General features: G+C 45.3%; 1 protein-coding gene across 2 annotated transcripts; it reads right to left on the bottom strand.

The window, feature by feature from the left end:
- Window positions 1-74,877: 74,877 nt before the first annotated feature.
- Window positions 74,878-138,455, bottom strand: FOXO4 (forkhead box O4). 2 transcript variants are annotated; one of them, XM_075324013.1, is made up of 3 exons: window positions 137,704-138,455; window positions 82,482-83,546; window positions 74,878-75,417 (listed from the first exon to the last, which is right to left on the bottom strand). In XM_075324013.1, exons 1-2 carry the CDS (start codon window positions 138,154-138,156, stop codon window positions 82,488-82,490), a joined length of 1,512 nt encoding a protein of 503 aa, XP_075180128.1. In that variant the 5' UTR covers window positions 138,157-138,455; the 3' UTR covers window positions 74,878-75,417; window positions 82,482-82,487. The 2 variants fall into 2 exon arrangements, with proteins under 2 accessions (XP_075180128.1, XP_075180129.1); XM_075324014.1 differs by having other exon boundaries at window positions 137,758-138,455.
- Window positions 138,456-144,179: the final 5,724 nt, after the last annotated feature.

The following is a 144,179-nucleotide window of genomic DNA, read 5'->3' as shown; positions in this document are numbered from 1 at the left end:
CACTCAGTGTACCTAGTGGCATCCTATACGTGGCTATTGGACTTTGCTATAGTCCCACTAGTGCAAAGACATTTGCAGAGCACGTCTGCCTGCATTGCACACTCCAACTTTTTTAAACTAAGCCATTATACTAGCAAACACTCAGTGTACCTAGTGGCATCCTAAACGTGGCTATTGGACTTTGCTATAGTCCCACTAGTGCAAAGACATTTGCAGAGCACGTCTGCCTGCATTGCACACTCCAACTTTTTTAAACTAAGCCATTATACTAGCAAACAGTCAGTGTACCTAGTGGCATCCTAAACGTGGCTATTGGACTTTTGTCTATTCACACTATTGGAACGATATTTGCAGCACGTCTGCCTGCATTGCACACTCAAACTTTTTTAAATTCAGCCATTATACTAGCAAACACTCAGTGTACCTAGTGGCATCCTAAACGTGGCTATTGGACTTTTGTCTATTCACACTACTGCAAATCTATGTGCAGCACCTCTGCATGACAACCTCCTGCTCTGTTTTTAATAAGCTATAATGATAGCACAAAATACTGCCATTTAGTGGCATCATAGAACTGGCTGTTGTATTCCATTAGTGCCCCACTGGTGACAAGCTATTTCTAGCACCTCTACATCACACCCTCATGCACATTTTGCTACGCTAATGTTATAGCAAACTCATGGAATTCATTGCTGCATTTCATAATTCGGAGGGATAGAAAGTCAGGCTTCCTTTAGCTTTTCCTTCTGTTCATAGACAGCATCTCCAAGAGCAATTTCCCCTCCACGTCTAAGTGTGGAGAGGCAGCTAGTGCGCATGCGTGTGCCGATGTACCCCAGCTGCAGCATAATTACAGTGTTTCGCGTAGTGAGTATGCTCAGCCTGACTGTGTTATTCCTGACGCTAAGTCTTCTTTTCGGGATACAGCGCATGCTCCCACACTAAGTGTGAAAAGCCTCTTTGCACAGGTGCTTGCATTCCGTGCCGGGTCTAAGTCCTGTTTTGTGCCTAGACACCATGCTAAAGCTGATAGTCTTTTTTCAGAGACTGTATTTCATGCTACTGAGCATGCTCAGGCACTTCCTGCATCAGAGACTAGGTCCGGTAATGAACTCTTTGGCCCTGGCCCTGATGTGGGGGTCCCATATAGACCACAGGGCATCAGGTGTCCTCCCAAATGGCTTGCAGAGGCCCACACCTATGACTTGTCACCGCATTATTGATGGTCAGACGATGACTGGTGAGGTGTTTGGGTCATGGCAGCCATGAGGTCATCATTGAAGTTGCGTTTCCAAATAGGACGCTAGTTATGCCACTCATGACGTGTCACTCTACTTTTGTCTCCAGGAGGTGCATTGTGGTTCACCCTGGTTTGGGGCGGACCCAGGTTATAAAAGGGGCTGGAGCCAACAAGGAGGTGCGCAGTCTTCTATTATGCTCCGAAAGAGCACACCTCCATGTGTTGAACCCATTGCGGCTTTAGGCCAGAGGTAGGCAGGGATAGGGTGGTGGATGCAGGCCACCACCACAGTTGGTAACGCAGAACGGTTAAGACCAGCTCCTGTCCTACCAGTCCTGCTTGTGCAGCCCAGTGGCATTAACAGGCCTGCTGCTGCTGATGCGCCTGCTGTCCACAGGTGTGGCCCCTACGCACACGGTCAGCGTACTCAATGGCCCCTGTGTTGTTAACAGGGAGTTCCTGGGCTGGGTGGGCATGTGGACCCTGTGACGCTAACAGGGCTCACAGTCTCCAGATCCGAATGGCGTCTAACTCGGTTCAGGCTACTATTAGTTTCATAGCCACACAGCTCTGTATCCTCCACCAAACCTTCCAGTTGCCAACCTCTCCTTTTCCAACTGGGAGCACGGTGGACACTGACTGCTGATGGGGATATATACCTTTCTCTTTCTTTTCTTATTAATTTTCGTTATATAGCGGTCACAGATTATATACCACTTTATCAAAATCTGCCAGTCCCACTGTAACAGATGGTGTTTCTTCAGCAAATGTTACAGTTGCTTAACCACCAAATCCACGGACCAAAACTTTTTTCCCCTTTCCAACTCACCTGTTCCCCTTTCCAACAGCATCTGTCCTTTTTAAACTCATTTTGGGATATGACCAAAAGTGCAACTGTGCAGGGACACCGTACTCAACGCCATCTCAGCACAGCAGCCATCCCTCGGTCCCTCCGATGTGGACAAGTAAAAGACCATTTCCTCCTATCCATGACAAAGCGTTGAGATTCACTCTGTGCAGCACTGGTGTTTAGTGGAAAAGTAGATCTAAGATTGCGTACCACATTCTGCAGATACTCCTGTATACGTGCGTCCATTTCTATGGCAGGAATTAGTTCGCCAAATTTTGTCTTGTACCGGGGATCTAACAGTGTGGCAACCCAGTATTCAGGATTACTTCAAATTCATACAATCCGAGGGTCATGTAGGTAGTGCAGCAAGAAGGCGCTCATGTGTCTTGTGCATCCAGGAGGACCAAGTCCTTGGTGTGTTGGTGGCAGAGAGGTGAGAATCGTGCATCCTTCCTCTGCCCTCTCCCCACAACCTCGCACAACCGAAATGTGAGCAAGCTCTCACTCATCTGCTGAGTCTTCCATGCCCATCGCCAGTTCGTCCTCCATTTCTTCATGGGCTCCTGCACTTTCATCAACACTTTTTGCTGATACTATGCGCCCTTGTTAATCCCTCTCCCTCACCATGACTGCCGCATAGGTGCCGCTGACCATCTGGACCTCGTAGATCTTGTTATCCCTTCCGCATATGACTCCTCCTGTACTTCCTCCCCTTCCTCTTGTCCCAACACCTGACTCCGAATAATAATTACAGTGTGCTCCATCATCATGTAGATGACCAGAATTGTCACGCTGAGAATGACATTGCCAGTGCAAAACATCTTCGTCGACATTTGTGAACTGTGTAGCAGGGTGCATAGGTCCTTGATCTGACACCACTCCAGCAGCGTGATCTGCACCACCTCTTGATCAAGTTATCCCAGGATATATGTCATACCGTATTTCAGCAGGGCTCTGCGGTGCTGCCACACACGCTGCAACATGTGCAGATTCCAATTCCTGCATGTCGGAACATCGCATTTCCGGCGTTTAACTGCCAGACCCTAAGACTTCCGGAGTGATGAAAGTTGTTGAGCTGCTGTGTGCGCAAGATGGAAGTGAGCACATAGCGAGCGTGCCCGCTGCACAAGGCCATGTAGGCCGTTATGGTGTTTTAAAAATTGCTGGAGAATTCGGTTCAACACGTGAGCCATACAAGGCACGTGTGTCACATTGCCCTGAGGATGGCCCGCAGCCAGGTTTGCATCATTGCCGCACACGGCTGTTAAGTCACCAACGGAGTCCGCTCCGTCAATTTGTACTCCGGTCGCCAGGTGACAACGTGTTCCTTTCATGAATAGTGCTGATGATGGGAGAGTAGTCGATGCCAGCGGCGCAGGTGGACGCAGGTTATGCTCACCCACTGGGCTGCATTACCTTGACAGATGCAGAATCTCTGGCTGAATGTAGCTGGTGGGTATCTCACAGATGAAATACCATCATTCAGCTACAACCAATGGGAAGACACCACACCCTTTTTTATGCCCATCCTGTCTGCAGACCACTGCCAGACATAGCTATGAACCTCTGGTTAATTTTACCCCCAGTTCAGTTTTAGGATTTTGTGTGCTTGTTACCTGACTACTTTTCCTGCTTGCTGTTTATGTACCTTGTTGGCCGATCCGCATTTCACCTCTGCTTGTTTTCTGATTAAGTCCTGGCCGTCCCATTGTGTTCCTGTTCCTCAATTAATGTTTTGACCCTGCCTGACTACTATTCTCTGGAATAGCGGTGTGACTCACATTTCCCATACATTTCAAAGTAAAACTTTGACCGCCTGATGGCATTGAGCTCTGCTGCCAGCATAGTAAGGAGGTGTGTGGTAGTCCTTGTGCGCAGTTGCAAGGAAGGGTGGCCTTACCACACAGGGTTTGCGCCAAGGTGGAGGACCCACACGAGGTTGAAGAGGCAGAAGCAGTGTATTAACTTCTACATACAGAAGAAGGATTGAAACAACTCGTGGGGACGGCAAGACTTGTACAGCAGACCCTTCTCCATCTCTCACCATAGTTTGCCAGTGCCCAGTCAGTGACATATAATGACCCTGTCTATGCTTACTGGTCCAAGTATCTGTGTTGAAATGCACCCTGTCGCACACAGATTTTCTCAAGGAAGTGGTGATGTTGTGTGCGACATGCTGGTGTAGCGCGGGCATGCTTTTCTTGGAGAAGCAGTGGTGATTGGGCATCTGGTACTGGGGCACAGCGACAGACATAAGGTCTGTAAAATCCTGTGTGTCCACTAGGCGTAAAGGCAGCATTTCGGTAGCCAACAGCTTACAGAGGGATAGAGTCAACCACTTAGCTTTGTCATGGGTCGCAGTAAGTGGCCTTTTATTTGACCACATCTGAGGGACAGAGATCTGGCTGCTGTCTGTAGACGGTGTTGAGTAGGGTGTCCCTGGAAAAATGCAGGTTTGTGAGGAAAGTGCAGGCGGAGACATGATGTTGCCTTCATCTTGCCTTCAGATCTGTTCATCTTGTATCATTTTTAAAAAACACAGCAAGCAAGGGTTACTCCAAGCGGAGTCTACCTTTTTTCCAAAAATTGGGCACACAGACACCCCATCAGTGGCAGCACTTGTGCCCTAGTTGCAAACAGGATGTTTTGATTTGCATCAAGCACATTCAAAAATACGCCATAATTAACCGTCCCCAGCATGACACCGGGGTAGGTAGATAAAGTCTTTGCTGAACCATGACTTGGTCATCTTGGCTCCTTTTAAAAACAATGTAAGCAAGGGTTACTCAAAGCGGAGCCTCCCTTTTTTCCAAAAATTGGGCCCCACACACACCCACCCATTCAGTGGCAGCAGTTGTGCCATAGTTGTACACTTCACAGCTAGATTTGCATCAAGCACATTCCAAATCCACAAGCATTTACTCTCCCCAGGATGACACAGGGGTTGTAAATTCCTTCTGGATCCATGACTTGTTAATTTGGATGAACGTCAGTCTGTCCACATTGTCACTGGACAGACGCGTGCGCTTATCTGTCAGCACACACCCAGCAGCACTGAAGACACGTTCAGAGACAACGCTGGCAGCTGGACACGACAAAATCTCCAAGGCGTAACTGGATAGCTCTGGCCATTTTTCTAGATTTGAAGCCCAAAATGAGCAAGGCTCTATTTGCAAAGTCATGGCATCGATGTTCATTTGTAGATACTCCTGTATCATCCTCTCCAGCCGTTGACTATGTGTCAGACTTGTTGTCTCTGGTGGCCTTGCAAAGGAGGGTCTAAAAAAATTATGAAAAGATTCCATTACATTGCTGTTACCAGCACCAGATACGGTCCTACTGGTACGTGTAGACTGTTGAAGATGACGAGACCGTCCCATGTTTGTCAAGTTACAACTGGGAGATTCCCTCCCTGCACCTGCACGGTTGTTTGGTGGAAAAGCCGATCTAAGATCGAGTAACAGCTTCTGCTGATACTCCTGCATAAGTGCGTACCTTTCTATGGCTGTAATTATGTCACAAAATTTGGACTTGTACCGGGGATCTAATAGTGTGGCAAGCCAGTAGTCATCATCACTTCTAATTTTGACAATACGAGGGTCATGTTGGAGGTAGTGCAACAAGAAGGCACTCATGTGTCTTGCGCAGCCATGCGGACCAAGTCCACGCTGTTTGTGGCATAGAGGTGCTAACCGTTCTTTCTTCCTCTGACATCTCCCCCCAACCTCTTTCAACTGAAATTTGACCAAGGTCCCCCTCATCTGCTGAGTCTTCCATGTCCATGGACAGTTCGTCCTCCATATCTTCATGTCCTCCTGCACCTTCCTCAACATCTCGCCTGCTACCATGCGCCCTTGTTGATCCCTGTCCCCCATGGTCCCATGCCTGCCGCGTTGGTGATGATGAACGTCTGGACCTTGGTGATGTTGTTGTGTCTTGCGCATATGAATCCTCCTGTAGTTCCTCCCCTTCCTGTTGTCCCACTCCCTGACTCCGAATAGTGTTTAGCGTGTGCTCCAGCATGTAAATGACTGGAATCGTCAGGCTGATAATGGCATTGTCAGCGCTAAACATATTCGTCGCCATGTCGAAACTGTGCAGAAGGGTGCATAGGTCCTTGATCTGAGACCACTCCATCAGGGTGATCTGCCCCACCCTGCATCTCGTTGGCCCAGGCTATACGTCATGACGTATTGCACCAGGGCTCTGCGGTGCTGCCACAGTCGCTGTAACATGTGGAGAGTTGAATTCCAGCGTGTCGCCACATCGCATTTCAGGCGATGAACCGGCAGGCCGAAAGACTTCTGGAGCGATGCAAGTCGCTCAGCTGCGGCGCTTGAACGGCGGAAGTGAGCAGACAGTTTTCGTGCCCTGTTCAGAAGGCCATCTAGGCCGGGATAGTGTGTTAAAAATTGATGGACGACAAGGTTCAACACGTGAGCCATACAAGGTACGTGTGTCACCTTGCCCAGGCGAAGGGCCACACCCAGGTTTGCAGCATTGTCGCACACGGCCTTACCAGGTTGCAGGTTGAGTGGAGACAACCATTTATTAAACTCGGACCGCAGAGCTGACCACAACTCCTCAGCTGTGTGACTCTTATTCCCAAGACATGTCAAGCTAAAAACCGCCTGATGCCGTTGCGCTCTGCTGCCAGCATAGTAATGAGGGGTGCGTGATTCCTTCTGCACAGTGAGAACGCTGGTGGCCTGACCAGGCAGGCTTGGGGCGGAGGTGGAGGACCCAGATGAGGTGGAGGATGCAGAAGCAGTGGCGGAACTTGGACAGACAGAGGATTGACACACAAGTCGTGGGGACGGCAAGACTTGTGCAGCAGACCCTTCACCATCAATCACCATAGTTACCCAGTGGCCAGTTAGCGACATGTAACGTCCCTGTCCATGCTTACTGGTCCAAGTATCGGTGGTGAAATGCACCCGTTCACACACAGAGTTTCTCAAGGAAGCGGTGATGTTGTGTGTGACATGCTGGTGTAGCGCGGGCACACCTTTCTTAGAGAAGTAGTGGCGACTAGGCATCTGGTACTGGGGCACAGCGACAGACATAAGGTCTCTAAAATCCTGTGTGTCCACTAGGCGGAAAGGCAGCATTTCGGTAGCCAACAGCTTACAGAGGGATAGAGTCAACCTCTTAGCTTTGTCATGGGTCGCAGGAAGTGGCCTTTTATTTGACCACATCTGAGGGACAGAGATCTGGCTGCTGTGTGTAGACGGTGTTGAGTAGGGTGTCCCTTGAAAAATGCAGGTTTGTGAGGAAAGTGCAGGCGGAGACATGATGTTGCCTTCATCCAACGTTGGTGCTATCGATGTTTGAGAGAGCTGTACACAATCACTTGTTTCCCCTTCCAAACCAACTGACGACCTACCAAGCAAACTGCCTGTTGCGGTTACAGTGGTGGAAGTTGTGGGTGGAAAAACAGGTGTGACAGCTGTCCCCACAGTCCTAGAAGATGACGAGCGCGCGGATGCACTGGAAGGGGCAGGCGGTGGATGGTTGGCTCCGCTAGGCCGCATTGCAGCACGGTGAGCTTCCCACCAGGCCATATGATATTTATTCATGTGACGATTCATGGAAGAAGTTGTCAAACTGCTGAGGTTTTGACCTCCAGTAAGATAACCATGCCAAATATTACAGATCACATAATTTGGGCGATCTTTTGCTATGTCAAAAAAGGACCAGGCTAGGCAAGGCTTAGAGGCCATGCGACCTGTTGATCCACCCCGAATAATGCTCAGAGGCAGAGTGGTGGCTGAGGATGCAGTTGTAGACGTGCTACCAGTGCTCCGACTGTGTCCAGGAAGGCGCAAGGTTACTTCGACGTCGGTTGCATCCTCCTCCACCGCCTCTGTTGACCTCCTCGAGTGTCTGACTGTGGGTTGACAGTAGGTGGGATCTAGAACTTCATCATCAATTGTTGTGTTTGCACTCCCCTCCCCCTCAGACCGAGCCTCTTCTTGCCCTGACCGAATATTTAAGTTGTCATCCCAATCGGGTATCTGCGTCTCATCTTCATCAGTATGTTCCTCATTGTCTATAACCACAGTTGTTGGAAAGGCAGCATTTTGGTAGCCAACAGTTTGCAGATGATGAAAGTCAACCTCCAAGCCATGTCATGACCTTCTAAAAGCATGTAAAACACAGCGAGGGGACTCCAACCACAGTCTCCCTCGTTTCCACTAACTGGGCCACACACACCCCACTTGACTGGCATCGGTTGAGCCCCCTTTTGAAAAAGAAAAAGATGCTTGGCATGAAGCACTCTCAAAAATACGCGTGCCTTTCCCGTCCCCTGGCTGACCCAGGGGAAGAAAATTCCTCTGAGAGCCATGACTTGTTCATCTTGGTTCTTTTAGAGACACAGCGAGGGGACTCCAACCACAGTCTCCCTCGTTTCCACTAACTGGGCCACACACACCCCACTTGACTGGCATCGGTTGAGCCCCCTTTTGAAAAAGAAAAAGATGCTTTGCATGAAGCACTCTCAAAAATATGCGTGCCTTTCCCGTCCCCTGGCTGACCCAGGGGAAGAAAAGTCCTCTGAAAGCCATGACTTGTTCATCTTGGTTCTTTTAGAGACACAGCGAGGGGACTCCAACCACAGTCTCCCTCGTTTCCACTAACTGGGCCACACACACCCCACTTGACTGGCATCGGTTGAGCCCCCTTTTGAAAAAGAAAAAGATGCTTTGCATGAAGCACGCTCAAAAATACGCGTGCCTTTCCCGTCCCCTGGCTGACCCAGGGGAAGAAAAGTCCTCTGAAAGCCATGACTTGTTCATCTTGGTTCTTTTAGAGACACAGCGAGGGGACTCCAACCACAGTCTCCCTCGTTTCCACTAACTGGGCCACACACACCCCACTTGACTGGCATCGGTTGAGCCCCCTTTTGAAAAAGAAAAAGATGCTTTGCATGAAGCACGCTCAAAAATACGCGTGCCTTTCCCGTCCCCTGGCTGACCCAGGGGAAGAAAAGTCCTCTGAGAGCCATGACTTGTTCATCTTGGTTCTTTTAGAGACACAGCGAGGGGACTCCAAACACAGTCTCCCTCGTTTCCACTAACTGGGCCACACACACCCCACTTGACTGGCATCGGTTGAGCCCCCTTTTGAAAAAGAAAAAGATGCTTTGCATGAAGCACGCTCAAAAATACGCGTGCCTTTCCCGTCCCCTGGCTGACCCAGGGGAAGAAAAGTCCTCTGAGAGCCATGACTTGTTCATCTTGGTTCTTTTAGAGACACAGCGAGGGGACTCCAACCACAGTCTCCCTCATTTCCACTAACTGGGCCACACACACCCCACTTGACTGGCATCGGTTGAGCCCCCTTTTGAAAAAGAAAAAGATGCTTTGCATGAAGCACGCTCAAAAATAAGCGTGCCTTTCCCGTCCCCTGGCTGACCCAGGGGAAGAAAAGTCCTCTGAGAGCCATGACTTGTTCATCTTGGTTCTTTTAGAGACACAGCGAGGGGACTCCAACCACAGTCTCCCTCATTTCCACTAACTGGGCCACACACACCCCACTTGACTGGCATCGGTTGAGCCCCCTTTTGAAAAAGAAAAAGATGCTTTGCATGAAGCACGCTCAAAAATAAGCGTGCCTTTCCCGTCCCCTGGCTGACCCAGGGGAAGAAAAGTCCTCTGAGAGCCATGACTTGTTCATCTTGGTTCTTTTAGAGACACAGCGAGGGGACTCCAACCACAGTCTCCCTCGTTTCCACTAACTGGGCCACACACACCCCACTTGACTGGCATCGGTTGAGCCCCCTTTTGAAAAAGAAAAAGATGCTTTGCATGAAGCACTCTCAAAAATACGCGTGCCTTTCCCGTCCCCTGGCCGACCCAGGGGAAGAAAAGTCCTCTGAGAGCCATGACTTGTTCATCTTGGTTCTTTTAGAGACACAGCGAGGGGACTCCAACCACAGTCTCCCTCGTTTCCACTAACTGGGCCACACACACCCCACTTGACTGGCATCGGTTGAGCCCCCTTTTGAAAAAGAAAAAGATGCTTTGCATGAAGCACTCTCAAAAATACGCGTGCCTTTCCCGTCCCCTGGCTGACCCAGGGGAAGAAAAGTCCTCTGGGAGCCATGTCCACATTGTCAGTGGACAGACATGTGTGCTTATCTGCCAGCAGACCCCCAGCAGCACTGAAGACAGGTTCCGAGAGAACGCTGGCTGCAGGACACGACAAGATCCCCAAGGCGTACGTGGCGAGCTCAGGCAATTTATCAAGATTGGAAGCCTAAAATGAGCAGGGCTCAAGTTGCACAATAATGGAATCGATGTTTCCTTGCATATACTCATATATCTGTGTGTCCTCCTCTTTTTCCTTGTCCAGCTCTTTTGTTTTCACATGAGTATATGTCCTTGTCACTTTCCCATGTGTTGTGAGTTGTTTGTCACCTTTTGGACACCTTTGAGGGTGTTTTCTAGGTGTTTTTCTGTGTTTGTGATTGCCTGCCATTGTTTCCTATGCAGTTCGAGTTCGGTTCGTCGAACGTTCGACGAGCCGAACTCGAACGGGACCTCCGTTCGGCGAACCGACCTCGAGCCGAACCGGGACCGGTTCGCTCATCTCTACCAACCATATGGACCAAAATGGGCTAAACAGACACGTAGGCCCAAATACGGACTGCCTCAGTTGGTGTAAAGCAAGGTGGATTGAATCACACAGTACATATATAATGGTAACTCCGACTGTGGTAGAATCATAAGCACACAGTATAATATATTAATTTCACAACCCCATTCAGGGGAGAATATAAACGTGTGTGTCAAGGCAGATACTCCGGTAACCATGGAAACCATGAGAAATAATGAATCCCACATTAAATGGGAACGGTCTTACCAGGTCCAGACATCATACACGGGCATTGGTGCAGGTTATCGGCTCGTACAGGGGGCTGTCAATCAGCACATCAAAATCCCATAGAGACCTAAACCAGTATCAGGCATATAATTGAAAATACCCACTCCCAACGTTTCAAATGTGGATCATCAGGGGAGTCCAAGTGGGATATAGAGGAGGGCTGTCACTAGGTATCTCCACAGTATGACAGTCCGCAGATGCCCAGGTCACTAGAAATAAGCAAACACAGGGGGTAAGCCCAGAAGCTGCCTACCAGGCCGTATTTATAATGCCCCGTGGTTAGAAACACTCACCGCACAATGGCGCACATCCAGCCCGGCGGGATTCTGGGAGTGAGCGTCATCATTATCAGACCCTTCTGCGCATGCGCCGGGTTATATATGGAGCGCCCTCCCGGACGCTGAGGGCGGCAATCTTTGAATCGGGTCTGGATGTGCGCCATTGTGCGGTGAGTGTTTCTAACCACGGGGCATTAATACGGCCTGGTAGGCAGCTTCTGGGCTTACCCCCTGTGTTTGCTTATTTCTAGTGACCTGGGCATCTGCGGACTGTCATACTATGGAGATACCTAGTGACAGCCCTCCTCTATATCCCACTTGGACTTCCCTGATGATCCACATTTGAAACGTTGGGAGTGGGTATTTTCAATTATTTGCCTGATACGGGTTTAGGTCTCTATGGGATTTTGATGTGCTGATTGACAGCCCCCTGTACGTGCCGATAACCTGCACCAATGCCCGCGTATGATCTCTGGACCTGGTAAGACCGTTCCCATTTAATGTGGGATTCATTATTTCTCACGGTTTCCATCGTTACCGGAGTATCTGCCTTGACACACACGTTTATATTCTCCACTGAATGGGGTTGTGAAATTAATATATTATACTGTGTGCTTATGATTCTACCTCAGTCGGAGTTACCATTATATATGTACTGTGTGATTCAATCCACCTTGCTTTACACCAACTGAGGCAGTCCGTATTTGGGCCTACGTGTCTGTTTAGCCCATTTTGGTCCATATGGTTGGATCTTTGCTACCTTGGTTTTAATCTTGTGAGCTTCTGTTCACTTTTTATCTGCACATAAAGTAAAAGTTATGTTTTAAGTTTGTCTTTCATTCCAATTTTCTATCCGGTCCAGCTAATTTGTTGATATTACTGTGGATCAATTATGGGTATACTGCTATCTTCTCCTGAAATACAGTTGTCTATGGCAGGCTTTTTATCATCGGATATTGATACAAGGCAATGGGCCTCTGAGGCCAAGGATGTTTTTTCCGAAAAAAATCTTGTACTTAAGAGGTATACACCAACCTTAAGAGAGGCTTTCAAGGACCTCACCAGGATATATAAAGAGCGCATAGTATCCTGGTGGGAAGTCCAATCATTAGAAAGCTACCTCAAGGATAAAATCGTTCCCAGACATTTAAGGATAACATTACAGCCGGGATATCGCCGTAAAAATACTGACTATACAGCTAAATGGGAAAAGGAGGCCACTGAAAGCTCCCTTAGGCTTATGAAATTACTATAAGAGGAAGAGAGCACAAATCTGTCTACTTTAGAAGACTCCCTGAAAGAGCACATTGATATAACACGCAAATTTTCTAGTGAAGGAGAATTTGCAAATAAAGAACTAGTATTACAAGGTGTTATCGAAAAATTCCAATATAAATTGAAAGAAAGGAAGCATATATTTTATATCAGGGATCTTCAGGATTTCAAGGACAACAGGGTTTATTTCCCATCTGGCAATCATACGGCCAGACAAAGTGAGACAGATGTTTCCTCTACAGACGCTGAACTTCTGACACAGACACGAGAATTAACCCGTTCAGACCTCAACAATACAAGAAACAGAGAGGGAGAGGTCGATCCAATTATAGGGGAGCCACTCACAATTTTGGCCGGGGGGGGGGTTTTGGACATCCAATATCACCTGAGGAGCAAAGGCTAACTAAATCCCCAGTAATGTGTGGAGCACCTCAGGTGATAAACTTGTCCTCTAGACCCCTGAAAGATACTGAGCAACAGGTTTTAGACAAAGGTTTGTCCTTTGTCCCCACCACTGACTTTGACGAGTTTACAGCAATTAAGGACTTGAATTTATTCGCTAGATGTCTTAAATGGAAAAAGTTTTTTGGTAGACAAAATGAGAAAACTTCAGTAGAATTGGGAATCCCGGAAGACCTTGTACAGGACGTCAGGCTACTTTTTCACTTAAGTGACATGAATCCCAATGACTTAGGCGAAGGGCCGTTCACAAATCTCAAAAACAAAAGTATGAAAATGCCTCCAACATTGGCAGAAATTGATGCCATAGATATATTTGTGAACTTGGTTACTGAGGATATAAAAAACAGTGTAGGAACACGCAGGGGTCAGTTCAACCTGTCAAGGACCGAAATGCTCAGTTTACACAGTCTGGAAAGGGACTCCAGTATCACCATAAAGCCCTCTGACAAAGGGGGCAACGTGGTGACACTGGACTCCAAGGATTATAAGAACATCTGTCTTAATATCCTCAATGATGAGGCATGCTATGCCAAACTCGATTCAAGTCCAATCCCAGGCTTTAAAAATGAATTAAAAAGCATGTTGAGTGAAGCCCTAGACATGAACTTTATAGACAAAAACGAGTTTGAATATCTGCTACCTTCCTTTCCGGTTATGGCGACATTTTATATTTTACCAAAAATACACAAAGGCTATAACCCCTTGAAAGGTTGCCCAATCGTGTCAGGTATAGGTAGCTTAACAGAAAAACTGAGCATTTATGTAGACAGGATCCTGAGACCATTTGTGCTCTCCCTCAATTCCTATTTAAGGGATACCACTGACTTCCTACTTAGAATTGATGACATCTTCCTCGAGGAAGGTATGCTGCTATGCAGTATTGATGTGGAGGCACTGTACTCCTCCATTCCTCATACAGCTGGGGTGGAGGCGGTGAAATTTTTCCTTAGTACCAGAGGGAGCCAGTTCGCCCAGCATAACAAATTTGTCATTGAGGCTCTCACCTTTTGTTTAACCAAGAATGTATTCACCTTTGGTGGGAGGTTCTTCCATCAGCTCAGGGGGACTGCGATGGGGACGTGCTGTGACCCATCATATGCTAATCTCCTCCTGGGCTGGTGGGAGGAGAAGGTGGTCTTTGGTGGCCTGATTGATACCGAGGACGTCGTCCTGTGTGTAAGGTACATAGACGACATCTTCGTTATCTGGAAGGGATCTGAGGTGGACTTCCATTCGTTTATGACCAGATTAAATAATAACAACATCGGCCTGCATTTCACCAGTGAAGTAGGTGGGGACAGCCTGGCATTCCTTGACGTTTTAGTTGAAAAGGGACCGGAGGGCCGTCTAAAAACAACAACCTATAGAAAGGCTACCTCCTCGAACTCCCTTTTGAAATGGGAAAGTGCTCATCCCGGCCCCCTCAAAAGGGGGATTCCCAAGTGACAGTTTGTGAGGATGCGGAGAAACTGTTCCGAGGAGGCTTCTTTCCGATTACAATCAGCTGACCTGATGGGGCGTCTGAGATATAGGAGCTATCCTGAGGGGGTGATCACGAGGGCATACAAGTCTACATGTAATCTGGACCATGGTAGCCTATTAAATCCCAACCACAACAATGCCGCTACCCCTGACATTCTAAGATTCATTACAACATTTAACAATGGTGCAACTGACTTGAGGCGAATACTGTGCAAACATTGGCCCATACTACACATGGATCCTACCATTGATAAACACCTTTTTAGTCACCCATCGATTACCTTTAGAAAGGCAAAATCTTTGGGTGACAGACTAGTGCACAGTCACTTCCAGGAAAATAGATCAGCCATGACGGTGAATGGAGCCAAAGGCTGCTTCAAGTGTCATGATTGCATCAATTGTAGATTTGTGGAGAAAGGGAAAGATTTTAAGAACTCCAAGGGTAGCAAAACATACTCCCTGAGGTCACTAATAACCTGCAAATCGAAAGGGGTAGTGTACAGGGTAAGTTGTGGCTGTGGTAAATTTTATGTGGGCAAGACCATTAGAGAGTTGAGATGCAGAGTAGGGGAACACAAGGGTGACATCCTCAAAAAAAAAAACGATACACCAGTGGCGAGACACTTTAATGCTTTTCATAATGGTGATCTGGGAAGCTTTAAGGTAATGGGCATTGATTTGATTCCTCCCCCCCTGCGTGGTGGGAATTGGGATAAGATCATCCTCCAGAAGGAGTGCTTCTGGATATACAGTCTGGACACGATGGTGCCGACGGGATTGAACGAATCCCTTTCCTTTACCCCCTTCCTAGGAGCTCCTTAGAACTAGGGTACTCGGTAAGAGGGATAGCCAACGCCCGAGTGGGGGCACCACAGGCGTAGGACTATTAGGGTGCCGACCCCCACATGCTACGTAGGGTCATCTTTGTGGTAGGGTCAGTGGATAGTATGCACTCTAGATATATCCTCCCCCTCCTGACCGTGACTGTTTTCTCATAGTGTAGCCTTATCTCAATCCCACTGATACCCCCTTTGTGCGCCTCCTCTGGTTGCCTCCTCGGTTTGACCCCGCTCTCAGGTAACCCTGGGGTTTTATGGGGTGGGTCCTTCTACCCCTTGGTACATGGGTCGCCCCACAGGTTTAGCAACTTTTTGGCCCCCCCGTTGTTGATAGTCTCTTTGACTTGCCTTTAATGAACTTTGATATTAACCCTCCTTCCCTGTGTATTATCGGTCTCTCACTCCTGTGGCCTATACACGTCCAGGCCTCGCTTTTTCTATTATCCGCATTATTAGCCTGACCAGAGACACTGCTAATCTATACCGGCATGTTTATGGGCTTGTACCTCCGTGCTTGACATTATATTTACTCTCGCGGCTATTACACATGGCGTCCACATTGCTATGGTTACGCCATGTGTTGTTCCATGTAATGGATTAGCTTGCGTTTCACTTACCCGGATGTGATCACATCGGGTAATGGCTGTGACGCTTCCTTAGCGACGCGGCAATTGATGACGCGTCACTTCCGGCCCGGCGGGATTCTGGGAGTGAGTGTCATCATTTTCGGACCCTTCTGCGCATGCGCCGGGTTATATATGGAGCGCCCTCCCGGACGCTGAGCGCGGCAATCTTTGAATCGGGTCTGGATGTGCGCCATTGTGCGGTGAGTGTTTCTAACCATGGGGCATTATAAATACGGCCTGGTAGGCAGCTTCTGGGCTTACCCCCTGTGTTTGCTTATTTCTAGTGACCTGGGCATCTGCGGACTGTCATACTGTGGAGATACCCAGTGACAGCCCTCCTCTATATCCCACTTGGACTCCCCTGATGATCCACATTTGAAACGTTGGGAGTGGGTATTTTCAATTATATGCCTGATACTGGTTTAGGTCTCTATGGGATTTTGATGTGCTGATTGACAGCCCCCTGTACGAGCCGATAACCTGCACCAATGCCCGCGTATGATCTCTGGACCTGGTAAGACCGTTCCCATTTAATGTGGGATTCATTATTTCTCACGGTTTCCATGGTTACCGGAGTATCTGCCTTGACACACACGTTTATATTCTCCACTGAATGGGGTTGTGAAATTAATATATTATACTGTGTGCTTATGATTTTACCTCAGTCGAAGTTACCATTATAAATGTACTGTGTGATTCAATCCACCTTGCTTTACACCAACTGAGGCAGTCCGTATTTGGGCCTACGTGTCTGTTTAGCCCATTTTGGTCCATATGGTTGGATCTTTGCTACCTTGGTTTTAATCTTGTGATCTTCTGTTCACTTTTTATCCGCACATAAAGTAAAAGTCATGTTTTAAGTTTGTCTTTTATTCCAATTTCCTATCCGGTCCAGCTAATTTGTTGCAGCCGGAATGTACCTGCAGAGAGGCGGAGCAGGCCACCGATTGATGGGGCCCACGGCAATGTGAGAGGCCGGACGTCACCGGCGCTGAGGGCATCCGAGTGGGCCTGGCTCCCGAACAGGAGGTGGAGCACGGAACCCGTGCCCCGTACTGGGAGCGTCAGCAACAGCAGCTGCGCAGGGAGATCGCTGCCAGGGAAAAGCGTAAAGCGGATGTGCTTGCCTGCACTTATAAGGAAAAGAACCACCTGCGGAAGGCCACCTTCCGGATCCGGGGCCCGACACATAGAGGACAGGTCCGATATTTTGATCCCCAGAAAGGATGGGGTTTTATTTACGAGCCGGGATTGGAGTCCGAAATTTTTGTATCCCGGAGGGATGTAGCCCCTCACCTGCCAACCGGCCATCCAGACCATAATCTGGAACCCGGGGATATGGTGAGCTACACCCGGCATTGTGGAGAGCGAGGGTGGTTTGCCCTGGACATCAAAAACTGGGTCGTGGTTGATGAAAAGCCATGCCTCGCCTCCCACCGTCACTTATATGAAAAAGATAAGGAGTAGGTAGCGGATTCCGGCTACCCTTCTTCAGTTTGCTGATGTTTTCCCCCGTTTAAGGTTAACCATGGACCATGGCTTCAAGACTGGCGAAGCCACCCAAAAACTTTCTTGGGCCTTGTAAATAGCCCCCATCTACCTTCTTGTTGCCCCACCACCAGGACTGTAACGCCTCTGGAGAGGTTGGTTGGAGGAAGGGCCTGCGGTAGAGTCGGCTGAGGCCCAGTCACCAGCAAAACCGGTGGCTAACCTCCAGGCCAAGGGTTCCGGACCGTGGAACTCTTAAGGTGGACTGGCGGGAAAGGGACTTTTACCCAGATATTCTGGACACCCACAGGAACTCGGGATGGTGTGACACCTGTAACTAGCGGTGGCACCGAGGATGGGTTCAGGTGTTTTGGGTGGCGGGTAGGTGTTTTGGGTGGCGGGTGAAAGGGAAGAAGGTGATTATGTTTGTTTGTTCATTGCAACGTTTAAGTGATGTGCCTCCCATAAGGGATGAAAGGTTTTAAAATGTTTTTCAATGTCTATGTTTTGTTACCTTTTTCTGATTTCAGAAGCTGAAAAATAAACGTCAGTGGCCGGACAGCCTGAGGACGGGCTGTATTCAACCAAGGGGGAGTGTGACGCCCTGGCAAAACCAGGTAGTCACAAAAGTGTCCACCTTCCTTGTTACCACCAAAAACCCACACCCAGGTACAACACACAGCCATTAAAGCCTAGCCACCCCTTCATCATAATAGGGACACATCAGTGGGCGGGATCAGGCAGATGAGAACGCCCACCTAGGGGTCCTGAGGTGTCAGCAGTTTAAGCTGACAGTGGAGTTAAGTGGAGGAGTTGAGAGAGAACAGTGCTAACAGTTCAAGTGTAGTCAGGGGTAGGGGCTCTTGGACTACCTGGCTAGGTGGCAGATAGTAAACAGGGTCAGAGGAGACGGAGATCTGGTCACGGGAGACCTTAAATGGACCAGGGCAGGGTTGTAGCCCGCCGGCGCCGACAGCAGGAATCCGGTCTGGAGGCCATGCACAGACGGGGTGCCTGGACCCTAGGATGAGGAAGGTTGCAAGCCCCTTGTTAATCAACCAGCAGAGGACGAGGTTTCAGGCCTTGTTCTCCAAAAGCTCAGAAAGCGAAACGGAAGCCCAACGCAGGGGATAGGGTGTCCGTCAGAACCCACAGAATTCCCAAGGGTCAGATTTCGCGGGCCACAGCTCCCAACATACAAAGTACTGGGAGTGGACTTCCCCGTTCCATGCGGAGTCATCCCACAGAAGAGACAAACACAGAGTGCAGGAGGAAGGGACACCTGTTTACTACACCCGGGTGGTGGACCCGAATACACCCCCCAACGGCAACCAGTCACTGGCAACTTGGTTTACCACTGGACTTGTGTGAGATTACTGAACTGTGAGTACACCATTGATACCTGGTCCAACCCGGAACGCCACCTCCAGCAGCCATTACTCCCGCGTACCGGCAACGGGCACCGGGACTACACCTCCCCTACCCGTGGAGGGGATCCCATCTTGCTGCCCCCGCTCCATCTGCCCCAGGCGCCCCATCACCAGGCAGCGGGGGTGTCACCATCCCTCACCGCAACCCATGGGTGGCGTCACCGACACAACAAATCCCCTTTAAATATCCCCTCTTAAGATGGTTGTGAGGACGGATGGCCGTGCGAGCCCGGGTCCGGTCACCACTCTAGCCGCAGCAGCAAACCCGGATCCGAGCGACCCCAGAAGCGGCAGCGGACCCCGCCCGCAAAATATTCACTTTATATAATATTTAGTTTTTGGGATGGTATATAAAGTGAATACAAATGTAAAAAATAGATGTATATAGACCAAAGTAACTAGTGCTTGTGCAAAAAATACCCAATGAAATAAATGATACCAATACTGACTGTAATAAGAATTATTTCAACCTGTATTCTATATTATGTGCACAAGATGACAGCAAAGTATAACAAATCTAAAATCGATACCAGGATTCGTTTTATACTTTGCTGCCATATTGTGGACATTATATAGAATACAATAGAATACAGGTGGAAGTTATTATTATTGCAGTCAATTTTGGTATTATTTATTGCATTGGGTATTTTTTGCACAAGCACTAGTCACTTTGGTCTATATACATCTTTTTTACATTTGTATTCACTTTATATACCATCCAAAACAAAATATTATATTAAGTGAAAACAAATGTAAAAAAGATGGATATAGACCAAAGTGACTAGTGCTTGTGCAAAAAATATGCAATATAATAAATAATACCAATACTGTCTGCAATTATAATTATTTCGCCTGTATTCTATATTATGTCCACAGGATGGCAGTAAAATATAACAAGTAATCTTGGTATTGATATTTGGTTTGTTATACTTTGCTGCCATCTTGTGGACATAATATAGAATACAGGTTGAAATAATTATTATTGCAGTCAGTATTGGTATTATTTATTACATTGGGTATTTTTTGCACAAGCACTCATTACTTTTTTCTATAAACATCTTTATTATATTTATATTCACTTTCTGTACCATTTCAAAAAATAAATCTTATATTAAGTGAATATAAATGTAAAAAAAGATGTGTATAGACCAAAGTAACTAGTGCTTGGGCAAAAAATACCCAATATAATAAATAATACCAATACTGACTGCAATAATAATTACTTCATCCTGTATTCTATACTAGCTGTAGTACTCAGGCGTTGCGCGGGATAGTAACTGTCTCTCTGTCTGTCTCCCAGTCTCCATCTGTCTGTGTCTGTCTGTCCATGTTAATCTGTCTCTGTATGTCTGTCTCTGTCTTTCTCTGTCTGTCTGTCTCTGTGTGTTTGTCTTTGTCTGTCTCTGTGTGTCTGTCTTTGTCTGTCTCTGTGTGTCTGTCTTTGTCTCTGTGTGTCTGTCTCTGTCTGTCTCTTTCTGTCTGTGTGTCTGTCTCTGTGTGTCTGTGTCTGTCTATCTCTCTGTCTGTCTCTTTCCCTGTCTGTCTCTGTGTGTCTGTCTCTATCCATGTGGGTCTCTCTCTATCCATGTCTGTCCATCTGTCTGTGTCTGTCTGTCCATGTTAATCTGTCTCTGTATGTCTGTCTCTGTCTTTCTCTGTCTGTCTGTCTCTGTGTGTTTGTCTTTGTCTGTCTCTGTGTGTCTGTCTTTGTCTGTCTCTGTGTGTCTGTCTTTGTCTCTGTGTGTCTGTCTCTGTCTGTCTCTTTCTGTCTGTGTGTCTGTCTCTGTGTGTCTGTGTCTGTCTATCTCTCTGTCTGTCTCTTTCCCTGTCTGTCTCTGTGTGTCTGTCTCTATCCATGTGGGTCTCTCTCTATCCATGTCTGTCCATCTGTCTGTGTCTATCTCTTTGTCAGTCTGTCTCTATCTATCTCTGTGTCTGTCTGTGTCTGTCTGTCTCTCTCTCTGTGTCTGTCTGTCAGTCTCGTTCCCATCTGTCTCATTCCCCGTCTGTCTTTTTCCCCCTTTGTCTCGTTTCCCGTCAGTATCTTTCACTTTCCAAATCTGTCTCTGTCTCTTTCCCTGTCTCTTTCTCTGTCTCTTTCCTTGTCTCTTTCCTTGTCTGTCTCTTTCCCTGTCTTTTTCCCTGTCTCTTTCCCTGTATTTCCATTTCTTTCCCAGTCTGTCTCTGTCTCTCTGTTTGTCTCTTTTCCTGTCTGCTTGTCTCTTTCCATGTCTGTCTGTGACTGTCTGTCTGTGTCTGTCTGCCTCTGTCTGTTTGACTGTCTGTCTCTCTCTGACTCTTTCCCTGTCTGTCTCTCTTTCTCTTTCCCTGCCTCCCTCTCTCTGTCTGTTTCTGTCTCTTTCTGTCTTTCTCTATCTGTTTCCCTACCGAAATCTTATTACCCCCCACATAATCTTCTTATACTAGCAATTTATTTTGTTCCTATAGCAACCACTCACAGCTAACCTGTAGCTACCACCTCCATTCACTTTAATGGAGGCAGGTTTTTTGGAAAGTAACTGTAAAGTGTGGGGTTAAATTTTCTGGTCAAAACTTAGTCTATGACGTTCCCTGAGTCACATGGCGTGTCTCTGCAAAATTTGTGATTGTAGATGCAACGGTGCGGATTCCTTTAGCGGACATACACACATACACACATACATATATACATACAATCAGCTTTATACATTAGATTATGTCCACAAGATGGCAGCAAAGTATAACAAGAAAATATTGGTATTGATATTTGATTTGTTCTACTTTGCTGCCATCCTGTGGACATAATATAGAATACAGGTTGAAAAATTTAGTATTGCAGTCAGTATTGCTATTATTTATTACATTGGGTATTTTTTTGCACAAGCACTAGTCACTGTGGTCTATAATCATCTTTTTTAAATTTGTATTCACTTAATATAATATTTATTTTTTTGGCATGGCATATAAAGTGAATACAAATGTATAAAATATGTATATAGACCAAAGTGACTAGTGCTTATCCAAAAAATATCCAATACTAAAAACAATACTAATTACTTCAACCTGTATTCTATATTATGTCCACAGGATGGCAGCAAAGTATAACAAGGAATCTTTGTATTGAAATTTGATTTGTTATACTTCGCTGCCATCTTCTGGACATAATATAGAATACAGGTTGAAATTATTGCTATTATTATTATTGCAGTCAGTATTGGTATTATTTATTACATTGGGTATTTTTTGTCACTTTGGTCTTTTTTACATTTCTATTCACTTAATATTTTTTTTGCGGTGGTATATAAAGTGAATATAAATGTAAAAAAGAGGCATGTAGACGAAAGTGACTAGTGCTTGTGCAAAACATACCCAGTGTAATAAATAATACCAATATTGACTGCAATACTAGCTTTTTCAACCTGTATTCTATGTTATCTCCACAAGATGGCAGCAAAGTATAACAAGGAATCATGGCATTGGCATTTGATTTGTTATACTTTGCTGCCATCTTGTGGACATAATATTGAATACAGGTTGAAATAATTATTATTGACGTCTGTATTGGTATTATTTATTACATTGGGTATTTTTTCCAGAAGCACTAGTCACTTTGGTGTATAACCATCTTTTTTACAATTGAATTTGCTTTATATAACATCTCAAAAAATAAATATTATATTAAGAAAATACAAATGTAATAAAGATGTATACAGACCAAAGTGACTAGTGCTTGTGCTAAAAATACCCAATGTAATAAATAATAGCAATACTGACTGCAACAATAATTATTTCAGCCTGTATTCTATGTTATGTCCACAAGATGGCAGCAAAGTATAACACATCAAATGTCAATACCATGATTCCTTGTTATACTTTGCTGCCATCTTGGGACATAATATAGAATACAGGTTTAAATAATTAGTATTGCAGACAGTATTAGTGCTATTTATTACATTGGGTATTTTTTGCAAAAGCACTAGTCACTTTGGTCTATATACATCTTTTTTAACATTTTTAGTCACTTTATATACCTTCCAAAATAATATATTATATTAAGTATATACAAATGTAAGAAGATGATAATAGACCAAAGTGACTAGTACTTGTGCAAAAAATACCCAATGTAATAAATAATTCCAATACAAACTGCAATAATAATTATTTCAACCTGTGTTCTATATTATGTCCAGAAGATGGCAGCAAAGTATAACAAATCAAAAATCGATACCATGATTCCTTGTTATACTTTGCTGCCATCCTGTGGACATAATATAAAATACAGGTTTAAATTATTATTATTGTATTGGTATTATTTATTACATTGGGTATTTTTTGCACAAGCACTAGAAACTTTGTCTATATATATCTTTTTTACATTGGTATTCACTTTATATACCATCCGAAAAAAAATATATTAAGTGAATACAAATGTAAAAACATGATTATAGACCAAAGTGATTAGAGCTCGTGCAAAAAATAGCCAATGTAATAAATAATACCAATACTGACTGAAATACTAAATGTTTCAACCTGTATTCTATATTATGTCTACAAGATGGCAGCAAAGTATAACAAATCAAATATCAATACCATGATTCCACGATATATTTTGCTGCCATCTTGTGGACATAATATAGAATACAGTTTTAAAAAACTAGTATTGCAGTCAGTATTGGTATTATTTATTACACTGGGTATGTTTTGCACAAGCAATAGTCACTTTGGTCTATATGCCTCTTATTTACATTTCTATTCACTTTATATACCATCGCAAAAAAAAATTATATTAAGTGAATACAAATGTAAAAAAGAAGTATATAGACCAAAGTGACTAGAGTTGGGCAAAAAATACCCAATGTAATAAATAATACCAATACTGACTGCAATAATAATTATTTCATCCTGTATTCTATACTACCTGCAGTACTCATGCGTTGCCCGGGATAGTAACTGTCTCTGTCTGTCTCCCAGTCTCCGTCTGTCTGTATCTGTCTGTCTCTGTCTGTCTGTCTCTGTCTGTCTGTTTCTGTCTGTCTGTCTCTGTCTGTTTCAGTCTGTCTGTCTGTCTCTGTCTTTGTCTTTGTCTGTTTCTATGTGTTTGTCTCTGTCTGTCTTTCTCTGTCTGTTTTAGTCTGTCTGTCTGTCTCTGTCTTTGTCTTTTTCTGTCTCTGTGTGTTTGTCTCTCTGTCTCTTTCTGTCTTTGTGTCTCTCTCTGTGTGTTGGTGTCTGTCTCTGTCTGTCTGTCTCTGTCTCTCTGTATGTCTGTATCTGTCTGTTTCAAACTGTCTGTGTCTGTCTCTGTGTGTCTGTGTCTGTCTGTCACTCTGTCTGTGTGTCTGTCTCTCTGTCTGTCTGTGTGTTTCTTTCCCTGTCGGTCTCTGTGTGTCTGTGTGTCTGTCTTTATCCATGTGTGTCTCTCTCTATCCATGTCTGTCTTTCTGTCTGTCTGTCTGCCTCTCTCTATTTCTTTGTCTGTCTGTGTCTGTCTGTCTCTCTCTCTGTGTCTGTCAGTCTCGTTCTCTGTCTGTCTCATTCCCCATCTGTCTCCTTACCCGTCTGTCTCGTTCCTCATCAGTCTCTGTCTCTTTCCTCATCTTTCTCTGTCTCTTTCACTGTCTCTTTCCCTGTCTCTTTCCTTGTCTGTCTTGTGCTGTTTCTATTTGTTTTAGTTAAAACTGTTATTTAATGTTTTTCATGCTTGTCTCTGCTGCCATCTACTGGTCAGACCTTTCAGCTCCTCTGTTTCTTTTGTCCAGCCCATGGGAGTGTCTGCTGATGCTCTTACCTCACTTCCTGGCATATTCAGTTCCAGCTAGAGTTTTGTGAGAATCACATCCCTTATTGGAGCTGCTAGAAGCAAAGTCTTCTGACCTCAGTGACTCCAGAAACAAGCATCACAAGAGAACCACAATGCCAGGTACTTGGACTACTGTACTCTGCATGTCCTAACCTTTGGAGAAAATAAACCACTATTGTTTCATCTCAGCATGTGCATGTTTAACTTTGGAGCGCTCTGGTCCTGTCTGCCTCACCTATAGGAAAAATGAAGGTAAGATTCTCACAACATCTCACAACTACGCGCCTTCAATCTCCTTTAAGTGGGGACAGAACAGTCAGAAGACGGCTTAACAGCCCAAAGTCAGAAACTTCCTTGAGAGCCCAAATCAGTCAGAAGACTGCTTAACAGCCCAAAGTCAAAACTTCCTTGAGAGCCCAATCAGTCAGAAGACTGCTTAACAGCCCAAAGTCAGAAACTTCATTGAGAGCCCAAATCAGTCAGAAGACTGCTTAACAGCCCAAAGTCAGAAACTTCCTTGAGAGCCCAAATCAGTCAGAAGACTGCTTAACCGCTCAATACCCCGGCTACAGTTCCCTAAGAGCCCTATAACTTCCCTTGTAATCTGCCTAGCAACAAGCCTTGTGCACTAGTCTGCCTGCAACAGTGCATGCCTGGACAAGCCTAAGGGAAGCTCTCCCATCTGCCACGTCCTGTATCACCTCTGCTTGCATTGTAAAGGGACAGTTTATGCACCTGCTGTTTCTCTCTTGGTATACCCCTTCTATAGACTTGCAGTACATTATATCTCATTACTGCACATTGCTGGACTGCGAACCCCAAGTTTTGCTAAAGACACCTTGGGAATTTCATCAGGGAGTCCTTGCAGAGCTGCACAACAATTTTCGGACCCGTATTCAAAAGTCAAGTTTCTTAAAGAGACAGTACACCTTAAATCAAAATGGCCGAAAAAGATCTCGGACAATTCCCCACTGCTGAAACAGAGCAAATACAATCTGATACTGTCCATTATGAAGCCCAGGAGGCAGATCCCGCGCTTTCAGCAGACCAAGCGCTCTTCCAAACCCACGATAAAGGCCACTGAAAACTATCACACTATGAAAGATGAGCTATGTGAACACCTGGAAAAACTGTGGGAACGAGTCACCTATTACATGTCAAGACTTGAATCCTCATCAGGTGATGCCGCATGCTTACAAGCTGCTCTGGAACGGCTGAACACAGCTCATGAAAGATACAAGAGACTGTCAACAAGGTACATTACCTTTCTAAAAGACTCTAAAATCGATGAAGCTCTTTCAGACCTGTGCAAGACAGAAGAGGTGGACAAGGAAAGAGATGCCAAGGTGCAAGATGCCATAGACAAGGCCGAACACCGTATCTCTCACCAGCAAGAAACCAGATCACACCGATCAACTTCATCTAGACGTTCCTCTCGGTCATCCGGGTCATCATCCTCAAGAAGCTCAGCCCTGAGCGACAGAATACTAGAGGCCCGCATAAGAGCAGAGAGGCCCGCATAAGAGCAGAGGAATCCAAGGTGAGACGTTCCTTCACCGAAAGAGAAGTAGAGGAAGAAGCCAAAAGGGCAGAAGCCCTCGCTAAAGCAGAAGCCAAAAGGGCAGAAGCAGAAGCCCTTGCAAGAGCAGAAGTCACTAAAGCAGAAGCCCTTGCAAAAGCAGAAGCCGCTAAAGCAGAAGCCCTTGCAAAAGCAGAAGCCCTTGCAAAAGCAGAAGCTGTTGCAAAAGCAGAAGCCGCTAAAGCAGAAGCCAAAAGGGCAGAAGCGGAGGCTTGGATAAAGATTCTTCAGTCACAGATGGAAGAGGAAGTTGAACTAGCTAAAGTGAGATTACTTGAGCAAGCATTGATCCAAGGTCCTGATCCAGCTCACTCGCCACCACTGGAAGCAGACAATCCAGTTGATCGCACAAGAGACTATGTACTGAATCAGTTACCTGTAGCAACCCCGGTTTGCAGTACCATCCAAGCTGACAACACCGAACCCTCCAACTTACCTCTACCAGTGCCAGTACCACCTAAAGCACCCGAGCAAATTAATAACAGTCACCAAGAGGTGCCCTCTCAAACACAGTCACCACGGCAAGATGGCAACCAAGTGTATCCTGACCCACTTCCACTGGTCAAGCAGCGGTCATAAGAATCTACAGAGGCTAAACCACAGCTCAACTCTGCAGCAACGTCATTCTACCCGGGAACATCTCATCCATTCACGCCAGGCAGCCCATATGCCCCAGGGGCATCACGAGTCGTCGTGGCAACAAGTGGTGAGAAATCAGATATGTCTGAGTTTGCCAGGTTCATGGTGAGCAGAGAGCTAATCAACACTAGTCTCACAAAATTTGATGATCGTTGAGAGAGCTACAGGGCCTGGAAAGCAACTTTCAAGGCAGCCATCGCCAATCTCAACTTAACTGCAGAACAGGAGCTCGACCTCCTGATCAAGTGGTTGGGCCCAGGCTCTACAAACTGTATCAAGAGCCTTAGAACCGTCTATGTGGGACAAGCAGAAGCAGGTCTCGCTGCTGCATGGCAAAGACTGGAACGCACCTTTGGCAGCGCAGAAGCAATAGAGAAAGCCCTATTCAAGAGACTGCAGGACATCCCAAAGATCAACCTTAAAGAAGTCCACAAGCTTCAAGACCTAAGTGATCTGCTCATGGAGCTGGAGCTCACCAAAAGAGATCCTCGTCTGTCTGGGCTGTGCTACCTGGATACAGCCCATGGAGTGAACCCAATCGTGGTGAAGCTGCCATACAGTCTGCAGGAGAAATGGGCAACATCAGTCTCAAGGTACAAAAGAGTGCATGACGTCACCTTTCCCCCATTTATTCACTTCTGCAAGTTCATCGACGAGCAGGCCCAGATGAGGAACGACCCCAGCCTCGACTTCCTAGAGTTCAACACTTCGGCAGCTGCAACAACATCATCATCAAGGTATGAAGGTGATTCAGGACATCAGACTCTCACCTACAGTGGAAAGCTTCAAGAGGAACCTCAAGACCCACCTCTTCCAACAAGCCTACAACCTACAATAGCCCTCAGTCCAGTAGACCACTGCGCAACCAGCTCTGTCCTGACCTATTGTACTATCACCCATTCCCTGTAGACTATGAGCCCTCGCGGGCAGGGTCCTCTCTCCTCCTATACCAGTCTGTTTTGTACTGTTAATGATTGTTGTACGTATACCCTCTTTCACTTGTAAAGCGCCATGGAATAAATGGTGCTATAATAATAAATAATAATAATAATAATAATACACAAACGCAGAGACATTAAGAACACTGTGAGTGTTAGGAAGACTGAGCTACCATCACCTGCAGCACCCACAGATAAACAGTACATCTCATCACGAGATAAGTCTTTCAATCAAGAATGTCCCATCCATAAAAAACTGCATTCACTGAACAAGTGCAGAGGGTTTAGATCCAAAACCCTACAGGAGCGCAAGAAAGTCCTCACAGAGCTTGGGATCTGTTTCAAATGCTGCGCATCACTTTAGCACATGTCCAAGGACTGTAAATTCATCGTCAAGTGTGAGGAGTGTCATAGTGAAAAACACGTTTCAGCCATGCACCCAACCCAGCTAGCTAGAGAGACACACCGGCTGCAGTCACCACCGCTCCCACTCCAAGTCATGGCGGGGAGTCCAAGAATCAGACTGACACCACCACAGCCGTCTCCTGCTCATGCTCAGAGGTATGTTGAGAGGGCCAAACACAGAAATGTTGTGCCCGAATATGCCTCATCAAGGTTTATCCTGAGGGACATCCAGAAAAGGCAATGAAGGTGTATGCCATCATAGACGACCAAAGCAACCGGTCCCTGGCAGGAACCAAATTCTTTGAAGCCTTCGGAATTAATGGACCATCAGAACCCTACACCTTGAACACCTGCTCGGGTCGCATAGAGACTAGCGGCAGAAGAGCCCAGGGGTTCATTGCTTCTCCTATCAATGGGAAGACTGAAATACCTCTACCAACGCTTGTTGAATGTGACCAAATACCCAGCCACAGGAATGAAATTCCTACCCCAGAAGCTGCATTTCATCAACCACACCTAAGACATCTCGCTAGTGTTATCCCACCTCTGGACAGTAACGCAGAGATTCTACTCCTGCTCGGCAGAGACAAGGGTACACAAGGTGCGACAGCAGTGTAATGGGCATGACTATGGACCATACGCCCAGAGACTGGACTTGGGATGGGTAGTCATAGGAAATGTGTGCGTTGATCGATCAGAACTTGATTCCTTCAAGACTTACGTGCATAGAGATGGGCGCACAACCTGCCTAAAGCCATGTCCTCATCACTATGGAGTGAAAGAGAAGTCTCCAGACACAGTACAGCTACCTGACATCGCTTCTTCTCTGCATATTGACAAAGTAGCCTTGTCAGTAGAGGACAGAGAATTCATCGGAATAATGGACTGTGAGTTTTCTAAAGACAAAACCAACCATTGGGTCTCTCCATTACCCTTCCGATCTACCAGCGTAAGACTCCAAAACAACCGAGCTCAAGCTCAGACCAGATTTAACTCTCTTCAGCGTTCTATGAACAGCAAACCTGAAATGAGAGAACATATTGTTGCCTTTATGGACAAAATATTCCGGAACAACCACGCAGAACCTGCTCCATTCTTAAACAAGAACGAAGAGTATTGGTATCTGCCTTCATTCGGTGTATACCACCCACAAAAACCGAACCAAATCAGGGTTATCTTCGACTCCAGCGCTAAACATGAAGGCTTATCCCTTAACGATGTTCTCCTCACAGGCCCTAACCTAACAAACAACTTGGTAGAAGTATTGCTGAGGTTCAGAAAAGAGCTAGTTGCCATCACTGCCGATATTGAACAGATGTTCCACTGTTTCCTAGTCAGAGAGGACCACCGGAACTTCCTCAGATTTCTGTGGTACAAGGACAATGACACCAATAAAGAGATGGTGGAATATCGTATGAGGGTCCACGTATTTGGAAACAGCCCTTCACCCGCAGTTGCAACATATGGCCTCCGGAGAACCGCATTAGAGGGAGAGTCTGAGTATGGAACAGACGCCAGAGACTTTGTTGAAAAAGACTTTTATGTAGATGATGGGCTCAAATCACTACCCACCGAGGAAGAAGCCATTGATTTGCTCAAAAGGACTTAAGGCATGCTGTCCCAGGCAAAACTCAGGTTACACAAAATTGCTTCAAATAGCCTGACCGTAATGAGAGCCTTTGAGTCGGGTGATCACGCCCCTGGGCTCAAGGACATTGACTTGGGGCTAGACAGTCCACCCGTGCAGAGGAGCCTGGGCATCAGATGGGATCTTGCAGCCGACTCCTTCGGATTTCAAGTAAGTTGCTCAGACAAGCCATTCACAAAACGTGTTGTCTTCTCTATAATGAACAGCTTATTCGACCCGCTGGGATTTGTGGCGCCTATCACTATACAAGGCAAATCCTTGCTGAGACAATTCTCTGAAACCGTCAAGGACTGGGATACCCCACTCCCTTCCGACAAACAGCAAAAATGGGAAGCTTGGAAACAGTCGTTGTGTGGGCTGAACAACATTCACATCCCAAGATGTTATATCAAAATCTCCCTCACCTCCAGCATGAAGAAGGAACTCCACATCTTCTCAGACGCCTCCACAGAAGCCATAGCAGCGGTTGCATAAATGAAAGACCAGACCACAGAAAGGAGTGACTGGCCTATGGGACTAATTACTAGGATACTGCCTAGCCAGGACGGCAATGTTCGGAAGGTGGAGCTAAAGGTCATCAGGAAAGGTGAGACGAAGACCTTTGCAAGGCCAATCCACAAACTTGTTCTTCTGTTGCCCATAGAGAGCGTCCCTACGGGATGAACGTTACCGGACCTGAACTTTGAGCCATCCTTCTTGTTTTGGACTCAATTGAGCTTGTTTTTGCATTTAACGTGTCTTTCCTTTCAGGTTGTATTATGGACTCAATAGTGAAATCCCCAAAGTGAATTTCAGACGGGGAGTGTGCTGTTTCTATTTGTTTTAGTTAAAACTGTTATTTAATGTTTTCATGCTTGTCTCTGCTGCCATCTACTGGTCAGACCTTTCGGCTCCTCTGTTTCTTTTGTCCAGCCCATGGGAGTGTCTGCTGATGCTCTTACCTCACTTCCTGGCATATTCAGTTCCAGCCAGAGTTTTGGGAGAATCACATCCCTTATTGGAGCTGCTAGAAGCAAAGTCTTCTGACCTTAGTGACTCCAGAAACAAGCATCACAAGAGAACCACAATGCCAGGTACTTGGACTACTGTACTCTGCATGTCCTAACCTTTGGAGAAAATAAACCATTATTGTTTCATCTCAGCATGTGCATGTTTAACTTTGGAGCGCTCTGGTCCTGTCTGCCTCAGCTATAGGAAAAACGAAGGTAAGATTCTCACAACATCACACAACTACGTGCCTTCAATCGCCTTTAAGTGGGGACAGAACATGTCTCTTTCCCTTTCTTTTTCCCTGTCTCTTTCCCTGTCTTTCTCTCTCTTTCTCTGTCTACGTCTCTCTGTCTCTTTCCCTGTCTGTCTGTGACTGTCTGTCTGTCTGTGTCTGTCTGCCTCTGTCTGTTTGACTGTCTGTCTCTCTGTCTCTTTCCCTGTCTCTCTCTGTCTCTGTCTGTCTCTGTCTCTTTCTGTCTCTCTCTATCTTATTACCTCACACATAAGCTTCTTATACTAGAATTTATTGTTCCTATAGCAACCACTCACAGCTAACCTGTAGCTACCACCTCCATTTACTTTAATGAAAGCAGTTTTTTTGGAGAGTAACTGTAAAGTGCGGGATTAAATTTTCCAGTCAAAACATAGTCTATGACGTTCCCTGAGTAACATGGGGTATCTCTGCAAAATTTTGTGATTGTATATGCGACGGTGCGGATTCCTTTAGTAGACATACACACATACATATATACACACACACACATAAATATATACATACACACACACACACACACACACACACACATACACACACAAACATACACTCAGCTTTATATATTAGATTATCTCCATAAGATAGCAGCAAAGTATAACAAGAAAATATTGGTATTGATATTTGATATGTTATACTTTGCTGCCATCTTGTGCACATAATATAGAATACAGGTTGAAACATTTAGTATTGCAGTCAGTATTGGTATTATTTATTACATTTGGTATTTTTTGAACAAGCACTAGTCATTTTGGTCTATATAAATATTTTTTACATTTGTGTTCGCTTTATATACCATCCCAAAAAAAAATATTATATTAACTGAATACAAATGTAAAAAAGATATATATAGACCAAAGTGACTAGTTCTTGTGCAAAAAATACCCAATCTAATAAATAATACCAATACTTACTGCAATACTAATTATTTCAACCTGTATTCTATATAATATGTCTACAAATGGCAGCAAAGTATAACAAGGAATCATGGTATTGACATTTCATTTGCTGTACTTTGCTTCCATCTTCTGGACATAAAATAAAATAGAATACAGGTTGAAATAATTATTTCATTCAATATGGGTAATATTTATTACATTGGTTATTTTTTGCACAAGCAGTAGACACTTTGGTCTATTTACATCTTTTTTACTTTTATATTCACTTAATATAACATTTATTATTGGGGATGTATATAAAGTAAATAGAAATGTAAAAAAGATGTATCTAGACCAAAGTGACTAGTGCTTGTGCAAAAAATAACCAGTGTAATAAATATTACCAATATTGACTGAAAAAATAATTATTTCAACCTGTATTCTATATTATGTCCACAAGATGGCAGCAAAGTATAGCAAATGAAATGTCAATACCGTGATTCCTTGTTATACTTTGCTGCCATTTGTGGACATATTATATAGAATACAGGTTGAAATAATTAGTATTGCAGTCTATATAGGTATCATTTATTACATTGGGTATTTTTTGCAAAAGCACTAGTCACTTTGGTCTATATACATCTTTTTTACATTTGTATTCACTTTATATACCATCCCAAATAATAAATATTATATTAAGTGAATACAAATGTAAAAAAGATGTATATAGGCCACAGTGACTAGTGCTTGTGCAAAAAATTCCCAGTGTAATAAATAATACCAATACCAATACTGACTGCAATACTATTTCAACCTGTGTTCTCTATTATGTCCACAGGATGGCAGCCAAGTAAAACAAGGAATCATGGCATTGACATTTGATTTGTTATACTTTGCTGTCATCTTGTGGACATAATCTAATATATAAAGCGGAATTTGTGTGTGTATGTGTATGTTTATGTCTGGGATTGGCATCTGCACCGTCGCAGCTACAGCCACAAAATTTTGCACACTCACACTTCTGGACCACGAGAGTGTCATAGGCTATGTTTCGAGGGGAAATTTTAACCCCGCGCTTTACAGTTATTCACCAAAAAACCTGCCTCCATTAAAGCGAATGGAGCTGGGAGCCACAGTGCAGCCAGAACTTCAGAAGAATGCACAGCCACGCCCTTAAATGGAATGTTGGCATGTCACAATGCAGCCAGGGAAAGAGACAGACACAGACAGGGAAAGAGGCAGACACAGACAAGGTAAGAAACAGACACAAAGAGACAGACAAAGAGACAGACTGACAGGGAAAGAGACAGACAGGGAAAGAGTGAGACAAAGAGACAGACACAGGGAAAGAGACAGAGGGAAAGAGACAGAGGGAAAGAGAGACAGGGAAAGAGAGGGAAATAGATAGACAGGGAAAGAGATTGAGACAGACAGAGAATGAGACAGAAACAGTCACAGACAGCCAGGGAAAGAGACAGACAGACAAAGAGATAGAGAGAGAGACAGAGAGATATATACAGAGGGGGAGACAGACAGAGAATGGGAGAAAAACAGAGAGACAGTTACTATCCCGGGCATTAATACATTCTATTTATACATTCTATCCCGGGAATGTTAATACATTCTATTTTGATAACAACAGTTATTAACCCGGGCCTGTGTATGTATGTATGTGTGTATGTCTGTCCGGGATTGGCATCTGCACCGTCGCAGCTACAGCTACAAACTTTTGCACACTCACACGTCTGGACCCCGAGAGCGTCATAGGCTATGTTGTGAGGCGAAATTTTAACCCCGCGCATTCCAATTTACTAATTTTGCCCCTATCTACATAAGGGGGAAAAAGTGAAACGAAAAGTGTATCTGCACCGTCGCATTTACAATCACGAAATTTTGCACAGACACCTCATGTGACCCAGGGAACGTCGAAGACTGTGTTTTGACTGGAAAATTTAACCCCGCGCTTTAAAGTTACTCTCCAAAAAACATGCCTCCATTAAAGTAAATAGTGTCTGGAACTACAGGTTATTAGTAGGACCTGTGAGTGGTTGCTATAGGAACAAAAGACATTCATAGTATAAAAAGCTTATATGTGAGGTAATAAGATGTCGGTGGGGAGACTGATAGAGAGAGACAGACAGGGAGAGAGACAGACAGAGACAGACAGGGAAAGAGACAGACAGAGACAAACGGTGAAAGAGACAGAGACAGACGGTGAAAAAGAGAGACAGACCTGGAAAGAGACAGAAAAAACAAAAAAGCTAGCACTAAATGTGCACTACAGCACTAAAAAATTCCAACTGTACTTATTATAAATATGAGATTTTTGGCAAAAAATTGCAATTTATTGAGCCACCCCGCCACTCCACGGCAATCTCTGTAGGGGCAGTCCTAACACTAAAATATTTTTATAAAATGTGCCAAACAGCCTCACATATGAAATAGCAGAACTGCTCTCAGCAGCACTCACCTGGTCTATTTCAATCCCGTACCCATGACTGAATCATGGCTGTCGGCAGGACAGGTCCAGGCAAATGCTGCATGAAGTAAATAGCCTGTGGACAGGGCCTGATGACTGAATGTGAACAGTCACCAATCACCAAAATCTAGACCGGTGGAATACATCCCAAATTGGGGTGCATAGCAAGGTGGGGGTCAGCCACTGACCAATTCAATGAAGAAAAAACAAAAAAGCTAGCACTAAATGTACACTACAGCACTAAAAAATTCCAACTGTACTTATTATAAATGAGATTTTTGGCAAAAAATTGCAATTTCTTGAGCCACCCCGCCACTCCACGGCAATCTCTGTAGGGGCAGTCCTAACACTAAAATATTTTTATAAAATGTGCCAAACGGCCTCACATATGAAATAGCAGAACTGCTCTCAGCAGCACTCACCTGGTCTATTTCAATCCCGTACCCATGACTGAATCATGGCTGTGGGCGGGACAGGTCCAGGCAAATGCTGCATGAAGTAAATAGCCTGTGGACAGGGCCTGATGACTGAATGTGAACAGTCACCAATCACCAAAATCTAGACAGGTGGAATACATCCCAAATTGGGGTGCATAGCAAGGTGGGGGTCAGCCACCGACCAATTCAATGAAGAAAAAACAAAAAAGCTAGCACTAAATGTGCACTACAGCACTAAAAAATTCCAACTGTACTTATTATAAATATGAGATTTTTGGCAAAAAATTGCAATTTCTTGAGCCACCCAGCCACTCTACGGCAATCTCTGTAGGGGCAGTCCTAACACTAAAATCTTTTTATAAAATGCGCCAAACGGCCTCACATATGAAATAGCAGAACTGCTCTCAGCAGCACTCACCTGGTCTATTTCAATCCCGTACCCATGACTGAATCATGGCTGTGGGCGGGACAGGGCCAGGCAAATGCTGCATGAAGTAAATAGCCTGTGGACAGGGCCTGATGACTGAATGTGAACAGTCACCAATCGCCAAAATCTAGACAGGTGGAATACATCCCAAATTGGGGTGCATAGCAAGGTGGGGGTCAGCCACCGACCAATTCAATGAAGAAAAATAAAAAAAAACTAGCACTAAATGTGCACTACAGCACTAAAAAATTCCAACTGTACTTATTATAAATATGAGATTTTTGGCAAAAAATTGCAATTTCTTGAGCCACCCCGCTACTCCACGGCAATTTCTGTAGGGGCAGTCCTAACACTAAAATATTTTTATAAAATGTGCCATACGGCCTCACATATGAAATAGCAGAACTGCTCTCAGCAGCACTTACCTGGTCTATTTCAATCCCGTACCCAGGACTGAATCATGGCTGTGGGCAGGACAGGGCCAGGCAAATGCTGAATGAAGTAAATAGCCTGTGGACAGGGCCTGATGACTGAATGTGAACAGTCACCAATCGCCAAGATCTAGACAGGTGGAATACATCCCAAATTGGGGTGCATAGCAAGGTGGGGGTCAGCCACCGACCAATTCAATGAAGAAAAAACAAAAAAGCTAGTGTGGCACCCCAGGGTTCAGTTGCCACAAATATACCTGTACCTGGGCAGGGAAGGATCTCCACATTAGGTAATCCCACATACAACATTTCCACTCCAAGCCTGGAGGGGGAGCTCTACAAGTCGAGTTCAGGTGAGGTCCCCTTTAAAGCCAGGTTTGGAGGCGGAGTCAGAGAGACAGTTGACAGTTGGAGAAAAGGAGACTGTGCGAGCAGAGAGTGAGGGAAGACATCAAAATGGAGAGGGCAGTGCTTAGCCCATATGAGTAACTGTTTGACCGACTGAGGGATCCAGAGTGAGGCAAAAGAGGAGAGACCGGGGAGGTGGAGCCTGACCGCTTCATCCCCAAGGAACAGCGCTGATTATCAGACACCGGCGTCTGAGATTGTGAGGGATCTAATCTGCCCAGCAATAAAGACCGGGGGCCAGGGAGACTGCAGATCTCCTGGCCGCAGCAGCACCTGAAGGCAAAGCCGCTACAAGGAGCTTAGGGACCACAGTGAGTACAGCAGTGCCCCTTAGAGAAGCTCCCGCCACCTGCCATACAGGTGAAGACAATGAGAGAGGGACAAGGTATAGCTACAGGCAGCCTAGTACCAAGGAGAAACAGTGCAGCAGGGAGGCCACACAACTGACCTGGTGCAGCGATCCTGAACTGTTCCCAGATTAACCAAAAACTGTATCATCAGAAACTGAACCCATTTTTAATAACACCTGCAAGTAAAATCTGGTCAGAGTTAATGAATTGGTGTGACGCACTTTATTTCTTTCATCTGAGGAGCCATAGGCTGCTGCACTAAAGTGACAGTTGAAAAGGCTGTGAAGAAAAACCGCCATATCTGTGTACTACTAAAACTGCCCTGGGGACCCCGCTTCACCTACAGGAAGCGTAAACAACTGGCTGCCTAACCATCACCCCAGAGGTCTGACCTGCAGCCCCAGTAACCATACTGGAACCGTAGGTGGCGTCACGAAATACTTTTATTTATTTATTTATTCTTTATTATTTTTTTTTTATTTTATTATTTATTGACTTTCAGCGACCACCAGGGCCACGGAACCGGGCACAGGCCCCCGTGACATAATCCCATTAACCAACACCCGGAACCGAGTACCCCACGGCCCTGGGGCGGGTCATCTTTTGGCGTCATGAACAGGATTTGGACAAGGCCCAGTAACCCTGGGTAACGTGTGCCTTGAAAACTGTTTAATAATAACTGAACTTTGCCGCCATTTTGAGCATTTGAAAAACTAACTGCGCCACAGTGAGGATGGAGATGCAAGGCGATGCTGATGCCGCTGGAGCAGCTGCAGCACCTGAAGCTGTAGCCCCAATCATGCCGCTTGCTCTGCCGTATGTCCCAGGGGCGGCATGGTTACCGCAATATGCTGGGGAACCCAATACCCTAGCTGAATTTAGGGAAAAGATGTGCAATTTCCTGGTTATATACTCTATCACTGACAAGCAAAAAGTGTCTGTTTTGCTGGGGCAACTGACGGGTGCAGCAGAGCGAGAGGTTAAATCCTGGCTGAATACAGATAAAAGGACAATAACCCAGATATTTGCTAATTTAAAAGCTGCTTTTGAAACTCGTACTGTAGCTGAGCTAAGAATGAGGTTTTACAACTGCAAACAAAGACCGCAGGATAGCATACGGGATTATGCATTGAACCTTCAGGAGGCGCTGCAGGCTGTAAAGCAGGTAGACCCTGAAAGTGCACGAGAGGAAGATAAAATGTTAATTGAACAATTTCTTGAGGCGCTACATTCACCAATTCATCAAACACAGCTGCGTCTATGGGTCATGGAGCATCCGAGTGTAGACTTTGTAACTCTAAAGAACCGGGCCATTAGAGCACTGCGAGTCCCTGTGACTACAGACCCCGCACCTCAACCGCGGAAAGCCATCACCTCTCCCTCAGAGTTGGCGTCCCTTTCCTTAACTCCAGCAGAAATCAATGGACAGGCTGTAATACCTGGTGCCTCTGATGACTTGCGTTCCCAGGTACAGCAGCTGACAAAAGATGTGGCCATGCTCCTAAAGGCCATGCACCTCCAGCAGAAACCACAGTCGTCGGAGAGGATCCAGTTGGCTGACAGCCCTGAGGACATCCCGTGGATGCGAGGAAGGAGGAACCCACCGCCCAGAGGAAGACCCAACGACCGCTACGACTCGTCAGGACAACCTATCTGCCGCCATTGTAACGAGGCGGGCCACTTTGCCAGGTCATGTCCCTTAATCCAGCGACTCCTGGGGCAGCGGGCCGGCCACCAGGAATAAAACAACCAGGCCCATCGAACTGGCGCGATAGATATGTGGGAGGACGACCATTCCTATCTATCGTGCTAGATGGCATTCCCATACTTGCTCTATTGGACACTGGCTCACAGGTGACGACGATCCCGCATATCCTTTACAAAAGATTTTGGGCCGATTCTGAGCTCACTCGCCCAGACCCAGACCTTACTATATATGCTGCTAATGGACAGCCGGTATCACAAGGAGGGTACAAGGAGGTGACGATAAAGGTGGGGAGGGAGGAGCTAAAGGGCCAAGGACTTATTGTGGTGGATACTGATTGTCGTGAAAGAAATCCAACAATGATATTAGGTACTAATGTTGTTGAAAATTGTCTAGGAGAAGTTCTTTTCTTGCTCCAGCAGGTTGCAGAAACTGCCAGCATCGGGCAGCAGAGGGTCCTACAGAAAGAAATCAAAGCCCTTCTGCAGAGACAACAGGTAGAGTTGTCTGGTGGAGAAATCGGCAGTGTACGGGTAAGCGACCCATTCCCCATTGTGTTACCCCCAAGAAGTGAAGTGATGATTTGGTGTCGGGCAGCTATAGGCCTCAGAGGGCGAGATTACCAGGCAATGGTAGAGCCCATGTACTCAGATAGTAGACCCACAGTCCTGACAGCCAGGGGGATAGTTGATGTACGCAAAGGGAGGGTACCTGTACGAGTTTTAAACTGTGGAGAGGAAGAGGTCAAGCTACCCAGATATGCTACTGTTGCCAAGTTGTTCACTGTCAACAACAACTCAATTCAGGCAGTGGAACCCTTGACCCTGTCCGACCAGGCGGAGGACAACAGCTCCAAGGGACAGCTGGAAGACTGGTGTCAGAAGCTGCATGTCGGCACTGATTCCACCCCTTCTTACCAAAGGCACGGAGTTTATCGGGTGGTGAAGGAATATGAACGGGTCTTTAGTAAGCATCCATTAGACTTTGGGCGGATAAAACGGGTACACCATCGCATACCCACGGGAGACCATCCAGCTATAAAAGAGAGATACAGGCCTATACCACCAGCTCACTATCAGTGTGCTAAGGATATGTTACGGGAAATGAAGGAAGCTGGGGTTGTTAGAGATAGTTGTAGCCCCTGGTCAGCCCCACTTGTCCTGGTAAGAAAGAAAGATGGCACAATGAGGATGTGCGTTGACTATAGGCAGATAAACCGCATAACACACAAGGATGCTTACCCGTTGCCCCGCATTGAGGAATCACTTGCTGCACTGAAAGCTGCTAATTTCTTTTCCACCTTAGATCTTACCAGTGGGTATTGGCAGGTTTCTATGGCAGAAGAAGATCGAGAGAAGACCGCATTCATGACACCGATGGGTCTGTGTGAGTTCAACAGCATGCCGTTTGGACTCTGCAATGCACCCGGCACGTTCCAAAGGCTGATGGAGTGTTGCCTGGGGCACCGAAACTTCGAGACTGTACTGATATATCTTGATGACGTCATCGTGTATTCCAAGACGTATGAGGAACATCTGGAGCACCTGGCCGAGGTGTTTGAAGCATTGTCAAAGTTTGGTATGAAACTAAAGCCTTCAAAATGCCATTTGCTGAAGCCAAAGGTTCAGTATCTTGGGCATGTGGTCAGTGCGGATGGTGTGGCACCAGACCCTGAAAAGGTCACTGCTATCAGAGACTGGCCAAAGCCAACAACAGTCAAAGAGGTGCGTCAGTTCTTGGGGCTGGTAGGATACTACAGGAGGTTCATAAAGGACTTCATGAAAATAGCGGCGCCTTTAAAAGATCTCCTGGTAGGCCAGACCAAAAAGGGCAAGACTTCCGGCCCTCCGTTTGAATGGGGTGAAAAAGAAGAAGACTCCTTCAAGCACATGAAGTGGGCCCTGACCGGTGAGGAAATCCTGGCCTACCCTGATTATAATCTTCCATTCGTGCTGTACACAGATGCCAGTAATGTGGGATTGGGAGCTGTGCTGTCGCAGGTGCAGAATGGCAAAGAACGTGTTATTGCCTTTGTAAGCAGGAAGCTCCGTCCTACTGAGAGAAACCCGGAAAACTATAGTTCGTTCAAGCTGGAATTCCTGGCCTTAGTCTGGGCCATCACTGAACGGTTCAAGCACTACCTGGCGGCTGCGAAGTTTACCATATTTACGGATAACAACCCGCTTACTCACTTGGACTCCGCAAAGCTAGGTGCACTAGAGCAGCGATGGATGGCCCGTTTGTCAAACTATGACTTCACCATCAAATATCGGGCAGGCCGCAAAAACGTCAACGCTGATGCATTGTCGAGAATGCCCCATTTACCAGATGCAGGAGAAGACTCGGATGAGCTAGAAGAGATAGAGCTGCCGGCTTTTCACCGCAACAGTGCATCCCAGTGTAACCAAGGTGTTAAAGGCAAACGCCAAGAGGCCACGCTGAACCCGTTACCTTACCACGGGTGGGAGGAAACGCAAGACAGCGATCCGGCTGTTCGCCTAGTTAAAGAGCTAATAATCCAACCAGACTCAAGTCTTTGCCCAGATGCCCCACCGAAAGCGCAGCACCTGTGGAAGGAAAAGAGCAGATTGTTCATCTACAGGGGTAGGCTATGCAGACATTACATCAACCCCCGAACCTATGAGAGGGTGTGGCAAATAGTGGTACCGAAGAGAGATGTTCAGATGGTCCTGGAGGCGTACCATGACGGAGCAGGACACTTCGGGTGGAAGAAGCTTGAGGTACTGTTACGCCACAGATTCTATTGGGTTGGCATGAGAACTACCATTGAGAACTGGTGCCAAAACTGTGGCCCATGCAACCTGAGAAGAAAGGATCGTGACAGTCAAAGAGCTCCACTACAACCAATTGTCACCAAGCAGCCGCTGGAAATTGTAGCCTTGGACCATGTGAAATTGACACCCAGTAGATCCGGTTATACGTATGCCCTCACTATGGTGGACCACTATTCCCGGTTTCTGGTGGTAGTACCTGTAAAGGACTTGACAGCAAGAACTGCAGCGAGAACCTTTCAAGCCTACTTCTGCAGACCACATGGCTACCCGGAACAGGTGTTGACGGATCAAGGTTCTGCGTTCGAAGCTGAAGTGTTCCAGGAGTTTTGCAACCTGTATGGATGTAAGAAAATCCGAACCACACCGAATCACCCACAGACAAACGGCATGTGTGAGAAAATGAACCAGGTGGTTATAGACCTGTTGAAAACCTTGCCCTTGGAAGAAAGAAGCATGTGGCCAGAGAAGTTGCCTGATTTAGTGGACATGTACAACAACATCCCTGTGAGTTCCACCAATTGCACGCCAGCATACTTGATGAGAGCAAGACCCGGGAAGTTACCAGTTGACTTAGAAATGGGAATTGTTGTTCCTGAAACCAGTTCACCTGAAGCTGATTGGGACACTAAGCGCCAAGAGCAGTACAAAAAGGTACAGGAGTGCGTAGAAAGAAGCCTAGACCAAATTAGAGAAAGGCAAGAGAAAGATTATAACAAGAATGCACCAGCTGCTCCTTTAATACCTGGAGAGATGGTTCTAAAAAGAAAAACAAAGACCCATAAGCTTGATGACCAGTGGGAAGCAGAACCATACATAGTATTGCCCTCTAAATTTGACAACAAGAAAATCTGCTTAATCAGCAAGGATAAGGGAAAAACGTCAGCGGCAGTTTCTAGAGACCACCTTAAAAAATGTCCTGAACAGTTGAAGCAAAAAGAAGTAATCCCGTGTATACCTAATACCTCAACCTAAAGAGGAAAAGAAAGAGAAGATGATAAGAACAGTCCTGAAAGTTGGCCTCAGTACAATGGAGCCATAATTATACCATTATTGACTGGTGCTCAACCAGTAGAAGTCCCAGAAAGACTGGAAGACCCACCCGGTCAACGTTTCAGAAGAACTACCTGTCGCAGTAGAACCAGAGAACCCTGCTATTGGGAATCCTGCCAGTCCTATGGTAAGACTAAGACAACATTCACGCATACCAATATTGCATACATCCTCATGCAGACTAGTAGATAGTGCACGCATAGCACCAGCACTAAGTACCAGTACACTGCACCGACCAGTTGTGACACAGGCATTACGTAGGTCTAGCCGTAGCAACTTTGGTCAGCCCCCATCCCGTTATATAAAAGAATATTAAATAGAAAGTGTAGTAGTTAGTAAAATGTAAAAATATTTTATTTATTTGTTTATTGCAACTAAGTAAATCCGTAACCGTCAAGCGTGTTTAGCCTGCAGGACTTTTTGCATGAACTTTTGCATCTTCTTGAACTTTTATGGAACAATGGACCACAGAACTGGTAGTGGTCAAAAACTTTCTTATATATACCATACTCACATTTTGCAGCGGAAGGACTGCATTTTTCTGTTTTATTGGTTTTTGTAATTTTTATTTTTTTAAGACTTTGTACTACTCTTTATTGTTGCTAATGTTTTATAAGTTTGTGTTTCCAGTCCAGGAGTACTGAATTTAACTAAGGGGGAATGTGGCACCCCAGGGTTCAGTTGCCACAAATATACCTGTACCTGGGCAGGGAAGGATCTCCACATTAGGTAATCCCACATACAACATTTCCACTCCAAGCCTGGAGGGGGAGCTCTACAAGTCGAGTTCAGGTGAGGTCCCCTTTAAAGCCAGGTTTGGAGGCGGAGTCAGAGAGACAGTTGACAGTTGGAGAAAAGGAGACTGTGTGAGCAGAGAGTGAGGGAAGACATCAAAATGGAGAGGGCAGTGCTTAGCCCGTATGAGTAACTGTTTGACCGACTGAGGGATCCAGAGTGAGGCAAAAGAGGAGAGACCGGGGAGGTGGAGCCTGACCGGTTCATCCCCAAGGAACAGCGCTGATTATCAGACACCGGCGTCTGAGATTGTGAGGGATCTAATCTGCCCAGCAATAAAGACCGGGGTCCAGGGAGACTGCAGATCTCCTGGCCGCAGCGGCACCTGAAGGCAAAGCTGCTACACAGAGCTTAGGGACCGCAGTGAGTACAGCAGTGCCCCTTAGAGAAGCTCCCGCCACCTGCCATACAGGTGAAGACAGTGAGAGAGGGACAAGGTATAGCTACAGGCAGCCTAGTACCAAGGAGAAACAGCGCAGCAGGGAGGCCACACAACTGACCTGGTGCAGCGATCCTGAACTGTTCCCAGATTAACCAAAAACTGTATCATCAGAAACTGAACCCATTTTTAATAACACCTGCAAGTAAAATCTGGTCAGAGTTAATGAATTGGTGTGACGCACTTTATTTCTTTCATCTGAGGAGCCATAGGCTGCTGCACTAAAGTGACAGTTGAAAAGGCTGTGAAGAAAAACCGCCATATCTGTGTACTACTAAAACTGCCCTGGGGACCCCGCTTCACCTACGGGAAGCATAAACAACTGGCTGCCTAAACATCACCCCAGAGGTCTGACCTGCAGCCCCAGTAACCATACTGGAACCGTAGGTGGCGTCATGAAATACTTTTATTTATTTATTTATTCTTTATTATTTTTTTTATTTTATTATTTATTGACTTTCAGCGACCACCAGGGCCACGGAACAGGGCACAGGCCCCCGTGACATAATCCCATTAACCAACACCCGGAACCGAGTACCCCACGGCCCTGGGGCGGGTCACTAGCACTAAATGTGCACTACAGCACTAAAAAATTCCAACTGTACTTATTATAAATATGAGATTTTTGGCAAAAAATTGCAATTTCTTGAGCCACCCCGCCACTCCACGGCAATCTCTGTAGGGGCAGTCCTAACACTAAAATATTTTGATAAAATGTGCCAAACGGCCTCACATATGAAATAGCAGAACTGCTCTCAGCAGCACTCACCTGGTCTATTTCAATCCCGTACCCATGACTGAATCATGGCTGTGGGCGGAACAGGTCCAGGCAAATGCTGCATGAAGTAAATAGCCTGTGGACAGGGCCTGATGACTGAATGTGAACAGTCACCAATCACCAAAATCTAGACAGGTGGAATACATCCCAAATTGGGGTGCATAGCAAGGTGGGGGTCAGCCACCGACCAATTCAATGAAGAAAAAACAAAAAAGCTAACACTAAATGTGCACTACAGCACTAAATAATTCCAACTGTACTTATTATAAATATGAGATTTTTGGCAAAAAATTGCAATTTCTTGAGCCACCCCGCCACTCTAATCTCTGTAGGGGCAGTCCTAACACTAAAATATTTTTATAAAATGTGCCAAACAGCCTCACATATGAAATAGCAGAACTGCTCTCAGCAGCACTCACCTTGTCTATTTCAATCCCGTACCCATGACAATCATGGCTGTGGGCGGGACAGGTCCAGGCAAATGCTGCATGAAGTAAATAGCCTGTGGACAGGACCTGATGACTGAATGTGAACAGTCACCAATCGCCAAAATCTAGACAGGTGGAATACATTCCAAATTGGGGTGCATACCAAGGTGGGGGTCAGCCACCGACCAATTTTGGCGGTTTCTGACTATTCACATTCAGTCATCAGGCCCTGTCCACAGGCTATTTACTTCATGCAGCATTTGCTTGGACCTGTCCCGCCCACAGCCATGATTCAGTCATGGGTACGGGATTGAAATAGACCAGGTGAGTGCTGCTGAGAGCAGTTCTACTATTCATATGTGAGGCCGTATGGCACATTTTATAAAAATATTTTAGTGTAGGACTGCCCCAAATGAGATTTGCCATGACGTAGCGGGGTAGCTCAAGAAATTGCAATTTTTTGCCAAAAATCTCAAAATTTTTATATTAAGTACAGTTTGGAATTTTTAGTGCTGAAGTGCACATTTAGTGCTTGCTTTTTGTTTTTTCTTCATTGAATTGGTCGGTGGCTGACCCCCACCTTGCTATGCACCCCAATTTGGCATGTATTCAACCTGTCTAGATTTTGGCGGTTTCTGACTGTTCACATTCAGTCATCAGGCCCTGTCCACAGGCTATTTACTTTATGCAGCATTTGCTTGGACCTGTCCCGCCCACAGCCAACCTTGATAGAGACAGACGGGGAAAGAGACAGAGAAAAAGAGACAAAAACAGGCAGACAGGAAAAGAGACAGACAGGAAAAGACAGACAAAGAGACGGGGAGACAGACGGGGAAAGAGACAGACCTGGGAAAGAGATAGACCTGGAAAGAGACAGACGGGGAAAGAAACAGATGGGGAAAGAGACAGACGGGGAAAAAGGCAGACCTGGAAAGAGGCAGACCTGGAAAGAGACAGACCTGGAAAGAGACAGACCTGGAAAGAGAAAGAGACAGACCTGGAAAGAGACAGATGGGGAAAGAGACAAACCTGGAAAGAGAAAGACAGAGCACATTACTTGGCCAATTTAGTTAAATCTGTGGGGAATATCTGTGGTGTTGAAATATATGTTATGAAATGCTTCTATTAGCTTAGTTTTTGCCTTTTAATAATTACATTTCTATTTATTTGTTTTGTGGTTTTTGTGTGCAGAATAAATTTTTGTTAATACATTCTATTTTGTTAACAGCAGTTGTTAACCCGGGCGAAGCCGGGTAGTACAGCTAGTATAGAATAAAGGTTTAAATAATTAATAATGCAGTCAGTATTAGTATTATTTATTATATTGGGTATTTTTCGCACAAGCACTAGTCACTTTGGTCTATATGCATCTATTTTTTACATTTGTATTCACTTAATATAATATTTAGTTTTTGGGATGGTATATAAAGTGAATACAAATGTAAAAAAGATGAATATAGACCAAAGTGACTATTGTTTGTGCAAAAAATAGCCAATGTAATAAAAATACCTATACTGACTGCAATACTAATTATTTCAACCTGTATTCTATTTTATGTTCACAAGATGGAAGCAAGTATTACAAGGAATCATGGTATTGACATTTCATTTGTTAGACTTTGCTGCCATCTTGTGGACATATTATAGAATACAGGTTGAAATAATTATTATTACAGTCAGTCATGGTTCAATTTATTTCATTGGGTATTTTTTGCACAAGCACTAGTCACTGTGGTCTATATACATCTTTTTTACAATTGTATTCACTTTATATAATTTTTTTTTTTTCGGATGGTATATAAAGGTAATACAAATGTAAAAAAAGATGTATATAGACGTATAGATGTATATAGATGTATATAGATGTGATTAGAGCTTGTGCAAAAAATACCCAATGTAATAAATAATACCGATACTGACTGCAATACTAATTGTTTCAACCTGTGTTCTATATTATGTCCACAAGATGGCAGCAAAGTATAACACATCAAATGTCAATATCATGATTCCTTGTTATACTTTGCTGCCATCTTGTGGACATAATATAGAACACAGGTTGAAACAATTAGTATTGCAGTCAGTATTGGTATTTATTACATTGGGTATTTTTTGAACAAACACTAGTCACTTTGGTCTATATACGGTACATCTTTTTTACATTTGTATTCAATTAATATATTTTTTTGTGATGTATGTAAAGTGAATACAAATATAAAAAAGAGGCATATAGACAAAAGTGACTAGTGCTTGTGCAAAACATACCCAATGTATTAAATAATACCAATACTGACTGCAATACTTGTTTTTTTCAACCTGTATTCTACACTAGCTGTAGTACCCAGGCAACGGGATAGTAACTGTCTCTCTTTCTCTTTCCCAGTCTCTGTCTTTGTGTCGCTGTGTGTGTCCTTCTTTGGCTGTCAGTGTCTGTCTCTGTCTGTCTGTTTCTATCTCTCGGTCTGTATTTGTATCAGTCTGTCTCCATCTCTGTGTCTGTCTGTCTCTCTCTTTCTCCGTCTGTCTCTTGCCCATCTGTGTCTTTCCAGAGCTGTCTCTTTCCAGGGATGTCTCTTTCCAGGGATGTCTTTTTCCAGGGATGTCTCTTTCCAAGGATGTCTCTTTCCAGGGATGTCTTTTTGCCCATCTGTCTCTCTGTCTTTCTCTATCTCTCTGTCCCTTTGCCTGTCTGTCTCTTTGTCCAGCTGTCTTTTTGCCCGGCTGTCTCTTTGTCCGGCTGTCTTTTTGCCCGGCTGCCTCCTTGCCAGGCTGTCTCTTTCCCGGGTTGTTTCTTTCCCGGGCTGTCTCTTTCCAGGTCTGTCTCTGTCTGTCTCTCTGTCTGTCTTTTTCTGTCTCCCTCTACCCGTCTCTTTCCCTGGCTGTCTCTTTCCCCGGCTGTCTCTTTGCCCGGCTGTCTCTTTGCCCGGCTGTCTCTTTGCCCGGCTGTCTCTTTCCCGGGCTGTCTCTTTGCCGGGCTGTCTCTTTGCCCGTCTGTCTCTGTCTGTCTCTTTGCCCGTCTGTCTCTTTGCCCGTCTGTTACATAGTTACATAGTTACTAAGGTTGAAAAAAGACCTAAGTCCATCTAGTTCAAGCTTCCTCTACCAGTTCTACATTTGGTCACAAAGTCATTTATAACCAACAATGTTGTGTGTACTGAGGAAATCATCCAGCCCTTTTTTGAAAGCTGTTATAGTATCTGCCATTACTACCTCTTGTGGTAGGGCATTCCACAGTCTGACTGCTCTAACTGTAAAGAACCCTTTCCTATTTAGCTGTCGGAATCGCTTTTCTTCCACTCGCAGTGAATGCCCCCTGGTCCTTAGTATTGTCTTCGGAAGAAATAAGTCATGTGCCAGTCCTTTATATTGACCACACATGTATTTATACATATAAATGAGATCTCCTCTGAGACGTCTTTTTTCTAAGCTAAACATATCTAACTTTTTCAACCTGTCATCATATGGGAGGCCTTCAATTCCTTGTAGTAGTCTAGTTGCCTGCCTTTGAACTGACTCTAACTTCTGAATGTCCTTTTTAAAATGTGGAGCCCAAAACTGAATCCCATATTCCAGATGTGGCCTTACATAGTTACATAGTTACATAGTTACTTAGGTTGAAAAAAGACCTAGGTCCATCTAGTTCAACCTTCCTCCACCAGTTCTACATTTAGTCACTAAGTCATTTATAACCAACAATGTTTTGTGTACTGAGTAAATCATCCAGCCCTTTTTTAAAAGCTGTTATAGTATCTGCCATTACTACCTCTTGTGGTAGTGTATTCCACAGTCTGACCGCTCTAACTGTAAAGAACCCTTTCCTATTTAGGTGTCGGAATCGCTTTTCTTCCACTCGCAGTGAGTGCCCCCTGGTCCTTAGTACTGTCTTTGGAAGAAATAAGTCATGTGCCAGTCCTTTATATTGACCACACATGTATTTTTACATATAAATGAGATCTCCTCTGAGACGTCTTTTTTCTAAGCTAAACATATCTAACTTTTTCAACCTGTCATCATATGGGAGGCCTTCCATTCCTTGTAATAGTCTAGTTGCCCGCCTTTGAACTGACTCTAACTTCTGAATGTCCTTTTTAAAATGTGGAGCCCAAAACTGGATCCCGTATTCCAGATGTGGCCTTACAAGTGATTTATAGAGGGGTAACAATACGTTGGGATCACGGGATCTAATCTCTCTTTTTATACACCCTAAAATCTTGTTTGCTTTAGCAGCTGCTGCTTGACATTGAGTGCTGCTGCTCAGCTTATTTGTAATGAGAATACCCAAGTCCTTCTCCTGTTCTGTAGTCCCGAGTTTACTTCCATTTAATGTATACGCAGCTATAGGATTACTCAATATTAAATCTCATTTGCCAAGTATCTGCCCATTCTGACATCTTATCCAGATCTTTTTGTAATATTGTACTATCCAGGTCAGTTTTTAATATCCTACATAGTTTGGTGTCATCAGCAAAGACTGACACTGTACTATCAATCCCATCCACAAGGTCATTAATAAAGAGAGTAAAAAGAATCGGTCCAAGCACAGATCCCTGCGGCACCCCACTGCTGACTATAGCCCATTTAGAGAATGTTCCATTTATGACTACTCTTTGTTTCCTATTTTTTAGCCAATTCCTTACCCAGTTGCATATAGTTTCCCCTAGTCCTTGCTTCTGGAGCTTTAGTATAAGGCTATTATGTGGTACAGTATCAAATGCCTTTGCAAAGTCCAAATAAATCACATCAGCTGCATTACCAATATCCAAGTTTGCACTTACCCCCTCATAGAACCCCAACAGGTTGGTTAGACACGATTTATCTTTCATGAATCCATGCTGTCTGTCAGTTATTATACTATTTTCTGCAACATATTTTTGCATGTCATCCCTTAAAATGCCCTCAAAAACTTTGCATACTACGGATGTCAGGCTTACTGGACGGTAGTTGCCTGGATCTACCCTCTTACCTTTCTTAAATATTGGTACCACATCAGCAATCCTCCAATCCTGAGGCACCAACCCTGTTACAAGCGAGTCTAAAAAGATGAGATACAGCGGTCTGTCAATTACGGAGCTCAATTCCCTCAATATTCGTGGATGAATGCCATCTAGCCCTGGGGATTTGTCAATGTTTAATTTACTCAGACGTAGGCGTACTTCTTGTGTTAAATTAATTATATCAGGTGGTGAACTTTGATTTTTCACTTGTTGAATGATGCCTGGTACAGTCAGTTCCTTGGTGAACACAGAAGAGAAATGCCTATTTAATATCTCAGTCTTTTGTTTGTCCTCTATAACTAACTTGTTATTATATTTTAAGGGGCCAATACTATCCTTTGTTTTCCTTTTGGCATTAATGTATTTACAGTTAGGTCCAGAAATATTTGGACAGTGATACAATTTTCGCGAGTTGGGCTCTACATGCCACCACATTGGATTTGAAATGAAACCTCTACAACAGAATTCAAGTGCAGATTGTAACGTTTAATTTGAAGGTTTGAACAAAAATATCTGATAGAAATTGTAGGAATTGTACACATTTCTTTACAAACACTCCACATTTTAGGACGTCAAAAGTAATTGGACAAATAAACCAAACCCAAACAAAATATTTTTATTTTCAATATTTTGTTGCGAATCCTTTGGAGGCAATCACTGCCTTAAGTCTGGAACCCATGGACATCACCAAACGCTGGGTTTCCTCCTTCTTAATGCTTTGCCAGGCCTTTACAGCCGCAGCCTTCAGGTCTCGCTTGTTTGTGGGTCTTTCCGTCTTAAGCCTGGATTTGAGCAAGTGAAATGCATGCTCAATTGGGTTAAGATCTGGTGATTGACTTGGCCATTGCAGAATGTTCCACTTTTTTGCACTCATGAACTCCTGGGTAGCTTTGGCTGTATGCTTGGGGTCATTGTCTATCTGTACTATGAAGCGCCGTCCGATCAACTTTGCGGCATTTGGCTGAATCTGGGCTGAAAGTATATCCCGGGACACTTCAGAATTCATCCGGCTACTCTTGTCTGCTGTTATGTCATCAATAAACACAAGTGACCCAGTGCCATTGAAAGCCATGCATGCCCATGCCATCACGTTGCCTCCACCATGTTTTACAGAGGATGTGGTGTGCCTTGGATCATGTGCCGTTCCCTTTCTTCTCCAAACTTTTTTCTTCCCATCATTCTGGTACAGGTTGATCTTTGTCTCATCTGTCCATAGAATACTTTTCCAGAACTGAGCTGGCTTCATGAGGTGTTTTTCAGAAAATTTAACTGTGGCCTGTCTATTTTTGGAATTGATGAATGGTTTGCATCTAGATGTGAACCCTTTGTATTTACTTTCATGGAGTCTTCTCTTTACTGTTGACTTAGAGACAGATACACCTACTTCACTGAGAGTGTTCTGGACTTCAGTTGATGTTGTGAATGGATTCTTCTTCACCAAAGAAAGTATGCGGCGATCATCCACCACTGTTGTCATCCGTGGATGCCCAGGCCTTTTTGAGTTCCCAAGCTCACCAGTCAATTCCTTTTTTCTCAGAATGTACCCGACTGTTGATTTTGCTACTCCAAGCATGTCTGCTATCTCTCTGATGGATTTTTTCTTTTTTTTCAGCCTCAGGATGTTGTGCTTCACCTCAATTGAGAGTTCCTTAGACCGCATGTTGTCTGGTCACAGCAACAGCTTCCAAATGCAAAACCACACACCTGTAATCAACCCCAGACCTTTTAACTACTTCATTGATTACAGGATAACGAGGGAGACGCCTTCAGAGTTAATTGCAGCCCTTAGAGTCCCTTGTCCAATTACTTTTGGTCCCTTGAAAAAGAGGAGGCTATGCATTACAGAGCTATGATTCCTAAACCCTTTCTCCGATTTGGATGTGAAAACTCTCATATTGCAGCTGGGAGTGTGCACTTTCAGCCCATATTATATATATAATTGTATTTCTGAACATGTTTTTGTAAACAGCTAAAATAACAAAACTTGTGTCACTGTCCAAATATTTCTGGCCCTGACTGTATAAAAGATTTTGGGATTTATTTTAATGTCATTGGCGATTTTTGTTTCAGTAGCTAGTTTTGCTTGTTTGATTTCTTTTTTGCATTCCCTATTGATATCTTTATACTCCTGAAATGCTATTTCTGTATTCTCAGCCTTCAAGATTTTAAACGCCCTTTGTTTTTGATTTATTATACTTTGTACAGTCTTATTTATCTATAGTGGTTTCTTTTTATTCCGGGACTTTTTATTACCAGAGGGTATACGTTTTTTACAGGACTCTAGTAGTATATCCTTAAACTTTCCCCATTTATGTTTAGTATTCCCAGTTACCATGACTTTGTCCCAATCTACACATTTAAGCTCTTCCCTTAATTTGTTGAAATCAGCTTTCCTAAAATTCCAGGTTTTAGCATTTCCCCTTTGAAATGTTTTATTGAATATTACGTTGAAGCTTACCATATTATGATCGCTGGTGACCAAGTGCTCCCGGACCTGTAGATCTGAAATTGTATCCGGTCTATTTGACAGGACCAAATCTAGCAAATTATCTCCCCTCGTCGGTTCATCTACCATCTGAGAGAGGTAATTGTCTTGAATGGTAGATAAGAATTTACAGCTTTTAGCACAACCAGAAGATTCTATGTCCCACTGTATGTCTGGATAGTTGAAATTTCCCATAATAAGAACCCAATTATTATTATTAGCTGCCTTTTCAATTTGTTCCAGCATTTCACCCTCTATTTGTTCAGGTATGTTAGGAGGCTTATATCAAACTCCAATTAGCATTTTTCCATTATTCCCCTCCCCATGTACATTTACCCCTACTGACTCTACATTGTTGCAGTTCCCCCCAATGTCATCATTCAACACAGGTTTTAGGTTAGATTTGATAAATATACACACCCCACCACCTTTTTTGTCTTTCCTGTCCCTCCTAAATGTACTATAACCCTGTATGTTTGTCACCCAGTCATGGCTTTCATCCAGCCAGGTTGCATGGTTGACATAAGAGTCTCCAATTCATTCATTTTGTTTGCAAGACTTCTTGCATTTGCCAGTAGACATTTAATCCAGTTATGTATATTAGATTTTATGACAGGGTATTGATCCAGGGAACTAGTCTGATTGCCGGATGTGGAGTCAGGAAGGAAATTTTTTCCCCATTGGAACTTGTTTGCCACATTGGTTTTTTTTTGCCTTCCTCTGGATCAACATGTTAGGCTACGGGTTGAACTAGATGGACTTAGAGTCTCCCTTCAACCTTAAAAACTATGATACTATGATACTATGAATCCTATTAACACCTTTATTACTCCTAGCCTCCCTACGTTTCTTGCATGTCCCATCCCCCCCTAATCCTTCATTGACCCCTACCATATCACTGTCTCTATCTGCTCTATCCCCTTTTTTGCTCCACTACCCTCCCTCCCCCCAGATCCTAGTTTAAAAGCTCCTCCATCCGTCTGACCATATTCTACCCCAGCACACCTGCACCTTCCCCATTGAGGTGCAGCCCGTCCCTACCGTAGAGCCTGTAGCCGACTGAGAAGTCAGAAAATGAAGGAAAGCGATCCAGCTGAGTGACCAGGTGATTTATTCAGTGCAGTACAGACATTGCTGCGGCCAGGGCAGGGCCGGATCTGTGTCTGAGGTGCGGTGAGGTCAGACGGGGGTGAGCTGGATTCCTTTACAAGACTGAGAAGTCAGCCCAGTTCTCCATGAACCCAAACCCTTCCTTCCTGCACCAATTTCTAAGCCACGTATTTATCTCCCTAAGCTCCCGCTGTCTTTCTAGTGACGCTCGTGGCACCGGTAGTATTTCTGAAAACACCACCTTGGAGGTCCTGGACTTCAGCTTCTCTCCTAGTTCCCTGTAATCATTTTTAAAGGACCTTCCACCTGCCTCTAACTTTGTCATTAGTACCAATGTGCACCATGACCGCTGGGTTTTCCCCAGCCCCACCCAGCAATATCTATCCGATCCGCAATATGCCGAACCCGAGCACCCAGCAGACAACACACTGTTCGGCATTCCCGGTCTCGGCGACAGATGACCTTGTCTGTCCGCCTAATTATAGAGTCCCCTACCACTAACATCTGTCTGGGCTTTGCTGCTCTCCTATTTCCCTCCTTCCTACAGCAGTTGTTTTCCTGTACACATCGCCCCCCGAGGAAGCAACGCAGCGAAACGCGTTGGGGCTTCTCCCACCCTGACTGGACTACTGCCCTGATCTTGACCTAGCACCTTGCACTTTATTATAATGGGTAAGCAGCTCTGTTGTAATTGTACATGCCCTATGAGGAAACGGTCCTCTTACATTTATGTTAGGGTGCTGCTTACCCATTCTATTTAATATTTGTCTGGGCAGTGTCTCTCCCTTTTGGGAATGTTTTTCTGGGATCATTTTTCCTACTTTCATGTCTTTTCTCCCTACATGTAATTTTACCAATTGTCTGAACTTATGTGTAATAAATATTTCACTTTGATATCATAAGGCATTGGTTTTGACATTTATTTACATTATGGTTGGCCATTTAATACTCCTTTTTCTCACTTTAAGCAGTTGTTTTCCTGGTTGCTAGGAGCAACGTCCTGCTGTAGTGACCCTAGTCCTGGCCCTTCATTCCTAATATCAGCCAAACAGGCATATTTACTAGGTTGTGCCAGGTCAGGACTAGGCTCCCTGACACTTTTCCCCCAACCTCTTCTTCTAACTGTTACCCAACTACCTACCTCTGGGTCCTGATCTTCTCCACCTCCACCCTCCTCCATATCACTGGCCCCAGCCAGAGAAAGCTCAGTGAGCTCTAAACTCCTCTCCAGGTTTGCAATGGCTTCCAAATACGCAACATGCTTGCATCGAGTGCAGACATATTCACCCTCGAACGGCTGCTCAAGGCATGCATACATCTGACAAGATACACACCTGGTAGCATTGTCCATGGAGCACCTATTAAATGGGAATAAACGTTAAAGTAGAAAAACAAGAAAAAGAAAAATGGGAAACATAAAGATAAATTCAAACTATGTTCTTGTGTCAAACTATGTAATTGTGTTGTAATGGTATATAAAGTGAATACAAATGTAAAAAAAGATCTATATAGACTAAAGTGATTAGAGCTTGTGCAAAAAATACCCAATGTAATAAATAATACCGATACTGACTGCAATACTAATTGTTTTAACCTGTGTTCTATATTATGTCCACAAGATGGCAGCAAAGTATAACACATCAAATGTCAATATCATGATTCCTTGTTATACTTTGCTGCCATCTTGTGGACATAATATAGAACACAGGTTGAAACAATTAGTATTGCAGTCAGTATTGGTATTTATTACATTGGGTATTTTTTGCACAAACACTAGTCACTTTGGTCTATATACATCTTTTTTACCTTTGTATTCAATTAATATATTTTTTTGTGATGTATGTAAAGTGAATACAAATATAAAAAAGAGGCATATAGACAAAAGTGACTAGTGCTTGTGCAAAACATACCCAATGTATTAAATAATACCAATACTGACTGCAATACTTGTTTTTTTCAACCTGTATTCTACACTAGCTGTAGTACCCAGGCAACGGGATAGTAACTGTCTCTCTTTCTCTTTCCCAGTCTCTGTCTTTGTGTCGCGGTCTGTCCGTCTGTGTCCTTCTTTGGCTGTCAGTGTCTGTCTCTGTCTGTCTGTTTCTATCTCTCGGTCTGTATTTGTATCAGTCTATCTGTCTCCATCTCTGTGTCTGTCTCTCTCTTTCTCCGTCTGTCTCTTGCCCATCTGTGTCTTTCCAGGGATGTCTTTTTCCAGGGATGTTTTTTTCCAGGGATGTCTCTTTCCAGGGATGTCTCTTTGCCCATCTGTCTCTTTGTCTGTCTCTATCTCTCTGTCCCTTTGCCTGTCTACCTCTTTGTCTGGCTGTCTTTTTGCCCGGCTGTCTCTTTGTCCGGCTGTCTTTTTGCCCGGCTGTCTCTTTGCCCGGCTGTCTCTTTGCCCGGCTGTCTCTTTGCCCGGCTGTCTCTTTGCCGGGTTGTTTCTTTCCCGGGCTGTCTCTTTCCAGGTCTGTCTCTGTCTGTCTCTGTCTTTTTCTGTCTCCCTCTACCCGTCTCTTTGCCCGTCTGTCTCTTTGCCCGTCTGTCTCTTTGCCCGTCTGTCTCTGTCTTTGTCTGTCTCTCTCTATCCGTATCCCCACCAACATCATATTACTTCACACATAAGCTTCTTATACTAACAGTGTATTTTGTTCCTATAGCAACCACTGACAGTTGCCATTAGTAGCCTGTAGCTCCCACCTCCATTCAATTTAATGGAGGCATGTGTTTTGGAGAGTAACTGTAAAGTGTAGGGTTACATTTTTCCGTCAAAACATAGTCTATGACTTTCCCTGAGTCACATGGGGCATCTCTGCATAATTTTGTGACTGTAAATGCGACGGTGCGGATTCCGTTAGTGGACATACACACACACTCACACACATACACTCAGCTTTATATATTCGATTATATCCACAAGATGGCAGAAAATTATATTGAGGAATCATTATATTGACATTTGATTTGTTATACTTTGCTGCCATCTTTTGGACATAATATAGAATAAAGGTTGAAAAACTTATTATTGCAGTCAGGATTCGTATTATTTATTACATTGGGTATGTTTTGCACAAGCACTAGTCACTTTGGTCTATATGCATCTATTTTATGTTTGAATTTGCTTTATATACCATCCCAAAAAATATATTAAGAAAAGACAAATGTAAAAAAGATATATACAGACCAAAGTGACTAGTGCTTGTGCAAAAAATACCCAATGTAATCAATAATAGCAATACTGACTGCAATAAGAATTATTTCAACCTGTATTCTATATTATGTCCACAAGATGGCAGCAAAGTATAACAAATCAACTGTCAATACCATGATTCCTTGTTATAATTTGCTGCTATCTGGTGGACATAATATAGAACACAGGTTGACATAATTAGTATTGCAGACAGTATTGGTGCTATTTATTACATTGGGTATTTTTTGCAAAAGCACTAGTCACTTTGGTCTATAGACATCTTTTTTACATTTTTATTCACTTTATATACCATCCCAAACAAAAATGTTATATTAAGTGAATACAAATGTAAAAAAAAATGTACATAAACCAAAGTGAATAGGGCCTTTGCAAAAAATACCCAATGTAATAAAAAATTACAATACTGACTTCAATACTTGTTATTTCAACCTGTATTCTATATTATGACCACAAGATGGCTGGCAGCAAAGTATAACAAGGAATCATGGTATTGACATTTGATTTATTATACTTTGCTGCCACCTTGTGGACATAATATAGACCACAGTTTGAAACAGTACTCCAGTCAGTATTGGTGTTATTATTTACATTGGGGTTTTTTTGCACAAACACTAGTCACTTTGGTCTATTCACATCTTTTTTTACATTTGTAGTCACTTTATATATCATCCCAAAAAATAAATACAAATGTAAAAAAGATGTTTATAGAAGTGACTAGTTCTTGTGCAAAAAATATCCAGTGCAATAAATACCAATACTGACTGTAAATAATTTTTCAACCTGTATTCTATATTATGTCCACAAGATGGCAGCAAAGTATAAAAATAAAATCAAATGTCAGTACCACGATTTCTTGTTATACTTTATAAGTTGCTGCCATATTGTGAACATAATATAGAATACAGGTTGAAATAGTTAGTATTACAGTCAGTATTGGTATTATTTATTATATTGGGGGGGGGGGGGTTGCAACAAGTCATGTTGGTCTATGTACATCTTCTTTACATTTGTATTCACTTAGTATAGAATTTATTTTTTTGGGATGGTATATAAAGTGACTACAAATGTAAAAAAGATGTATATATACTAAAGTGACTAGTGCTTCTGCACAAAAAATACCCAATGTAATAAATAATACCAATACTGATGACTGCAATACTAATTATTTCAACCTGTATTCTATATTATGTCCACAAGATGGCAGCAAAGTATAACAAATGAAATATCAATACCATGTTTCCTTGTTATACTTTGCTGCCACTTGTGGACAAATTATGTAGAATACAGGTTGAAATAATTAGTATTGCAGTCAATATAGTTTTTTTTATTACATGGAGTATTTTTTGCACAAGCACTAGTCACTTTGGTCTATATACATCTTATATACATCCCAAATAATAAATATTATATTAAGTGAATAAAAATGTAAAATAGATGTACTGTATACAAAGTACTAAAGTGACTAGTGCTTGTGCAAAAAAACAAAACAAAAAAAAACAATGTAATAAATAATAGCAATACAAACTGCAAGTTATTTCAATCTGTATTCTATATTATGTCCACAAGATGGCAGCAAAGTATAACAAATCAAATGTCAATACCATGAATCCTTCTTTGCTGCCATATTTTGGACATAATATAAAATATAGGTTTGCTAAAATTAGTATTGCAGTCAGTATTGGTATTATTTATTACATTGGGTATTTTTTTCACAAGCACTAGACATTTTGGTCTATATACATCTTTTTTACATTTGTATTCACTTTATATACCATCCCAAAAAAAAAATATGTTATGTGAATACAAATGTAAAAAACATGATTATGGACCAAATTGACTAGTGCTTGTCCAAAAAATACCCAATGTAATAAATAATACCAATACTGTCTGCAATACTAATTATTTCAACCTGAAAATAAAATGCACCCGCCTTCCTCTGGCTCAAAATGACCCTTCAGCAATTGATATTTTTGTCCAGCTGGTGTCTAGTGATTTTGTGGCTAATTGTGAGAACCACAATACGAGACATAATCTTGCTAAGGATGAGATGGTAGCACTCTGTGATCTTAGAATGACCGTGAGGTTAGTGTTAAACAATACGACAAATGAGGGAATGTGGTAGTGCTAGACTGCAATCAATATAGAGATATGTGCCAGTCCATCCTACAGGATTCTAATAGTTACGCTAAATTAGATGGGAATCTTACCTCTCTCTTTCTGTGCCAACTCAAAGCTCTTATTCAGGAAAGTCGTAACGACAACCTCATTGATAAACAAGAGTATGATTTTTTTACTGCCTACCCACCCTATCTTGGCAACTTTTTATTGTTTGCCAAAGGTTCATAAGGGCTTGTCACCATTAAAGGTAAGACCAATCGTCTCAGGGGTGGGGGGTTTGTGCCAGAACTTGGGCATCTATATTGATCGAGTACTTCGCCCATTTGTAATCTCCCTCAATTCATATACCAGATACTACTGACCTCCTGAGAAAGTTAAGGGGATTACTGTTGAGCCTGACATGATTCTAGCAAGCATTGATGTGGAATCATTATATTCCTCCATCATACATACAGTCAGTTTACGTTGAATTTTTCTTGAGTGGTAGGGGTCACCAGTTTCAGAGACACATAAAATTTGTTTTGAAAATACGTGAATTTTGTCTGGAAAAAACCTTTTTCATTTTTGATGGCCAGATTTACCACCAGCTCAGGGGTACAGCGATGGGGAGCCCCTGTGCTCCCTCTTATGGTTATCTACTCCTGGGCTGCTGGGACGAAAACTTGTCTTCAATGACAATGGTCCATGTGACAATGAAAACGTCCTTTTTTCTTAACGCTATATTGACGATGTGTTTGTCATATGGAGGGGTGCTTCCGCTTGTTTTTCTACATATGTGGACAATCTGAATAATAACACTATTGGTTTTACCTTTACCAGTGAGTCATCCCACACAACTATCTTTACTTGATGTCTCTATTTCTGTTACTGACACGTGCGAGCTTGTTACTAAAACACTCAGAAACCCTACCTCCACCAACTCTCTGCTTCACAGAGCCAGTAGTCACCCCCCACCCCTGAGGCAAGCAATTCCAAAAGTGCGGTATTTACGAATTCCACGTAATTGTTCTCAAGAGCAAGTTGGAGGTGGGTACGACTATGGGCTGGTATTCTTTAACATGACCTTGTTGGATATTTTCAGTTTGAAGATATTGAGACTATCAACTCTGAAACCTACTACCAATTTTTCGCACACACTTTCTTCAAGCAGTGATACAGGAAAAAGTCTACATCTTTCAAGAAAACCATGATTTTTATGCAGGACAATGCTCCATCACTTGCCTCAAAGTTTCCACTGCTTAGCTTCCCATAAAGGACTTAGAGATGAAAGAATAATGACACAGCCCCTTACTCACCAGACCTAAACCATATTGAGAACTTGTGAGCCCTTCATATATGGAAGATTTACAGGGGAATAGGAAAACAGTCACCTCTCTGAACAGTGTCTGGGATGTGCGGTGATTGTCGAAAGATTACATACAAGTCACTGCTGAGATTTCAAACACAGGAGGCAGGCTGAGGGGCCGGGGAATCTGTGACCAATATAGCTACTTTTTTTTTCTTCAATAGGTTATAAGCCATCCATCCATGGAGATTGTTTGTATAGAATTGTTCATGCTGATTTTGGAGCATGTGAACATATCAAAAGGGACTAAAACCTAAAAACCAATAACCCAAAGTTGGAGATGCTGGTCTATTAATGGACTGTGTGTGATATGTGCACTTTACAACACAAAAAAATCAAAAATACCTTTTATGAAAACATCAAGTCACAGTTTCAATAATGTTTAATGCTGGTGAAGATTATCACAAAACCTAAAAGTAAATATGATCAAAAGTAAATATGGAAGCGTGTAACATCATTACAGACTATCTGTATTGAGCCACCTTTTCATATCTTTACACATCTGTTGTAGGCACAAATTGTTATGAGTCACAAATGAACATCTCTCAAAGTAACCAAATTAATGGGTTATAGTTTTTAATCAATATTATGGTCTGAGTTGAAATAGTAAAAAATATCCATCTCTGCAAAAATCTATCCACGTATACATAAGTACCAAATCCAATTGTCTATACAATATATATATCTATTTTATATACATACACTGAAATGCATTTCTGAAGATACAGTGATCCCCAAAGTAAAATCTTCAAGTGTAAAGATAGGAAAATTTAGTTCACCTCAAAGAAAATAAATTCTCCATTAGTAAAAAGGGTAATTTTCCTTTAATATGGCTAAAACAAACAAACAGAGCAATCATAATGCTAAGCAAAGCTTATATCTACTTTCATATTACATGTAATATGATACATACAGTACAATAAGGAAGTACATACAATAAGCATGGTTTTCTCAAGGTTCTTTTACACTTAACGACGATCAGCACTAAACAACTGTCGATCAGCAACTTGTTTGCACGGGCAGATCACCCTCTGAACGATCTGTAAAGGTACCGTCACACTTAGCGACGCTCCAGCGATCCCACCAGCGATCTGACCTGGCAGGGATCGCTGGAGCATTGCTACATGGTCGCTGGTGAGCTGTCAATCAGGCAGATCTCACCAGCCATTAGAGATCAGCCACCAGTCTAACGAGACTGTGCTTGGTAACCATAGTACACATCGGGTTACTAAGCAAAGTGCTTTGCTTATAGTTACACGATGTGTCCCTTGGCTACGTGTGCAGAGAGCAGGGAGCCGGCTTCTAGAGGCTGTGGACACTGGTAACCAAGGTAAATATCGGGTAACCAAGCAAAGCGCTTTACTTGGTTACCCGATGTGTACCTTGGTTACCAGCGTCTGCAGAAGCCGGCTCCCTGCACATTCAGATCGTTGCTCTCTCACTGTCAAACATAGCGATGTGTGCTTCACAGCTGGAGAGCAACGACCAAAAAATGGTCCAGGACATTAAGCAACGACCGGCGACCTCACAGCAGGGGCCAGGTCGTTGCTGGATGTCACACACAGCAACATCGCTAGCAAGTTCGCTGTTGCGTCACAAAAAACGTGACTCAGCAGCGATGTCGCTAGCGATGTCGCTTAGTGACACATGGCCTTTAGTGATCATTCAGGGTGAAGAGGCCGCCATTGTTCTGGACAGTGTAAGTCCTGGTGACATAAGACGATGTGATGCTGAGACTGAGATCATTTCACTCAATGAGTAGGCATGTTGACCAATCACCATTAATCCAAAAACAAACGTGGCTTTACAAAGAGGTGGTAAAACATTCACATTTAATCTTTTAGTACTTTTCTCACAAATCTGAAATGTCATTTAGTAATCCACTAATAGAAAAACCCTCCTGAAAACATCTCTTTCTAATTGTATTTTCTGAATTCATGTCTCCGGTAAAAATAGCTGGCACGTTACACAGATGGTTACAGCATTTACACTCCTCAGTGACGTAACTGCTTTTATTGTAAAATGGTATGATTTTATAAAAGCAATTTTTTATCAAATTATAATTGATGAGTTCTGAACCTCTGGGACCCCAACCAATTCCTAGAATGAAGGATCCACGGTGCAGCTTTAGCGCTGCGGTACATATAGGCTGGGGCTACACAGCGACATGTCACATGATACATTGTAACTAGAGTTGAGCATGTACCTAACTATTCGTACTCACTATACACATAAAAGTACTGTCTACTACTCGCATATTCGTTCCTAATAGCGTGTGCAATGCAAGTCAATGGGGAAAAACTCGCAATGTAACGAGTAACCCGAATGCCGTACTATTCGTGCGAGTAGTGAATAGTGTGGAATTCAGGTTACTCGTTACATTGCGAGTATTCCCCATTGACTTGCATTGCACACGTTATTCGGAATGAATACGCGAGTATTAGACAGTACTCATTATGAGTATAGCGAGTACGAATAGTTAGGTACTCGCTCAACTCTAATTGCAACATTTGACAGTAATGATTTCCTATGGTGTCGCGTTGCGAAATGATGTGACCCAGAGACGCAAAGATTTCCAAATGTGCAGGATCATCTGTCGGTAATCGCAAGCAAGACACGTGTCAGACTTTAATGCAATTTGCACACAACATGTAACTTGCATGCAACTTGCCTGCAACTTGGAGGTTTTATATAGAGCAAAATTAGAGTTGCAAAATAGATCAACAGTAAGTTGCGCAGATGTTTGTGTTGCACGACTTTTCTGAGAATTGCAGTTGTGTGATGTGCGTCGCCCTAGCCTTAGGGTAAATTTTAACACTGCAGATTTCTGAAATTTCAGTGACTGAAAACTGAGTATTTATATGAATGTAGCAGTGTCAGATGAATGAGACAATTGCAGATCTTTCCTCAACTAAATGTGTAGCTATGAATTCCTGCACCGTGGTGCTCCTGCCCACCAGAGTGCATAGGGAACTACAGATGGCCTCATTCACTTAATTACACTCAATGTAAAAAAAAAAAAAGGCTATAAAATGACAAACTAATATTCCATAGACTTCCAGCAGAAGATAAGGAATTTAAAAAATAAAGGATATTTAAAAAACAGATTGTTCTGTTTGAACGTCACGATGTAATAAAAGAATCCTCTTCCGGGGAAAATGGCAACTGATTTATCTTTCTCATGCAGAAATGAAACATTACACGGCATCTCCTACAATCAGTATGCTGGTCTGTATGAATGTGCGTGGGGCTCCTGAGAGCTGTAATTTGCACTGCCTCTCCATCACATTAGGTCGTTTTAATCACAGTTTCAAAATGTCACTGACAGCTAGGGAAATGTGGTTATTTTTATTACTATTTTCATCGATAGTTATACTGCTCCTCATACAGTGCCTACAAGTAGTATTCAACCCCCTGCAGATTTAGCAGGTTTGATAAGATGCAAATAAGTTAGAGCCTGCAAACGTCAAACAAGAGCAGGATTTATTAACAGATGCATAAATCATACAAACCAACAAGTTATGTTGCTCAGTTAAATTTTAATAAATTTTCAACATAAAAGTGTGGGTCAATTATTATTCAACTCCTAGGTTTAATATTTAGTGGAATAACCCTTGTTTGCAATTACAGCTAATAATCGTCTTTTATAAGAGCTGATCAGGCCGGCACAGGTCTCTGGAGTTATCTTGGCCCACTCCTCCATGCAGATCTTCTCCAAGTTATCTAGGTTCTTTGGGTGTCTCATGTGGACTTTAATCTTGAGCTCCTTCCACAAGTTTTCAATTGGGTTAAGGTCAGGAGACTGACTAGGCCACTGCAACACCTTGATTTTTTCCCTCTTGAACCAGGCCTTGGTTTTCTTGGCTGTGTGCTTTGGATCGTTGTCTTGTTGGAAGATGAAATGACGACCCATCTTAAGATCCTTGATGGAGGAGCGGAGGTTCTTGGCCAAAATCTCCAAGTAGGCCGTGCTATCCATCTTCCCATGGATGCGGACCAGATGGCCAGGCCCCTTGGCTGAGAAACAGCCCCACAGCATGATGCTGCCACCACCATGCTTGACTGTAGGGATGGTATTCTTGGGGTCGTATGCAGTGCCATCCAGTCTCCAAACGTCACGTGTGTGGTTGGCACCAAAGATCTCGATCTTGGTCTCATCAGACCAGAGAACCTTGAACCAGTCTGTCTCAGAGTCCTCCAAGTGATCATGAGCAAACTGTAGACGAGCCTTGACATGACGCTTTGAAAGTAAAGGTACCTTACAGGCTCGTCTGGAACGGAGACCATTGCGGTGGAGTACGTTACTTATGGTATTGACTGAAACCAATGTCCCCACTGCCATGAGATCTTGCCGGAGCTCTTTCCTTGTTGTCCTTGGGTTAGCCTTGACTCTTCGGACAAGCCTGGCCTCGGCACGGGTGGAAACTTTCAAAGTTAGTTCCATAAGCCTTCCACTTCCGGATGATGCTCCCAACAGTGCAGACAGGTAGGCCCAACTCCTTGGAAAGGGTTTTGTACGCCTTGCCAGCCTTGTGACCCTCCACGATCTTGTCTCTGATGGCCTTGGAATGCTCCTTTGTCTTTCCCATGTTGACCAAGTATGAGTGCTGTCCACAAGTTTGGGGAGGGTCTTAATTAGTCAGAAAAGGCTGGAAAAAGAGATAATTAATCCAAACATGTGAAGGTCATTGTTCTTTGTGCCTGAAATACTTCTTAATACTTTAGGGGAACCAAACAGAATTCTGGTGGTTTGAGGGGTTGAATAATAAATGACCCTCGGAATAAACTAAAAAAAAAAAGAAATAACATTCTTTTTTGCTGCAGTGCATTTCACACTTCCAGGCTGATCTACAGTCCAAATGTCACAATGCCAAGTTAATTCCGAATGTGTAAACCTGCTAAACCTGCAGGGGGTTGAATACTACTTGTAGGCACTGTATATTTGGACACACCCCAGTCTAAGTGTGACAACAGCATCATGAAAACTAAGGAACACACCAGTAAGGTCAGTGTATGAGATAAGGAGAAGAGTAAAGCAGGATTAGGTTATAAAAAATAGACCAAACTCAGAACATTTCTGGGACCACTGTTCAATCCGTCATCCAAAAATGGAAGGAGTGTGGCACATCTGCAAACGTACCATGACATGGCTGTCTACCAAATTCCATTTGCAGTTTGCAAAACATCATGTAGGGGACACAGCTAGCATGTAGAATTTATAATCTACAAATGTTGGCAGCAATTCAAATGGCCAATATTAATTAATCAAAAGAGTTGCAGTCTGCTCTGGGAGAAGTCTGTTGTGTTGTGTGTGTGGCGCCCCTGGTTTGAGGGGTTGAATAATAAATGACCCTCTGAATAAACTTTTCACAATTTAAAAAAAAGAAAAAAAGAAATAACATTCTTTTTTGCTGCAGTGCATTTCATACTTCCAGACTGATCTACAGTCCAAATGTCACAATGCCAAGTTAATTCCGAATGTGTAAACCTGCTAAATCTGCAGGGGGTTGAATACTACTTGTAGGCACTGTATATGGAATATTCTTATATAAGAATCATTGCTGTACTTATCGCTACTTAACATTTTTGCTCTGTTTTGTATTAAAAAAATAAAGACATTTAAAAATAATTATAATGATGGTAATGCCAACGACTTTGCCAGAGGTAACAAGCCAGACAAGAATGACCTATTCAGGGATAATACAGCATAGCGGTCATTACAATGAACACATGGACAGCTGTCAAAACAAGTGACGCTCCCACAAAACATTTTGTATCTCCTCCTCCTTAGTTGGCTCATAGAAAGATGTCATGAAGGGGTTTGGATTACCTTTATTAAAGAAGCAATCAAAGTTTTTACCCTCTTAATATATTGCAGTCATCATATCGCATTGTGTATGTGGAATTGCTCATTTTGTCCTTCAACCAGTTAATTCTTCTCTTTTTCATTAAGTCTAGGACATCATGTGATTAAAAACAGACTAACTGAATCCTTCTAAGCTCTACTACAACAGAAAGTCTCTTTTCTCTGCATGAGTCACTGCAAAATTCAATGGCAGGGGAGGAGAGAGCAGGTGTGTCAGGAGTTGAAGATACAGAGCAGAGAATAGAGAAGAATTTACTGGGCAGAAAGGCAAAATGAGCAATTTTAAGTACACAGTGCTATATAATATGATTGCAATATAGTAAGAGAATAAAAAAATTAATATTGGGCAAGAGTATATAGTTAGACTTTGTTGCTTAAAGGAAATCTGTCAGTAGGTTTGTACTGTTTAATCTGAGAGCAGCATAATGTGAGGGAAGAGCCCGATTCCAGGCTTCTATCACCTAATTGGCGGTGTGTTGTAGGTTAAATACAATCAGTGTTTTAATCAGCAGGAGATTATCTCTACCTGACTTATGGTACCGTCACACATAACGAGATCGCTAGCGAGATGGCTGCTGAGTCACGGTTTCTGTGACGCAGTAGCGATCCCATGAGCGATCCCGTTATGTGTGACATTTACCAGCGATCAGGCCCCTGCTGTGAGATCGCTAGTCGTTGCAGAATGGTCCAGGCCTTCAAAGGCGATGTCCTGCTGGGCAGGACACATCACTGTGTTTAACACTGTTTGACAGGGTCAAAGGTCTCATGTGCAGGTCAGTAGGGCTAATCTGTGTAGCTCCACCCCCACCTCTGATTGGCAGTTTGCTGACAATGTACAAGGTACAAAGGAACCTGCCAATTAGAGGTGCATGCGGGATTATACAGAGCTCAGCACACTGCTACATCTACAACAGACAACAGAGAAAACAAGGATACTATCAAAACTGCACCAAGCAGTCCAACAAGTGATACATCCCTGGAATTAGGCTCTCTGCCTCTATATCATGCTGCTCTCATATTACATGACAAAAATCTACTGACAAATTCCCTTTAAGAGGGTCTGCTTGTATGGAATATAAAAATATTAAACGCCACAAGCTTTCTAAAGAGCCTATATGATTTTACACATCTGAATCCAACATTACTCTTTTGAAGAGGCAACTTACACTTATAGTTTTAATGGTCACGACCACCACCACCTTCTGCAGTTTTTTTTCTGGTACTTTCAATACAGATTTTTAATTCTGGGTTGACATTGCCAAAAAAGCCTAGTATGGTCTTCTAAAACTAGCAGCATTGTCATTTTTTTTTTTTAAAATACTAAATTGTTATTGAATATTTCTAAATTGCTTTTAGATATTTTATTATGCAGATTTTCAATGGTTCTCATGTCCTATGACCGTTCACAATAGCCGGCCGCCGGTAAAACGGTACAACAGATTGTTGTTTTGCAGCATCAGTCACATCAGTTGTGCCACTATCTGCAGCGCATCTGTTGCATCAGTCACACAACTGATTGCAAAACAATGCAAGTGTGAAAGCAGCCTTAAGGCCCCTTTACACACAGACTTTCTAGCGATCCCACCAGCGATCCCAACCTGGCCGGGATCGCTATAAAGTCCCTGGTGAGTCGCTGGTGAGCTGTCAAACAGGCAAACCTGGAAAACGACGCAACAGCGATACAGACCTGCAGAACGACCTAGTCATAGTGGACGTTGTAAAGCAGCTTTTTGAAAGGGAAGTCGCTAACTAAGTCGCTGTAAAGGCCCCTTTACACACTGAGACTTTCTAGCGATCATGCTGCACAGCGGGAAACAAAGGACCAAAGAATGATCCTGAGAGATGTGTAGTGATCAGCGACCTCACAGTAGGGGCCAGGTCGCTGATGTGTTTCACACACTGCAATGTCGCTGGGGAGGTCGCTATTACGTCACAAAAACGGTGACGTTTCAGCGATGTCGTTTGCGATGTTGCAGTGTGTAAAGGGGCCTTTAGAGATGGCTGCTGGTTTCCCCACAGAGATAGGATGAGCTACTGTAGCTTCAGTGAAAACCATCCATAAAGCCCAATATGTGCAGTTACTCTCAGTTAAAATGCATACCCGTTATGGAGATGCGGGTCATAGCCGGCAGGTTCCCACGTAGATCATTGTCTTATGATTATATATTTAACACTTATTTGGGAAAACTTCTAAACTCCGCTATCTTGAAATGAATGAACTATAACACCAGGGGCAACGTAGCATTAAAGGAAGCAGCTCATTGGACGCAGAAAAGGTGTTTGCGGCACCAAGTGCCAAATGAATTACTGTTGTTTTCAGACCTTTATTAGAAGCTGAATAAAAACACAGCCATACAGTGAAATGTATGACTTCTCCAAACATCCCTCATAGCAAATTACATGATTACGAGGGTCCATAAACATCCCTCCGGTTCTCACAAAATACAATAAATCAGTCTATCCTAAATGTCAGTTCTCTTGAGACAGACCACTCGTCTTGAAGCATTTACTCCTTACCCATCTACTGCAGGAAACAAGCAGCACTTCCCTGCCGGGTGTGCACTCAGTGGTGGTGGCTGCCAGCAATCTTACTTTTATCACAAGCTTTATATTAGAAAAACAGGGAGCCCAACTAACTGAAATATCATTTCTAAATAAATCAGCACATAATTATAGATCTACATAGACAAAAAAATGGTTTTCAGGTGTGGACATTTGCTTTATTATGAATGAGAAATCTCTAAGATGGCAAAAGCCTATGAAGATCTAGAACTGCACCTTTAGCCCATGAAAACTGGAAGAATGCAGCAGAGGTTTCAACCTTTCCTTATTGGGTTAATAACACAGATGAACTGTTGGGAAATTTGTTTAAAGGGGTTGTCCACTACTAGGGTGACCATTCTCATTCCTCATATTAAAATAAAAATAAAAAAAAGCTTATACTCTCCTCCCATGCCGGCACTAGTCTTCCCCCAGGGTTCATGTAAGGTTGACACACCCAATCACTGTCGGATTCCCTCTCCTCGCCTTTGGACGTAACAGGAAGTGAGTGACAGCTGCAACTCTCACTTTCTGTTAATTACTTATATGTGTGAAGGCAGTAGGAGTGGAGCGGGTGATAATTGGGTGCGGAACTTGTGTGGCGTCACAACCCAACGTGATCCTGGCAACACAAGCACCGACACTGCTGGTACAGTTTCAGAACGGAAAGACTATAAAGCTTTTTTATTTTATTGGGGGCAAATATGGGTAATGATAGGGGATGTCTGAGCAGTGGACAATTCTTTTAATGAATAGGAAATGTTTTATTACAACGATTCAATAGCCCCATAAAAGACCGTTCTCAGACCAGAAATAACATTCATCGACAAATGTGGCCATTAGAGCGTCCTCCTAATTCAAAACTACATTAACAATAAATGAAGGAAAACTAAGGAGCAGATTGTTATACAGTTACGTTTTAGGCGCTTTACCCTTCCATCGGGGGCCACGGTCAGTACCTCAGAAACAACACTTTACATGAAAAGTACAGAAACCACGTCAGGACCTGATGAATCCATATATAATCAATGGGGCCTATAGGGCACCTGTGCTTGTCACCAAGTTAACACAGCCTTAATGTGATTCCAACATCTGTGGTTTTACTACAAGTATAAAATCTGTAGCTTTTATAAAACCAGAACTCATATCTACAGATTTCACAAAGATGAGATCATCACACCTTATATACTACATTTCTGGTAACACATGCAGTAAATTGCAGCACTATATTTATTTTTATAAAATATTTAAAAATGTATACTAAATTAGAAATCTTAAAGGGGTTGTATTTAAGTTAACCGCAAGTTTAACTTAACTTAACCGTACGTTTACGCAAAAAAAACCCCATTAAAAAATAACCATAATTCACTGTTTAAAAAGCGTTCCAGAGCTGCGGCTCCAGGACTCCGAGCTGGTCCTGTAGCGACAATGCGCACACGACGGCTAAAGTGGCACGGACCACCAAAACAGTGGACTCTTAATGTCAGGGCATTTGAATTGTGACTTGCAGAAAATAAGAAATCCTAGAAAACCCTTTAAAACAGTTTATGCTTATTTATGTAATTCAGCTGGTTACAAAAATATGTTCTATGAAAATGTTCAGAAATGTCAGGCACACAATTTTGCGTATCTTAACTTTGACATATGGTGTTATTGTTGCAAGCTATGAAGTAGCAAAAATGAAAACAACATGTAAACTTGATTCTCATCTGTAACTATGGCTGTATTTCTTCTGTTCTTCATCTTAAAGGGGTTAGCTGCACTAAGGAGGAAAATCTGTAATCACTGTGTAACGAGTGCAGAATCATGACACGGTGCAATGCCCACACAGTCACGATTGCCCTGTATGATCCATGCGAGTGGGCAGTCCCATGTCTGCAATCTGCATACTTACTGTGACATACCGACTATTTTCATTTGGTTGGATGAGACTAATTGACATGTAATTGCCAGCATGCACAGCCATGCAGTGGTGTGACCGCCCGCCCACTCGGGGCATACAGGGGAAACGTGACAGTGTGTGTCTCTTATACATTCACAATTCAGCAGGGTGCACTCACATAGTGTAACTGCAGATTTTTCCTTCTTAAGCAGGACAATCCCTTTAAATCTGATAACTGCTAGTTTAAACAGACATTTTAGTGTTTTAAGAAGTTCTTTGGTGCAGTGAAGCAAAATGAGGTTGTTTACACCTTTGCTTAACCTAAACTTAATTAAAATGCTGCCTAAGAGTAAGAAAATATTAAAAACAGCATAAAAAAAATTAAACAGCAAAACGGGCTGTCCTGATAGAGGTTCACAATGCTAGACTCAGGAATAACTAAGGCTGTTTCAATGTATCATTACATAGTACAAACATTATGAAGAGATATCCACTTAAAATGTGAACACCCACAGCTGCAAAACATATACCTAAATAAAGCAAAAACCTTAAAAACTTGATCTTGGCATGAATATAGTATATACTCTAAAAATGGTGACACCCGGAGCAAGTGAACCTGTTGTGGCGTCACGACAGCCTTTATCATATCTTTGGGGCGCACGTAAGGCAGCTATGAACAGAAGGCGGATTTTGATTTGGAATTAGTAAGAGGCTGATTACTAGGCGGAACTGTGGGCAATTTGTATTCTGACTACCATAAAATAGCATGATATATAAATCTATATTTAAAAGAAAATGTAGATATTCTGTACCTATGGAAATACAGTATGTCACGTGGCTAAATTTATATACAGCGAAATCTAAAGGGAATCTGTCAGCAGGTTTTTGCTACCTCATCTGAGAGCGCCATGATGTAAGAAAAGAGACTCTGAATCCAACTATGTGTCACTTAGATTAGTGAGTGCAGCAGTTCTGACAAAATCAGAGTTTTCAGATTTAGCCATGCAGCAGAGATGAGAAAACTGTTCCCACCCACACCAGGCTCTCAGTATACAATATCTATAGTGAGGTGATAATCACAGCAGGGGGCATGCCAGACTAGCTGGCCTCTAGCTAACCTAGTCTGGGAATGATAATCTCTTAAACTAAACAAAACATTGCAGGCAAGTTTGATGAGACGTATGGCTGAAATCTTTGTCTTAACCCCTACAGCAAGCTGTCTTCAGATTACACAGCAACAACCTGCTGACAGATTCCTTTAAAGAAATCGTGTCACTTCCAAACACCATTTACCGATAAATATAATAGTAATCTGCAGGTGAAGAGGTTTTTTTAACCCATTTTTCATTTTTTCTTCTTCTGCAAGAGCCATAACTTTATTTTTCTGTAGACATAGTTGTACAAGTTGCTGGTTTTTGCAAGATAAGTTGTAGTTTTTGAATTATACCATTTATTTTAACATTTAATTTTTTTCCCCTTTTTTTTCGTAAATTATAATTGAAATGAAGTAAAAAATCCAATTACACCATTTTTTTTCCGTTTAGTTTCCACGTCATTCATTGCGTGGTACAAACAACCTGGCAACAAGGGGAGTGATTAGAGGTTAGATTATTTTTTTTTTTTTACTATTTTTTAATATTCTATTTTAAACTTTTTTTACTTTATATTTTAGTTCCCCTAGGGAAATTGAACCTGAGCTTTTTTGATCACTTATACTATGTGATGCACTACCGTATAGAGAGAAACCGCGCTTTTCTTATGAAACTCATCCCGAGGGTATGGTTCCACTTTTGCATAGCTTCCGATGCAAGAGCATCAGAAGCGATATGCTAATCACACACTGCTGCAAGCATCAGCCAAGGGTCATGCGACTTTGATGCGCTCCCATAGACTTGTATGGGTGAGTGTGAGCTGAGACTCGCTGCCAAACGCGGCATGCTGCGATTCATTCCACATGCCGCAATGGCATGAGAAATCAATTGCAGATGGACACTGCGAGAGCATCGGAGGTGATATGCTAATCACCCTCTGCTGCAAGCATCATGTGACTGTGATGTGATCTTGCGATCGTATCAAAGCTGTGGAAAAGAGAGAGGGAACACTTTCTCCCCATTTCCTCCACTGCGAATCGCTGCCAAACGCAGCATGCTGCGATTCATTCCGCTATGGCATGAGAAATTTTGCAATAAAGTGATAGCAATCTGATGTTTTATCGGATTGCACTCGTCCGTTAAAACGCAAGTGGAACCATACCCCAAGGCTGAGCCTCACTGGAGGACTAAGATGGCCGTAAAGGGACCCTTTGTAACCAATTGTTTTTCTGTGATGTAGTTGCGAGAAGCCCATGGAAAGCGGTGAACACGAGCAAAAGCATTGAAGTAATTAAAATGCCAATGTCACAGATTGACAGGAGCAATTAAGTGGTTAAACGGCAGCAATCGGACTACTCCATCCACTTCAGTTACAGGCAGATGCCCGCCATGTAACACAGCCGCTATCTGCTAGGTATGAATCAGGATCAGCTCCTGAGCCAGCCTCATACATTTTCGTAATTGGTCAATAAGGAATGTAAGTTATAGGTCATAAGAGATAAATTATCATTGGCTGTGTAACTGGATCAGCGCCAAAAGAGAGAATCAAGTTTTATTCTCCCTGCTGCCACTCACTTCTAGTCATCACGGCAGTGCAGGGAGCTACAAGAGTCACCACTCACTGCACAGGAGTGGCATACTGCTCTACACACATGCTGCACAGCTGGCTGTCCCTCAATATGTAGCTGAAGTCATAACTACCAGGGGAGGTAATTAAAGAGCGCTCACTGTATAGTGAGTAGAAACTGTGCCTGCTCCCCACAACACTCCAATGACTGGAGGTCAGTGGATCCAAAGAGAATAAAACTGCATTTTCCCCCTGTAGCTGCCCTTCCAGTAAGACAGCCAGACATTAATAGAAAAACTGAGGAAATAGAAAGCGCAATAGGGTCTTACCCGGATATACCGAGAGAAGTGGAAGATTTGCACTCACCTCAAAGAGTTGTGCCAGTCCCAACTCCTGTATAAGCATGTGGTATTAAGGTGAATTCTGCTGCAGCCCCCGTGGTAGATAACAGAGAGTAATAATGGAGAAGGGGTTTTATGCCGCGCTATTCACCAGGCACAAGAACGAGAAGATATTCAATGTTCCTTTATTGTAGCTTGAGTCTACGCGTTTCAGGAGCTCTGCTCCCTTCATCAGGACATAAGGCACAAAATTAACATATCTCTGTTAATTTTGTGCCTTTAGTCCTGATGAAGGGAGCAGAGCTCCTGAAACGCGTACTCAAGCTACAATAAAGGAACAGTGAATATCTTCTCGTCCTTGTGCCTGGTGAATAGCGCAGCATAAAACCCCTTCTCCATTATTACTCTCAGCCAGACATTATTAAAATTCTATTCACATACAGATTACCACTATATTTGCAAATAAACACCATTTATTGGTAGGTGACAAGTTCCCTTTACAGCAGATCTTTCAATCTTTCACCAGATTTCACTATATAAATTGCATACATTATTAAATAGATCTCTTAGACCTGTTGAGGTTGTTGTATTTACTTTAAAAATCCACAACAGAATAGATGTAAAATTCTGAAATAAAAATGAGCATTTTAATAATAGACAAGAAAACTATCAAAAAACATGGTTACTTCTTTACAATGATTTCTATAGAAAGTCATCAGGTCTACGAGACCTTTTTAATATGTATGCAGCTTGCATTGTGAAGTATGGTGACAGATACACTTTAAAGAGGTTAATAGGACTACATTTTTTTCTTTTTACCAGAAAGAGCTCCAATAGTAGAAGTCATTGTGCAAGTATTGCAAGTCAGTCCTATTACGTTCAAGCTGCCATACCAGACACAGCCACCACCAAAATTAGAGAGGTGCCTGGTGAACCACGAAGGGTGCATGGGATTAAGACCCCTTAAATCAGCAGATCAGGGGTGACCAGAAATAGAACCCCGCCAAATGGAAAAAGATGACCTTAGTTACAATATTGTAATCCTGGGAAACCCCCTTTAAGAGGCAAAATGTATTATCTATATTGCTATTGTGCCAGGATGAGAGTTGCAATAAGTTGAGCTAAAAAGTAGGGATGAGTGGACCCATGGATATTCACAAGTCGACGGTTTCAGCCGGACTTTAGTCAAAAGTTCGGTTCTCGAACTTGACCCCGGATCCCATATAAATCAATGAGAATCCAAACTTTGGTGCTGTAAAATGGTCTTAGTAAGGGCTAGTGGGTTGCAAAATGGGGGTAAGAGAAGGGCAATTGGCCTGCAAACAAATGTGGATTGGGAATAAATAATAAAATTATGTGGGGTCCCATCTATTTCTGATAGCTGGGGGCTGTCTGCTTTACCTTGGCTGGTTATCAAAAATACGAGAGAGCACACTCATTCAGTGTTACGAGAGGGAGAAACTCTGTACCTTCCGTTGACCGGGAGTGACCATGGACATTGGTGGGACATTACATCATGGGATGTCAGAACTTTGAGGATTTTTTTAAAATTAATAAATTGGTGAAGGAGGGAGTGTGAGAAGTCCATGTCCGAGTACCAAACACTCGGTGTCCAGTACAAACTCCAAACTTTTCGGTTCAGGTTCGCTCATCACTACTAAAAAACTGAGGAAAAAATAAAAAGGATCAGCCAAAAGACAATCCTGGGGAAAAAAAAAACAATGACTGGAAATTGTGACACCCACCCCCCTCCTTGCACATCTGCATCTTTAGTGTTTTCACGGTTAGAAAGTACCCTTGAGAACAACATTAGTATAAAATTAGTTTTCTTAAATTAAAATATTTACTTTCTTAGATACATTGAATTTGTGAGGGTAGATTCGATATCTGTTGGTGCCTGCACCTCCCTGCAGACAGCCCTGCAGTCTAAATCAAGAGGGCAACGGTTTGGCAACTGTAAAACCAGGTATGTAGTTCTGCAATAACTACTATGAAAAGTGAGTATTGTTGGTTTCCCCCCAACAACAAAAAACTAAATCCTAGTATACATCGAATATGGTTTGTAATCAAATTTTATGATGCACTATATTCTGTTTCTGGCAATTGCATTTTTGCACCTGTGACACATATGGCAGGCAATATATTATGCAACCGTAGGAATGGCAGAGGGGACAACATATGCAATGCACGTCAGCTTTGTCGATCCTTGAGCCCAGGTGAACATGTGTATCGTGCTATTTTGAGGCATTATATAGTGCTGTTGGCTGGAGAGCTCAGTCAACGGTTCTTCAATGTCTACACACCATGTCCATGACACCAGTACTCTCCATGGGATCCACAAAAAAGACAAGCCTCAAACCCGATCTGCAAAAAAAAAAAAGTTACATAAGTTAAATATTGTTATAGAGTAAATTTATTTTTAACCCTGCTGCTCTGTTAGCGTTTACTATATACTTAGAATGTTCCGTTTATTGTTGAAAAAGTAAACACAAAAAATACCAACCCATAGAAAGAACAATTCAAACGAGAGAAAGTCAATTAACCACAAGTTTCAGAACTGCATAATGAATATTTAAGAAAAAAATCAAATTCGGTCACTTAACTGAACAGCAGGGTAAAATCTAATTATTGAACAGTCTTTGTAAAGTCATGAATCTTTGTAATATCTTGCATTACCTTATTTTCTTATCTTCTATATTTAAAGGGAACCTGAAATGTTCCCCATGCACAACCACCAGCATTTATATATTTATTACTAAATACCCTGCCCGACACCTAAGCACACAGTGGAAAAAAAAGTTTTATTTTTCCATGTGTTTAGGTGTCAGGCAGTATGAAGGGCTCGTTAGGCAGGGTATCTAATATATAAAGCTGAATGTATGTGTATGTATGTATGTATGTGTGTATGTCCGGGATTGGTATCTGCACCGTCGCAGCTACAGCCACAAAATTTTGCACACTCCCACGTCTGGACCCCGAGAGTGTCATAGGCTATGTTGTGAGGGGAAATTTTAACCCCGCATGTTCCAATTTACCAATCAATTTTGCCCCTATCTACATAATGGGGAAAAAGTGAAACGAAAAGTGTATCCGCACCGTCGCATTTACAATCACAAAATTTTGCACAGGCACCTCATGTGACCCAGGGAATGTCGTAGACTATGTTTTGACAGGAAAATTTAACCCCGCGCTTTACAGTTACTCTCCAAAAAACATGCCTTCATTAAAGTAAATGGAGCCTGGAACTACAGGTTATTAGTAGGAGCTGTGAGTAGTTGCTATAGGAACAAAAGACATTCATAGTATAAGAAGCTTATATGTGAGGTAATAAGATGTCGGTGTGGAGACGGGGAAAGAGACAGACGGGGAAAGAGACAGACGGGGAAAGAGACAGACGGGGAAAGAGACAGACGGGGAAAGAGACAGACAGACATGCAGACAGGGACAGAGACAGGCAGACAGGGAAGGAGGAGACAGCCAGAGACACAAAGATAGATGGGGAAAGACACAGACCTTGATAGAGACAGACGGGCAAAGAGACAGAGAAATAGAGACAGACAAAGACAGGCAGACACGGAAAGAATAGATGTAGAAAAGAAGCGTATGGGACTCAGCACAAATGCGGTAATAATAAAACTTGGAACTTTATTCGGAATTTTTTAAAAGAAAAGTACACAGGTCATCCAAAAAAAATCGCCATGCGATTTGCCAAGCGGCTTTACGCGTTTCGGACAAACAAGGGGAAATTAAAACCAGTCCTTAGTCATAAGCCATGGTATGTGAGAGGCAAAAGGTATATATAGCACTACAAGTATGGAAAAGAGGAGAGGCAAGCCAGGAAAACAGGAAGGGAGTTCACCTGAGAAAATACAAATGAAAGAAGGAAGAAAATGGTATAGGAGACAGAATAAGTTAACCCTTTAGGCACCGTATATAGCAAAATATGTAATAATAAATGATACGTGAATATAACCATGAAAGGGGTGTGTGTATATATATATGTACACACACATGTGCATATATATCACAAGTATATTTATATTATTATATTTTAGAAATTGTATATTCTACATTTAAGTGATACATAAACAATGTGAGTAAATGTGAAAATATTGGGTTGAAAACATAGACACATCAGTTTGTTTATAATGCTTATGATTAAATTATATTTCATGATAAATTTATATATATGTTTAACACCCAATGCCATCAAATTTAGCAGCATATATAAAAAATAAAAAATAAAACAAAAGAAGGAAAGAAAGAAAGAAACCCGATGTGGGTGAATGTGACAATGTTGGGTTAAAAACATAGGTACATCAGTTTGATACTTAGGATTCAATTATATTTCAGAATAAATGTATATATGTTTAACACCCAATGCCATTAAGTTTAGCAGCATATAGAAAAAAAAAACAAAAAGAAAAACAAAACCCTATGTAAAACACATGAAAGTCATACAATGTATCGTAAATCAGACCGATAATTGAGTCCTTTAGGGTGTCTTGTGTCCAAACGCAAAATCCACTTTGCCTCAGTGTACAAGAGTTCTTGGAACCAGTCCCCTCCCCTAGGTGGCCTGTTCACTCGCTCAATACCAACAACATTCATCATGGTGAAGTCTCCATTATGGAAATCCAGAAAATGTCTGGTAAGACCAGATATAGATCTCTTATATCTTGGAGGATCTGAGGGGGATGAACCAGATGGAATATTAGTGTGTTCAGATATTCTTCTTTTTAAGGGCCTGGAAGTACATCCGACATAATTCTTGGAACATGCTCCACAGGACGCATGGTAGATGACGTGTGTGGTGGAACAATTTATGAAACTTGAAATATTGTAAGAACCGTCTCCAACAGAAATGGAAAGTGTTTTTTTGCATAAATTTATTTAGGCCACATCGAGGCAGAGCACATTTATGAGAACATTTTGTGCTTAACCAAGTTTCATTTTTGGTCTTTGATATAAACAAACTGGGGGATACGATGTTACCTATGGTCCTTGCCTTTCTGGCTACCACATTAATACCACCAGATAATATTTGAGCGAGCTCAGGATCCTGACGCAAGAGGGGGATGTAACGCAAAAAAACCTCTTTTATTTTTGGAAAGTCCACACTATAAGGAGTGGAAAAGGTGATAGAACAGACTTGTTTAATAGATGTGCTTCTATTGAGAAGGAGATCACCACGTGTTTTTTTGCCAGCAATATTCAAAGCACGATTAAGGACCTTGTCACTATAGCCTCTGCGCCGCAGACGTGTTTGCATAGTCTCAGTCTCAGCGAGGTAGGCAACGTCCGTGGAGCAGAGGCGACGGGCTCTGAGAAATTCGCCCAAAGGTAAATTATTGATGGTGTGTTTGATATGATTACTGTTTGCATGTAAGATAGTGTTCCCACCAAGCGGTTTTCTATACAGAGAGGTGTTGATAAGACCTGTTTTAGGGCTTTTTTTTTGTTTTGTTTTTTCTATATGCTGCTAAACTTGATGACATTGGGTGTTAAACATATATACATTTATGCTGAAATATACAGTTAGGTCCAGAAATATTTGGACAGTGACACAAGTTTTGTTATTTTAGCTGTTTACAAAAACATGTTCAGAAATACAATTATATATATAATATGGGCTGAAAGTGCACACTCCCAGCTGCAATATGAGAGTTTTCACATCCAATTCGGAGAAAGGGTTTAGGAATCATAGCTCTGTAATGCATAGCCTCCTCTTTTTCAAGGGACCAAAAGTAATTGGACAAGGGACTCTAAGGGCTGCAATTAACTCTGAAGGCGTCTCCCTCGTTAACCTGTAATCAATGAAGTAGTTAAAAGGTCTGTGGTTGATTACAGGTGTGTAGTTTTGCATTTGGAAGCTGTTGCTGTGACCAGACAACATGCGGTCTAAGGAACTCTCAATTGAGGTGAAGCACAACATCCTGAGGCTGAAAAAAAAGAAAAAATCCATCAGAGAGATAGCAGACATGCTTGGAGTAGCAAAATCAACAGTCGGGTACATTCTGAGAAAAAAGGAATTGACTGGTGAGCTTGGGAACTCAAAAAGGCCTGGGCATCCACGGATGACAACAGTGGTGGATGATCGCCGCATACTTTCTTTGGTGAAGAAGAACCCGTTCACAACATCAACTGAAGTCCAGAACACTCTCAGTGAAGTAGGTGTATCTGTCTCTAAGTCAACATTAAAGAGAAGACTCCATGAAAGTAAATACAAAGGGTTCACATCTAGATGCAAACCATTCATCAATTCCAAAAATAGACAGGCCAGAGTTAAATTTTCTGAAAAACACCTCATGAAGCCAGCTCAGTTCTGGAAAAGTATTCTATGGACAGATGAGACAAAGATCAACCTGTACCAGAATGATGGGAAGAAAAACGTTTGGAGAAGAAAGGGAACGGCACATGATCCAAGGCACACCACATCCTCTGTAAAACATGGTGGAGGCAACGTAATGGCATGGGCATGCATGGCTTTCAATGGCACTGGGTCACTTGTGTTTATTGATGACATAACAGCAGACAAGAGTAGCCGGATGAATTCTGAAGTGTACCGGGATATACTTTCAGCCCAGATTCAGCCAAATGCCGCAAAGTTGATCGGACGGCGCTTCATAGTACAGATGGACAATGACCCCAAGCATACAGGCAAAGCTACCCAGGAGTTCATGAGTGCAAAAAAGTGGAACATTCTGCAATGGCCAAGTCAATCACCAGATCTTAACCCAATTGAGCATGCATTTCACTTGCTCAAATCCAGACTTAAGACGGAAAGACCCACAAACAAGCAAGACCTGAAGGCTGCGGCTGTAAAGGCCTGGCAAAGCATTAAGAAGGAGGAAACCCAGCGTTTGGTGATGTCCATGGGTTCCAGACTTAAGGCAATGATTGCCTCCAAAGGATTCGCAACAAAATATTGAAAATAAAAATATTTTGTTTGGGTTTGGTTTATTTGTCCAATTACTTTTGACCTCCTAAAATGTGGAGTGTTTGTAAAGAAATGTGTACAATTCCTACAATTTCTATCAGATATTTTTGTTCAAACCTTCAAATTAAACGTTACAATCTGCACTTGAATTCTGTTGTAGAGGTTTCATTTCAAATCCAATGTGGTGGGATGCAGAGCTCAACTCGCGAAAATTGTGTCACTGTTCAAATATTTCTGGACCTAACTGCAATTGAATCAGAAGTATCAAACTGATGTACCTATGTTTTTAACCCAACATTGTCACATTCACCCACATCGGGTTTCTTTCTTTTCTTTTTTCTTTTTTTTTTTTTATATATGCTGCTAAATTTGATGGCATTGGGTGTTAAACATATATATAAATTTATCATGAAATATAATTGAATCATAAGCATTATAAACAAACTGATGTGTATGTTTTCAACCCAATTTTTTCACATTTACTCACATTGTTTCTGTATCACTTAAATGTAGAATATACAATTTCTAAAATATAATAATATAAATATACTTGTGATATATATGCACGTGTGTGTGTACATATATATAAATTCAAATTGTCTCTCCAGTAAACATATATATATATATATAACATATATATATACACACACCCCTTTCGTGGTTATATTCACGTATCATTTATTATTACATATTTTGCTATATACGGTGCCTAAAGGGTTAACTTATTCTGTCTCCTATACCATTTTCCTCCTTCTTTCATTTGCATTTTCTCAGGTGAACTCCCTTCCTGTTTTCCATACTTGTAGTGCTATATATACCTTTTGCCTCTCACATACCATGGCTTATAACTAAGGACTGGTTTTAATTTCCCCTTGTTTGTCCGAAACGCGTAAAGCCGCTTGGCAAATCACATGGCGATTTTTTTTGGATGACCTGTGTACTTTTCTTTTAAAACATTCCGAATAAAGTTCCAAGTTTTATTATTACCGCATTGGTGCTGAGTCCCATACGCTTCTTTTCTACATCTATTCTGAATTACGGACCGGCCTGTCCGGGGACTGCGGGCATCCACCTTCGCCTTGAAGACTGCATATGGGTGAGCTGAAATATCTACCAGACACGGAAAGAGACAGACAAGAAAAGACCCAGACATTCTATATTTAAAGGGAACCTGACATGTTCCCCATGCCCAACCGCCAGCATTTACATATTTATTACTAAATACCCTGCCTGACACCCAAGCACACAGTGGAAAAAAAGTCTTTATTTTTCCATGTGTTTAGGTGTCAGGCAGTATGAAGGGCTCGTTAGGCAGGGTATTTAATAATAAATATATAAATGCTGGTGGGTTTGAGGGCAGTAGGACCTGTCAGGTTCCGTTTTATACCAGGATAAAAGTGCTTCTGCCTAGTTCATGTTGTCTTAGCTGATTTAAGCTGCAAGTCTAGCAAAGAACTGTACTCGTGTGTGAGCTTCTGTGCTCCCATCGCCAATGTTTTGACACCATACAAACACTCTCCCTGTCTGGCCATTGGAGGGTAGACTAGATATGTAAAACAACGAGCCAAAAAGAACTCCTGGAAAAGGTGAAAACTCATAGGTGGGAGTACAGTTACTTTGGCTACATGTTTCTGCCCAGAGCACATGCCTTCATCAGGTCACATCTCAGGGAGCAGAGAAGCTCACACAGGAGTAAGGATCTTTGTTAGATCTCCAATTCAAATCAGCCACTAAGACAGAATGAACTAGGGAGAAGCCAGGGCTTTCAGCATAGTGATAACGATAAAAGGCAGCAAATTAAACGCGTGGTTCACTAATTAGCTATATTAGCCACATCTGTATAACGTTCAGAAACAAGGCTTCTCTCAAATACCTTGTGTTGGCAATAGTGCCTCTGAGCGGCGCTACTAAGTGACCCGCGGTCTCTGTGATCTCTGAGATCTGGTGAGGTCATGTCAACTTCCAGTTAACCCATCATCTCCGAGGTCGGCCTAAATCTCGGTGAGTGACTGGGATGTGGGCAAAGTTTCCCCGCACATCACAGCCCAGCATTGCTCCTGCTTGAAGCTATCTGTAGCGAAGGAGAGAGCGCAGAAGATGCTGGGCTGTGCTGAGTGCTGAAACGTCGCTCACAGCCCAGTCACTCGCGTACACTGGGGCCGGCCTCTGATGTCGGGTCAACTGGAGGTTGACGTGAAGTCACTGGATCTCAGAGGTCACGCGATGGGGATAAGCGGACTGCAATAGTGCCGCTCACAGGCACTATTGCCCACACAAGGTATTTAAGAGAAGCCTTGTTTCTGAACGTTATATCGATGTGGCTAGTAAAGCCAAGTAGTAAACCACTCCTTTAAAGTAATTAAGTATATTACAAAGTTCCATAACTTTATTAAGCTGGTATATAAATAAAAACGTTACTGTTTTTTTGTGACATATTGTATAGCTTTCTGGATGCAGTCAAACTGCAAACATCTATGAATAAGTTTACCTGTCTTTAACTTGGTACCCAGCTATGGTTGTTGTTCTGGTTGGTGCCAGGATGTATGGACTCAAAGTTGAAATCCAAACCACCTTCATCCATCAGCTCATTGTTAATTATGTATTCCATGTCACATTCCAAATTCTCAAGGATCATGTCCATGTCCAAATCTGTGGGAAGACGGTCTGAAGTTGTACCAAAGGAATTTGGTTTGGGTGGTGGTGGCATAGAAGAGGGTGATGAAAGCCCTATCATGGTAGGAGTGTTAGGAGGCACCAAGGTATTAAGAGAAACATTTAGCTGATCAGGCGTTCTGCCTTTACTCAGACCGCCCAGCATTAGTAGATTCGGTCCTCCGCTCTGCCCAAGCACAGGATCAACCTGTGTCATCATAACATCACTAGGCGGAGGAGAATCGGAGGTCAAGAGGGCTTCAAGAGTCTGAGGACGTTGAAAGCGTCCAGAAGGGCCTCGCACGGGAGAGGTATCAGTTGGGCCAAACAGAGAGTTACCAAAAGACAGAGTTTGAGGTGGATGCATAGAGAAATTAGGGGCTACTTGTATCAAAGGCTGTGGTGCAGGTAGTGGTGCTCCCGACGACAGCATTGTTAAACTGTCAATAAGCTCCAATTCCTCTGAGACAGTAGGGGGTACACTGTTAGAAAAGCTGAGTGAGGAGTGGAGGTCTTCATCACCAACATCATCTGGTTCTGTCAAAATAGGAGATAGACGAAGACTAAGATTACTAGCATTGGAACCTGTGCGTGGTCGAAAACTGGTCCACACATCAGGATCATCACCACTGCGTGAAGATGGGCTACCAGGCCATTTTGGGGGTTGCGAACCAGGGCTTCCTGCAGTTGATTCTCCAGAACTTTGAGCCTTTTTCTTAGAAACTTTACTTCGTACTTTTGCAAGCTTGCTGCTGTTGTCCATGGAGGCTGCTCTTCTACGTGGTGCTTTACCGCTTTTCCCACCCTCTGGATTCAGCATCCACCAGGAACTTTTACCAGTTGCTTCATTGTGCACTTTAATGAACTTGCTGTGCAGAGACAGGTTGTGACGGATTGAATTCTGTGTAAAGAAAACACAATTTACTGCAGGAAACAACAAAAGACCAAAAATGTGCAAAATGTAAAGCTACATGTGAAAAAAAAAATTATATACATTATACACACACACACACACACACACACACACACACCTATACAACTATGATGGCTAGTTTTAGAAATTTATAAAATGTAAGGCTTTAAAAGAGGATGTCTGTCCAAAGCTTAAAAACAGACATATTAATAAAGCTAATTTCCTTTACATAGAAAGATCGAGCTGCAGCGATCGTGCCGTAGTTCAGGGAATACAGCCACAGCTTTTGAAGTCAGGGAAATTGAGGAGCCGGAGGTTTGGGTTACAGACTCCACAGCCCTGCAAATGACTGACTGACCAACGAGTTCTTATTGACTAAAAATATATATTATATATATATATATATATCTATATATATTATATATACATACATACATACACACACACACGCACACACACACTTGCTAGTTACAAATAAAGGGCTTCCAAGACATGCACCATAGGGCCTTAGTATCTCCGTGTGCCATTGTTGGGCCCTGTAGCAGGGTTTCCATGGTAGGATGTTGCTATATTACACACATACCCCCCAACTTTTGAAGAACAAAAGAGGAACAAAGCAAGTGGCGTACTGCGGCAAATTCTGGCCATGCTCCTAGCCACACCCCAAACCACACCCATTTGGTAGTGAGGGATGTTCAGTAGACACACTGTTCGTTCATTCATAGCAGCCAGAACTTTCCATATTTATATAAGAGTCACTATATGACATGTTACTTTTTTGTGTCTATAAGGCTGTGTTCCCATGTTGTATAACGCTATAAACATACCGAAAAACAATTGAGAGCAGTTGGGGGGGTAACCAACAGGTTTATAGTTAGTTAATGCCAAGATTGGGACACAAGGTTGCGCCCAGGCAATACATAGTTGTAAGCGCACAGCGAAGTTAGAGGAAATGCAAAGCCACGCACAAGGGGGGACACATAGCGACGCAAAAAACATGGGCAACGGGGACTATGGTTAAAATAGTGACATGGAACGTGAAAGGTCTGAAATCACCTCACAAGCGCATGATGGTTCTGAGACATCTTAAAAGATTGAAGGTAGATATCGCACTGCTGCAGGAAACGCATTTACCACGGGAAGATTTTTTCCGAATGCAGAAATTATGGGTAGGAAAAGTAGTTGGGTCGGGCTCCCAGGGAAGGAAAGCAGGGGTCATGATTCTATTAAACAAACATTTCAACCATACAATAACTTCCCAAGATAGCGACGAGGAAGGTAGATATGTCCATATAAAATTAAAACAGCCCGCAGGGAGAGTTTAGCATACACAACATATATGCCCCCAACAATGAACAGAATTCGTTTTTCAAACTCATCACAAGTAAAGTGGGAATGGACACAGAACGGAACAAAATAGTGGGAGGGGATTTCAATGCGGTGGTCTCAGGGGAAGAAGATAGGACACATAACAGGGGTCAAGGTGGGCAGACAAGAACGACAAAAGGCTTGATAGCTAGGCTGCTGGAAGACACTAATCTGAAAGACAGTTGGAGGCTACAGCACCCATATGACCGTGAATTCACTCACTATTCACATCCGCATGACGCATGGTCAAGAATTGATTATATTCTGGTTGACCAATCATTTTTGAGTAGGGTCAAAGATGTAGAGCAGGGGTGGGGAACCTTTTTTCTGTCGGGGGCCATTTGGAAATTTCTACCAACCTTCGGGGGCCGCACAAAATTTAAATGACCCTGCTATATTGGGTGAAGCAATTAATTGGCTGGGGGCACAGACACCACACGCGGGGCTGGGGGCACAGACACCACACGCGGGGCTGGGGGCACAGACACCACACGCGGGGCTGGAGGCACAGACACCACTGGAGGGAGGCACAGACATCACTGGGGGGGAGACACAGACATCACTGGGGGGGAGGCACAGACATCACTGGGGGGGAGGCACAGATATCACTGGGGGGAGGCACAGACATCACTGGGGAGGGAGGCACAGACATCACTGGGGGGGGCACAGACATCACTGGGGGGGAGGCACAGACATCACTGGGGGGAGGCACAGACATCACTGGGGGGAGGCACAGACATCACTGGGGGGAGGCACAGACATCACTGGGGGGGAGGCACAGACATCACTGGGGGGGAGGCACAGACATCACTGGGGGTGAGGCACAGACATCACTGGGGGGGAGGCACAGACATCACTGGGGGGGAGGCACAGACATCACTGGGGGGGAGGCACAGACATCACTGGGGGGAGGCTGCACACAGGGCTGGTGGGGGCTGCACACAGGACTGGGGGGGGCTGCACACAGGACTGGGGGGGGCTGCACACAGGACTGGGGGGGGCTGCACACAGGACGGGGGGGCTGCACACAGGACATTGGGGGGCACACTGCGCTGAGAGTTTCATGCAACTCTGGGGGAGAAGGTTTACAGAACTGGTGTGGGGAGGCACAAAGCATTGGGCAGGGCACATAGCAGCAGAGGGTCGGCGCTGGACTCACAGCAGCATTGCATTCACATCACCGGAGTGCAGGAGCCGGACACACTGCATCAGAAGGAGAAGGCAGGCACTGATCTCCGGAGGGCAGGGGGCGGACACACAAGGCTGGAAGCTGTGAGGCTGCTGTGGACCCGCCCACAATTGGCACTGGCCGACGGGAGAACACATTGCAGCACAAACAGCAATGTGTGGATTTAAAGGGCCGGCGGCAGCAAGACCGCGGTGACAGCACCAGCACTGCCTCCCCCGGGAATCTGCCCGGGGGCCACATAAAAGGTCATGGCGGGCCGCATGCGGCCTGCGGGCCGGAGGTTCCCCACCCCTGATGTAGAGATTGAGAACATTATGATATCGGACCACAGCCCGGTGACCTTAGAAATAAATGACACAGTTCAGAGGGGATCGGACTATTTGTGGAGTGTTCCCGTCCTTTTTACTTAGGGATACGGACTTTGTTAAAATACTGAAGGGCTGGTGGGAAGAGTATAGCAACACTAATAGTGAACATGAGACGGATGTAATAATATTTTGGGAAGCGGTAAAAGCAGTGCTGAGAGGGAGGCTAATGGGGTATACTGCTACAATCAAGAGACATACACATGCACAATACCAAGAAGCTAGTGACACGCTTAGAGAAAAATATATGAAATATTTGGAAACTATGTCCCAAAAAGCAAAAGAGGAATGGAAGGGGGCGAAACAAGAGTTCGAGCTTTGGGCAGGAAAAAGGGAAGAGCTAGTACGGTCACAAATGGAGGTTGACCTGCACAGGTACGGCAATAAAGCAGGGAAATTACTGGCCAATTTGGTTAAGGGAAGGCGACCAATGACTTCAATAAAATATTGGGTGGCACTGAAATATCGAGTCACCTCAACACGGCATATATAAAACTCATACCTAAGGGAGAGAAAAACCTAGATAATCCAGCAAATTATAGACCGATCTCTTTGATCAACCAGGACCTAAAACTACTGGCCAAATTGATGGCCAACAGACTGGCGGAGATATTGCTGAGAGTAATCTCTCAGGCCCAATCAGGGTTTGTAAAGGGGAGATCGGCGGTGACCAATATAAAAAAAACCATGCTAGTAATGGATGCTAATGGGCACGGACAACCACAGAAGGGGGCATTTCCAGCCATGATCACATTAGATGCAGAAAAAGCATTTCATAATGTAAAAGTGGTCATGGCTGGAAACAGTAATGGATGAAGTAGGCATTCAGGGAGCATTTAGAACATTCATTACAGTATTATATGCAAATCCTAAAGCCAGGGTGGCGACACCAGGATTTCTGTCGAGACCTTTCTCATTGACTAAAGGGACTAGACAGGGGTGCCCACTGTCCCCCCTCCTGTTCAACCTGGTGATTGAGCCCCTATCAAGAATGCTGAATGAGGGAAGTTGCTTTGAAGGTATCAACATTGGAGGGGAGGTGCTACGGTCAGCCCTGTTTGCGGACGACATTATATTGTTTATGAATAAACCCCAGAAGGAACTCCCAATGACATTGCAACGGATAGAGGAATTCGGAAACTTGGCAGGTTTCAAATTAAATAAGGCAAAATGTGAAATATTGTTTCTACACCAACAGAGCACAGCGGTGTTGGCAGCTCAGGGAATAGGAGACAATGTTCATGGGATACCAATAGCGAGAACCCACGTTAAATATCTGGGAATCCAAGTGGGACGCCAACCTGTATCGATATATGAGCTAAATTTTAAACCACTGATAACGAAAATAGAACGGGAATTGAAGATGTGGGAGGGGCTTCCATTATCACTACTGGGTAGGAACCATCTTCTAAAAATGATGAGTTTCACAAAACTAATATATCCAATGCAGACTATCCCTATATTATTAAAACACACAAACGTAAAGAGGCTGAACAAGGCGTTTTCGACCTTCTTGTGGAGGGGGAAAAGGCCAAGAATAAAAGCTGAGAAATTAAAGGGATGGTTCACCCATTTTTTTTATTTTCTGTAGGAGTTCTACTTACCTTTCTAGGCGTTTTCTCCATTGGCTTCTGTTTCCAGTTCTGGCACTGAGCGGCGCTATCCTGCACGCTCAGTGCCTGTCACATGACCCCCTGGAGCTGTGGCCGCCAGCATCCTCTGACGTCCCGGCATTTCCGGGCTCTCAAACTCGTCGGGTACGTCAGAGGAGGCTGGCACCACTCAGATTGAGTGACAGGGCTGTGGGCGGTGACTACCGCACATCACAGCCCAGCATCGAGGGGAGGAGCCGGAGGACGTCAGTGTGGAGCCGGCAAAGCGTCCTGCAGATGGTGAGGCACGGGGAGCCAGTGTGCAGTACAGGGGGGGGGGGTTCTTCAGCTGAATCCCCCCCTGCACGTAAGTTTCTGATCACACTCTTCACCCGCCCGCTCTGCTGCGATGTCAGGAGAGTGGCCGGTGTCGGGAAGTGTGATCATCTGCTCCTCCCAGCAGCACTGCAGGACGCAGCAAGACACTGACAGGCATGTCACCGCTGTGCTCTGCCATCTGTCCTGCTGCATGGGACCAACTGTCTGCACCACAAGTCACAGAGTGGAGACAGTTGGTGACAGAGCACCTCTGCCCCCCCTTCTTTCCCCACTCTCTTCTCTCCCCCCACTCTTCCCCCTCTTCTCTGCCCCCCTCTTATCCCTCTCCTCTCCCCTCTCTTTTGCCTCGCTCTCTTCCCCCCCTCGCTCTCTTCCCCCCCCTCGCTCTCTTTCCCCCCCGCGCTCTCTTTTCCTCCCCACTGTATATACGCACACACACTGTATATACACGCACACATACACACACACTGTATATACGCGCACACACACACACTGTATATATACACACACACTGTATATACACACACACACACTGTATATACACACACACACACACACTGTATATACACACACACTGTATATACGCGCACACACACTGTATATACACACACACTGTATATACGCGCACACACACACACTGTATATACACACACACACACTGTATATACACACACACTGTATATACGCACACACACACTGTATATACGCATACACACACACACTGTATATACGCGCACACACACACACACTGTATATACGCGCACAGACACTTTCTTCCCCTGGCTGTGCAGAGCTGCTGCTGTCTCTGTGATTTCTCTCAGTGCATCCACTGGGAAGAGGCAGGGAGGAGGGTTTGGGTGGAGAGCAGAGTGGGTGTATTAGACACGATGGGTGTGTTAGATAAGCTAGACACCGCCCTAGAGCCACAAAGAATTCTGGGACTTGTAGGAACTGAACACAGGAAGTCAGAGGAGAGATTAACCCCATCAGAGCTGGAGCCAGCAATGAGCATGTGCTGCTGGTGCACAATAAAAGGTAATTTTGCTGAAAAAACATAATAGATGTGTTGAGGGGCACATATTAGCAAGATTTATCAGAAAAAAAAAAATCAGTTTTGGTAACTGGACAACTTGATAAAATAACTTGATGATAAAATGACAAAATGTGGCGTTGTTGGGTGTTCTTCGTGTGGGCTAGACAGGAGGAAAAGTGTGCTAAGTTGTTGGGGGGGTTATTTTAGAATAGAAGAAAGACGAAACATAGTTAAGGGGGGAAACAAGGGAAACGGGAGGAATAGTTAATTGACAATAACCTGTTAATGGAAATAGTGAATTTATACTTGCTATATTGTTTCATAAGATGTAATGCACATGAAAATTTGGAATAAAATTAGGTTTAAAAAAAAAAAATAAGCACAATAAAAATTACATTATTCTTTTTTTTTAATTATTTTTAGTAATTTTATTAGAAGAAACCACATTTTTTCCTTTCCTTCTAGAATACCGGACCAAGAGATGCCTTGCACTGTACAATGGAGCTCTGTGTCCTGTGTAATCAGAGGCTGCAATGCAGGTTCATCTCTATAAAATCTTCCCTGCTGGTGGCTCAACAGCTAGGACAGGATAGGCTGCTGTTATGTGTTTGAAAGTTCCTGGTTTGATTCCAAGGGGGTAGTGAAAAATAAAATTATATTCTCATTTCTTTATAGTAGTTTAATGGGAACTAAAGAATCTGACTTCTTCCTTCAGCTACATAGATACAGTATAGCTGAATAATTTACTTCTGGCTTCTCCGCCTGCAATACAGAGGTCAAGATTACCAAATCCTCCTAAGCCTCTAAATACAGGCAGTGGCTCAATGGTAGAGATGCTGCCTATGGACAAAGGGCTCACAAGCTGATGAGCTCTAGCCCTGTAGTGGGAAATTAGAGCAAATGAGAAGTTAATTTATGCACTGCACTGAGGTGAGGAGCCAAGACAATATTTGGGCATAGCGGGAGGGAGCCCTCAAATAGGGACAGTCCCACTGAATATGGGACGATTGGGAGGTATTGTCAGGTACATGGAAGTTTAATCTGTGTTCTAAAAACATGCACTTCTAGAATTGTGCAGCATCTATGGACTCAATGTATCTTTTGTAAACAGGACTAGAGCCTAGATTTATTACAATGCCAGAAGATGAAAGTCCAAACATTTCTGTATATTTTTTCCCTTTATGTGTGCAGTAACTGTAGGTTTATTCTTAAATCTAACCCCAATTACTCTACTTTCTTTCGTTGTGTGCAGTAACGTGTGGTAACTACACATAAAACACCTGTCTTTCCGGCAACTTTTTCGAATAAGCTATCGGGTATTTACACAAAATATAATACAATTTCTGGTCATTATGTAATGTTTTCACCAGTTTTCCCCTCTGCAGACTCTCTAATTCTCGCTCATAGACAGTTTGTCAGTTTTCTCTAAACCAAGCACTACATTGGGAAACTAACTGCTAAAATGCCTTCCATACCCCAAAGAGGAGATCCTGCCCCCCCATCTATGTGTAGCACATCCCTATAAGTAGGAGCAGCATGGAAAACATTGTACAGTAGTATTCAACAGTGTAGCTGTAAATCCAGCTCAGGAAGAGGAAAAAAAACAAACTGATAAGCAGCTGTTTCTTTGCCTCTGTCTCCTTTGCTTTTCTTTAGATCTTTATAGGAATCTGAGTTGAGTATCAAAGCATTTGTGCTCCCATCCTGCTATGCAACTTCTTACACCAGTCACACTACAAGGGGATCACGGAGGACAGATGCCCCCCATTTTGGCGTCAGGACACAAAAGTCTAACAATTATCCCTTATCCAGTGGATAGGTGATCCTTTCTGTAGCCTGAAATACCCCTGTAAGGCTCTGTGCGCACTGGGAAATGGAATTTTCTTGAGAAAATTCCGCATCCTCTCAAAGATTACCGCACCCGCGGTAAAAAACCGCGGGAAACCGCACCCGAAAACCGCATGCGGTTTGCCGCGGCTTTACCGCGGTATTGTTCGCAGTATTGCCGCGGTTTTGCCGCGTGCGGGTTGGGATGTGCTTTATTGCATTCAATGCAATAAAGCACATTGAAGAAAAAAAAAAATACATTTAATTCTGATAGTAGATAGACAGAAGAATAGATAGAGGGATAGATAGATAGATAGACAGACAGAGGGATAGATAGATAGAGGGATAGACAGATCGCTGCATTTCCCACGGTCGGCAGTGAGTTCACATTACCGGCCGTGGGAAATGACCGGTAATTACCTCTGCTGTCTGCTGCATTCAGCCTGTGTCTGTGACAGTCGCGGCTGGATGTCAGCAGTGCAGGACGCAGGAGCCGGAGCTGTGGATTACGCCGGAGCTTTGTTTGGGAGGGGTTAATAAAATGGTGAACGAGGCTTGTTGGTTTTATTTAAAATAAAGGATTTTTCGGTGTCTGTGTTTTTTTCACTTTACTTACGGGTTGATCATGTCAGCTGTCACATAGACGCTGCCATGATCAAGCCTGGGGTTAATGGCGGTGGTCCCCCATCACCATTAACCCCTTGTATTACCTTGTCACCACTGCTACACGGTGGCAAGAAGAGCCGAGGACACGCCGGCAGTGCCGCATAATGCATGCGACAGTGCCGGGGCAGCTGCGGCTGATATTCTCGGCTGCCGGAGGGGGAGTGAGGCGGGGGACATTACCCCTGCCCCTCTCCCTCCCCAGCCTGAGAATACCGGGCCGCCGCTGTGTGCTTACCTCGGCTGGAAGGTAAATATGCAGCGGAGCCCACGTTCTTTTTTTTCTATATTTCCGTTTTCTTTCTATGTGTATTCTATGTGTCTGTGTCTATGTGTTCTGTGTCTGTGATGTGTTCTGTGTCTGATGTGTGTGTGTTTACTCTGCACGACTTCCTGTTCCTGTAATGACATCACTTCCCTGCAAAACCGCAAGCAAGTGATGTACATTACCGGAGGTAAACCGCAAAATACCGCAGGGAATAACGCAGGAAAACGCAGTGAACCGCACAGAATTTGCTGCCTGCGTTATTCCCTGCGGGATTTCATGATTAACATTGAGTCAATGGAGTGAAATCCCGCAGCGATGTGCGGAAAAGAAGTGACATGCACTTGTTTTTGCTGCGGGATTCCCGCAGCAAAACATGCAGCTGTCAAATTCCGCCCAGTGCGCACAGGATTTTTTTTCTCCATAGGATTTGCTGGTGATTCACTGCAGAGATGTTATGAACATTTTCTGCAGCGAAACATGCAGCAAATCCGCGGCAAAATCCGCGAAAAATCCGGTAAGTGCGCACATAGCCTAAAGCTCACATTGTGTCACTGAGGTACTGGATGATAATATGCTCATTACTTCTCTGCCCAGGAACTGTACCAAGGATAGTAAAGCTACTACATTCTTAGGTGCCACCAATAAACTGCAAAGCACACTAGCTTTAATGAAAGATTCAAGGGAATCTGTCACAAGAGTTTTGCTATCACAACTGATAGCAGCATGATGTAGGGGCAGAGACCCAGATTTGAGCATACTGGGCTGCTTGCTGTCATTTTGATAAAATCAGTTTTGTCTGCTGTAGATCTAGTACCGTGTTTTTCCAAAAATAAGACACTGTCTTATATTTTTTTTGCCCCCCAAAAAAGCGCTAGGGCTTATTTTTGGAGGAGGTCTTATTCTTGGAGAAACACGGTTGGGGTAAGTTTACCCCCCAAAAAAGCAGACCCCCCACTTCCCAGGAGACTCATACTCACCAGACCAGGACGTCTGCGTGGTTCCCAGGTCCTCCTGTGATCTCCGGTCGGTGCTGCACGCCGTCCTACCCTGCTGCTAGCTGACACGCTGACACACACAGAAGATCCCAGACACACACAGCAGATCACACACACAGCAGATCTCTCACACACACACACACAGCAGATCACACACACACACACACACACAGCAGATCACACACAGACACACACACACAGCAAATCACACACAGACACACACACACTCACACACACACACACATACAGCAGATCACAGATATACACAGCAGATCACACACAGCAGATCGCAGGCACACACAGCCGATCACAGATACACACAGCCGATCACAGATACACACACAGCAGATCGCAGATATACACAGCAGATCACACACAGCAGATCTCAGGCACGCACAGCCATCACAGATACACACATCCGATCGCAGACACACACAGCAGATCACAGATACACACAGATCGCAGACACACACAGCCGATCACAGATACACACAGCAGATCGCAGGCACGCACAGCCATCACAGATACACACATCCGATCGCAGGCACACACAGCCGATCACAGATACACACAGCCGATCGCAGAAAAACACAGCCGATCACAGGCACACACACACACACACACATCACATCACATCCAGCACTTACGGCAGCAGGGAATGAGAGCAAGTCACGTGTCCGGCCGCAGGTCCTGTTCCTCACGCTGCACCGCACTGCCTCTCAGAATTCTCCCGGCAAGAAGAGATCGGTGTCACTGGATGAGGTGAGTGTGTATGCGATCCGATGTTTGCGTGTGTGTGTGTGTGATTTGTTGTTTGCGTGTGAGCCGATGTTTGTCACTTGTGTGCGATCTGATTATGTGTGCGATCCGATGTTTGTGTGAGAGATCTGGTGTGTGTGTGTGAGATCTGATTGTGTGTGTGTGTGTGTGAGCTGATGTGTGCGGGTGTGTGATCACTGCAAGTCTTCTGCTCGGCGTCTGGTGAGTGTAATTGCCGGGTGCTGCTGTGTATAATGAAGTGTCCTGCAGTATCTGTAACTTTTTTAGCTGCACGGACACTTCATTATTGATCCGGGACTAGGGCTTATTTTCGGGGGAGGGCTTATATTTAAGCCTTTCTCCAAAAATGCTGAAAATCCCTGCTAGGGCTTATTTTTGGTGGAGGTCTTATTTTTGGAAAAACACGGTAGTTCTGAGATCTGTATAACCCTGCCCACATCACTGATTGGCAGCTTTCTGTTTACACTGTGCATAGGCAGAAAGCTATGAATTAATGGTGGGGGCAGGAGTATAAAGAGCTCATGAATACAGAGAACAACATGGCAGCAGGTTTACTAGTCCTCCAGTGATCATTTTCTGCTGATAAAACAATGATTTTACCAAAATAACTTTATGCTGCTGTCAGATTAGCTGGCACAAACTTGGTGATCAATTCACTTTAATGGCAGATTACAGGCCTATGTAAAAAGAGGTTTTTGATGTTGTATTAGGGTTCGGTGACCCATATGCAGTGCTCTCTCGAGCCTTATGTCGGGAATGTCATAGAGCCATTCACTTTTATGAGGCTGACAATCACTTAGGGCTCCATATGGCCTCTGTCCCAGCAGTGTTTGTCATCTTTTTCAGATGTGCACACAAACTTGACACACTAGGTTTTTGTTTATATCTGAAAAGACTGACACAGACAGGATGGAGACCACATGAAGCCCTAAGCGACTCCGCCAACCTCATAACAATGAATGTCTCCTTAGGATCCTGTTTTTCGGGAATTCTGATGGAAACGCCAACGCAGTGCACAGCAGAAAGCACTCTGTGAGAGAGCATAGCCTAATATAGTCCCATACACAGAAATGGTCTTGTAAGCTAAGCAAGCCATTACTAACGAGGCCCTAGGGGAGGTTTATACAAAGCCACTGCCATTTTAGTTAGAGCTTCTGTTGGGAGAATTAGGTCCCTTGGTATCCAAACCAGTGCTACAGAGTCCTGGACAAGGGGCAGTGGTCAATACCCAAAATCTTTATTGTAAAGGGAGTTAAATAGGAAGAGAAGTAACTTAACCCCTTCACCACCCAGCGATTTTCCATTTTTTCCTCCCCTTCTTCCAACTCTTTTTTATTTTTCCATCAATATACCCATATGAGGGCTTGGTTTTTTTGCAGGACTATATGTGCAATTGCACAATTTATTTTTTTTTACTCAGTGTTCAGTATATGGTAAAACTGACCTGGCATTATGATTCACCAGGTCTGTACAAGTTCATAGATTCCAAACATGTAGAGTTTTACTTTTATCTAAGTAATGAAGAAAAAATTCACAGGTTAAAAAAATAAATAAATAAATAAATACTGCGCTTTCGTCATCATTTTCCAAGAACCATAGCGTTCTCATTTTTCAGGATCTGGGGCTCAGTGACGGCTTATTTTTTGCATTTCAGCTGAACTTTTTAATTATACAATTTTTGGGTAGATGTAATGTTTTGATCACCTGTTTCATCTTAATGCAATGATGCAGAGACCAAAAAGATGCAATTTTGGTGTTTTTTTTCTTGCTACGACCCCTTTACCTGACCAGATTAATTGATTTTATATTTTGATGGATTGGGCATTTTTCATTTTTTTTATATTTATAACAATGGGGCAAAAGGGGCAGGAATTGAACTTTTAGCTATGTGTTAGATTCCACGGTCAGAGTTTCACAGAGCAATCTAAAGGGTTAACAGGCATGGGTGGATCGCTAATCCACCCGCAACGGTTAGCTACACGTCTGCTGATCAGATCAGCAGACCCGTGTCAGGAAAAATGTGGGCTCACCGCATGAGCCCATATAAAAAGGAGGGATGTGACCTACGACGCATATATACACATTATAGGTTTTAAGGGGTTAAAGGGTTATTCCCATCTCCAAGATCCTATTCCAATCTGTATTAGGTGTAATAATATTAGCAAATACCTTCAATTAGAAATGTAGTATAGTTCTCCTGATTAGTTATATATCTTACCTCACATGAGGGACATTGCAGTAGCTTAGGTATCCATGGTTACGACCACTAGCAACTAACAAACTGTCACTATATGAGTGGTCATAACCATAGATACATTAAGTCCTGCAATGCCCTGCACATGAGGTAAGCGACATAGTGAATCAGAAGAGCTATACTACAGTTCTACATGAAGGCATTTGCTAATATTATTACAACTACTATATATTGAGATAAGATCTTGGAGATGGGAATACCCCTTTAATGAATGAGATCACTATATTTGTCTGATAGATGTCAATCAACCCCTGCACCTTGTCAGGATATTTGCTGACTCAACAGTCATGTTTGTTGCATCTGTATCATGGAGATTTTTGGTCCTTGAGATTATGTAGAGATATACGTGACAAATGTGAACGCTACACAACCAAACTTTTATTTTTAGGAAGTGTTGTCTCTGAAGTTCTGCATGGGTCAGATTTTTGGCCAGTAACATGAATACGTGAGTAAGCAATCTTGTGCAGTCAACCTGTCCTCAGAGTCTCCTAGATGTGTTAAAGGCTTGTCATTATTGAGACAAAGTCCAAATCATTCATAGCAGATAACTATATATTGCCCATTTGTGCAACATTTCTCTGTAAAGAAGGGAATTTTGTTTACTTACCGTAAATTCCTTTTCTTCTAGCTCCAATTGGGAGACCCAGACAATTGGGTGTATAGCTTCTGCCTCCGGAGGCCACACAAAGTATTACACTTAAAAGTGTAAAGCCCTTCCCCTTCTGCCTATACACCCCCCGTGCATCACGGGCTCCTCAGTTTTGGTGCAAAAGCAAGAAGGAGTAAAAGTTATAAATTGGTTTAAAGTAAATTCAATCCAAAGGAATTTCGGAGAACTGAAACCATTCAACATGAACAACATGTGTACACAAAGAACAACAGCCCGAAGGGAACAGGGGCGGGTGCTGGGTCTCCCAATTGGAGCTAGAAGAAAAGGAATTTACGGTAAGTAAACAAAATTCCCTTCTTCTTTGTCGCTCCATTGGGAGACCCAGACAATTGGGACGTCCAAAAGCAGTCCCTGGGTGGGTAAAATAATACCTCGTAATAGAGCCGTAAAACGGCCCTTTCCTACAGGTGGGCAACCGCCGCCTGAAGGACTCGCCTACCTAGGCTGGCATCCGCCGAAGCATAGGTATGTACCTGATAGTGTTTCGTGAACGTGTGCAGGCTCGACCAGGTAGCCGCCTGACACACCTGCTGAGCCGTAGCCTGGTGCCGCAAAGCCCAGGACGCTCCCACGGCTCTGGTAGAATGGGCTTTCAGCCCTGAGGGAACCGGAAGCCCAGAAGATCGGTAAGCTTCGAGAATTGGTTCCTTGATCCACCGAGCCAGGGTTGATTTGGAAGCTTGTGACCCTTTACGCTGGCCAGCGACAAGGACAAAGAGTGCATCCGAGCGGCGCAGGGGCGCCGTACGAGAAATGTAGAGTCTGAGTGCTCTCACCAGATCTAACAAGTGCAGATCCTTTTCACACTGGTGAACTGGATGAGGACAAAAAGAGGGTAAGGAGATATCCTGATAAAGATGAAAGGGGGATACCACCTTAGGGAGAAATTCCGGGACCGGACGCAGAACCACCTTGTCCTGGTGAAACACCAGGAAAGGGGCTTTGCATGACAGCGCCGCTAGCTCAGACACTCTCCGAAGTGATGTGACTGCTACTAGGAAGACCACTTTCTGCGAAAGGCGTGAGAGAGAAATATCCTTCATTGGCTCGAAAGGTGGTTTCTGAAGAGCCATCAGTACCCTGTTCAGATCCCAGGGTTCTAACGGCCGCTTGTAAGGAGGGACTATGTGACAAACCCCCTGCAGGAACGTGCGTACCTGTGGAAGTCTGGCCAGGCGCTTCTGAAAAAACACAGAGAGCGCTGAGACTTGTCCCTTAAGAGAGCCGAGCGACAACCCTTTTTCCAATCCTGATTGAAGGAAGGAGAGAAAAGTGGGCAAGGCAAATGGCCAGGGAGAAAAACCCTGATCAGAGCACCAAGATAGGAATATCCTCCACGTCCTGTGGTAGATCTTGGCGGACGTTGGTTTCCTAGCCTGTCTCATAGTGGCAATGACCTCTTGAGATAACCCTGAAGACGCTAGAATCCAGGACTCAATGGCCACACAGTCAGGTTGAGGGCCGCAGAATTCAGATGGAAAAACGGCCCTTGAGACAGCAAGTCTGGTCGGTCTGGTAGTGCCCACGGTTGACCCACCGTGAGATGCCACAGATCCGGGTACCACGACCTCCTTGGCCAGTCTGGAGCGACAAGGATGGCGCGGCGGCAGTCTGACCTGATCTTGCGTAACACTCTGGGCAACAGTGCCAGAGGAGGGAATACATAAGAGAGTTGAAACTGCGACCAATCCTGAACTAAGGCGTCTGCCGCCAGAGCTCTGTGATCTTGAGACCGTGCCATGAATGTTGGGACCTTGTTGTTGTGCCGTGACGCCATTAGGTCGACGTCCGGCATCCCCCAGCGGCAACAGATCTCCTGAAACACGTCCGGGTGAAGGGACCATTCCCCTGCGTCCATGCCCTGGCGACTGAGAAAGTCTGCTTCCCAGTTTTCTACGCCCGGGATGTGAACTGCGGATATGGTGGAGGCCGTGGCTTCCACCCACATCAGAATCCGCCGGACTTCCTGGAAGGCTTGCCGACTGCGTGTTCCCCCTTGGTGGTTGATGTATGCCACCGCTGTGGAGTTGTCCGACTGAATTCGGATCTGCTGGCCTTCCAGCCACGGCTGGAACGCCTTTAGGGCAAGATACACTGCCCTTATCTCCAGAACATTGATCTGAAGGGAGGACTCTGTCGGAGTCCAGGTTCCCTGAGCCCTGTGGTGGAGAAAAACCGCTCCCCACCCTGACAGGCTCGCGTCCGTCGTGACCACAGCCCATGATGGGGGAAGGAAGGATTTCCCCCTCGACAGAGAAGTGGGGAGAAGCCACCACTGAAGGGAAGCCTTGGCTGCCCGTGAAAGGGAGACGTTCCTGTCGAGGGACGTCGACTTCCTGTCCCATTTGCGGAGAATGTCCCATTGAAGAGGACGCAGATGAAACTGCGCAAAAGGAACTGCCTCCATTGCTGCTACCATCTTCCCTAGGAAGTGCATGAGGCGCCTCAGGGGGTGTGACTGACCTTGAAGGAGAGATTGCACCCCTGTCTGTAGTGAACGCTGTTTGTCCAGCGGAAGCTTCAGTATCGCTGGAAGAGTATGAAACTCCATGCCAAGATATGTCAGAGATTGGGCCGGTGTCAGATTTGACTTTGGAAAATTGATGATCCACCCGAAACTCTGGAGAGTCTCCAGAGCAAAGTTCAGGCTGTGTTGGCATGCCACTTGAGTGGGTGCCTTGACGAGCAGATCGTCTAAGTAAGGGATCACCGAGTGTCCCTGAGAGTGTAGGACTGCTACCACTGCTGCCATGACCTTGGTGAAGACCCGTGGGGCTGTCGCCAGGCCGAAAGGCAGTGCCACGAACTGAAGGTGTTCGTCTCCTATGGCGAAACGCAGGAAGCGCTGATGCTCTGGTGCAATCGGTACGTGGAGATAAGCATCTTTGATGTCGATTGATGCTAGGAAATCTCCTTGGGACATTGAGGCGATGACGGAGCGTAGCGATTCCATCCGGAACCGCCTGGTTTTTACGTGTTTGTTGAGCAGTTTTAGGTCCAGAACAGGACGGAAGGATCCGTCCTTTTTCGGTACCACAAACAAGTTGGAGTAAAAACCGTGACCCTGTTGCTGAAGAGGCACAGGGATCACCACCCCTTCCGCCTTCAGAGTGCACACCGCCTGAAGAAGAGCATCGGCTCTCTCGGGGGGCGGAGATGTTCTGAAAAAACGATTCGGAGGACGAGAGCTGAACTCTATCCTGTAACCGTGGGATAGAATGTCTCTCACCCATCGGTCTTTTACCTGTGGCAGCCAGGGGTCGCAAAAGCGGGAAAGCCTGCCACCGACCGAGGATGCGGTGTGAGGAGGCCGAAAGTCATGAGGAGGCCGCCTTGGGAGCGGTTCCTCCGGCGGTCTTTTTAGGACGTGACTTGGACCGCCATGAATCGGAGTTCCTCTGATCCTTTTGAGGCCTTTTGGACGAGGAGAACTGAGACCTGCCTGCGGGCCGAAAGGACCGAAACGTGGATTGTACCTTCCGTGGTTGAGGTCTGTTTGGTTTGGACTGGGGTAAGGATGAGTCCTTTCCCTTGGATTGTTTAATGATTTCATCCAATCGCTCACCAAACAGGCGGTCGCCAGAAAATGGCAACCCGGTCAAGAACTTTTTGGAAGCAGAGTCTGCCTTCCATTCACGTAGCCACATGGCCCTGCGGACTGCCACCGAATTGGCGGATGCTACCGCCGTACGGCTCGTAGAGTCCAGGACAGCGTTAATGGCGTAGGACGCAAACGCCGACGCCTGAGAGGTTAAGGACACCACTTGCGGGGCAGATGTACGTGTGACTGCATTAATCTGCGCATGACAAGCTGAGATAGCTTGGAGTGCCCATACGGCTGCGAATGCTGGAGCAAAAGACGCGCCGATAGCTTCATAGATGGATTTCAACCATAGTTCCATCTGTCTGTCAGTGGCATCTTTGAGTGAAGCCCCATCTTCCACTGCAACTATGGATCTAGCCGCCAGTCTGGAGACAGGAGGATCCACCTTAGGACACTGAGCCCAGCCCTTGACAACGTCAGGGGGGAAGGGATAACGTGTATCCTTAAGGCGCTTGGAAAAACGCTTATCTGGACAAGCTCGGTGTTTCTGGACTGCCTCTCTGAAGTCAGAGTGATCCAGAAACATACTCAATGTACGCTTGGGAGACCTGAAACGGAATTTCTCCTGCTGAGAAGCTGACTCCTCAATTGTAGGAGCTGGTGGAGAAATATCCAACACCTGATTGATGGTTGCTATAAGGTCATTCACTATGGCGTCACCATCAGGTGTATCCAGGTTGAGCGCGGTCTCAGGATCAGAATCCTGATCTGCTACCTCCGCTTCATCATCCAGAGAGTCCTCCTGCTGAGACCCTGAACAGTGTGATGAAGTCGAGGGAATTTCCCAGCGAGACCGCTTAGGCGGCCTGGGACTGCGGTCCATGTCAGAGACCTCACCCTGGGACCCATGGGTCACCCCAGGAGCACTTTGCAGCTCCAATTGAGGGGGGCCTGGGGTCAATGATTGAACAGTGCCCGGGGCCTGAGTCACCGGTCTGGACTGTAAGGCTTCTAGTATCCTAGCAGACCATTTATCCATACTCTCAGACAGTTTGTCAGCAAATACTGCAAACTCCGTCCCTGTCACCTGGACAGTGGTAGCAGGTGGTTTCACCTGGGCCACCAGTAGCAGAGGCTCCGGCTGAGTAAGTGCCACAGGGGCCGAGCATTGCACACAATGAGGGTCCGTGGAACCTGCCGGTAGTATAGCCGCACATGAGGTACAGGTTGCAAAGTAAGCCTGTGCTTTGGCACCCTTGCTATTTGCGGACGACATGCTGTTGTCTCCTCTGAGTACAATCCAGGAGGGTATATAGCCAAAAATCAACAGTGCGACAGTACAGTGTAAATGTATAGCATATAAGCATATATATATATATGTACACTTCGGCACTCAGTGGGGCCAGCACCTCAGGTGCTGCTTACCGACCGCTCAAAGCGGTTGTGTGATCACCAGAATCCCTGCATGGGCCTCCCAGAGCCTGTTGTCTCTCCTCTCCAGCGTTAGAAGTGCTGACAGAAATGGCTGCCGGCGTTCTGTGGAGAGGAGGGGGCCGTGGGCGTGCCCTAGAAAGTGCGGGAATCTGGAGCCCCACTGTGCTGTATGAGGGGGGAGGAGGATACAAAGTATGCTCCAACCCTCAGCACTAACGTCCTGTGCAGCGTCCCGCCCTTCCCCTGACTGGCAGGCCTGGGGGCGGGAATATGCGATACTAGGCCGCAAAAGCCGGGGACTAAAGTAATAAGCGCGGCCGGCATATAAGCGCGGCCGGCGCGGTAGTCCCCGGCGCACAAACACACCCAGCAGTGCTGCAGTGTATATGGCCACCAGCGCTCCATGCGCGGTTCCCACGGGGACACAGAGTACCTCACAGCGCGGCCGGCGCGGTAGTCCCCGGCGCACTTAACACACCCAGCAGTGCTGCAGTGTGTATGGCACCAGCGCTCTATGCGCGGTCCCCACGGGGACACAGAGTACCTCACAGTAGCAGGGCCTTGTCCCTGTCGATACTCGGCTCCTGTCCAGCAGACTCCCCAGGGGCTGCGGAGGGAGCACGGTCTCATGTGCCTGGAGACCGATTAGGATCCCACTTCATCCAGAGCCCATTAAGGGATGGGGAAGGAAAACAGCATGTGGCTCCTGCCTATGTACCCGCAATGGGTACCTCAACCTTAACAACACCGCCGACTCAGAGTGGGGTGAGAAGGGAGCATGCTGGGGGCCCTGTTATGGGCCCTCTTTTCTTCCATCCGACATAGTCAGCAGCTGCTGCTGACTAAGATGTGGAGCTATGCGTGGATGTCAGCCTCCTTCGCACAAAGCATAAAAACTGAGGAGCCCGTGATGCACGGGGGGTGTATAGGCAGAAGGGGAGGGGCTTTACACTTTTAAGTGTAATACTTTGTGTGGCCTCCGGAGGCAGAAGCTATACACCTAATTGTCTGGGTCTCCCAATGGAGCGACAAAGAAAAGTATGTATTCCCATGGTGTCAACTCTAATGTAGCACATATGGTTTCAAAAAGACATATTAGCTCTCTGAGAAAATAAAAAAAAAAAGAATGCCTATACACAAGCACTTGTAGATAACATATGAGGATATAGGGCAAGAAAATAAAATGTTGTTATTTTAAAGGGAACCTGTCAGCAGAAATTTCGACTAAAACCTAACAGATTCCCCCTCTGCAGCTCCTGGGCTGCATTCTAGAAAGGTCCCTGTTATTATAGTGCCCCCTTTCTGACCCAAAAAAAGAGTTTATATCGAGGTACCTTTTTGGCTTCTGATTCTCTAAATGTGTCACGGGGGCGGGCTGCCTGATGGCCGTTATTCTGCCCCCTGTTCCTGTATGCCGCCCCCATCGCCGATTTCTATACTTCTGGACGCCGCCCACTGCTCCAGCCATCCCCGCGCATGCCCAGTGCTCATCTCTCGTGGATGAGCACTGTGCCCAGTGTCACCGGTGGTGACGTGCGCGCAGGGTTTAGATTATGGGCGGTGCTGTGATGTTAATTACCAAGCAACCGCCCATAATCGCGGGACCGCGCATTCCCCCTCGGCCTGCTTTCTGCGCAAGCGCGCTGCAGCTGAACTCACGTCACCTCCTTCCCATCTTGCCCTGAGGCAGGAAATAGATGGGAGGAGCGCGGAGCAGTGACTACACCGATCAGGAGGAGTTCAGCTGCAGCGCGCTTGCGCAGAAAGAAGCAGGCCGAGGGGGAATGCGCGGTCCCGCGATTATGGGCGGTTGCTTGGTAATTAACATCACAGCACCGCCCATAATCTAAACCCTGCGCGCACGTCACCACCGGTGACACTGGGCACAGTGCTCATCCACGAGAGATGAGCACTGGGCATGCGCGGGGATGGCTGGAGCAGTGGGCGGCGTCCAGAAGTATAGAAATCGGTGATGGGGGCGGCATACAGGAACAGGGGGCAGAATAACGGCCATCAGGCAGCCCGCCCCCGTGACACATTTAGAGAATCAGAAGCCAAAAAGGTACCTCAATATAAACTCTTTTTTTGGGTCAGAAAGGGGGCACTATAATAATAGGGACCTTTCTAGAATGCAGCCCAGGAGCTGCAGAGGGGGAATCTGTTAGGTTTAAGGCGAAATTTCTGCTGACAGGTTCCCTTTAATGGAAAGTTAAAGCCTCCATACACATTTGGTGACAGACTAACGCGCTGATTCCAGCAGGACCTGTTGGCCATCGGATGTGTATAGTGCTGGTGAGACAAGGATCGGTCTGCGGGAACTTCAGTCGCTGAATCTTTTGAACTCAGAAGAGTTAGGTTCCTGCACAATGAACGCTAGGCCAAAGTCTGTGGGGGAATCAGGACACAGATTTCTGCCAAAAAAATTGTTTGGCTGGTCATTTACTCATCAGTAAGGCCTGCTTTATTGTGCTACATGCATCTTTTAGATTCTCATACAGGTAAAATATATAAAATATAATATAAATGTGAAATTTTATAATGTAAAATATATCTTTGTACAGTGTTAGCCAGTAGAGATAAAAAATTGTTTAAAAGAACTGAAGTCCTCAGTGGTTGATACCATCTTTTCAGTTAGCCATTAAAAGGTAATAATAGCAAGCTTTCGAGACTACTCAGGTCTCTTCATCAGGCATGGTATGGTATGGTTTTATACCATGCCTGATGAAGAGACCTGAGTAGTCTCGAAAGCTTGCTATTATTACCATCTTTTCAGTTAGCCATTAAAAGGTATCAACCACTGAGGACTTCAGTTCTTTTAAACAATTTTTTAGAATCTCATTACACGGATTGGCCAGAAATAGGACAATGAATGTGTAATATAGTCACAACTTTATGACTTTCTCTATCTCCTGCAATTTTTTGTTGGGAACATAACAGTGAATAGTCTTAGCCCCTCAGCTAATTAGGAGACTACCAAGTGGCCTACATAATAATTAAGGTGTATTTACACTACTTGACAAGTTCCCAATGCTTAAGGCTGCTTTACATGCAGCGACATCAGTAGCGATGTCGCTCATGAAAGCACCCGCCCCCGTCGTTTGTGCATCACCGGCAAATCGCTGCCTGTGGCGCACAATATCGTTAGTCCCCGCAACACATACTTACCTGCCTAGCGACGTCGCTGTGGCCGGCGAACAGCCTCTTTTCTAAGGGGGCGGTTCGCGCGGCCTCAGGCGTCCAATAGAAGCGGAAGGGCGGAGAGCAGCCGCATGAAAGACACGCCCACCTCGTTGCCAGAGGACGCAGGTACGGTGTTCGTTGTTCCTGGGGTGTCACAAGTAGCGATGTGTGTTGCCTCAGGAACGACGAACAACCTGCGTCCACAACGACCAACGAGATTTTGAAAATGAACGATGTGTCAACGATCAACGATTAGGTGAGTATTTTTGATCGTTAACACTCGCTCGTAGTTGTCAAACGCAACGACGACGCTAACGAGGCCAGATGTGCGTCACGAATTCCGTGACCCGATGACATATCTTTAGCGATGTCGTTTGTTGCGTGTAAATGGGCCTTTAGACTCCAATGCTGGCATCATTTCAGCGTTATTTTCTATATCTAAAATCTCTTATAGCCAGTGAAAAGGTCATCTTGGTTTCTATAGTTCACAACAAGTTCACCACCAGAAATTATAGAGATAACAGTATCCAACAAAGTATCGTAGAAGTAATTACATGTTATTTAACATTTTATGTGGAGAACAAAAAAAAAAAAAAAAAAGTCCATGGACCTGGCAATGATTAAACAAGACCCATCACCAAATTTTTCATGATAAACTGGACACAGGATATAGTGGAGGCTGCATAGAGGAATTTATTTTTTTTCACTTTGTCTCTATTGAGGTGATGACAAGATTATTGTAATTCATTAAATGTTTCTACTCAAGAACGCGCAGGACGCTTGGGTTAGTACAAATGACATACCTTTGGTTCAACTGCCTCAAGAGCAGACAGGATAATACTATTCTGCTCTGTACTCAAAGTATTTGGCACCTAATGAGTTAATATTCTTCACGTCTCAGGCTAAGTTCACACATCCTGTGTTTTCAATCCGTCAGGTCCGTCAGCAACGGATCAGTCATTTTCAAGATGTCAACTGATGCAACTGATGTGTTTTTCACAGGATTCCTTTCACAGGAATCCTGTGAAAAAACTGATCAGTTGCGTCCGTTACATCCGCTGTGCGTCCGTTTTTTGACGGATCAGTCATGATCCGTCTGTGTTTGGGACAGCCCAGTGGGCGTGCCAAACATGCTGGGCATGCTCAGTAGAGCATGACGGAATCCTGCGCAGGATTCCGTTGTAAGACGGATTACAACGGAATCCTGCACCATAGACATGCATTACAAGCTTGGCGGATCGCGACGGATTCCTGCGCGGTGCGTTGTTTTCAACGGCCCGAAAAACGTTACATTCTGCGTTGCTACCCGCTCGGCGGTCAGTCAAAAACGACGGACCGCGACGCAGCGGATGCAACGCAGGGTCATCAGTCGCAATCCGTCGCTAATATAAGTCTATGGGGAAATACAGGATTCCTGCAAAATATTTTGCAGGTTACCGTAATTCCCCAAGGCGACGGATTGTGACTGATGCAAAACACAGGATGTGTGAACTTAGCCTCAGGTGATATCACACAGATTTCACTGAGGGCGTGTATCTCTCTGTATGACGCTGACCTCTTTCACACGTCAAGTGAAAAAACAGACGTTTTTCACTTACATGATAAAGGTGTGTATGTCCCTCTGTGTGCTGTGATTTTGGCACACGTCTGATCTCCGTGTGCAATCCATGATAATACACAGAGATCATACTAACTTGTGCCCGCTCCTGCTGTCCGTGGTGCTGATATCTCCTGCTCTCCTGTTACTTCTGGGTCGGCTGTACAGTGCATATGCATAAGAACAATAAGCCAGCCTGGAAGCAGGAGAGCAGCGGCCGGAGACAGCAGCGCTGGAGAGGGGAGTTTAAAAAGCTTTTTATTTGAAATGCACGTGTTTTGTTCTGGTACGTGTTTCACGGATCACAACATTGTGGGACATCAGTGATGCCAGAAAAAAAACGGACTTGTCTCCGTGCGGAGCACATGAACACATGTGTAAGCCGCAAGGAAACACGTCAGTGAGAAATCACTAATGTGTGCACAGTCCAATTGATTCAATGAGTCTGCGTATGTTCGTGATTTCAGTACGTGAAAAAACAGTAACACATGTACCAGAATCACTGACGTGTGAAGGAGGCCTAAGAAGAACAAGCCCTCCCCAGATATCCAAGAGCAGATTCTCTGTGTACGAGATGTAGAATGATGGACAGCCCTGATCTCCTGGTCTAACCTCCTGCATAAGTCAGTGTGGATGGAGGGGCAGCACAACTGAGTTTAGCTGTGTCACATTATAAATCCTTCTATCAGCTCTATTGATTGCTGAGTGTATCAGTAATCACATTTATGTCTGCTATGCTCAAGAAACACAATCACTGGAGTGAGATCAGAGTTGTCATTATATGCTACATGTGATTAGTCAGCATCATATGGGGGTATAAGTAGAGGACAGAGCGCAAAAATAGCCAGAATACAGATAAACTAAATTAAACAGTGGGTGCTACAAATGCAGAGTAAATAATAAGGCAAACAAAACACAGAAAAGGACTCTGCAAAAGAATATTGTGTGCACACCAATACAAATAAACACTTTATTACATGAAAAGAAAACAAACACTCAATTCAAGTATGCAAGGATTAAAAACAAAACAGAATAGACAGCTGTCCCATAATATGCACAAAATACAATCATGATAAATGACACCTAGAAGTAAGGTAATATACAGCACACCCCACTCAATACCCACATGGCCCAAGAATAAAGTGCCAGGAGATGAGTGGAGGAGGCGAGATCCCGTTGTTCTGGTAGGGGTTTTGATTGTGATAAAACCTTGTTTGTACTGACATCAAAAGAAGAAAAAAAAAGACTGCCATATAATAAGGATCACCACATGAACACAAAAAAATAATCTTTATTTAAGTGAATCACAAACCAACGTGCAGATTAAAAACATTTAAAATACAACCAAGTAATGCCAAGGCATTCACTGACAAATAAGCACTAGAACCACAAAGTGTATAAATGTTAGGTATACAGAACCAGGCTATGCCCAGATAATTCCTGCATAACAATAAGAGGTATATTTTGTATTCATGTGGTGATCCTTATTATATGGCAATCTTTTTTCTTCTTTTGATGTCAATATTGTATTTATTGTCATTAGAAATCCCATTTTGAGGTTGTGCCCTCCCTTTTCACATATTAACCTTGTTTGTACTTTTCCATTGTTTTGTATTTGGGGCTGCACTCATCTCCTGGAACTTTATTCTTGGGCCATGTGGGTACTGAGTAGGGTGTGCTGTATATTACTTTACGTCTAGGTGTTATCTCCACCTTGTCATTTATCATGATTGAATGTTGTGCATATTATGGGACAGCTGTCTATTCTGCTTGTTTTTAATTGCTTTTAGGCTATGTGCACACGTTGCGTTCTCTGCAGTGCGGAAAAGAATGCACCCTCTGACACACTAGACACTGCGTTTATAAAATAAAATGCATCCACAACGCATGCATTTTGGATGCTTTTTCCATGCATTTTGACAGTGCGTTCCCCTGGCAATTCAGCTCTGCTACATGCCGGCTGACAGCCGACACAGACAGTCGCGTGATGAGAATGAACTCGGGTGAACAGCACCCGACTTCATTGTCATACCGCAGCTCTGTCTGTGTGTGGCGTCCCAATGATCATCTTCACTGCACACATCCCGACATTACCGCAGACATCCCCGCACACAACCAGACATTCCCGCACAACCAGACATGACCGCCGACATCCCCGCACACGTCCCGACATCCCTGCCGACATCCCCACACACGTCCCAACATTACTGCCGACATCCCCGCACACGTCCCGACATCCCCGCACACGTCCCGACATCCCCGCACACGTCCCGACATCCCCGCACACGTCCTGACATCCCCACACACGTCCCGACATCACCGCCGACATCCCCACACACGTCCCGACATTACCGCACACATCCCGACATTACCGCCGACATCCCCGCACACATCCCGACACACATCCCGACATTCCCGCACATATCCCGACATTCCCGCCGACATCCCCGCACACATCCCGACATCCCCGCACACATCCCGACATCCCCGCACACATCCCGACATCCCCGCACACATCCCGACATCCCCGCACACATCCCGACATCCCCGCACACATCCCGACATACCCGCACACATCCCGACATACCCGCACACATCCCGACATCCCCGCACACGTCCCGACATCCCCGCACACGTCCCGACATCCCCGCACACGTCCCGACATCCCCGCACACGTCCTGACATCCCCACACACGTCCCGACATCACCGCCGACATCCCCACACACGTCCCGACATTACCGCACACATCCCGACATTACCGCCGACATCCCCGCACACATCCCGACACACATCCCGACATTCCCGCCGACATCCCCGCACACATCCCGACATTACCGCCGACATCCCCGCACACGTCCCGACACACATCCCGACATCCCCGCACATATCCCGACATTCCCGCCGACATCCCCGCACACATCCCGACATCCCCGCACACATCCCGACATCCCCGCACACATCCCGACACACATCCCGACATCCCCGCACACATCCCGACATTACCGCCGACATCCCCGCACACGTCCCGACATTACCGCCGACATCCCCGCACACGTCTCGACATTACCGCCGACATTCCCGCACACGTCCCGACATTACCGCCGACATGCCCGCACACGTCCCGACATTACAACCGACATCCCCGCACACGTCCCGACATTACAACCGACATCCCCGCACACGTCCCGACATTACAACCGACATCCCCGCACACGTCCCGACATTACCGCCGACATCCCCGCACACGTCCCGACATTACAACCGACATCCCCGCACACGTCCCGACATTACCGCCGACATCCCCGCACACGTCCCGACATTACCGCCGACATCCCCGCACACGTCCCGACATTACCGCCGACGTCCCCGCACACGTCCCGACATTACCGCCGACATCCCCGCACACGTCCCGACATTACCGCCGACGTCCCCGCACACGTCCCGACATTACCGCCGACATCCCCGCACACGTCCCGACATTACCGCCGACATCCCCGCACACGTCCCGACATTACCGCCGACATCCCCGCACACGTCCCGACATTACCGCCGACATCCCCGCACACGTCCCGACATTACCGCCGACATCCCCGCACACGTCCCGACATTACCGCCGACATCCCCGCACACGTCCCGACATTACAACCGACAACACCGCACACGTCCTGACATTACAACCGACAACACCGCACACGTCCCGACATTACCGCCGACAACACCGCACACGTCTCGACATTACCGCCGACATCCCCGCACACGTCCCGACATTACCGCCGACATCCCCGCACACGTCCCGACATTACCGCCGACATCCCCGCACACATCCCGACATTACCGCCGACATCCCCGCACACATCCCGACACTACAGCCCTCATCATCACCTCACACACACACCGGCATTACCTCAGTGACGTCCCCGCTGACAGCGCGATTCACTTTGGTTGCTGCATGGAGCTCACAGGAGCGGCGGTGTTCTACGGCCGCTCCTGTCAGTTTCATGTAGCAGAGCTGGATGCGTTGCGGGACATCTGGATTACACCGGACCTGGAGGGGTATTTGGGGATTTTAATAAAGTGGTGAAAGTGTGTTTTTTTTGTCTTTTATTCCAAATAAATGATTTTTTCGGGTGCATGTGTTTATTTACTTTCACTTACAGGTTAATTATGGAAGGTATCTTGGGGAGACGCCTGTCATGATTAACCTAGGACTTAGTGGCAGCTATGGGCTGCTGCCATTAAGCCCTTATTACCCCGATTAACACCGCACCAGGGCAATTCGGGATGAGCCGGGTAAAGTCCCGGGACTGTCGCATGTAATGGATGCGGCAATTCCAGGCGGCTCCTGGCTGATATTGTTAGGCTGGGGGGCTCCCCATAACGTGGCGCTCCCCATCCTGAGAATACCAGCCTTCAGCTGTGTGGCTTTATCTTGGCTGGTATCAAAATTGGGGGGGACCGCACGTCATTTTTTTTTTAATTATTTATTTATTTTACTGCACGATATAAACCCGCCCACCTGCGGCTGTGAGTGGGTGCAGTGAGACAGCTGTCACTCAGCATGGGGGCGTGTCTGAGTGCAACCAATCATAGGCGCCGGTGGGCGGGGAAAGTAGGGAATACGAGATTGAATAATGAGCGGCCGGCATTTTCAAAAGTGGAAAAGCCACCGGAGCAGTGTGAATGCCGTGCAGCGCCACGCCGGTGATCGGAGATCGGTGAGTATAAGAGAGAGGGACAGACAGAGAGAGGGACAGAGAGAGAGGGACAGACAGAGAGAGGGACAGAGAGAGAGGGACAGACAGAGAGAGGGACAGACAGAGAGAGGGACAGACAGAGAGAGGGACAGACAGAGGGACAGACAGAGAGAGGGACAGACAGAGAGAGGGACAGACAGAGAGAGGGACAGACAGAGAGAGGGACAGACAGAGAGAGGGACAGACAGAGAGAGGGACAGACAGAGAAAGGGACAGACAGAGAGAGGGACAGACAGAGAGAGGGACAGACACCGACAGAGAGAGACAGACACCGACAGAGAGAGACAGAGACAAACAGCGACCAACTGACAGAGAAAGAGACCGACCAACCGAGGGAGATTCACCGACATCCACAGACAAATTGACCGAAATCAAAGAGACTGAAAAGACCTGCGTTTTGCTTGTCAAGAAAGCATGCGGAACGCAACAAAAATGCAGTCCAAATGCATTTTGGTTGCGTTCTGACCCACATCATTGATTTCAATGGGTGGAGAACGCAGCTACAACGCACAAAAGAAGTGACATGCTGGGGGGTCTTTCCGCAGCGAGTTTGGGTATCCAAAACGCTGCATTTACAAATGCAGCGTGTGCATTGATTTTTTGGCTTTCTCATAGACTTTGCTGGGGAAGCTGAACGCATGCAGTTACACTGCAGTTCAAAACGCAGCGTTTCCGCAGTAAAAAATGCAACATGCGCACATAGCCTTACTCCTTATGTACTTGCCTTGAGTGTGTTTGTTTGATATAATAAAGCGTTAATTTTTGTATTGGTGTGCACAAAATGTTTTTTTTGCAGAGTCCTTTTCTGTGTTTTGTTTGTCATCATGGGAGGGGGGTGAAGTATATCTGTGAGATAACCCCCACTTGGACTTAAAATTAACTCATAAGAGGCCAAATACTTTGATTGCCAATATCTCTACAACTGAGAGGTGCAATAATAACAATAAAAAAAAATTTAAAGTTTTATTCTGCTCTACAACCACTATTTATCCTGTGTCCAGTTCAGCATAAAAAATTTGATGAAAAATCCTCATTTAAAAGGGAATGCCCAAACTACAGGCAGCAAGCATTTTTACTCTGAAATAAAGAAAAGATAGCTTGAAAACCTACCCAGGGACTAAAAAGGATATCAAATAAGTTTTATATGGCCTCCAAATGGCTTTTACGTGCCTCAGTTCATTGACAGGTCTTCCCCATGTATGTACAGACGGTGAGACCTGTCAATCACTTGGAGAAGGGCGGGGAAAAAGTTGGCCAGCCTAGGCCCTCAAAGGATTAGTCTCGTCTCTCCTAATGCTGCGTGCCCACGATCAGTGTCCACAGCGTTTTGTATACAGCGTATACAAGTATTCACTGCGTCCAAAACGCTACATTGTATAGCAGAATACAAAAAGAAGAGAGAAGAGCTTTTGTAGAGCAAAAGAGTATAAATATTTATTATGACAAAAGGTGATAATTTCTTGTAAAAAAGATAAAAACAGAGACCAATCTTATTGCAATTTACTCTGTATAGTTCCCATACTCATAGGTGTAACATATAACAGTATTTAGATCACACAATATCCTATTAGCAATTCATATTGTATATATATAACATCGAATTGGCATAGAAAATGGGTAAATATTGCATATTGCAAATAAAGGATATACATTATGGGGATCCCAAAGATAGTGGAAACAATCTAACAGGTCGGAGTATTACCTTTGCGAATTTACCTATAGGATATAACGGCGGTCAGTCTCAGAGAAAAGTCCTCAAATCAGCCCAACGTACGTTTCAATCAAGATTTTCTTTCTTCTTGATTGAAACATACATTGAGCTGATTTGAGGACTTTTCTCTGAGACTGACCACCGTTACATCCTATAGTGGTAAATTCAAAATGGAAATACTCCGACCTGTTTGATTGTTTCCACTATCTTTGGAATCCCCATAATGTATATCCTTAATGGGCAATATGCAATATTTACCCATGGTATTTTCTATATGTCAATTCGTCGTTATATATATACAATATGAATTGCTAATAGGATATTGTGTGATCTAAATACTGTTATATGTTACACCTATGAGTATGGGAACTATACTGAGTAAATTGCAATAGGATTGGCCTCTGTTTTTATCTAATGAATTATTACCTTTTGTCATAATAAATATTTATACTCTTTTGCACTACTAAAGCTCTTCTCTCCTATTTTTTGTATTATGTTTATGAACTTGTGCGGTGGGTGGGCGTCTGATAACAATCAGGTCCCCCCCGCTTTTTTTGTATGGCATTACACAGTTTCTCTCTAGTTGTATAGCAGAAGCACAGTGGGTGGGATTTATAGAAATCCCATGCCCAATGTGCTTGTTTTTCCAGAAGCGTAAATTGACTTGAGTCAATTTATGCTGCAGAGCAATGAGTGAGACAGACCGCAGATGCCTGAACACATCGCGGGCACAAGCCACTGTGGTCTCCTGTGGAGAACTCTCGTTGCTCCGCAGAAGAGGACACGCTGCGTCCAGGAAGCACTATGTCCTGGTCGTGTGCACACACACTTATAGGACTTAATTTTTCAACCTAGTTTTATGTTCAGCTCTGCAGGAGTAAAACACACATGGCTGCAAATGTACAGCCTGACTGATTCATGTTGCCTGTGGTTGGTGCAGCATGAATCTCACAGGCTCTCTAAACTAAACTAATGTTTTCACCTTAAAATAAGGCCACAGTGAGATTTTCTTCGCAGATCACCCTTCTTCCTAACGCCCCCATGTACAGTTGAAACCAGAAGTTTACATACACTATCTAAAAAAGACATCTGCATGTTTTTCTCACTATCTGACATGAAATCAGAATAACCCCATTTTAAATATAATAATTAATAATTAGGAACTGGAATTATTTATATTTGCCAAATGCCAGAATAATAGGAGAAAGGATGTTTTAAGGCATTATTACTTTCTGCAAAGTCAAAAGTTTACATACACTAAGAGCACTATGCCTTCAAACAATATGGGACAGCCCATATGATGACTTCATGTCTTTGGAAGCTTCTGATAGGTTTGTTGACAACATCTGAGTTGACAACATCTGAGTTAACTCGAGACACACCTGTGGATGTATTTTCATGCAGACCTGAAACACACTGCTTCTTCGTGTAGTATCATGGGAAAGTCAAAAGAAATCAGCCAAGATCTTAGGAAGAGAATTGTGGACTTGCACAAGTCTGGTTAATGCTTGGGTGCAATTTCCAAATACCTGAAGGGGCCTTGTTCTTCTGTACAAACAATTATACGCATTATACGCAAGTACAAACAAGATGGAAATGTCCAGCCATCATATCGCTCAGGAAGGAGACGGATTCTGTGTACCAAAGATGATCCTGCTTTGGTCATACATGTGCATATCAACCAAAGAACAAAAGCAAAAGACCTTGTTAGGATGCTGACGGACACGGGTAAGATTGTGTAATCCCAACTGTGAAACAAAGGGGGGGGCAGCATCATGTTATGGGGTTGTTTTGAGGCAGGAGGGACTGGTGCACTTCACAAAATCGATGGCATCATGAGGAAAGAAAATTATGTGGCAATACTGAAGCAACATCTCAAGACATCAGCCAGGAACTTGAAACTTGGGCTGAAATGGGTCTTCCAAATGGGCAATGACTAGAAGCATACTACCAAACTTGTTACAAAGTGGTTTAAAGATAATCAATTTTTTGGAGTGGCCATCACAAAGCCCTGATCTCAATCCTATTGAAAATGTATGGGCAAAGCTGAAGTCAGGTGTGAGCAAGGCGACCTACAAATATGGCTCAGTTATACCAGTTCTGTCAGGAGGAATGGGCCCAAATTCGTACCAACTATTGTGAGAAGCTTGTGGAAGGATATCCAAAACGTTTGACCCAAGTCATACAGTTTAAGGGCAATGGTACCAAATACTAATGAAATGTATGTAAAATTTTGACTTTGCAAAAAGTAATAAAATAGTTCTTTTAAATAATGTTCTAAGGCTAAGAGTCCTCAATGGTTGATACCTTTTAGTGGCTAACTGAAAAGGTGGTAATATTAGCAAGCTTTCTAGACTACTCAGGTCTCTTCATCAGACTCAGTATAACACAAAATCTGAAGAATCACATTTATACACAACAGGACATGGCTTGTCTTATTTACTGCTCCACTATGTGAAGCAGAACTATCACTATGGCAAGAGGACAAACTGTTGTGGCCATAAATATTGTAGCAGTTCATAGATAAGCAGTGTGAAAGTTTTATTGTCCCCTGATTGTGGTCTGGTCCAGAGCTAGGATGCCCCCAGATGGTCTGAGGAGCACCTTTCTTAATTGACGTAAAAAGGCATAAATCCATGTGACACATTCTTTCCTGGTCTGAATGTGTCAAAGGTCATCAAAAGTTTGCATTACCAAACCCTTCTGTCTCACTGGGACTTGAAATGTAAAATCCACTATCTTAGACACACATAGCAAGCAACCATCCAACTTCAGTGCCCAGGAGAGAAGGGCTATAAAATCTCTGAAAACCAACAAGGAAATCATCATTCAAATCGGCAGACAAGGGGGTTGCAATAGTCGTGATGAACAAATCAGACTACATGAAGGAAGCACACAGACAACTGATGGCCACAGGCTACTATAAAAAATTGGAGTCTGACCCTACACACAAATTTCAAGTGCCAGTGAGACAGAAGGGTTTGGGAATACAAACTTATGATGACCTTTGACACATTCAGAGCAGAAATGAATGTGTCACATGGATTTATGTCTTTTTTACATCAATTAAGAAAGGTGCTCCTCAGACCATCTGGGGTCATCACAACTCTGGACCAGACCCCAACCAGAGGATAATAAAACTTTCACATTGCTTATCTATGAACTGCTACAATATTTATGGCCACAACACCACAACAGTTTGTCCTCTTGCCATACTGATCGTTCTGCTTCACATAGCTTGTCTTATTTACTGCTCCACTCTATATGTCTTGTTGTGTATAAATATGTGATTCTTCAGATTTTGTGTTATACTATGCCTGATGAAGAGACCTGAGTAGTCTCGAAAGCTTGCTATTATTACCATCTTTTCAGATAGCCATGAAAAAAGGTATCAACCACTGAGGACTCTTCGTTCTTTTAACACTAGAACTACTGAGGTTGTCATTTTGACTACTTTGCACTATGTATTTCTATATAGGTGTCACGAGTCCAGTAGTTCTAGTGTTAAACAATTTTTTTTCTCTACTGGCTAACACGGTACAAAGATATATTTTACCTGTTAGAACATTCTCTCTCCATTATTCTGGCATTTGGCAAATAAACAATTTTGGTTCCTAATGGACATAAAACAGGAAAGATTTATTCTGATTTCATGTCAGATAGTAAGAAAACCATGCAGATGTGTCTTTTTAGATAGTGTATGTAAACTTTTGGTTTCATTTGCACATGAGCACTCAGCTTGGCAAAGTATGGTCCACAGGAAACCATGAGAAAGCCACTACCACACTCTTCTTTTCTGAAAGCAAAAGGATATTCTGTAGAAGATCTAGTGCTTGATCCTTCTCAATACTGACATTATTTCTCTTAGTAGAGTCGGAAGGCCCCTTATACATATCAGGAGGTCGGCCAGTTTTGGAGGTCTCATATTAGGTTAATACCACCAAACTGGTTCCTGCTGGCAAATCATTTTGAGTGTATAGAAAATTAATGTTCACTTGTAGTTAAAGAAAACCTGTCAGGTGCAATATGCTTCCAGAACAACAAGCAGTTCTGGGGGCATATTTCTAATCCCTGCCTAACTGTCCCTGTATACACTAGCATAGATAAAGAGATCTTTAGAAAAAGTATTTCTAAAGATCTTTTATCTTATGCTAATGAGCGCGGGAACTAGTCCCCAGGGTGTTATATCCCGACTAGCCACCCCTCATAGTATGCTACTACGCCCACAGGAGTGTACTAACATGCTATTCAATTCATTATTGAGGGATTGGAGAAGCAGGAAGCTGATTTGCATATTTCCAGTGCATTCTGGGAAGAGGAGAAGAGTCACCTTAAGCTGATCGATTGCTGGGACTTGCCGGGTCTTGCTGTTTGAGGACATCGCAAAACCGCGCGCCTGACTTTCGCCTATCATACGCTACATCAGCAATATGGAAGAGAAGAAAATCCACATGGTCACCTGCAACATGCTACAGGTTTAATGATCTGCCGCACAAAAAAAAAAAAACCACTTCACCTGTCAAAAGTGCAAACTTGTTGCCCTCTTAGAGGAAAAGGTGCAGGGACTGGAAGAAAGAATAGCAACTTTGAAGCTAATTAAAGAACATGAGGACTTCTTGGACGAGGTAGAAGCAACCATTCAGGGTATGGAAAGTGAGAAAAGCTTCAGAACACATACAGAGGCTGAAAAGTGGACACATGTGACCAAAAGAAGCCAGCGTATCAAGTGGTCGTCACCACCCACACAGCTTAGCAACCAATATGAAGCCCTCATGCTGGAGAACGAAAATGGCACAGCTCAGGATGATACCATATCTACAGAAGACCGTATTCATCAAAAGAAGTTACTTTGTCAACAAAAGACACTCAAAAACACTCAGGAGCAACAAGCAGTGCGTCCAGAAAGAATAGAAGAGTGGTAGTTATGGGCGACTCAATACTAAGAGGCACGGAGGCAACTATCTGCAGCCCAGACATAACCGCACGAGAAGTATGCTGCCTCCTGGGAGCAAAAATCAAGGATGTGGCCAACAGAATACCAACTATCCTTGGATCCAAGGACGAATACCCATTCCTATTGATACATGTAGGAACAAACGACACGGCAAGAAATGATCTACCAACTATTTGCGAAGACTTTGAAATTCTGGGGAAGAAAATAAAGGAACGGAACGTACAGGTTGTTTTCTCATCAATCCTCCCAGTCGATGGCCATGGTGTCAGAAGATGGAATAGGATACTAGATTTGAACAACTGGCTACGACGATGGTGCAGGCAGCAAGGATTTGGATTCTTGGACCATGGAGTGAATTACCTCTACGATGGACTTCTCGCAAGAGACGGGATACACCTCACAAAACCTGGGAAACACACGTTCGCCAGAAGGCTTGCCATACTCATTAGAAGAAGAGGGGATGGGAGAAAAAACAGCAGACAAGAACATGCAGCAGAAGGACAAACTAATCAAGGGCACTAGATGCCGTAAAGAGGACCCAAGACAGGGTACTAAGAAGGAAGCTAAGAAAAGGGGAGCAAAACTTCTTTCCTGCATGCTGACCAATGCAAGAAGCCTGACCAATAAGATGGAAGAACTGGAGCTGGTAATGTATGAGGAAAAATACGACATAGTAGGAATAACTGAGACATGGTTAGATGACAGTTATGACTGGGCGGCTAACCTGCAAGGATATGAATTGTTTAGGAGGGATCGTAAAAAAAGGAAAGGGGGTGGAGTCTGTCTATATATAAAGTCCAGTTTAAAGCCCAGACTAAGAGAAGATATCCAAGAGGGAAATGAAAAGGTGGAGTCTCTATGGGTGGAGATACAAGGAGGGAAAACTAATAAAATCCTCATAGGGGTTTGTTATAAGCCACCAAATATAACAGAAACCACTGAAAATGTATTATTGAAACAAATAGACAAAGCAGCAAATCACAATGAGGTGATTATTATGGGGGACTTCAACCACCCCGATATAAACTGGGAACGGAAACCTGCGTATTAGCCCTTCTCGACTTAATTTTAAGCAACAGGCCAGATAGAATAACAGACGTACCAGTGGATGGGCACCTAGGGAACAGTGACCACAATAATATACAATTCCACTTGTCCTTCAGTAAGGTGCCTTGGAGAGGGGGGGGGGGTGTTTACAAAAACGCTCAATTTCAGGAAAGCAAAGTTTGATCAGCTTAGAGAAGACCTTCGCCGAATTGATTGGGACAATGTCCTCAAAAATAGGAGCACAGAAAATAAGTGGGAAATTTTTAAATCGGTAGTAAACACCCACTGCGAGCGAGCCATACCATACGGAAATAGAAGGGCTAGGAACAGGAGAAAACCAATGTGGCTAAATAAGGATGTAAAAGGGGCAATGAGTAATAAGAAAAAGGCATTTAAAAAGCTAAAACAAGAAGGCAGCGAAGAAGCATTAAAAAGATATAGAGAAAAAAATAAAATGTGTAAAAAACAAATACATTTAGCAAAAGTAGAAACTGAGAGACTCATTGCTAAGGAAAGCAAAACAAATCCCAAACTATTCTTTAATTATATAAACAGAAAAAAGATTAAAATTGATGGTGTTGGCCCTTTAAAGAACAATGAGGGTAAAATCATAGAAAGCGATGTGGGAAAAGCAAATGTTTTAAATGCTTTTTTCTCAACTGTGTTCACACAGGAAAAGCATATGCCACGGGAAATGCAGAGTGATAATGTAAACGCTTCATTAAGTATGACCTGCCTGACCCAGGAAGAAGTGCAGAACTAACTTAGTAACATTAAAATTGACATATCACCAGGTCCTGATGGCATTCACCCTCGGGTATTAAGGGAGTTAAGTAATGTGATAGACAGGCCTCTATTCTTTATATTTAAAGACTCTATAGAAACTGGGTCTGTTCCACTGGATTGGCGGCTAGCAAATGTGGTACCAATATTCAAAAAAGGGTGTAAAAGGGAACCTGGAAACTATAGGCCAGTAAGCTTAAAATCTGTTGTGGGTAAAATGTTTGAAGGGTTTTTAAGGGATACTATTATGGAATGTCTCAATGTTAATAATTGTTTAACTCCATATCAACATGGATTTATGAAGGATCGCTCCTGTCAAACTAACCTGATCAGCTTCTATGAAGATGTAAGCTCTCACATGGACCGAGGAGAATCATTGGATGTCATTTATCTCGACTTCGGTAAAGCATTTGACACTGTCCCACATAAAAGATTGATAAGTAAAATGAGAAAGCTTGGGCTCGGGGAAAATGTGTGTAGATGGGTAGGTAGCTGGCTTAGTGGTAGAAAACAAAGAGTGGTTATTAATGGCGCATACTCAGATTGGGCCAGGGTTACTACTGGAGTGCCACAGGGGTCTGTATTGGGCCCCCTACTATTTAATATATTTATTAATGATCTGGTGGATGGTTTACAGAGTAAAATATCAGTATTTGCAGATGATACAAAACTATGTAAGGTAGTTAACACAAAGAAGGAAAGTTTGCAACTACAGATGGATTTGAGTAAATTGGAGAATTGGGCTGAAAAATGGCAAATGAGGTTTAACACAGATAAGTGTAAGGTTATGCACATGGGAAGGAGAAACAGATGCTACGATTAGTTACTAAATGGAAAACTGCTGGGGAAATCAGACATGGAAAAAGACTTAGGCATATTAGTCAATAAGAAGCTAAATTGGAGTGCCCAGTGTCAGACAGCAGCCACCAAAGCAAATAGGGTGATGGGATGCATTAGAAGAGGTCTGGGGGGCACGAGATGAAAACATCATTCTCCCTCTGTACAAATCACTCGTCAGACCACACTTGGAGTATTGTGTGCAATTTTGGGCGCCGGTGCTCAAGAAAGACATTACTGAACTTGAAAGGGTTCAGAGGCGGGCTACTAAAATAATAAATGGAGTGGGTGCATTACAATACACGGAAAGGTTATCAAAATTAGGTCTATTTACTCTAGAAAAGAGAAGACTAAAGGTCCAGTCACACTAAGCAACTTACCAGCGATCCCAACAACGATAGGGATCGCTGGTAAGTTGCTAGGAGGTTGCTGGTGAGATGTCACACTGCGACGCTCCAGCGATCCCACCAGCAACCTGACCTGGCAGGGATCGCTGGAGCGTCGCTACACGAGTTGCTGGTGAGCTCACCAGCAACCAGTGACCAGCCCCCAGCGCCGTGTGGAAGATGCTGCGCTTGGTAACTAAGGTAAATATCGGGTAACCAACCCGATATTTACCTTGGTTACCAGTGCACGGAGCTACAGAACAGAGCAGAGAACAGGGAGCAGCGCACACTGAGCGCTGGCTCCCTGCTCTCCTAGTTACAGCACACATCGGGTTAATTACCCGATGTGTGCTGCAGCTAAATGTGCACAGAGCAGGGAGCAGCGCACAATGCTTATCGCTGGCTCCCTGCTCTCCTAGCTACAGCACACATCGGGTTAATTAACCCGATGTGTCCTGCAGCTACATGTGCACAGAGCAGGAGCCGGCACTGACAGTGAGAGCGGCGGAGGCTGGTATCAAAGGTAAATATCGGGTAACCAAGGACAGGGCTTCTTGGTTACCCGATGTTTACATTGGTTACCAGCCTCTGCAGAAGCCGGCTCCTGCAGCCTGCACATTTAGTTGTTGCTGTCTCGCTGTCACACACAGCGATCTGTGCTTCACAGCATTACAGCAACAACTAAAAAATGGCCCAGGACATTCAGCAACAACCAACGACCTCACAGCAGGGGCCAGGTTGTTGCTGGATGTCACACACAGCAACATCGCTAGCAACGTCACAAAAGTTGTTCGTTAGCAGCGATGTTGCTAGCGATGTTGCTTAGTGTGACGGGGCCTTTAGGGGAGACCTAATAAATATGTACAAGTATATCAGAGGGCCATATAGAGATCTCTCCCATGATCTATTTGCACTAAGGACTATGACAAGAACAAGGGGGCATTCTCAACGATTGGAGGAAAGAAAATTCCTCCATCAGCATAGAAGAGGGTTCTTCACGGTAAGAGCAGTGAGGCTCTGGAACTCTCTTCCTGAGGAAGTGGTGATGGCCAACTCACTGAATGAATTTAAGAGAGGAATGGATGCTTTTCTTGATAGCAAAAGTATAGAAGGTTATAAATAGCATAATCTTACAGGTAGATAGAAGAGCGTCCAAGATTATTAGAGGAATGGGTGGGCTGCAATACCAAGACAGGTTATTAAACTTGGGGGTTATTTAGTTTGGAAAAACAAAAGCTTAGGGGGGATCTAATCACAATGTATAAACATATGACGGGACAGTACAGAGACCTTTCCAAAGATCTCTTTACACCTAGGCCTGTGACTGGAACACGGGGGCATCCGCTACGTCTTGAGGAAAGAAGGTTTAATCATAATCACAGACGAGGATTCTTTACTGTACGAGCAGTGAGACTATGGAACTCTCTGCCACATGATGTTGTAATGAGTGATTCCCTACTAACATTTAAGCAGAGCCTGGACGCCTTCCTTGAAAAATTTAATATTACCAGTTATATATATTAGATTTTATGACAGGGTGTTGATCCAGGAAACTAGTCTGATTGCCGTATGTGGAGTCAGGAAGGATTTTTTTTCCCCATTGGAGCTTGTTTGACACATTGGGTTTTTTTTGACTTCCTCTGGATCAACATGTTAGGCTACGGGTTGAACTAGATGGACTTAGAGTCTCCCTTCAACCTTAAAAACTATGAAACTATGAATTATCACCAGCGGTGATGCACGTACCAGTGTTCGCTGTGACTGCGCTTCTGAATGCCAGGTACTTCCGGTCATGCTCAGTATGAGGTGGGGTGTACGTGTCCCGGCTTCACAGAGGTCTACTGCACATGACTGGAAGTGCAGGACATTCAGCACAGCGTTCACAGTGAACACAGGTACGTACTGCACCGCTGGTGACGCTGCATTGAATAGCATGTTAGTACACCCATGTGGGTGTGCTAACAAGATAAGAGGGCGGCTAGTAGGAGGATATAGCGCCCTTCAGACTAGTCCCTGCGCTCATTAGTAAATGATATAAGAACTTTAGAAATAAGTTTTCATAAAGATCTCCTTATCTATGCTAGTGTATACAGGGACAGTTAGGCAGGGATTATGAATTTGCACCCAGAACTGCTCGTGGTTCTGTGTGCATATTGCACCTGACAGGTTCCCTTTCAATATCATGACTGTAGATAATCATTAGTAACCAAAGTTTTTAACTAGTGGAACAGATTGAAAGCAATCACTGCTTTAACAGTAGATGTTCCACTATTTCTGGACTGGATACTTCGAGCATATGTGCACATCCCAAGGGCTGCACAGACTCTGAAATCAGTGTCACATTGCAACATCGCATCCAACAAGTGCTCATTCATAAATATGTCAGTTTTTTACTTATAAGCGCCATTTAGGTTTTCAGGGATAGCACTCGTACCTATGAAAGTCTACAGGGTTATTTATTTGTCAGTGAATTTTTGTAGACTGAATAGTCCAGGCAAAATCACAGAGAAATGTCCGATATTAATCTGAATATTAAATCAAACTGAGCAATAAAAGTCTATGAGTCCAAGAAGGGGAAAAAAAAAAAAAGTCAATTCACACTCGGATGGCATCTCTGTGCTGATCGTTTGTCACGGACTAATATATAGGAGAAGGTGAAATAAATTCCGAAAATCTGATGACACTGATGAAACTTGGTAAATTTTTCGTAAAAATAGCCGACGCCTGAATTAGGCCTAATGATTTCTTATTTCGTATTTGACCCTTGACCACCTAAAGACGAATTGCAAATGTAATACATTTTCTGTCACTGGCGAATCCTATGAGAGTCACTTGCCATAGGCTTCAATGCAAGTAATGTGCGACTTATCTGAAATGTTTCTATTTTTTTTTTTTGCAGCAAAATCTGGTCTCTAAAACATCTGCATTACAGCAAAGTGCATATGTTATTGGTCACATAATAAAAGTGTAGCCACTAGCCTTATTTGGACGATATCTACAGAAAGTCTGCTGGAAAATTCACATCAAACCTCAGCAATCTACAAACAATTCTCACCTTGCCTCTTGATCCCCCCCATGTTCTCATCTGCTGGTCTGCTCCTAAGGCCAGAGTCACTTGCGTGTAACTCACGCGAGTCTCTCATTGAATCATCCGGCACGGACTCACACTCTCCTGCCAGGAGCGGGTCGGTTGCATGTATGTCTATGCAGCTGAGATGCTCCTGTCCTGAGTGTGAGTCCATGCTGGGTGATTCAATGAGAGATTCGCAAGTGTGACTCTGGCCTAAACCTAAGATCTCTCCTACTAAAACACAAAAAAACGGGCACTCCTCTCACTTGTTTGCTTCTCCTCATTGTTGGCAATATGTCTCCCAATCCTGGACATCCACAGCTGATAACCCCCCCACCCATTATTTCTCTCTCCTATCACTCTGCATCTACTGGAAATTGTCAGATCTCCAACATAAAACATTAATTTGACTCCCACTCCTTTTCTCTGGAGCGCTCATTCCGTCTGAAATAATCTCCATGTAACATGACTTATTTAGGTCTCGCAACCTATTCTTCCTGGGCGTCTCTGAAACATGGTTGACATCCTCCATTACAGCCTACGCTGCTGTGCTGTGTTACATCGATGTTCACTTCACTCACAATCCGTGCCCTGGTAATAGACATGGTGGATGTATTGGTCTTCCCCTTTCAAACTGCACCTTCATCCCAATTCCACCTCTACTCTCCCTGCTTTTGAAGTGCATACTGTCCATAACCACTCTCCTTCAAACCTCCAAATGACATCAAATACTGACCCATGAGCCCTTCCTTTACTGACCAATTCTCCACCTGGCTTCTACACTGCTGAATCCCACCATCATCATAGGTGACTTCAACTTCCCCACTGACACCCACCAGTCGGCAGCCTCTGAACACTTATCGCTTGCTTCATCTTTTGGTCTTACTCAGTGGTACTTCAAAGCCAGCTTGATCTTCACCAGCATCTGCTCCCAATTAACCTCAAAACCTCCCCTATCTGACCACCATCTACTCATATCCTGCCCCTTCCCACCCCTATGTCCAACAAATAGAGCACCCTTGCAGAAGTCGGGCAGCACAGTGGCTCAGTGGTTAGCACTGCAGCCTTGCAGCTCTGGGGTTCTGGGTTTGAATCCCAGCAAGGACACCATCTGCAAGGAGTTTGTATGTTCTCCCTGTGTTTGCGTGGGTTTCCTCCGGGTACTACGGTTTCCTCCCACACACTCCAAAAACATACAGATAGGGAATTTAGATTGTGAGCCCCAATGGGGACAGTTTTCCTGATGCATGTAAAGCGCTGCGGAATATGTTAGCGCTATATAAAAATAAAGATTTATTTTTATTTATAAGTCTTGCACACTTAGATATTCACGCACTGACTATTCTACCGCTGTCTTCACTCCATGACACATACAGTACCACACTTTTCTACAATGCAAACTTGGTCGCCCCTCTCGTTCATGGCAAGGTGCGACAGATCAATACATAACCCTGGCACACCAACCTTACTAAAAAGATTTGGTGAGTGTCCAGGGTTGCTGAGCAATGCTGCAAGAGAACATATTTGCAGGAAGACTTCACCACATTCATACAAGCAGCTTACACATTCAAGTCAGCCCTCACCTCTGCTAAACAGGACTACTTCCCAGCTCTCACATCATCTTTATCCAACAACCTTATAGAAGTTGTCCAGTTACCAAAACTGATTTTTGTTTTTCTGATAAATCTTGCTAATATGTGCCCCTCAACACATCTATTATGTTTTTTCAGCAAAATTAGGTTTTATTGTGCACTAGCAGCACATGCTCATTGCTGGCTCCAGCTCTGATGGGGTTAATCTCTCCTCTGACTTCCTGTGTTCAGTTCCTACAAGTTCCAGAATTCTTTGTGGTCTAGGGCGGTGTCTAGCTTATCTAACACACCCCCCTCAGCTCTCCACACAAAGCCTCCTCTCTGCCTCTTCCCTGTGTGGATGAGAGAAATCACACAGAGACATCCGAAGCTGCCAGCTCTGCACACAACCAGGGGAAGAAAGTGTGTGTGAGTGTGTGTGTGTACACAGAAATTATGATTATTAGCCGGCGCAACATGTAAAAAAAAATAATTGGGGAAAAAAAAGTGAGGGGGTGATGAGATTGCTTTTTTCCCTCTTGCCTAGTCTGTGTGTCGTCCGTATCATCCGCAAACCGCATGTGACCGGATCCTGTGGATTAAATGTGCAGCGCATGCAACCGTTATTTTACCGGATCCTTCTGCAGCGGGACACAGAATTTATCGGCCGGCGCTGGAGTCAGCTGACTCCTGATCTCACAGCCTGCACACGCTGTAATGGCTGCAGGTGAGTTCCTTCACATGACCGTTCCATTTGTCCTGGTCAGTTCCTGTTTTTTTGCGGCCCCACAGACAGGACCATCTTTTCAATGTCTTTTGTGTAGGATCGGATGGCACGCGGTAGCACTTCCATGTGCATCCGATCCTACAAAAAAAAAACACATCGGATGCCGTATGTCCGCTCCGTTATTATGGAACATGTCCTATTCTGTTCCGTAATAACGAACCGTGACTCAATACAAGTCAATGGGTCCGCAAAATTCCCGGAAGCAACACGGAAGCACTTCCATGTGACTTCCGTTGGGTGCCCATGCAGTCAGTGTCCCGCTCCAGCCCCAGCCCCACGGCTGTCCGCTCAGCAGTGTCAGCAGCGGCCCGCACTGCAGTGTCAGCAGCCGCGGGGATGACCAGCGCTACCGTCAGGAGATTAGTAAGTTCATTACATACGGTGATGAAGTCCTGCCCTCCTGACGTCAGCGGTCGTCACTGCCTTCTATGCCCGCCGCTTGTCACATCACCTCTCGCTGTCGACCCGAGACTGTGACTAGTGGTAACGTCACGGGCCGCTCGCGATACTTTGTTTGTGAAGGCGGCGGTCATTGAACTCGGTGACAGCGCTGCTGTCAGGAGTTCAGCGATCATCGCAGGTAATATACCTCGCTAACCTCCTGATAGCAGCACTCGTCATGCCCTGCAATGACCTGGGCTGACCTATTGATGTTAGCTCAGGTCACTGCACGGCTCTCCCAGCAAATAAGGAACATTCTGTTCTTCATTGACTGGGACATTGACTATGGTATGGATCATCGTGGGACCCCCTTGTATTACACCAGACCTGGATTTGTTTTTCTTTCTAATAAATTGCTGAAAGAGGGAATGTGTTGGGGAGTGTTTTTTCAAATAAAAATGTGTTTGTTGTCTATTTTTTTTTTTTTATTACTGCCTGGGTTGGTGATGTCGGGTATCTGATACACGCCTGACATCACTAACTCCAGGGCTTGATGCCAGGTGACATTACACATCTGGTATTAACCCCATATATTACCCCGTTTGCCACCGCACCAGGGCAACGGGATGAGCTGGCGCGAAGCACCAGGACTGGCACGAAGCACCAGGACCGGCACATCTAATGGATGCGCTACTTCTGGGGCGGCTGCAGCCTGCTATTTTTAGGCTGGGGAGTGTCCAATAACGGTGAACCTCCCTAGTCTGAGAATACCAGACCACAGCTGTCCGCTTTACCTTGGCTGGTGATCCAATTTCGTTGGACCCAGTGTTTTTTGTTTTAAATTATTTAGTTAATTTAAAATAACAGTGTGGGGGGGCCTCTGTTTTGGATTACCAGCCAAGGTGAAGCTGCCAGCTGTGGTTTGCAGGCTGCAGCGGTTGGCTTTACCCTAGCTGACTACAAAAGATAGGGGGAGCGCATGTCATTTTTTTTTTATTTATTTTTTGGCTAAATACAAGACTAAACACCTTAGTGCCACATGACAGTCACAAAAGGGTGCCAGCTTAGAATATGCAGGGGGTAGGACATTATATATGTCTTTCTTATCTATCTATCCAGCCCTCTATTCATTCATCCCTCTATCCCTCTGTCTCTATATCTATCTATCCATCTCTATATCTACTCATCTATTTATCTTTCTTGCTGCTTCCGCTTTTTGCGGTCCGCAAAAAAACCCGGAAGGCACGCAGATGTCACACGGATGCCACTAAGATGCATCCGTGAAACAAAAGGACCGTTTTTTGTGGCCCGCAAAAACGGAACGGTCATGTGAATGTAGCCTTAACAGCAGTCGCTGCCTGCTGCCGATCACATGTGACTGTGTGCGGGCTGTGTGTACAGGAGTTCAGCTGAGTTCAGATCAGCTGACTCAAGTGTCGGCCGATCAGGCTGGGGGCCACACGGGGATTACTGCGATCCCCTCGCATTACACTCGGCTCACGCTCAGTACAGCAGAGCTGAGTGTCATGCGTGTGTCCCTGCGACTGAGGTCCGACTGTGCGAGCAGACCTCAGCTGCGGGGGGCGGTCCGCCACTCGAGGGGTGGGCCAGCACTGAGGAGTGGTGGGAGGGATTTCTCTCCCTCTCTCCTCCGTAGTCCACCGATGTACAGCAAGTGCAGTGCGATTTTTCTCTCACCACATACACTTGAATGCAGTGGCGTAACTAGAGTGCGATGGGCCCCGGTGCGAAAGTTGGACCTGGGCCCCCCTCCGGACGTTGGTCAGATGAATGGGCACCTGTAGCGTTCTAAATCCTATAAAGGCATATTAATTGCCCCTTCCCCCCCTTCATTATGCAGTAATGTTCCCAATCCTGGTACATATGTCCCCCATACTGGTATATATGTCCCCATCCTGGTATACATGTTCCCCATCCTGGTATACATGGTATATAATGTCCCCATGCTGGTATATATTTATCCAATCCTGGGCCGATCCTAGTAAAAATGTTGCACATCCTGGGCCCATCCTAATATGTCTCCCATCCTGATATATAGTATATGTTCCTCATCCTGGTATATATGTCCCCCATCCTGGTATATATGGTCTGGGACTGTCTCTAATGAATAATTAAAAAAATATAAATAATTTAAAAAAAATTCTACTCATCTTGCCTCTGCTCCCACATCACCAAGTGTCCTCTGTAGCGAGTGCGGAGTGGCCTGCAGCTGACATCAGAGTGCATGCTATAGAGCAGTGATGGCGAACCTGTGGCACTCCAGCTGTTGCAAAACTACAATTCCCATCATGCCTGGCCATTCAAAGCAAAAGCTTTGGCTGTGAAGACATGATGGGAATTGTAGTTTTGCAACAGCTGGAGTGCCACAGGTTCGCCATCACTGCTATAGAGCATGACCATACTACCATGCGCTGCCCCCAGTTATGGTATGAACGTCAGCTGCCAGCCACTGTGTGCCCTGTACCTTTGGGCCTGGTAACAATCTCTACGTTTGTGATTGTTACTCCCCTACCTGCTTTCCTCACTCCATCCACCAACTATTGATTGCTGAAGTCAGCTCACGTATTGTAAAGATAAAGCACCCTCCCAGGACATACTGCATCAAATCTACTTCAGGCTATGTGCCCACTTTGCGTTTTTATGTGCAGAAAATCTGCACATAAAAACGCATGTTTGGAACGAAAAAAAGAAACTGAAAAAAACCGAGCATTTTTTATTGTGTGTTTTTTCACCTACCTCTTTTTGAGCGTTTTTTAGTCATGGCGATCATAGGGGTTCAAGCGCTGTACCCCCGCGGTCGCCAGGTCCTGGCTCTCGCTGCCAGGAGGAGTACCCGCGCCGCTCTCGGCAGTTGAACCCTCTAAATGCTGCAATCAATGCAATTGCTGCATTCAGAAGGCAGGGAGAGGCATCGCTTACCCTCCCTGGCGATCAGGTCCCTGTAGTGCAATCACAGGGACCCGATCACTGCCATGGCAACCCTGGGTCATCACCCTGATGACCCCGGTTTACTGAGGCATGGATCGCCTCCAAACCAGGGCACCTACGTCACCAGAGTTCCCTGCAACAAGGTCCCGTGGTAAAGACCACAAGGCCTAGGTGCAGGAAACCCTGGTGACATCACAAGGTGAACTGAGTTCATGGCGGTGGATCTGCAGGACACCCCGGTGATCCGTAGGCATGAACTCGATTCACCTTGTGATATCACCAGACTTCCCAGAAGCAATGTCCTGCAGTAAAGACTGTGAGATGAGGAAATGGCTGCAGGGAGCCCCAGTGACGTCAACACACGCAAATTCAATGTGGGAAATACACATGCGTTTTTTCCTGCATTTTTCACTGACTCCATTGAAGTCAATTGGTGAAAAAGCAGGAAAAATACAGAAACAACTGACACGCTGCTTCTTTTTTTCAGCAACAAAAACTGCAAGAAACAGCATGGGCACAGCAAGTCAGGATTCTCAGACTTTGCTGAGATCATTTTTCCTTGCTTTTATCAATTAAAAAAAGCAAGGAAAAACGCATGAAAAAAGCGACGTGTGCACAAGGTCTTCTGTGTATGTAGCTGAGCAGTGCACAGTAATTTAGCTGGATTTAGATACAGGACCTGGCTGTGCTGCTTTCATCAAACTGCTGCAAACACTTCCCCACTGCTCACATTGTGACTGATTCTGTGGGCTGGCCCCAATCACCTGATCAGCCTCATCCCACCTACCTCCCGCCACCACCAAATCTCAAAGTGTCCAAAGCAGCACCTGAACGGTTTACAGTAAGATAACAGAATGTAAAGAAGGTCAGATAAACTTTCCTGCCATATATACAGCTCACCCCTCTCCACATGGTCGCACATCAGTACATAAACGATCAGACGCTGTCGGTGACTGCTCAGAGCGATGGAAGGGAGGCAGAGTATATATTATACTGCCATGCCTGAGCTGCTGGGACTGAGAAGTACGGAGTGCTGCCTCACAAACATGCCGGTCAGACCGCACTGCTGCCCTCACCTGATATGTCTCCTGCAGAGGCCGGCACCACAGTGTAATCACATGCAGAGACTGGAGGGGGCAGAGCTCACGCTGCCCGGCCGCTTCTACTGAAAATGCAGGAACAGCCCAGCTCCTCTCACTGACAGGAGCTGCTGCTGATCTGCAGCGCGGGCCCCTAACCTGCGGGCCCGGTCGCAATCGCGACCCCTGCGACCGCGGTAGTTACGCCCCTGCTTGAATGGGTAAAAGAGAGAGTCTTGCATTACAGTTGTAGCATGCTGCGATTGTTTTCTCGGTCCAATTAGGGCGGACAAAATAATCGCTCATGTGCGCTAACACACAGGCTAATATTGGTCCGAGTGGAATGCGATGTTTATCGCACTCCACTCGCACTGTGTTTCTCGCCGTGTGGCTTAGACCTTACTTGTTCTATGTCCCCCCTGCATCCATCGCAGCGTGTGCAGGCTGGAGTTCAGCTGCGTTCAGATCAGCTGACTCCAGTGCTGGACTGAACTCCGCTGACTTCACAGCCCGTACACGCTGCAATGGATGCAGAGGGACACAGAACAAGTAATCGGCCGACACTGGAGTCATCTGATTACTTGGATGAATTGAGCAGTAAAATGCTCTGGTGCTCGATGTCGATTTTTTTTTTTTTAAAAGTTCACTAAAAAAAAAAATCACATTGTTTGTGGGCTCCCGCTGCATTTTCTATTGCTAAGGGTAACCCAAGCAGCTACTGGCTGCTAACCCCCGCTGCTTGGTATTACTTTCACTGGCAATAGAAATCCAGGGAAGCATTTTTTTTTTTTTATAAAGGTTTTTGCCTGAAAACTTTTTTAAAAAAATGACGTGGGCTTCGCCATATTTTTGTATGCTAGCCAGGTACAGCAGCCAGCTACGGGCTGCCCCCAACCCCCAGCTGCCTATTTGTACCCGGCTGGAAACCAAAAATATAGAGAAGCCCCTTTTTTTGTTTTTTTTTTTTAGTTCATGAAATAAAAAAAAAATGACATGGGCTTCGCCGAATTTTGGAGTCCAGCCAGGTACAACTAGGCAGCTGGGGATTGGAATCCGCAGTGAAGGGTGCCCAAACTTTCTGGGCCCCCCCGCTGCGAATTGCAGTCCACAGCCGCCCCAGAAAATGGCGCTTTCATAGAAGCGCCATCTTCTGGCGCTGTATCCAACTCTTCCAGTGGCCCTGGTGGCAGGTAGCACGCTGGGTAATAAGGGGTTAATACCAGCTATGTTTTACCAGCTGGTATAAAGCCCAAGATTCTTAATGTCAGGCCAAGTTTGACCTGGCCATTAAGAATCTCCAATAAAGGGTTTAAGAAAAAAAAAAAAAAAAAAACCACACAGAGAAAAATACTTTATTAGAAATAAATACACAGACACAGGAGGGACTCCATGTTTATTACTCCCTCTCACCCCTCCACGATGGAGAAATTTCTGTACTGACCATGCCAGGAGAGAGCGAGGGGGGGGGGGGGGGCGCGGAGGAAAAGAGAGCGAGGGGGGGGGCGCGGAGGAAAAGAGAGCGAGGGGGGGGGCGCGGAGGAAAAGAGAGCGAGGGGGGGGGCGCGGAGGAAAAGAGAGCGAGGGGGGGGGGCGCGGAGGAAAAGAGAGCGAGGGGGGGGGGCGCGGAGGAAAAGAGAGCGAGGGGGGGGGCGCGGAGGAAAAGAGAGCGGGGGGGGGGAAGGAAAAGAGAGCGGGGGGGGGGAAGGAAAAGAGAGCGGGGGGGGAGGAAAAGAGAGCGGGGGGGGAGGAAAAGAGAGCGAGGGGGGGAGGAAAAGAGAGCGAGGGGGGGAGGAAAAGAGAGCGAGGGGGGGAGGAAAAGAGAGCGAGGGGGGGAGGAAAAGAGAGCGAGGGGGGGAGGAAAAGAGAGCGAGGGGGGGAGGAAAAGAGAGCGAGGGGGGGAGGAAAAGAGAGCGAGGGGGGGGAGGAAAAGAGAGCGAGGGGGGGAGGAAAAGAGAGCGAGGGGGGGGAGGAAAAGAGAGCGAGGGGGGGGAGGAAAAGAGAGCGAGGGGGGGGAGGAAAAGAGAGCGAGGGGGGGGAGGAAAAGAGAGCGAGGGGGGGGAGGAGGAAAAGAGAGCGAGGGGGGGAGGAGGAAAAGAGAGCGAGGGGGGGAGGAGGAAAAGAGAGCGAGGGGGGGGGAGGAAAAGAGAGCGAGGGGGGGAGGAGGAAAAGAGAGCGAGGGGGGGAGGAGGAAAAGAGAGCGAGGGGGGGGAGGAGGAAAAGAGAGCGAGGGGGGGGGGAGGAGGAAAAGAGAGCGAGGGGGGGGAGGAAAAGAGAGCGAGGGGGGGGAGGAAAAGAGAGCGAGGGGGGGGAGGAAAAGAGAGCGAGGGGGGGGGAGGAAAAGAGAGCGAGGGGGGGGAGGAAAAGAGAGCGGGGGGGGGAGGAAAAGAGAGCGAGGGGGGGGAGGAAAAGAGAGCGAGGGGGGGGGGGGAAAAGAGAGCGAGGGGGGGGGGGGAAAGAGAGCGAGGGGGGGGGAGGAAAAGAGAGCGAGGGGGGGGAGGAAAAGAGAGCGAGGGGGGGGAGGAAAAGAGAGCGAGGGGGGGGAGGAAAAGAGAGCGAGGGGGGGGGAGGAAAAGAGAGCGAGGGGGGGGGAGGAAAAGAGAGCGAGGGGGGGGGAGGAAAAGAGAGCGAGGGGGGGGGGAAAAGAGAGCGAGGGGGGGGGAGGAAAAGAGAGCGAGGGGGGGGGAGGAAAAGAGAGCGAGGGGGGGGAGGAAAAGAGAGCGAGGGGGGGGAGGAAAAGAGAGCGAGGGGGGGGAGGAAAAGAGAGCGAGGGGGGGGAGGAAAAGAGAGCGAGGGGGGGGGGGGAAAGAGCGAGAGGAGAGAGGGATAAGAGGGGGGCAGAGAAGAGGGGGAAGAGGGGAGGGGGAGAAGAGTGGGGGGAGAGAAGAGTGGGGAAAGAACGGGGGGGCAGAGGTGCTCTGTCACCAACTGTCTCCACTCTGTGACTTGTGGTGCAGGTGACAGAGTGCAGACAGTTGGTCCCATGCAGCAGGACAGATGGCAGAGCACAGCGGTGACATGCCTGTCAGTGTCTTGCTGCTGGGAGGAGCAGATGATCACACTGCCCGAGCAGAGCGGGCGGGTGGACAGTGTGATCAGATACTTACGTGCAGGGGGGGATTCAGCTGAAGAACCCCCCCCCCCCTGTACTGCACACTGGCGCCCCGTGCCTCACCATCTGCAGGACGCCGGCTCCACACTGGCATCCTCCGAATCCTCCCCTCGATGCTGGGCTGTAATGTGCGGTAGTCACCGCCCACAGCCCTGTCACTCAATCTGAGTGGTGCCAGCCTCCTCTGACGTACCAGTCTTGTTTGAGAGCCCGGAAATGCCGGGACGTCAGAGGATACTGGCGGCCACAGCTCCAGGGGGTCATGTGACCGGCACTGAGCGTGCAGGATAGCGCCGCTCAGTGCCAGAACTGGAAACAGAAGCCAAAGGAGAAAACGCCTAGAAAGGTAAGTAGAACTCCTACAGAAAATAAAAAAAATGGGTGAACCACCCCTTTAAGTAGTTATTCAACACAACTCCCTCCTCTGCCCCCCCCATGCCAGATCCAACTTGCCTCCTACAATCCAGCTTCTGTCCCCTCCACTCCACTGAAATTGCCCTGACCAAAATTACTACTTATTGCAAAGGTAATAGACAATTCTCCATAACCCCCTTCTAGACCTGTCCTCTGCCTCAAACACAGTTAATCACTCCCTCCTACTACAAATCACAAATCTTCTCTTCCCTTGGTGTCAAACACCTTGCACTCTCCTAAATCTCTTGCCTTTCCACCGCACTTTTAGTGTCTCCCATTCCCACATTATCCTCATCCCGCCCTCTCTCTGTCCCTCAAGACTATCTTGGGACAACAACTCTTCTCCATCTACACCTTTGACCATATGTCTTCTCTTTGAACCGATCTACTGATATCTTCCCACATGTAATCTCCAGTCCTCCCAAGACCTCTTTCTTTCCTCCACTCTTGTACATTCTTCACCCAATTGTCTATTGGGTGAAGAATGTACAATAGGTTATAGGCTATACCTAATCCTCTGGAATTCTGTGCTCAAACTCATCTGATTATCTTTCACATTCTAAACCTAAAAACCCATCTCTTCAAGAAAGCTACAGCTTGCACAGACCTCGCTCACACCTCAACAGCTCTATAGCTAGTGCGAACACCCACCCCTCCCAACTAACCATAAATAATATAATAAAGTTTTATTTCTATAGCGCCAACATATTCCGCAGCGCTTTGCAATTCAGAGGGGACATGTATAGACAACATAAGACATTAGAAAATAACAAAATTAAGATACCAAGAGTGAGGGCCCTGCTTGTAAGCTTACAGTCTGAGGAAATAGGGTAGGCACAAATGGTGAATGGGGGGGGGGTGGGGGGAAACTTGTTATATATGGTCCAGCCATCGATTTAATAGGATATTCAAAACCAGCTGCATGAACCAGTCATTGGCCAGAATTTATACAGGTGCAGGGGACAAGAATTGGAGGTACATTTTTTGTTATGAAGGGCAGAAAGGGTCTAGATTAGGTCAGGGCAGTGAGGTGTAGTCTAAAGAAATGCGTTTTTAGGGCCCGCTTAAAAGGTGTGGATGTTGGGAATTAATCGTATTGCTCTTGGTAGTGTGTTCCAGAGCATAGGCGCAGCTCATGAGAAATCTTGAAAACGGGAGTGGGAGGTTCGAATTGTTGAGGATGTCAGTCTTAGGTCATTAGCAGAGCGGAGGGCAAGGGTGGGGTGATAGATACATGAGGGAGGAGATGTAGGGTGGTGCAGAACCGCGTGGAGAGCTTTGTGAGTGAGAGTGATAAGTTTATGTTGGATTCTGTAGCGGATAGGCAACCAGTGCAATGACTGGCAAAGAGCAGAGGCATCAGTGAACCGGTTGCAGAGGAAAATGATCCTGGCTGCGGCATTCAGAATGGATTGGAGAGGGGAGAGTTTAGTAACAGGGAGACCAATTAGTAAAGAATCTCCATCTCCCTCACCATTATCCGGAGGACTAAGCCGATAAGAGCAGGGCCCTCTACCCTCTGTACTAGTCTGTTTGTTCATTGTAATATATTTGTACTTAGTATGTAAATCACTTTTCACATGCACAGCACCATGGACTCAAGGGTGTTTTTAGAAAAAAATAAAAATCAGACCAGGCAGATGCTGATAACATGAAATAACCCTCCACACTATATTCTCCTCCTCCGGCAAAGCTGGTGCCACGCTGATCGCTATACAGCGGTGACGTGACCACATTGTTGCCACGAGAGGTGAGTACTGACTTTATTTTACACATCTTGTGGCTTTAGCTGCAGATTAGACTCAGATCTCCAGCAATATTGGATTTGTTGCAGTGTAAAACTCAGCATCAGTAAAAGACAATGTAAAAAGCAGCAGCAGATGTGGTGTGTGATAATCCATGTTTCCTTCCTACAGGGCTCCTTGGCCCTCCACCCCCCCCACCCTCTTGGGTTCCACGGCGCCCCCAAACACCCTTTCGGGTTCTGTTGACCTCTGCCCCCACCCTCGGGCTCCGCGGCTCTCCACCCCCATTCTAGGGCTCCTCCTCCCAGTCTCCGTGGCCCTCCTCCCCCACGCTCGTTGGTCTCCGTGGCCCTCCGCCTCCTCCTCGCTGATCTCCGTGGCCCTCCGCCCCCCACCCTCGGGCTCTTCCTCGCGGTCTCAGTGGCCCTCCGCCCCCCACCCTCGGGCTCTTCCTCGCGGTCTCCGTGGCCCTCCGCCCCCCACCCTCGGGCTCTTCCTCGCCGTCTCCGTGGCCCTCCGCCCCCCACCCTCGGGCTCTTCCTCGCCGTCTCCGTGGCCCTCCGCCCCCCACCCTCGGGCTCTTCCTCGCCGTCTCCGTGGCCCTCCGCCCCCCACCCTCGGGCTCTTCCTCGCCGTCTCCATGGCCCTCCGCCCCCCACCCTCGGGCTCTTCCTCGCCGTCTCCGTGGCCCTCCGCCCCCCACCCTCGGGCTCTTCCTCGCCGTCTCCGTGGCCCTCCGCCCCCCACCCTCGGGCTCTTCCTCGCCGTCTCCGTGGCCCTCCGCCCCCCACCCTCGGGCTCTTCCTCGCCGTCTCCGTGGCCCTCCGCCCCCCACCCTCGGGCTCTTCCTCGCCGTCTCCGTGGCCCTCCGCCCCCCACCCTCGGGCTCTTCCTCGCCGTCTCCGTGGCCCTCCGCCCCCCACCCTCGGGCTCTTCCTCGCCGTCTCCGTGGCCCTCCGCCCCCCACCCTCGGGCTCTTCCTCGCCGTCTCCGTGGCCCTCCGCCCCCCACCCTCGGGCTCTTCCTCGCCGTCTCCGTGGCCCTCCGCCCCCCACCCTCGGGCTCTTCCTCGCCGTCTCCGTGGCCCTCCGCCCCCACCCTCGGGCTCCTCCTCGCCGTCTCCGTGGCCCTCCTTGCCGGTCTCCGTGGCCCTCCGCCCCCACCCTCGGGCTCCTCCTCGCCGGTCTCCGTGGCCCTCCGCCCCCACCCTCGGACTCCTCCTCGCCGGTCTCCGTGGCCCTCCGCCCCCACCCTCGGGCTCCTCCTCGCCGGTCTCCGTGGCCCTCCGCCCCCACCCTCGGGCTCCTCCTCCCCAGTCTCCGTGGCCCTCCTCCCCCACCCTCAGGCTCCTGCTCACCAGTCTCCGTGGCCCTCCTCCCCCACCCTCAGGCTCCTCCTCACTAGTCTCCGTGGCCCTCCACCCCACCCTCGGGCTCCTCCTCACCAGTCTCCGTGGCCCTCCTCCTTACCGGGCTTCGTGGCCCTCCGCCCCCACCCTCCTCGCTGGGCTCCGTGGCCCTCACCTTCCAGCCCGCAGAGCTGTTGCTGTCCCCTTTATCCTTGAAGTAGGGGATGGTCTTCACCATCCACTCGTAGATCTGGGACAGGGTGAGACGCTTCTCGGTGGAGCTCTCGATGGCCTGGCTGATCAGCTCCGCATAGGACTGGTTGCCCCAGGCGTTCCTCCTGGATCCGCCCTTCCTGGGAGCCGCGGCGCCGGGCAACCCGTCACACAGGCCTCTGTCCTCTGCCTGCAGCGGGGAGGGGGCGTCAGGGGGCTCCGCTCTGCCCTCCTCCGAGGGGATGGCGGGCTGCACCACCGATAGCTCGGGCCTGGGGAGAGGCCATGTGCAGGACCGCGGTCTGGCCTGAGGCTCGAAGTCCGGGTCAATGTCCACGGGGGCCGCCTCGGGTCGCTCCATGGCTGGAGGCCTGTGCTGGTGGCGGACGCGCGCTGTGAGCGGCTTCTCCTCCGCGGTGAGCCCTCAGCCCGCACACGCCATGCTGCCTTCTAGACGGCGCAGGTGTGTGGCGGCAGCGGCCAGGTGAGCACTCCTGCTGCTAACACTGCCGGCTGACTAGGCGGCCATGGCCGGCAGCCCGGGGCACCTCCCAACACGCTCCTGCGGCTCCCGCTGTCTGTCTGCCGGTTCCGGGCGGTAAATATCACTTTCTCTTTTGTTTTGGACACCACAAAACTTCTAGCTGACGTCTCTGTTTACCAGGGCTGCAAAGGAACTAGTACGCATGCGCAGCATGGCGTCACTCGCTGATCCACTCTGCATTATGGGCGTTGTAGTTCCTGAGATGACGGCAGCCGTCAGTATGTGAAGGGAAGGAACTTCAATTCCCAGCAGAGTTGGAGAGTGAGCGGCGTGATGGGTGGCAGGTGTGGAGGCTGCGGCGGACTACTGCTCCCGGGAGTCTGTGCGGCGAGGTGTGATTTGGCCTCTGGGTTATGTAAGAGTCTGCGAGGAATTGGAGGAGCGGTAGAATCGTCTTGTCACTGGTCGAAGGTTTGACATGACCGCTCCTGGCCAGCTGCTCTCAGGAAGTCACTGTCACAGTGTCACACTACATCCAAGTCCTATAGGTCTGGGCACCAATCCACTGATAAAAAAAGATACTAGTGCCACACATTGCGCAATCACTAGTGACATACAGTGCCCAATCACTAGTGCCATCTACTGCCCAATCACTAGTGACATACAGTGCCCAATCACTAGTGCCACACACTGCCCAATCACTAGTACCATCCGCTGCCCAATTACTAGTGCCATCCGCTGATAAAAAAAAAGATACTAGTACCACACACTGCCCAATCGCTAGTGCCATACACTGCCCAATTACTAGTGCCATACACTGCCCAATTACTAGTGCCATACACTGCCCAATCACTAGTGCCATACACTGCCCAATCACTAGTGCCGTACACTGCCCAATCACTAGTGACATATAGTGTCCAATCACTAGTGCCATACACTGCCCAATCACTAGTGCCATACACTGCCCAATCACTAGTGCCATACACTGCCCAATCACTAGTGCCATACCCTGCCCAATAACTAGTGACATACATTGCCCAATAACTAGTGACATACACTGCCCAATAACTAGTGACACACTGCCCAACACTAGTGCCATACACTGCCCAATTACTAGTGGCATACACTGCCCAATTACTAGTGCCATACACTGCCCAATCACTAGTGCCATACACTGCCCAATCACTAGTGCCATACACTGCCCAATCACTAGTGCCACACAGTGCCCAATCACTAGTGCCACACACTGCCCAATCACTAGTGCCACACACTGCCCAATCACTAGTGCCACACAGTGCTGAATCACTAGTGCCACACACTGCTCAATCACTAGTGCCACACACTGCTCAATCACTAGTGCCACACACTGCTCAATCACTAGTGCCACACACTGCTCAATCACTAGTATCACACACTGCTCAATCACTAGTGCCACACACTACCCAATCACTAGTGCCATACACTGCCCAATCACTAGTGCCACACACTGCCCAATCACTAGTGACATCCACTGCTTAATCACTAGTGACATCCACTGCCCAATCACTAGTGTCATACACTGATCAATCACTAGTGCCACACACTGCCCAATCACTAGTGTCATCCACTGCCCAAACACTAGTGCCATACACTGCCCAATCACTAGTGCCATAAACTGGCCAACACTAGTGCGATACACTGCCCAATCACTAGTGCCGTACCCTGCCCAATCACTAGTGACATACACTGCCCAATCACTAGTGCCACACACTGCCCAATCACTAGTGTCATCCACTGCCCAATCACTAGTGCCATAAACTGGCCAACACTAGTGCCATACACTGCCCAATCACTAGTGACATCCACTACCCAATCACTAGTGCCATAAACTGGCCAACACTAGTGCCATACACTGCCCAATCACTAGTGCCGTACCCTGCCCAATCACTAGTGACATACACTGCCCTATCGCTAGTGACATACACTGCCCAATCACTAGTGACATATAGTGCCCACTCACTAGTGCCGTACACTGCCCACTCATTAGTGCCGTACACTGCCCACTCACTAGTGCCGTACACTGCCCACTCACTAGTGCCGTACACTGCCCACTCACTAGTGACATCCACTGCCCAATCACTAGTGACATCCACTGCCCAATCACTAGTGACATCCACTGCCCAATCACTAGTGCCATACCCTGCCCAATCACTAGTGCCATACACTGCCCAATCACTAGTGTCGTACACTGCCCAATCACTAGTGACATATAGTGCCCAATCACTAGTGCCATACACTGCCCAATCACTAGTGCCATACACTGCCCAATCACTAGTGCCATTCCCTGCCCAATAACTAGTAACATACACTGCCCAATAACTAGTGACATACACTGCCCAATAACTAGTGACATACACTGCCCAACACTAGTGCCATACAGTGCCCAATCACTAGTGCTATACCCTGCCCAATAACTAGTAACATATAGTGCCCAATCACTAGTGCCATACACTGCCTAATCACTAGTGCCATACACTGCCCAATCACTAGTGCCATACCCTGCCCAATAACTAGTGACATACACTGCCCAATAACTAGTGACATTCACTGCCCAACACTAGTGCCATACAGTGCCCAATCACTAGTGCTATACCCTGCCCAATAACTAGTGACATACACTGCCCAACACTAGTGCCATACACTGCCCAACACTAGTGCCATACACTGCCCAATCACTAGTGCCATACACTGCCCAATCACTAGTGCCATACACTGCCCAATCACTAGTGCCATACACTGCCCAATCACTAGTGCCATACACTGCCCAATCACTAGTGCCACACACTGCCCAATCACTAGTGCCACACAGTGCTGAATCACTAGTGCCACACACTGCTCAATCACTAGTGCCACACACTGCTCAATCACTAGTGCCACACACTGCTCAATCACTAGTGCCACACATTGCTCAATCACTAGTGCCACACACTGCTCAATCACTAGTGCCACACACTGCTCAATCACAAGTACCACACACTGCTCAATCACTAGTGCCACACACTACCCAATCACTAGTGCCATACACTGCCCAATCATTAGTGCCATCCACTGCCCAATCACTAGTGCCACACAGTGCCCAATCACTTGTGCCACACAGTGCTCAATCACTAGTGCCACACACTGCCCAATCACTAGTGCCACACACTGCCCAATCACTAGTGCCACACACTGCTCAATCACTAGTGCCACACACTGCTCAATCACTAGTGCCACACACTGCTCAATCACTAGTGCCACACACTACCCAATCACTAGTGCCATACAGTGCCCAATCACTAGTGCCACCCACTGCCCAATCACTAGTGTCATACACTGATCAATCACTAGTGCCACACACTGCCCAATCACTAGTGCCACACACTGCCCAATCACTAGTGCCATAAACTGGCCAACACTAGTGCCATAAACTGGCCAACACTAGTGCCATACACTGCCCAATCACTAGTGCCATAAACTGGCCAACACTAGTGCGATACACTGCCCAATCACTAGTGGCATCCACTACCCAATCACTAGTGCCATAAACTGGCCAACACTAGTGCCATACACTGCCCAATCACTAGTGCCGTACCCTGCCCAATCACTAGTGACATATAGTGCCCACTCACTAGTGCCGTACACTGCCCACTCACTAGTGCCGTACACTGCCCACTCACTAGTGCCGTACACTGCCCAATCACTAGTGACATACACTGCCCAATCACTAGTGCCATACCCTTCCCAATAACTAGTTCCATCCACTGCCTAATCACTAGTGCCATAGACTGCCCAATCACTAGTGACATATAGTGCCCAATCACTAGTGCCATACACTTCCCAATCACTAGTGCCATACCCTGCCCAATAACTAGTGACATACAGTACCCAATCACTAGTGCCATCCACTGCCCAATCACTAGTGCCATAAACTGGCCAACATTAGAGCCATAGACTGCACAATCACTAGTGCCAATCAGCAAGGATATGTCAGGTGACATACCTGCCCAAATAATAGCACCAGAAAGAACGTTGCACAAAATAGTAATGATACCAAATGTATACCAGCAGACAGCGCCCACATACCACTGTAATGGTGTACATTCAGCTTTATCGGTGGTCAGTGGTTGGCGCTGTAACCTTATAGCCCTGGGATCAGATCCTCCGAGGACGTCTGCAGGGAGTGCACATGTTCCCCCCCATGTTGTCACTGGTGACCATTGACAGAAAATCCAACACATTTGGAAACATTTGTGACTGTTGCAGTCACAGTGTCAACTATATTGGAAAACTGACCAGCAGCTTCCACAAATGTGAACAGGTGCCAACCGAAAAAACAACATAACTACAAAAGCATATCCAGTGGCACTCATAAGGATACATTGGTGTTGCATTACTGCTACAAGAATATTAGAGAAAGGAAAAAAAAAGGTCACAGTGTGACACCATAGAAAATCATTAGATGTGATGTCGCAATGTGACACAATGATCTGAATGTCCCATATAACCCCGGCCTTTTAGTTTGTTTGTTTTTTTTAATTAAAAAATATTTTATGAAAATGGATACATCATCAGTATAAAATGTACAGGCTAATAAATAATACCGTGTACCACAGAGCATGAACACAAAATAAAGTACAGGTTACCCTATACTAGGTCTAACGTCCCATACTACATTCCTTCAGGGGTGGTCTGGGACTTAGCTGAAGATCCGTCCACAGGATAGGTCAGCAGTGTCAGATATGTAAAAAGTAGGATATGGAGCGTGAGCAGCCTCACAAAGAAAGAGCTCCTGGAATACCTGCCTGTCTACGTTTCCACTGGGACCCCACGCTAGGGCAAATCAGCTCCCCAGTTGTCTGAAGCTCTCCAGTAATGCTGGGGGCGGTGGGGAGAGGGGGCATGAAAAATAAAGATGGTGCCGACATGCCTGAATTAGGTACCAGGACGAGAAGAGTAATGGTGGCTAACACAATGTTGGAACTTGCTAGCTTTGCCAGAACTTCCATTAAACAGGACACTGCTCCTGATGGGCCACAGGAACCTCAGGGAGGAAACACCACTTTGTCCTGTGAATCCATGGGGGAATGGGAGATCCAGGCTGCATCCAACTCACATGGTCTCCTTGCTCAGCAGCTTCACTTAGAGGCAAATCTCCCTGCCATCATCTCAGACCAGGCATCCTGCAAGATGTATACGCTGGGGATCAAAATTAGAGAACAATGTATGATCACTTGCTTTTTTCAGAAATAATGTAATCTACATTGATGAAAATTTAAAGGTTTTGTGTAAGGGGTACACCATGCCACTAGAACAGTGTTTTACAAATGATCCAAAAGTTCATCAACATAAAACCTTTATTTTGACCAAAACATGATGATCATAATTAGAGAACAACAATGACTGTAGAACAGAAAAAGAATATAACTAAATTCTCTGAAGGTAACAACAGTCACCAATCAGTAGGAAGTGTACAGGCTTTTGCTTTCAATAACTTCAGCACATCTGCGGCCACAGGACATCACTAGCCTCTCTCACTGCTCTGGTATGATTTTGGTCCACTCTTCTTCTTCCAGTCTCTTCCACAGTTCTTTGACTGTTGTGGGTTTCATGGCCATAACTTTGTCACCAAGGATTTACCACAGGTTTTCTATTCGGTTTAGATCAGGACTCTGGGCTGGCCATTTCATTGTTTCCATGTTTTCTGTTTCAAGGAATTGCTTTACCCATTTTGCTGTGTGACCGGGGGTATTGTCCTGCATGAAAATTGCTGGCTGATTGAGTGATAAAGTAAGGAACCACATGTTGTTGAAGAAGGTTCTGATACACACTTGCATTCACTCTGCCATGTAGCTGTATGAGAGGTCCAACTACAGCTGTAGAAA

The sequence above is a fragment of the Anomaloglossus baeobatrachus genome, chromosome 9 (genome assembly GCF_048569485.1).
Source record: "Anomaloglossus baeobatrachus isolate aAnoBae1 chromosome 9, aAnoBae1.hap1, whole genome shotgun sequence".
Lineage (NCBI taxonomy): Eukaryota > Metazoa > Chordata > Amphibia > Anura > Aromobatidae > Anomaloglossus > Anomaloglossus baeobatrachus.
This window is presented reverse-complemented; position numbering and strand designations above follow the sequence as displayed.

What these genes read in the sequence shown, in the direction of transcription:
- FOXO4 (XM_075324013.1), bottom strand. Translation starts at nt 138,156, where the DNA reads ATGGAGCGACCCGAGGCGGCCCCCGTGGACATTGACCCGGACTTCGAG. An exon ending in GCGGAGGGCCACGAAGCCCG is followed by an intron (nt 83,547 to 137,703) that starts GTAAGGAGGAGG and finishes TTCTTTACACAG; the next exon opens with AATTCAATCCGTCACAACCT.